The sequence below is a fragment of the Peromyscus eremicus genome, chromosome 17, assembly GCF_949786415.1.
Source record: "Peromyscus eremicus chromosome 17, PerEre_H2_v1, whole genome shotgun sequence".
Lineage (NCBI taxonomy): Eukaryota > Metazoa > Chordata > Mammalia > Rodentia > Cricetidae > Peromyscus > Peromyscus eremicus.
Window position 1 is genome coordinate 60,186,841 of NC_081433.1, and position 144,179 is coordinate 60,331,019.

At 39.9% G+C, this 144,179-nt stretch overlaps 4 protein-coding genes, 3 long non-coding RNA genes and 3 pseudogenes across 18 annotated transcripts; 4 read left to right on the forward strand and 6 right to left on the reverse strand.

Moving 5' to 3' along the window:
• Positions 1–393: 393 nt before the first annotated feature.
• LOC131894589 (uncharacterized protein PF3D7_1120000-like) lies at positions 394–72,592 on the reverse strand. Of its 9 annotated transcripts, none has more exons than XM_059244901.1 (16): positions 72,489–72,592; positions 71,431–71,492; positions 69,004–69,040; positions 67,232–67,293; positions 63,130–63,163; positions 61,198–61,262; positions 46,533–46,569; positions 42,962–43,034; positions 36,696–36,935; positions 33,541–33,777; positions 29,176–29,613; positions 26,700–26,957; positions 24,787–25,032; positions 3,612–3,860; positions 1,577–1,700; positions 394–578 (listed from the first exon to the last, which is right to left on the reverse strand). In XM_059244901.1, the coding sequence occupies exons 1-16, from the start codon at positions 72,527–72,529 to the stop codon at positions 559–561; spliced, it is 2,223 nt and encodes a 740-aa protein (XP_059100884.1). In that variant the 5' UTR covers positions 72,530–72,592; the 3' UTR covers positions 394–558. The 9 variants fall into 9 exon arrangements, with proteins under 9 accessions (XP_059100884.1, XP_059100881.1, XP_059100877.1 ...); XM_059244898.1 differs by having other exon boundaries at positions 1,175–1,700; positions 33,541–33,774; positions 72,489–72,591; XM_059244894.1 differs by having other exon boundaries at positions 1,175–1,700; positions 72,489–72,590.
• Positions 12,597–13,354, forward strand: LOC131894593 (lactoylglutathione lyase-like; annotated as a pseudogene).
• Positions 18,898–20,946, reverse strand: LOC131894597 (uncharacterized). The gene is made up of 2 exons (XR_009374960.1): positions 20,464–20,946; positions 18,898–19,140 (listed from the first exon to the last, which is right to left on the reverse strand). It is a non-coding gene; the product is annotated as an uncharacterized LOC131894597 (long non-coding RNA).
• On the forward strand, positions 51,628–77,922 carry LOC131894596 (uncharacterized). Its single transcript, XR_009374959.1, has 3 exons — positions 51,628–51,951; positions 67,857–67,933; positions 77,792–77,922. It is a non-coding gene; the product is annotated as an uncharacterized LOC131894596 (long non-coding RNA).
• On the reverse strand, positions 64,831–66,161 carry LOC131894595 (branched-chain-amino-acid aminotransferase, cytosolic-like). The gene is given in 2 exon segments (XM_059244910.1): positions 64,831–65,422; positions 65,630–66,161. Coding segments are annotated over 2 exon segments (996 nt in total). The 5' UTR covers positions 66,034–66,161.
• LOC131894591 (uncharacterized) lies at positions 72,679–113,271 on the reverse strand. 4 transcript variants are annotated; one of them, XM_059244907.1, is made up of 14 exons: positions 112,986–113,268; positions 112,686–112,835; positions 108,426–108,487; positions 104,859–104,895; positions 95,318–95,379; positions 93,113–93,146; positions 91,291–91,352; positions 88,865–88,901; positions 87,082–87,143; positions 83,189–83,222; positions 81,365–81,426; positions 78,938–78,974; positions 77,151–77,212; positions 72,679–73,287 (listed from the first exon to the last, which is right to left on the reverse strand). In XM_059244907.1, the coding sequence occupies exons 1-14, from the start codon at positions 113,084–113,086 to the stop codon at positions 73,250–73,252; spliced, it is 840 nt and encodes a 279-aa protein (XP_059100890.1). In that variant the 5' UTR covers positions 113,087–113,268; the 3' UTR covers positions 72,679–73,249. The 4 variants fall into 4 exon arrangements, with proteins under 4 accessions (XP_059100890.1, XP_059100887.1, XP_059100891.1 ...); XM_059244904.1 differs by having other exon boundaries at positions 112,686–113,268; XM_059244906.1 differs by lacking the exon at positions 78,938–78,974 and having other exon boundaries at positions 73,259–73,287; positions 112,686–113,270.
• Positions 74,633–75,972, reverse strand: LOC131894592 (branched-chain-amino-acid aminotransferase, cytosolic-like). The gene is given in 1 exon segment (XM_059244909.1): positions 74,633–75,972. A coding segment is annotated over 1 exon segment (1,011 nt). The 5' UTR covers positions 75,958–75,972; the 3' UTR covers positions 74,633–74,946.
• On the reverse strand, positions 84,878–86,266 carry LOC131894590 (branched-chain-amino-acid aminotransferase, cytosolic-like; annotated as a pseudogene).
• On the forward strand, positions 96,345–98,053 carry LOC131894594 (non-histone chromosomal protein HMG-14-like; annotated as a pseudogene).
• A 4,002-nt stretch (positions 113,272–117,273) lies between the features above and the next one.
• On the forward strand, positions 117,274–120,092 carry LOC131894558 (uncharacterized). Its single transcript, XR_009374948.1, has 2 exons — positions 117,274–117,450; positions 119,917–120,092. It is a non-coding gene; the product is annotated as an uncharacterized LOC131894558 (long non-coding RNA).
• The last annotated feature ends 24,087 nt before the right edge of the window (positions 120,093–144,179 follow it).

A 144,179-nucleotide genomic window follows, 5' to 3' on the forward strand; every position in this document is an offset into this window, starting at 1 on the left:
TCTCTCTTCCCTTCTCCCCTCTCCCCACCTCTCTTTCTCTCTCTGTCCTGCTCTGCTTCTCTCACAGACAGTTCCTGTCTGCTGGCTATGTTCAGTCTGCTTCTTTCTCTTTCTGCTCTGAATTCTTCCGGATGCCTCTAGCTGCTCTCTCTCTCTCTCTCTCTCTCTCTCTCTCTCTCTCTCTCTCTCTCTCTCTCTCTCTCTCTCTCTCTCTCTGTCTCTCTCTCTCTCTCTCTCTCTCTCTCTCCCCCTCTCTCTCTCTCTCTCTCTCTCTCTCTCTCTCTCTCTCTCTCTCTGTCTCTCTCTCTGTCTCTCTCTCTTACAATAAAAACCTTCCCCTTACCTATACAATGGAGTGATTATAGAGTCAGTTTATCTAATGCCAAGAAACAGTTTAAAATTTTTCATAGTATATTTTAATTGAAAATCATTAAAAATTTGTGTACAGAGTTCAATATATAGAATGTCCTCTTTCAGAGGAATATTTTTCTTTTGAATTTCTATATGTTTTAAAATTCTTGCTAATGTAGATATCAATTTGACTGCTTCAAAGGACTGTCAATCAACTGCAGCACCAACTAGGAAGAAAAGCAAAAGCCAGAATTACTAGCAGTATCATCAGGAACATCGGTGGCATCATCAAGAGGATTATGGGCAGCAGCATCAGTGTCGTTAATGGCATCATCTCATGCAGTATCATCAGCATCATTGTGTATAAGGTGTGTGAATTGGAAGCTCCTTTTTTTTTGTTTTATGCTGTTTGTTTTGGAGTGTTTCAGAGATGATGCTATCCTCACAAGTCAGTGTATGTCCACAGAAAAGGCAGACACTGACTAGCATTTAACAGTTAGATATCTCTGTATATGCTTAGCCACTCCAAAAACACAAGGTTATCACTGGGAGAGAAAATAATTCTCATTCCAGAACAGGAGACAACCATGATCCAGCTAACATTATTTGGTCAGTTTTGGTGGACTGAACTGACTTTGTTACTTTTACATTATATATTTTCAATACAATTGGGGGAAAATCACTTTCTTCTGGTACCAGGTAAAGCCTATGTAGCCCCATATAAAGCATGGAATTTATTAATCATAAGTATTAGCACCAAAGAGAGTTAGTTTTCTGGGACAAAAATCATCTATTTTAAACCACTGTTTGTGGACTAACTTACCCTGGCCATCGTTCTTTTTACTGGAAGCTTCTTGGTAAGATCTCCAGACTACCCTTGTAGAATCTGGTATATCACCCATGTATAGGTCAGACCTGTTGTTGGTGCTCATGCTTGGTCTGAAGCGGCCAGTTGGATGTGCAGTGTGAAAAGCTAGGTCAGCGTCATTAGCAGGATCCTTAGTGTCACTGGGACCACAGAGAGGAGCAGATTCTAGATCAATACTGAGCTTGTCAAGAGCCAGGTCAGCATTGTGAGGAGGGTCCCTGGCGTCACCAGTGCGGTGACCAGGAGCAAGCTCAGGGTCAGTGTGCGGTTGCCATCTTTGGTGCTCAGTGCTGTCAGCCAAAGCAACTGCACGGGCCAATTGAGCCTTGAAAGCCTTGTCCATGTCACCCAAGTCACCTGCATCACGAGGGCAGGCAGCAGGAGCTGGTTCAACGTGTGCGGTAGCCCGCAGTGCAGCGATTCTGTGCTCAAAAGACTCGAAAACGGGTATATGCAGATACCCTGACTTCTTTTCTTTAACCTTTAAAAAATATTGAGATATTACTTTTCATTAAAAATTTTATGATTTTTCATAAATCATTTTCATTTTAGCACTTGTCTGTTAATGTCACAGTCTTGATTTTTGTCTCCAAATGTTTGTTGTTTAGTCTAATTTTATCATTACAGTCGCTGATATCTTGTAACCTCTGCTTCCTTTGTGCTTGAGTAAAAGGCCCAGGATTTTCAGGAACCTCCAAAGGAACCTTCTCAGATTTATGCCTTTCTTCCTCTGCTCTTGGCTACCTAACATCATCATTCTCTGTATAATGGGGAGATATAAAAATAAAAGGACAAAATGTGTCCTCTCCAAATGTTATGACCTGGATTTTACATTCCAGCCAGATTAATAGAATGTGAAAGGAGGAGCTTCAGGAATGAAAGGAACCTCTCCCTTCTGTACTACGTAGTCCTTTCCTTATGGCCTTTCACAATTGTTCATTGGGACCCTGAGAATAGCGAAACAGTGAAAGTGACCTGAACATTTGTGAACAAAGTGTGTCACTACCCATAGCAGTGGGGAGCTGCTGAGCTGCAAGTATGGATTCTGCAGATGCCTTCTGACCTCTTACACCTTAACCATGACTGTTATATGTGTGAGCAGTGGCCTATTCCAGCACCACTGTGGTGGCTTGAATGAGAACAGCCCCGATACACTCAAACATTTGAATGCTTGGTCCCCAGTGGGTGGAACTATTTTGGAAAGATTAGGAGGTGTGGCCTTGTTGGAGGGGATGTTTCACTGGGGGGTGGGCTTACATGTGTGTGTGTATTCATGTGCTTGTGTGTGTTATGCTGCTGCTGTGTGTGAAGACCAGAGAACAACTTTCAGGATCTGGCTGTCTCCTTCTCTGGGTGAAGCAGGGTCTCTCACTGTTTCTGCTACTCTGTGTGTTTCAGTCTGGCTGGCTTGTGAGTTTCAGAGCTGTTCTATGCTCTCAGCCTCCATTATGGATTTAGGGGTGCTGGGATTATGCATGTCAGACACTTGCTACTTGTAGTGCTTTCTGGGATGGAATTCAGGTCATTAGACTTGCAAAGCAAGTGCTCTGACCCTCTGAGCTGTGTTTCTGGCCCATATATGTATGTGAGTTTGTTTGTTATCGGTTCAGAATGAAAATGATAAAGAGAAAACCATGAACTTGGCATGTGAGCTTTCTCATTTTTCAAAGCCAGGTATCATCCATGTACACACCTGTGTCATTATAACCTTGGTGTGACTATACCTCTTTACAAAGACTTCTATTTGGCAATCCGATAGCATGTGGTGGAGAACTGATATTATCTATCTCAGACTGTGACTTTATACTATTTATACTGCTATTAGCAGGTGGCTTCTGGGAAAGTCTTGTGTTAGTTTGGTTTTCAGTGTGTTTGAGAGTAGAAAAGTGATGTCTTTTTTCTTGCAGACACATGATTTAATTCTTTGAAGGATGAAAACTATAGTCCTTTTGGTTTGCCAGACTCTGGCATGTCTAATATCTATTTACGATTATTGTTATTGGAGTTCATATTCTAATCATTTGCTTATCAAAGATGTGATTCCTTTCAGGCCCACTCTAACTCTTGCATAGTTGTCATACTCAACAACATTATCGTTTACTTTCCGCATCATCATAAAAATTCTACATTAGTATTAAATTCTTCTATTTATATTAAGTATGTTAATTTCCTGGGTTATCACTCTTACAGTCTAATGAATTTTCACTTAAATCTTAAAAGATGACTGGAAAGTGAACGTACGTGATGAAGAACATAAGAAAGTTTCAAGAACATTTTCAAGCTAGGTTTCTTTTGTCTGCAACAATCCACAGTATTGAAAAGACAAGCTGTTCAGAAGATACTATCTTATCTTACAGTAAAGTACTGTACTTTTCCACATGGTGGGAATTACCTTTGTGGATATTTCTCTTCTAGAGTCATCAGGTACAGGCTCTTCCTTAGGATGAATAATAAGTTCAGCATTTTCAAGTTGTTCATGAACCATCTCCTTTACATTTTCTCTGATGTATTTTTTAAGGTGTTTGTACTGTAGTGAATTCTGCTGGTCTATTGTCACCTCATCAGTTTTCACAGAAGGCCATGACCATAAAGATGCATATTCAACATTGCACTTCTCCTTTTCTTGATCTTCAGTGATTTTCTATAGACAAGAAAATTGAGGGTTACTCTGATTGATTCAGACTCATGGGTTTTGTGTTTTGGTGCACTTGTTTTCAAAATGGCTTTTTTGTGTCCTTACATTTTATGGGATATGGGAACAGAAAAAAATAAGAAACTACATAATATTTAACAGGAATTTCTTTATATATGATCAGCTACTCCAAAGTCACTGGACTATCAATAATAAATGTAAATAATTTATAGCCTTAGCTTAGACTAGGAGAGAAACATGATTCAACAAACTTAACCTAGTAAATGTTGATAAGAATGAACACATATTATTTCATGCTTATTTATATATTTATTATTTTTTTCAAAAAATGAATGACATACATGGTTCTGGATCAGATATAAGCTCTCAGCTGCTGCTCCAGTGCCATGCCTACCTGCCTGCTGCCATGATCCCAGGCATGTTGGTCATAGATTTTCCTTCTGAAACTGTAAGCAAGCCCTCAACCAAATGCTTTCTTTGATAAGTTGCCTTGGTCATGTTGTCTTATAGCAGTAGAAAATTAACTACATATATAACCTATGTTAAGAGTCACTGGGTTGATTTTATGCCTTTATTCCCTCTCTCGGTATAGACACTGATGACACCTAGAGACCAGGAGGCAGAGTTAATTCTCTAAAGTTGTCGTGAGTGATTGGTAATAGGAAACTACAAATTTAAGCCTTGGGAATGATCTTTTTACTTCAAACTAACTTAATGCCTATTACTGACACATTGCTCATAACATCAATTGTTAATCAGGAGGCTTAAATTTTAAGATACATGTATCATTTGGGGACACTTTACAAACAGGTCAAAAAACATTTTCAGAGTAAAACTGACCTCAATTATAACTGTATTCTAAAAATCAAGTTTATCTGGAAGTTACTACAAATTCTAAGAGTTTGTTTTGTAAATTTCTATACTTCTGTACATTTTCTTGGTATCTATACTAAATTTTTATGCAAATTATAAACCATAAATAAAAATGCAATGGTTTTTTCAAGGAGAATTTAGATATGATCCATATGGATAGTATTTAGAGCAATGAAGCTGTTAAGTCAGAGCACCTTGAAAAAGCAAGAATAAAGAGAGGGATGTAATATCTTTATTAACCTATTAAAGCTTACATATTCTCTTGTAGGAGTAGAACTTTTATAATATAAAGGAAGTAGAAGCTTGTTTTAGTGATAGGACTTCAAGCCACATTTCATATTCATGGACAAAATGCTCTAACACTGAGCCACATCCGGAACCCTAAATTCAATCCCATTTTGAAGACCTATCAATAATTTAAACCATCTCAATATAAGTCAGTACTAACCACCTTAAAAACACTAAAGTCTTTGTATGATGTATAACAAAGAGTTTTTAAGTTCTAATGTTTATAGTGGCAAAGTGAGTGACATCAAGAAGTACAGTCTGGTCCTTAGCACATTGATGCACATGCATGCCTCATTTGTAGGGTACCAGTCTGTAACCCTGGATCAAAGGACATCAGGTTCAATTCTTTAACAGCAAAGGTCGAGGGAAAGAGAGCTTAGGGGAGCGGGAGATCCCAGTTGGATCAAGAACAGAGAGGGAGAACAAGGAATAAGACACCATGATAAATGAAGACCACATGAGAATAGGAAGAAGCAAAGTGCTAGAGAGGTCCACAGAAATCCACAAAGATACCTCCACAATAGACTACTGGCAATGGTCGAGAGACAGCCCAAACTGACCTACTCTGGTGATAGGATGGCCAGACACCCTAATTGTCGTGCTAGAAACCTCATCCAATGACTGAGGGAACCAGATGCAGAGATCCACGGCCAGGCCCCAAGTGGAGCTCCAAGAGTCCAATTGGCGAGAAAGAACGGGGTTTGTATGAGCAAGAATTGTTGAGATCAAGGTTGGACAAAGCACAGGGACAAATAGCCAAATGAATGGAAACATATAAACTATGAACCAATAGCTGAGGAGCCCCCAACTGGATCAGGCCCTCTAGATAAGTGAGACAGTTGATTAGCTTGATCTGTTTGGGAGGCACACAGGCAGTGGGACCGGGTCCTGTGCTCAGTGCATGAGCTGGCTGTTTGGAACCTGGGACTTATACAGGGACACTTGGCTCAGCCTGGGAGGAGGGGACTGGACCTGCCTGGACTGAATCTACCAGGTTGAACTCAATCCCCAGGGGAGTCTTTGCCCTGGAGGAGATGGGAATGAGCTGGAAGGAAGGAAGGTGGGGGAGGACACGGGAATCCGTGGCTGATATGTAAAATTAAATTTAAAAAAGTTAAAAAATGATCAACTGAAAACCCTGATTGTTCATGAAATTTCCGGAAGTTTAACTTGTAGATGTAATTCTAAATGGTCTTATTAAATAAGAAACACAGAGCCAAATGCAGAGTTAAAAGCTCAGAGATCAGAGAGCAATAGCCAAGAGCTGAGACCACCTTCTCACCACTCTGCTGCCATCCTTCCCCTGAGAAAGAGACCTACTTCCTGTGTGTCTGTATTTTTATTACTTTTCTTTTCTGCCTTCTCATTGGCTCTAAACCCAACCACATGACTTTCTCATCACTGCCTGTCAATACAGACCTCCAAGTCTCTATGGTTGGTACTTGGATTAAAGGCTCAGGTCACCATGCTGGCTGTGTCCTTGAACACACAGACTCTGCCTGCCTGCCATGTGATCGGATTAAGGGTGTGTGCTACCACTGCCAGACTTCTACTTAATGCCTATGACCTCTGATCCCCAGGCAACTTTATTTATTAACATACAAATAAAATCACATTTCAGCACAAGTAAAATATCACCATATTTCCCCTTTCTATTCTAATAAAAAAGGAAAATAGTTATAACTAATATAAGAAAAACTATATACAATAAGTACAATAACTATATACAATATATACAGGCAATAAATACTTAAACAATGTCTAGTCCATTTGCTTTTGACAAATTCAGCAAAAATATTCCATTATCTATCCTATTTTGGTAAGTCCAAAATGTACCTGATTCACTTTCTATCCTAACTTATATTACTAACAGAACTATCTTATAATGTCTTTCAAATTTATACACTTACACCTCTTTAGTGAGCTTCTTTTCTAAAATTCTTAAGGAACACTATAACTATAACTACGAATTTTCAACTAGCTATAACTATAACTATCTAATCTTCAACTCTCTCAGATACCCAAGAAGGAAATAATATTACCTAAAACAACAGGAAGTGCAAACAAGTGACTTCCAAAAAAATTGTGAGTTGACAGAAACAGCCAGCTGCCTGGACAGTCACCCAAGGTTTCTCTGCAACGTTGGGACATCATCTTCAGCCTACAGGCTTAGCATATCTGAAAGACTCATTTGTGAAGTAGGATGTACACAAGGTCAACAGTTCGACCTCACATTTGGTGAGAGCAGTACATGTACCAGAAATAATTGAATTCCACTAGTGTCCTATCATGATTCAGGATTTTAAATTCTGGAAATTGCTCATGGTTTTTTTTTTTTTTTTTTTTTTTTTAAATTCAGCTGTCCTTTCTTCTTGACTTGTATGTGGCTTCATCTCGGCATCCTGTTCTTCTCAGCTTGTGGGTGGCTTTAACTCTTTTATTAAATGTGAGTCTACCATTGAGAGGTTAGACTCTGTCAGCTTAGTTACTCTTTCAAGAATAACTGTTTCAGCTACTGTTCCACTGCACATCAGAAGCCATCGGCCCACTGCCTGTTCAGCTGCCTTAGAAGAAAAGGGCACTGTACCTTTTCCGGATTGTGAAGGCCACTTCAGGGATGGTGCCATATTGTCCTGGCCTCAGAAGATACCTTTTGATAAAGCCATAACCACAGTTGTTTTGGCAAGAATCGGTAGTCCTTTGTTTCGTGTCCTGTCTGTCTGTTTTGTCCTGTTTGTCAGCAGTTGATTCGAGGATACTTTGTTGTCCAGTGGCTAACTTTTGCCACAATGAAAGTTAATTCCATGTGCAGTGTCTTCAATGCCCATATTTTCTCTGAAGTAGATTGGTACTGCCAGGAACTGACATGTCTCATAGTCATAAAAAATTTCTAAGTTATTAAAACTTTTTAAATGCCATATTCTGTAGATCTCTGAAAGGTTTGAAGATGACCTGTTTATCTCAAATATATCTGCTCAATCTTGAAAACATATCTAATATGACTACCAGTTCGAGTGTAATGTCTAACTACTAACTTTCATTTCTTTATATCCTAATAGTTGGTAATAATAACATTCAAGGATTAGCAAATTGCATTCCATTGTTAAATGAATTGTATGAGAACAATATCTTGAATAAGATTAGAAATATTTGTATGGCATTTTCTAACAATCTCAATCTCAATATATATAATTTGTATACAATATACAAAAGTCCAATCCAATATAAAGTATTTAAAACTAGTAATTGTCTTTTAAAAGTAGATTCAATAATCTATCTTTTTATCTATATTGTATCTATATCTTCTTTTTACTTTTCAGAGTAGATTCAATAATCTACCCTGTATTCTATCATTTCCATATATCATTTTTTTAAAAATAAGAACCTTAAATCTAATTTCCTTTGCTTAGCCCTTTTCCTAACCCTTAACAACAACTTGTAACCAACCCTCCTAAACAATGAAAATCATCCCAAAACCCATTAAAAGACCAAAAAACCACCCGCCCCACGCCAACTCTTTGGGAATGTGGGCGTCGTATTCTTAAAGTTGCTTCCTGCTGGATATGGGCAAAGGCATCTTTATTCTGGAAAGAAAAATTTTGGGTTAATTGTCAAATTCTAGGAAAGGTAGCTATATCCTTTGTTGTCCAGTCTGTGCATAATGCCAAAGTTCAGGGCTTATCTCAAGTAAGTAGTCTTTGAAACTGGATCATCTCAGCTAGCCATCTCAAAATTGCTCTGAGCAGTTTGTAGTCCAAAGCTGATCTGGAGATGATGTTTGTCAGCTTAGAGTTATTATTATTGTCCATGTGGAATTATTGTTGTTGTGGGGCCCCATCTTCTTCCTGGAGATTTCAGTTGATGTTAGGCCTGGCCATGATTTCCTGCAGAAAACTGATAAAGACTTGAAACAAAGACATATATAGGCAGCTAATTGAAGCCGTTTTTTCTAGAATTAGTTAGTACTCTATATGACCATTAACATCTTAACAAAGTTTAATATATATATATTAATCTTGTAAATTTTGATATAAAATTTATACTTTAAGAAAAGTTTAAAGAATCAGAATAGAATCAAAGAATTGAGATTAGTAGTAATAGAATAGTCCCTTAAATTTTTTGTTTGTTTGTTTGTTTGTTTTCTCCTGTCCCGTATCAGAAGATGGCTCTTTTCTTCTGGCATGATACAGGGAGTTTGCATTTTCCTTTTAACAACATACTTGGGTCTAAAGAAGGAGAGAGCCATTCTCCAACTCCAAAGCCAGCTTTAAATTCTAATTGAACTGGGACTATAAGAAGACCATTAGTGTTAAATGTCTGTAGAGAAGAGCAGAAACAAACATTTAGGAAGACTTATAAAATTTTATAGATGATATACCAATAGGCCACTTTACTCTTTTTCTTGGGACCTTTTTATTTTAGTTAATTTGTCCTTTTTCTTCAGTTGTCTCATTTGTCCAGTGTTCTTCAGGTTCCTTAGCTTTCATTCTCCTAAAAGACAAAAAGAAAAACCTTTCCCCAAGACTAACTTTGGGGAGGTTCCCTTTTGGCAAGTTATTATCTGATTAATTGAAAAGGCATGTGTTAATGGTATAAGTTAGTTTAAATTGGATGGTCATGATGGTTGATGAACTATCACCTCTTATAATTAAGAGGTCTCTCTTGTTTAAATTGAACTTTAATCAATTTTGATGGTATCCACAGTTTATCTTCTCCTGTAGAAACAAAAGCAACACCTCTTGCAATGTTTCAGTTTGTGGAAGGAACTAAGTGGTACCAGCTGTTGCCTACACCCAGTCCCTTCATGTCAATGGTTTCCAATAGCTTGTGTACAAAGAAAGCATTTATGTGTGAATTTTTCTCTCTGTAGTATCATTTTTATTAAAATGCTAGACTATAGATAAAAGGGTTCAAACAATCTGTTTCTAACTCATTAATTTATCCCTTATTCACATTGAGTTTCTTCAGACTGTTAAATGGACAATTGATTCCATAGGATGAGTGAAGTTAAATTACTAAATAGAGTCTTACTGCTGTTCTTATAGACAATAAGCTAGATGGATCTCAGTGTAGAACACTGCCACACTAATGATGTCAGGGTCTGCGAGTTTAATAGACATGTTGAGATAGGATACAGCCTAGCTTCAATTAAAACAAAACAAAACAACAACAATACAAAAAAACTGATTATTTGAGGTCACTGTGTTGTTGACAGGAACAAAAATAAAGGGTCAAGAAATCCTTAAGCGGCCAGACTCCATTCATTAAAAGAACACCCATTGGAAAATTTTAGTAGCTCTTATAAATGTCTGCAAAGGACTAATAGCTGTAAGGAAAACAATGTTATACTCAAAGCAAATGTCAGTGCAAAATAATATTTGTATTAACTTCTCCAGCATGAAAAAAGAAAGGCTGACAAAGGGGGAATTGCTTGGGATAGATATGGAAATAAGACCTCCATTATGAAACCTAATTTCTTCCAGAGATGCCTTAAGTAGCTGAGATCTGGGAGTTCCCATACTGTACTGATCACTGATTCATGTCTAGTGTCAGAGGCTAGAGGGATATTTTTACATAAATATTTTAACATGTCTATGCCCAGTCCCTATGAGATGTTGTATGCTATACAATCTTTTGTGTCTGTCCTCTTTCATTTAGCATTTTGAATTGTTGATACCCTCCTGGCTGTATGCAACGTAATCTGCTGGGGAAAAGCCATCAAGAGTCTCACCCAGCCATGAATCTTGTGAACTGCGATAATGACCAGTATGGCAAGACAAGACCATGCTGTAGTAGACAGCTTCACCCTCTGTAGCATACAGATGTTAAAATATATACATATATTCATATAAGTGAAGTTTAATGGTGTTACTATATAATAGGGATCAGTTTTTCTCCTAGACACCATAGTCTATCAAAAAGTTCAGTATAGGCGTAGTAATACTTTTTTCAGTCCCATATATAGCCTCCCTCTCCAAATTAGGAGATATTGTGGTGGTTCTTGATTAACCTTCAAAACTCAATGGTATGAGTCTTTTGCTGAAGATGTTATGTACTTGAGTCATAGAACATGAAGAAATCAATCTGGTACTAACCTGGAAGCTCCATCCCTCTGGGCTAGCTTTCAAAGTATTAGAAGGTGGTTTTCACACTACCAGAGAGGAAAGATCATCAACAGTCTTACCCATTTGTCAACCCTGTGAGCTACAATAACCACCAGCCTGGCAAGCCATGCACACAGGTGCAATAATGGTATGAATTCTATGGGAGTAACCAACCACTTTCTCGCTGGATTGAAAAGTTCCACAAAGACTTATAGCTGAGAATGTTGACAGAGTCAAACACCCACAGCTGGGTGACACATAGGCCCTAGGGGAGATCCTACTATTATCTTGCTACATTGAACTGTCTCCTGAGTTTTAACTTTAGACACATAGAATATTGCATCTTCCAACCATTGTTAGAAAAGATTCTCTTTACAGTAGACAATAATTATTAGATACCTACAACCTCAGTTTTTCAGTGTACAGAGGATAAGGGCCTGTGGAGCGCTCAGCTTTCCATGACACAGCTATATCACAGCCTCAAATCCCTAAGTTTATGAAGCATATCAGAAGAAGGGGGAGGAAATAGATGATAAGACCCACAGGTAGTGGATGTCCACAACAAAACAGTATTTGCTAGCTGAGACAGGGTTGCTGCACAATTAACTCATAGTAACTTTAACTGCATGCAACAGACATGTACAAGATCTGGCCAACAAACATCCCAGCATTAATGAGGGAGGGGTTCATGAAGTCCCACCCTGTGAGGAGCTATTGAAAGCTGATGGATGCTGAGGAAGGAGACTCAGCTTTCTTCAGGGATGCAGCATGTTGAGGCTATCCATGATCCAGTAATTTTATTACTTCCTTGCACACTAATTGCACTCTGTTTTCTTTTTAAAGAAAACATGAATTTGGGAAGGAATAGTACTGGTGACATATAGGAAAGATTTGGACGGTTGTAAACTGTGGTGCATTTGATCAAAATTTGTTATATGTATGTATAACAGTTTTAAACATTAAAATAAAATAAATAAATTTAAAAAATAAATATATTCTCTCTATCAATAGAAACAGGGAATAAACACAGTACTTGGTGATGGGTCTATGAAGAATGATTGGAGCCCAAAACTCCTCCTATGTCAATATTTCAAAACAATTTATCTGGTGATATTAACTAAGGTGGATACAACAGCTGACAGAATCAGATAAGAGCCAAACAAGTGTCAGGACATTATCTTCAGTTTGTGATATGAAGTTTGAGGTACTCAGAGGACTAGGAAGAAAGAACTAACTCAGTGGAGTAGGGGGAGGTGGCCTTACTTGGAAAAAGTACATGGATTCAAGAAAATGAATATTTGTAAAATATAATTAAAAATATAAATCCAGGGCTGAGAGCCATGGCTGTCCGCTCCTGGGCCAGTCACTCTGTCTAGTGCAAAGATGGAACACGGTCTTTGCAGAGGTCATGACCCACTGGTTTGTTGGCAGAACTGGTCAGTGATCCTCCAAGGCAGCCATGGCAGAGCCACATCCCGCCTCCAGTGGCCTCACGGATGAAGTTGGCCTCAGTTGCTGCTCAGATCTAGACCCCAGCACCAAGGGCTTTCTATTGCAGCAAACGAACTAAGGACCCTAAGAAGTCCCTGTATTTTTTGTTTTGTTTTGTTTTGTTTTTTGAGACAGGGTTTCTCTGTGTAGCTTTGGAACCTTTCCTGGAACTCACTCTGTAGCCCACGCTGGCCTCGAACTCACAGAGATCCACCTGCCTCTGCCTCCCGAGTGCTGAGATTAAAGGTGGGCACCACCACCGCCCAGCATCCCTGTATTTATATACTAGAGTTCTTGGATTGACGTTACTCCAAAACTTTGATTTTCCCTCAATGAAATTTTCCCTCTATTTTTTGGCTTACAAAAATAAGAATGACATTCCTAAAGACAAGACTGAAAGAACAGCATGGACATTTTCCAGAAAAGCTACACTTGAGTTGGCACACAACCGGGCCACAGAGGATGATGAAACCCAGAGTTACCGCAAAAGCAACTCAGACCCTCAGGGAATTGGTCACATTGGGATTGCCATTCCTGATGTCTACAGTGCCTGAAAAGATTTGAATGACTGGAAGTCAAGTTTGTGAAGAAACTCGACAATGGTAAAATGAAAGGTCTGGCATTCATTCAAGATCCTGACGGCTACTGGGTTGAAATTCTGAATCCTAACAAAATAACAGAGATTACTTAGTTCCGTAAGAATGCTCCTTTGAGGTGTTGGTGACAGTGGGGACAAGAAACAATGTGATACAAATGCTAAGGCACCAGAAGCATTGAGAGCTGATGGATCTTTTTCTAGTTCAAGTCATTCTAAAATCCTTTTCATTATCCTGTTTCAGTGGGTTTTTTGAAATCCCCCCTCCTCTGTTCAGTCAACCTAATTTTCAAGTACCAGTTTATCTTATGACTTTGACAAACTTGTGTGACTTTTGCTTTTTAGATAATAATTAGAACGATCCCCTTCAGAGACTACATTTGCCACCCTGTCTCTTAAGTACTACTCAAGTCTTGTTTTGATTCATCATTTAAAATTTTGTTTTAAATGTTTCTTTTGGAGGGGGCTGTTACCTTTTGGGGTTTCAGTTCTTCAGAAATAACTTTTCATAATGGAAATTAAGGAACACTGAACAGAAATTAAACTTCATATGTACTTCAAACAGCATAGTATTTATATTACAAAAGAGAAGGCACTCAAGAGCAATTCTGAATCATGCTGAAAAGGACACTGACAGAAATACTAATTTGTGTGTGTGTTTGTGTGTGTGTGTGTGTGTGTATGTGTGTGTGTGTGTGTGTATTACTTTCAAAGTTCAAGGACAAACTTTACTGCTCTGGGAATAAGGAGAAGGAGGGGATATTACTGGGAACTTAGAAACTGTAGTGATATAACATCATTGTCAGCAAATTTGGTGAGTCAACTAAGATAACTTAGAGGAAAAAATTAGTCAAAAGAAAATATTTTTTACCACATTAAAAAAGGGAAACATTTTTACAATGGATGGAATTTGGTCTCTGTTTGATAACACATTAGGCAGTCTGAAAATGGAACAATTAAATGAGAGAATAAGTAATGTTGATGGGAGTTACATAACATCAATTATGAATATTATTTGTTTGGTCATTTTTGGTTTAGCATTAAAAAGTTTGGTTAATTTGAGTGCCAAGATAAAAGTTTAGAAAAACTTGTTAAAACAAATCATAGAGATATTGAGACCCAGACAGAAGAATTTAAAGGTGAATCTATCTCAGTGTTGAATGACACAGTTACAGAGAAACAGCCTGTTTTCAAACAACCAATTTTAATCTATCCAGTAAACTTACAGGAACAGCCAAATGCTCAAGGCTGTGTATGAGCTGACTGGACTCCAGTGGAAATGTTAGATATGAGGATACTTAAAAAAGTTATAGTCTCACATGGTATGCAATTTAAAGCAGATATTAAACTTGTGGTCAACTTATAATAGAATTATCCCCCAGGAATGGAAAGATTTGGTTACAGCAATCCTAGAGGCCAGTCCACAGAGTGGAGAACCTGGTGGAAAGAGGAGGCTAAGACTATAGAACAATGATGTAGGGCTAGAGATATGAAAATTTCCCAAGATCAACTTCTTGGAGAAGGCAATTATGCAGATATACAAAGACAATCTTTATGTGATAACCACACCATAATTCTATGCCACATCGCAGCCGTGAATGTGTGGGACAGAATTGAAAAAGCAAGGAAGAAAATTGAGTTATTTACAAAAGTTATACCGGGCCCAAAGAATTTTCACAGATTTCTTACAAAGGCTGTCTTCAGCAGTAAATAGAATGATACCAAATTCAGAAGCTAGACAGATAATAATTGAATCTCTGGCTTTGGAAAATGCCAATACAGCATGTAAAAGGCTAATTAGGCATTAAAGGAAAGACTAGCACCCTTAGAAGAATGGATCAGAGGTACAATTAATATTGAATCCCATGACCAAGGATACTTGGACAGGAGAGGAGATTTCCAGAGGCCTGAAGAAAAAAAAAATGTCCATGCTTTAATTGTGGTAAACAAGGTCACCTAAAAAGGGACTGTAAATAGGGCATTCCTAGAAACAATGTTTCTTCAAGGAACAATGACAACAGAATGCCCCTCCCTTCTGGATTATGCAGAAGGTGTGGTAAGGGCAAACATTGGACTAACAAATGTAGATCAACAAGGGACAGACAAGGTAATCCTTTACCTTTGCAGTCAGAAAACTCCCTGAGGGGCCTCTTGCAGCCCCCCATGGCAAATTCAGTTCAGTCATTTCCTGCCATCATAGAAAAAACCCCTTCTCAGAGCAACTAAATAACCAAATGCCTATTATAAAAAACCATACTGCTCAGGATGATAGAACAGCTGTAGCAGAGAGAACAAAAAATTCAAGAGAAACCATAAAGTGAATGTTTTGGCAAACATCTATAAATGAACAAAGACCAAAATTAAAAATACCAATAAATGACATTCTCATTGAAGTTCTTGTCAACACAGGTGCAGAAGTAACAATAATTGCACAAGAATCTTGGCATCCAAATTGGCCTCTTAAGGAAGTAAATTTTTAGCTGTTAGGGATTGGAACATTATCTGAAGTGAAACAGAGCACAGATGGATAGGGCCAGAAGGACAGAGAGGAAAATTAAAGCCATATGTGGTTAGTGTAGCTATGAATTTATGGGGCCATAATATATTACAACAATGGAATACCCAGATTAACATTCCTCCAACCTCAGAAACAAATCATAAACTAACATATGTTTCTAAGAAAAATTATAAGGTATTATTATAAAGAAAGGTCACCAACCATCCAGATTGCACAACAACAGGGCACAATAGCTGCTGATCTTTCAAAGACACCAACAGCTCTACATTTAAAATGGTTAACAGACAAGCCTATATGGGTTCAGCAATGGCCTTTAACAACAGACAAACTGCAGGCCTTGGAAGAGCTGGTAGAAGAGCAGTTACATGCTCGGCATATTGATGAATCAACCAGCCATTGGAATTCTCCTGTATTTGTTATGAAAAAGAAATCTGGTATGTGGAGAATGGTAACAGACCTAAGAACAATTAACAAAGTAATTCAGCCAATGGGCTCTCTACAATCCGGAATTCCTTTGCCTACTCTGTTACCTAAAGGATGGCCTCTTATAGTTATTGATTTAAAAGACTGTTTCTTCTCAATACCCTTATAAGAAAAAGACAGAGAAAGACTTGCCTTCACAATGCCCACTTATAATAATTCTCAGATGGTTAAGAGATATTAATGGAGGGTTCTCCCTCAGGGAATGTTAAATGGCCCAACCCTATGCCAATATTTTGTATGACAGCTGTAGCAGGAATCTTAAAAGTTCTTATTAATGAAATCAAACCTGAGCCAGTTATTGGGGTGAACACTGGAAGATCAGAGAGTCAGAACAAGCCACAGCTAACCTCACCTGGCCAACTTCTCAGCTGATCTTGTTTCCTCAGACTGGATGCCTCTGAGTCCTCATATTCAAATGGCTCTCAGCTGAACTGTGCTGCTCAAAACCTAAATGCTTAACCAGCCAAATGCTTAACCAGCCAAATGCTTCTAGTTCCTGGTCTTCACGCCTTATATATCTTTCTGCTTTCTGGCTCACTCCCTGGGATTAAAGGCTCATTTTCTGGGATTAAAGGCGTGAGTCACCATGCTTGGCTGTATCCTTGAACAGATGGATTTCTGCCTCTGGAATGCTAGGATTAAAGGCGTGTGCTACCACTGCCTATCCTAACTATCTAGTGGCTTTTCTGTTCCCTGACCCCAGATAAGTTTGTTCGGGTACACAGTATTTGGGGAACACAATACCACCACAGACAGCCAATGGAAGTAATATGTAAACAGTTTCCTAAATCTGTAATTTATCATTATATGCACAATATTTTACTAGCTGATTCGAATGCAGACACCTTAGAAAGAATGTTTAAAGCAGAAAATTTTGCTTTGTTGGGGATTACAAATTGCTTCTGCAAAGATACAAAGAGGAGATTTTATTAATTCTTTATGATATAAAATAGGTCTACAAAAATTAGACCCCAAAAGGTGAAAATTAGAAGAGATCAATTACAAACACTTAATGAATTTCAAAGATTATTTGGAGACATTGCCAGTCTATGGACTGCTGTTAGGGTAAAAAAAAATAATAAACTGAGTAATTTGTTCAAAGTCTTAGAGGGTGACAAGGACTTAAATAGTTCAAGAGAATTATCAGCTGAAGCTGAGAGAGAATTGGCTTTGGTGGAAAAGAAAATACAGGATACACATGTGGATCATGTGGATCCAAAGCTTGATTGCATTTGGTTATTTTACCCTCTAAGCATTCTCTTAAAGGGATTTTAATGCAGAGGGAAGATATTGTATTGGAATGGATATCTTTACCAAATAAACAAAGTAAAAAATTTAGAACTTACGTGGAAAAAAATCTCTGACTTGATTTTAAAAGGAAAATTGAGACTTCGTCAATTAGCAGGGATAGACCCAGCAGAAATTGTAGTACCCTTAACTAAGGATGAAATTGTCAAATTATGGACAGAAAGTGAACCTTGTCAAAGAGCTTGCAGTAATTTTTGGGGAGAGATTAACAGCAAATATCCCCAAAGTGATAGAATTAAACTTATAAAGAGAGCTGATTGGATCCTACCTCACATTGTATGAGAAACCCTACAGTTTGTACAGATGCAAACAAACAAGGAAAGGCAAGTTACAAATCAGAAAATTTAAGTAAAGTGGTTCAAAGTCCTCATAATTTTGTTAAAAGTCAGAATCATATGCTATTCTGATGGTATTAATGGATTTTTCATAAACTCTCAACATAGTTACTGACTCTCAGTATGCTGAAAGAATGGTCTTAAATATTGAGACTGAAGGATGTATCCCTGAGTAGTCAGAATTAACTTCACTATTTATTCAGTTATAAAATATAATCAGGAATAGGAATCATCCCTTCTATATAACTCACATCTGATCACACATGGGTCTGCCAGGACCTCTAGCACAAGGTAATGATGAGATTGATAGACCATTAATAGGAAAGGTGCTGGAGGTCTCATAATTTCATAAAAAACATCATGTCAATAGTAAGGGTTTAAAAGGGGATTTTTCTTCAAGAGACCCAGGCATTGCATCTCCAGCTGCAAGAGATCCCTGGCATTGCATCTGTAGCTGTAAGAGATCCCTGGCACTGCTTCTGCAGCTACAAGTGCCAAACAGTAGAGAATTTACACAAAGCATGGGGAAAGTCAACCTTGGCAAGTTACACACCCAAGCAAGTTATTATAAATACAGAAAGTAAAGTACACAGAATTTTAAATAGCAAGAAGTCTGTATGTTTAACCATGAGACAAGTGGCATTAAAATGCTTCTGACCTCTCCTCTCAGCCAACAGCATTCATTAAGGCAAATGAACCTCTTTCTTATGAGGTCTTTACAAAACTAATCAAATAGCAAATGTCTGGCCCTAACACAGGTAAAGGCAGCATCACCCTCAATAACACATACTGTACACTGTTCTTTTCTGAAGCTGTCTCAAGGGGCTGTGGACAGATACCAAAGTTGGCTTGGTTTTTTCCCAGTGGCCTCAAACAGACCACCTTTCTAAAGACAGTTTTCCAACATTAGGGAACCATATATGTGATATAAAACATGAAGACTCTGTGGCATTTCAGACCATTCAGTTCACACTTAAGGGCACTTAACAAGATTAATCTCATCAAATAGACAGGGCACAATCTGGAGTCCTTCAGCAAAACAACCATTTATTCAAGGCCATACAAGAACTGGGAGAGTAAGTCTCCTGGGACACAGAGGCATTTTAGGTGGAGAATGACAGTGACCAGCAGCCTCCTGTCCCCAGGTGCCCACCTGTACCACATCACAGCAGCGTGATGAGAGGCTCATCAGTGTCAGTCTCCTCCTTGGGTTTCTTCAGGAATCTAAATGCCTCTTCTGCACTCACTGGGAGCTGTGCTGGCAGGAGTTTCCCTGAAGGTAAATCCATGTTCTTAGGTAGAAGCTTCAACAATTTCATTTCTCTCCCAGAGTCTGTCACTGGTATTTTAACTAGCACAATAAACAGCTTGGAACTGGAATGCTGGGCTTTCAGGTCAATGGCTAGGTCTCTCTCTGTAATATCACACACTAAAAACAGCTCTTCCTGACCTCTGTAACTCAACCCTGTGGGAGAGTGAAGACTCCTGCCCTGTCAGCTCCCCTGTTAACAGTGAGGTCACACCCCAGCTGCACCTTCATCTGGAAACTGCCTCACCCAGCCTTAATATGAGGGGATGTGCCTAGGCTTATTGCAATGCGATATGCCATGTTTCATTGATATCCCCGGGAGGCTTGCCTTTCCTGAAGGGAAACAGAGGAAGTGTGGATCTAGGGGAGAGCGGAGGTAGGGGAAGAGGTTAGGAGGAAAGGAGGGAGGGAAAACTGAGGTCTGTATGTAATATATGAGAGAAGAATAAAAAAGGTTTTTCTATAACCTGAAAACAAGCCAAGGAAATTATAAGTAAATGTCTTGCTTGTTCCTTTTACAACCAAACTCCACTATCAGCAGGATGTAACCCAAAAGATACTCAGAGGAATGAAATCTGGCAGATGGATGTGTTTCATTTTGCAGAATTTGGAAAATTGGAATATGTACATCATACCATTGATAATTATTTAGGATTTCAGGGGGCAACTGCACTGAGTTTTGAAAAGGCTGATTTGGTAATCATGCATTTGCTAGAAGTTATGACTATCATGGGTATACCTGTACAAATTAAAACTGACAATGCTCCAGCATATGTCTCTGGTAAAATGAAATGGTTTTTTGCTTATTACAATATAAAGCATATTACATGTATACCACATAATCCTACAGGCCAAGCAGTCATAGAAAGATCAACTCGAACTCTAAAGGATATGCTAAATAAACAGAAAGGGGTAACAAAAAAACCCAGAAATAGATTACATAATGCTCTGTTAACTTTGAATTTTCTCAATGCCAATGAGAAAGGAACAACAGCTGTGGAGAGACATTGTATAACAGAAAAAACTACAGAATTAAATCAGCCTGTATACTTTAAGGATGTGCTGACCTCAGAATGGATATGTGTTACACTGGGGATGAGGTTTTACTTTTGTTCTACAGCAGAACAAAAGCTATGGATACCATCAAAATTGATAAAGGTTCAATTTGAATAAGAGACCTCTTAATTAGAAGAGGTGGCAGTTCATCAATCAATTTAAACTACTCATTCAGTTTAAACTAACTTATACCACTAAAAAATGCTTTTCATTTAATCAGATATAACTTACCAAAAGGAAACCTCCCCAAAGTTAGGCTTGGGGAAGGGTTTTTGTTGTTGTCTTTCAGGACAATGAAGGCATCCAGCTAAGGAATCTGAAGAACACTGGACAAATGAGACATCTGAAGAAAAAGGACAAATTATCCTGAAAGAAAATGTCTCAAGAAAAAGAGTCAATTGGCCTATTGGTATGTCACATATAAAATTTCATAAGTCTTCCTAAATGTTTGTTTCTGCTGTTCTCTACAGACACAACATAAATTACCTTTATGTAGTCCTAGTTCAATTAAAAATTAAAGCTGCCTTTGGAGTTGGAGAATGGCTTTCTCTTTCTCTAAACACAAGCATGCTTGCTGAAAGAAAATGAGCCGGGTGGTGGGGGCACACGCCTTTAATCCCAGCACTCAGGAGGCTGAGCCAGGTGGATCTCTGTGAGTTTGAGGCCAGCCTGGTCTACAAAGTGAGATCCAGGACAGGCATCAAAACTATGCAGAGAAACCCTGTCTTGAAAAAGTTTAAAAAAAGATTAAAAAAAAAAGAAAATGGAAAATCTCTGTATCATGCCAGAAGAGCCATCTGAAATGGGACAGAAGAAACCAAAATTAAGGGACTATTCTATTGCCACTAATCTCATAATTCTTTGGTTCTATTTTGATTCTTCAAAACTTTTTTCAAGGTATGAATTTTATATCAAAATTTATAAGATTTACATGCATACTTTTAAACTTTTGTCATAATATTAATGGTCATATAGAGTACTAACTTACTCCAGAAAAAAAAGCTTCATCTAGCTGCTTCTGCATGTTTTTGCGTTTGAGTCTCTATCAGTTTTCTGCAGGGAATCATGACCATGCCTAACAGCAAATTTGAAGTCTCCAAAAAGATGATGGGGCTCCACAATGATGATTCCATCAGGACGACGACGACGATAAACACCACCCAAAGATTGGCTTTCTACTACAAACTGCTCAGGACAATTTTGAGATGGCTAACTGAGATGATCCAGCCTCACAGATTACTCGAGCAAGGACTTGAGATAAGCCCTGTACTTTTGCATTATGTAGAGACTGGACAACAAATGATACAGCTACCTCTCCCAGGACTTGACAATTAACCCAAAAAATTTTTGTTTTCAGGATCCCCTAAACATGCTTTTGCCCCCAGACAGCAGGAAGTAATTTTAAGAACATGACATCCACATTCCCAGGAGGTAGGGTGGGTGGGTTTTGGTCTTTCAATGGGTTTTGTATAGTAGTCATTATTTAGGATGGTTAGTTACAAGTTGTTAATTATTAATGGTCAGGAAAAACGTTAAACAAAGGAAATTATATTCAGGGTTCTTGTTTGAAAAAAAAGAGGATATAGATAAGAGATAGATTATTGAATCTTACTCTGAAAAAAGATATAGAAATGATAAAAAGGGTAGATTATTAAATCTAATCTGAAAAGAAAAAAAGAGAGAATATGGATATGAAAAGATAAAACGGTAGATTATTGAATTTACTTTTAAAAGGCAACTACTAGTTTTAAATATTTTACATTGGACTGGATTTTTGTATATTGTATACAAATTTTGTATGTTGATACAAATTTGAGATTGACTTTATTAGAAAATACTGTACACGTATTTCTAATCTTGTTCAAGGTATTGTACCTATACAGTTCATTTAACAATATAGTGCAATTTGCTAGTCCTTGAAAGTTATTATTACCAACTAATTAGGATCTAAAGAAACGTAAGTTAGTAATTAGTCATTATAATCAAACATATTAGGTAGGTATGTTTCCAAGATCAAGCAGAGATATATTTTATATAGACAGGTCATCTTCAAACACTTCAGAGATCTGCAGACTATGGCATTTAAGATGTTTTAATAACATAGATTCTTTTTTTATGACTATGAGACATGTCTGCTCCTCGCAGCACCAATTTACTTCAGAGAAGATGATGGGCATTGAAGAAACTCCATATGTTTACTTTCATTGTGGCAAAAGTTAGCCACTGGGCAAGAAAGTGCCGTCAAATTGACTGCTGACGGTATGCTGTCCAAAATGGACAAGCAGGACACAAAAGAAAGGACTGCCAAATCTTGCCAAGACAAGGTAGGAAGGCTCTTTAGAAAATCCTGCTTCACAGATGAGTCTGTCAGATATGCTAAGCCTGTAGGTTGAAGAATGGATGCCCCAACGTTGCAGAGAAACCTCGAGTGACTGTCTAGGCAGCTTGCTGTTTCTGTCATAACTCACAAATTTTTGGGAAGTTGCTTGTTTACACTTCCTGTTGTACTAGGTAATATTATTTCCTTCTTGGGTCTCTGAGGGAGTTGAAGATTAGATAGTTATCGTTTTCCTTGGTAACAATTTCAGAAAAGAAGCTCACTAAACAGGTGTAAAGTGTATAAGTTTGAAAGACATCAAAAGATAGTTTTTGGTTGGTAATACAAGTTAGGATAGAAAGTGAATTAAGTACATTTTGGACTCACCAAAATAGGATAGATAATGGAATATTTTTGCTGAATTTGTCAAATGCAAATGGACTAGACATTGTTGATGTATTTATTGCCTGTGTATACTGTATATAGTTATTGTACTTATTGTATATAGTTTTTCTGATATTAGTTATAACTTTTTTATTTTAGACAAAAAAGGGGAAATGTGGTGATATTTTATTTGTGCACCCCAATAAAACTTATCTGAAGATCAGAGGGAAAAGCCAGCCACTATAGTAAACACAGAGGTCATGCAATGGTAGCATATACCTTTAATCCTAGCATTTGGGAGGCAGATATCTATCTGGATCTCTGTGAGTTCAAGGCCACACTGGGAACAGAGCCAGGTGTGGTGGCACATGCCTTTAATCCCAGTACTAACCATGGAGGTCTGGAGGTCTGTACAGACAGACAGAAAATGATGTAACTGGGTGGAGAGAGGAAGTAAGAGGGCAGGGACAGAAAGGCATATAGGCATGAGTACAGGAAATAGGTCTCTCTATTTTTGGCTGAGGATTTCTAGTGGTAAGAACATGGCTGGCTTCTTTCTGCTTCCCTGATCTCTCAGTTTTTACCCCAATATCTGGCTTCAGGGTTTTTTTTATTAATAAGACTGTTCAGCAATTCGTCTTACAGGCAATAGGCTAGGCTGCAGCACACTTTATGTGAATGAATACTGCAACTACCGTGTGAAAAAGCAAGCAGCTAGACATACAGACTAACCTGATTGTGTCATCCTCTTTAGTTTTATCTAGCTGTTGCCTCATTGGACCTCCTGTGTTAATCTTCTACTCTGAGACCTGCAGTGAGCTTGGCTTTGTGCCCTTTGCTCTCAGGCTTGACTTACCATAGTGAAAGAAGATAGACGTCTATAGATTTAACAAAAGGCTGTTCTAGGTGACATTCTGTGGGAGGGAGGCTCCCATGAGTCTTCCCCACCCTAGGGGCCTAGGAATTCACTTAGGATAAATTATTTCCAGTGGGAACTCAGATATCAGGAGTTAGCTCAGTGGTCTACCCTGCTGACTGACTGGTGATGGATTTCTAAGAGGCAATTTTGAAAGCTTTTGGTCCAGAGGATAAAACCCAGTTTGAGATCAAATTACATTCAAGTTTTCTACAGGCTGTAGTGGATGCTATCTGGATGGGTGATGTGAAGTGTTACACCGCTAGAAGCATTTTGTTTCTTTTGGGGATGAAATGGATAAATGTGATCAGCTTAAACAAATCATAGACTGAAATAAAACTTTAATGCTGTTTAATATGTAAAAAAATGTAAATCTACACAGAATTCTAAAATATTTAATTTCAAACACCAGACAAAGAAGAGCCAGGGGATCCAGTTATCCAGTGATGTAGGGCTTTCCAGTAGAACCACATGCTGTTTTATAGTGACATGATTCTTTTCTTTGAATCATGGGAAGCTCTGTCCTTTTGGTTTACTACAGTTAGGCACATGTCTAATATTGCATTTCTAGTTAATTATGTTTTGATTTATAATATATTCATTTGCATATCAAACATGTTAGTTCCTTTCATCTCAACTGTAACTACTCTAGAAGTCTTTTATCATCACCCCCATTATTATTATTATTGTTTATTTTATAAGAATTCTCATTTGTATAAAAGCTTGTTAATGTCTGTTGTAGTCACAGTCTAATTTGTTTTCACTTAAACCTTTAAAGATCAGGTAGAAGGATGCATCTGGGCCCGAGGGTGTGAAAGAGTTGGGGGACCTGTACAAAGCTGGGGTTCTGCTCTCTGGACTGCAGCACTGTGGACATGGGCTTGCAGATGCATCTTTGCCCTCAAATGAAATATACTGCTTTTCAAATTAGAATTACCTTTAATCTTGTTTTCCCCTTAGAGACACGAGGTAGTCCTTCTTTCTCAGGGCAAACATTTTTGTATTTTCCAAGCACATCACAAATTTTCACCTTTAAATCTTTTTTAATGAGTTCCTTAAGATGCACGTGCTGCAATTCACTGTGCTCATGCTCCATTTCCTTCACTGTCTTGGTAGCAGGCTTCTCTGAATATAAGGACTCACTGTCATATTTCTTCCTTAGCTCTTGTTTTGTAGATATTTTCTGAAGATGAGAAGGTAGAATGTTTTCAAAATGACTCTGTCCTTACATATTACAGTGTATGGACAAAGAAAAAGGAGCAACTAATTAATATTTATTAGTTAAATATTTTCATAAATGCTCTTCTATTTACACCATCACTTGCTATTGATAAGAAGTGAAACCAATTTATTCTCATCTAGAGTAGGAGAAAAACATGACCCAACATACTTAACTTAGTATTGATTACAGTGTTGATTACAATAACCACACTTTACTTGTTAAATCTTCTAACAAATGATTACATGACTTTTAACATCACAACGGATGACTTTCGTAAGAGATATTATCGTACACTACCTAGAAAGGTTAAGCCCCAACAGTACATTTGAGGCCTTTTTCTGTTTTTCAGTAAACAGCTTGTTGGCAAGCCTAAGTTACCATTAACCAAAATCACTGAACACCATCAAAAAGAAAAACAAACTGCTAAATTTTACTTTACATTATATACTGTGTAGTTTATAGTTATATGGTATAAAGTATATTGTATATTAACATATCATAAACAAATCATAGGGAAGATAAACAAATACAGCCATCTTGCTGAAGGTACATCAGCTGGCAGGTACAACAAAGTTTAAATTGTACTTCAGATTATACCCTGTGAGAGTACCCTGCATACATGCAGACTATCTGCACTGACTCACGTTTTAACATGGTTCATATGAGATAATGAACAAGATATTCAATGATCTTTATCTATTTTTCCTCAGTATATTAAAATAAATAAAATGCTATTACATGAATCCTAACATCATTAAATGAAGCTGTTCTCTGCAGAAAGAGACACATGTGAAAGACAGAGCTTGGTGACTGGTTGGGACTTTGAAGGAGGGCTGGAGTCCAGGTCTCCTCTACTTGAGTATTTCAATACGATTCACCAGCTGCTATTTACTAGAATGGAGACAACAGCAGAAAGAGCAATGGTCAGCCAAGACCCAGGGAATGGAGAAGGATATTTTCAGTTTGTAATATGAAATTTAGGCACACAGAGGCCTTGGGAGACAGAACTGCATGGACAGCCAAGGAGGATGTGGCCTGTGAAAAAGCTTATGGATTTAAGAAGATAAACATCCATAAATATAATTTAGACTTAAAAATGTTAGCTTATACAGAATTCTGAAATACTTAAATAAGAGTATCAAAGGCAGAAAAGCCAGTTGTCCAGTGATATAGGGCTTTCCATTAGAATCACATGCTGTTTTTAAAGTCCCATGATTCCTATCTTTGAATTACTGAGACCATGGCTCTTTAATGTACTAGACTTAGGCACATGTCTAAGATTAAATTTCCAGGTCATTACATTTGGCTTATGATGTTATTTGCAGAGAAAGCATATTAGTTCTTTTCATTCAACTGGAAACCCCATGAGGTCTTTATCATTTTTCTATATTATTATTATATAAGAAGTCTCATCATTTATTTTAAAGTCATATTTGTTGTAATCTAAATTTTTCACATAAGCTCAAGGTGGGTGGGAAGTGTCCTGGGAATGGAGAAGTGTAGGGCATGTGCAAGGCTGAAGTCCTGTTGTCGAGATGCTCTGTACAGCCCGGAGACAAGGGCTCACAGATGCCTCTTCCCCCCCCCCCCCCACTACGTACATTGCTTTAAAAATTAGAAGGAATTACCCTTAGTTGTTTTCTTCCATTACGGATATGAGGTAGTTCTTTCTTCATACATGTATCACATTTATATTTTTCAAGTATTTCACAAAGTGCTTCTTTTAAATCTTCTTTAATGAGTTCCTTTAGAGGTATACGGCGGGAATCACTCTGCCCACCAATGACTTCCTCTTCAGTTTGCACTGAGGGCTTTTCTGAATGTGAAGGGGCACTGTCATGGTCACTTCCATGTTTTTTCTTTTTTCTTTGTTCCAGAGATGTTCTCTGCAGGAGGAGAGATAGAAGGTTCATTTGCTTGGTTTCCTAGAAGAAGTTTTTAATTTTTTTATTTTTAGGTGCTTGTTTTCAAAATTACTTTATCTTCACAAGTCATAAGTTATAAGATCATGAGAAAGTGAAAAAATGCTTAATACTTAACAGTTAAACTTCTTCATATATGTTTAGTCTGTCTCAAATCACTAGGCTCTCATTAAGAACTGAAAACAAATTACGTTTTCCTAGAATTAACTAAAAATCATGAACCCGTGATTTTTGTGTCAATGTTGTTTGGAATAAACTAATGGTGTGTCACATATTCAAAACCATAAATTACATGAGATTTTTTGAATTTTTTTTATTTAGATGAGATTTAACATGTAAAAACAATTCTCACACCTAAAGATTTGACCTCACCTACGTGTTTCCTCAGAGAACTTGTAGTATTGCTCCCTGGGAATGTTTATTAAACAATGATTCTCTTCCTCAAATTATTGATTATTATATCTCAAACTGATGACTATCTTAACTACACATATAAATGGAAGAAAATGATTTTTAAAGTGCCATGTAGGATTTAAGGATTTTTTCTCATAAATAACCTCTCAAGGGGGAAGATCATACATGAAAAATCATATATGTATTATACTGACTTGAGGTCACAGACAGTAAGAGAAGAGCTATTTAGTGTGTCAAATAACTAGAGACACATGATTATATGGATTTGGCTGCTTCTAGGAAAGAGGAGAAGCAGTTGATAATAAAGCTTTGGGGACAACAATTAATTAATAAAGCCATATACACCTGTTACACCGGGAGACATAACTAAATTAACTAACAATAGAAATAGAAACTGTAAGAAAGATCAAATGTGTTTTGCAAAAATAGTTCAGTATTGGTACAAAGCATTTTTAAAAGGCCAGGGAGGAGAGACAAACAAGTAGAACTCTCTGTCCAGAGGGCAGCAAGCAGCAGGCACAGCCAACAGGATTCATTTCAAACTCCACGCTGTGAACATGCCGTTGCATGTACACGGACTATCCATGCTACTACGTCTAGTTCTAATGTAGCCTACTGTCCTCTTGTTACAGTGAGATAAGTACTAGAGTGAAATTCTAACTTCAAAGGTTCCATTCTGGAAGGTGAGGTTCTCTTTCTAAGCATTGGGGTTGATTCAGGAACCTGTTCTGTCTGTCTGTCAGCAGAGAAAGGTTAAAATCACAGACCTTAGTTACCAGTTGGTACTTTGAGGGATGACTGGAGCCCAGAACTTCCCAACTTCAGTGTTTCTGTGCTATTGACTGGATTGAAGAAAACAACAAAGGACAGAGCAGAATGACAGCAGGAAAGTTTCAGAGAATGGTAAGAAGTGATGTTGCCTGAAATTAGGCCACCCAAGGGTTAATGCACAGCACTCTATCAATTCATTAGAAGAGGAGGCAGCCTAACTTGGGAAAAGCAAATTATTTAAGAAGATAAACTTTCCGGGTGGTGGTGGCACACACCTTTAATCCCAGCACTCGGGAGGCAGAGCCAGGTGGATCTCTGTGAGTTCAAGGCCATCATGGTCTACAGAGTGAGATCCAGGACAGGTTCCAGAACTAAACAGAGAAACACTGTCTGGAAAAACCATTTTTTTTTTAAAAAAAGATAAACACTTGTAAAGTATAATAAACCTATAATTATATATGCAAATATACACAGAAGTCTGAAACAAGAGAGAAAAAATAGCTTAGAATTCTCTAATGCAGCTCTATAGTCTATCTATACCTGTTAACATACAGTGTGGTTTTACTAGTCATGTGATTTATTTCTTTGAAATATTGAAACCAGTGTCCTTTCTTGACTTCAGTATGCATTTGCTATATAATTTCTAATTCTGCTTTTGTTTATACACTTACCACATGCATGTCTGTTCTTTCCCTGTCAACCATAACTACTCTCTGGCTTGTTATTATTCTCTATTTTATGTACTATTACCAGACTTGTGCCCATTTGTGTTAACAGCACGTTCACTTCCTGATCTATTGTTTTCATAGTTGAGTCACATGAACATCGGAAGATTACCAGCCACTGGATTCTTGGGACCAAGAACATGAGGGGCCAGGATATGATCAAGGTTGGGCATCTGACAGGAACTATCTGCAGGACTGCTGACTCAGGCAAACAGATGCATCTTTCAAAGCCTGTCAATCAAACACAGTCCTTTCCAGTGAGAGAGACCTACCTGGTAGTCTGCAGTTCCTTTAGAGGCACCAGGTAGTGGCTCTTCTTTAGGACAAATGATAATTTTGGAATTTTTAACCTGTTGCCGAACCATCTCTTTTAATTCCCTTCTAAAGAGTTCCTTCAGGTACTGCAGATTCCAGTGCTCCTGCTCTTGCAGCAGGGCCATCTCCTCCACAAATAGTTGTCTTAATTCCTTCTTGAGTATTCCCCTAATTTCCTCTAGATCCTTTCTGAGGAGTTCCCTCATCTTTGCATGCCCTGTAGCCAATTCCTCCTTTATTAATTCCTTTATATCATTTCTGAGGAGTTCATTCAGTTGTGTGTGGTGCCAATCAGCTTGCTCCTTCACGTCCTCCTTCCTCCTGACCAAAGGAAGTCTTGAATGCACACGTGCATCTTGTCCATCATGTTTCTTCTTTTCTTCAGTCATTTTCTGCTGATGAGAAAAAGGAGATTAGTTCGCTTGACTTCATTCTCACATTTGTTGTTGTTGTTTGGGGTGCTTGTTCACAAAATGGCTTTGTCCTTACAGGTTGTAGGGAGCAGATGGGGAAAGCAGGAAGCACATTTTAATAGTTCAGTTTCTTCATAAGTTTGGCTACTCAAGTCACTAGGCTATCATCAGCAGAAAACCATGAACCAACAAACTTGCTCAGTGTTAACTGAAATAAATTTAATTTTGTTAAATTTGCCAAAAATAGTGACTTGGATGATTTTTAACATTACAAAACAATTCTTGAACAATGGGTTTTGTATTGTTAATCTTTGATGTCTAGTAGGGTCATTGTGGTCCTGTTATAAATAACTCCATTTTGACTGTTTTTATGTATGCATATGTATATGTATATAAGGGTGTGCATGTGTGTGTCCTTTAGCTGCTCTTTCTGCAGGGATACCTGGCTAAGTGTTGATTTTATCTCTCAGTACAGGCAGTAAAGACAATTAGAAACTGGGGTAGAACTGATTCTATAACCTTGACATAAGTGTGAATGGTAATGAGACTACAAATTTCAGTTCTAGAGAATAAATTCTTTTTAAGTTATCCTAACATGCTGGTTATTATGGACACATTGTTCATAATGTCAATCACCTTGTCAGGAGGCTTAAGCTTATCATACATATATCATTAGAGGACATTATATAAGTGAGAGAGTGCAAATTTTTCAGAATAAAATTTACCTTAATTGTAAAGACTGTTTAAGATAAGGTTTCACAGGAAATTACTAGATTTTAAGAGTTTATGTTTATTTTAATTTGTTTATGTACACGTGTGCCTGACTGTCTCCATGTGTGTGCTGAAGCTCTTGGAGGCCTGAATCAGGCATCAGATCTGTGGAATTGGAATTACAGGTGGTTGTATGTTACTATGTAAGTTCTGGGAACTAAATTCAGGTCTTCTTGAAGGAATAGTAAGGGCTTTAAATTCTGAGCTATCTCTTCAGTCCTTTTAAAAATTAAGTTTATAGTTTATGTGTAAAGATTTTATGCCTTATAAAGTATTTCTAGAAAAATGTTAGGCAAAATATTAGAAATAAAGATACAATGCTTTATGAAGGAAAATTCAGATATTATTGATATGGATTGCATTTAGAATGATAAATTGACCAGGTTAGTGCACATTTCAGGCATGAGAGGAATATAATATGTTTGACAGTAATGTACCAAACTACAACCACTATATGTTTCATGGAAATATGATTATAGCATAAATGAAGTACAAGAATTTTTTAGGCTTGGATTCAAATCCATTGTTTGATGCTAGGAAAGGATTCCAACACTGAGCAACATCCACTATCCTGTAAACAAAAGTTCTTACAATTACCAGTGTCTAATACCTAGTATGTAATCCCATATTCAAGAATTAACATGTAATTTAAACTTTCTTAATATGAATTAATACAAACCATCTGGAAAATACTAAAATTTTTATCACAGTGGATGACAGAGTGTTAAGTTTAGTTACTTATAGAGGGAGAGTAGATGACATTTGCTGTGAGATTGTGCCTCCTAGAAAAGTCAAAGTAGCTACACCCATAAAGTCTTATCAACATGGCTGCCTAAACATGACCTAAACAAAAATGATATCAATAGACAGCTAACATAGAAGGGCAAAAGGTCACAGGGCCACACCTCTATATAAAGAACTATGGGTGAGTGGGAAATGCTAAGGAGTGGAGAGATGGTCCTCTCCAGGGAAGTACCTCCCTCAATGAATCATCTAATACCAATGTTCAGCCCTGAGGTTATATAAATACATGTATACATACATGTAAAATTATATTGACTGAGCAGGTTGTATTCATATATTTAAGAGTGTGTGTGTGTGTGTGTATTGTGTGTATATATGTGTGTGTGTGTGTGTGTGTGTGTGTGTTTGTGTAAAAACATAAAGAGAGACCATAAATTTGAGAGCAAAGGGGAGTCTATGGGAGGAGTTGGGGGAGAAAAATGAAGGGAAGTAAATGATATAATTATATTATTATTTCAGAAAATATTAATTAAAGAAAAAAAGCACAAATTAGATTTTTAGCAAACCAATGCATTTGTGTGGCTCATATAGAAGGGAAACCTTCTGCACAGGTACTGATCAATGACATGGCTCAAAGCATACTGGATTCAATTCCTTATAGGTAATTGAAAGTCCAGATTGTTGAAGAAACCTCTGGAATCGTAATGTCTAATTCAGTTTGTGCAAGTAACTATATGTATCTTCTCTGGGCCACATATCTCTTTTGGTGAGTTGATTTTGAAATAGTGTGTGCAAAGCAAATACATGCATGTGAAATAGTTTCTTCTTTTTAATATCCAGTTTTCTCAAAACAGCTGCAAGATGAGGCCGAGGTGATGGCTCAATGGATGTTTCTTTCTGTTTCTGTCATAAAAAGCATGACCAAAAGCAACATGCAAGGAAAGGAATTATTTGGCTTCTATACCCTGGGTCACAATCTAGTGAAGGAAGTCAAGACAGAAACTCAAAGTAGGAACTTAAGAAGAAGCCATGGACCCATTAGCTGCTTACTGGTTTGCTCCTCATGGTTTTCTCAGCATGTTTTCAGATATGACCCAAGACTGTCTGCCCAAAGGTAGCACTCTTCATCCTAAACTGGGTCCTTGCACATCAATCATTAAGCAAGAAAATGCCCCACACACTTGCCTACATGCAATCTGTTGGAGAGACTTTCCCAACTGAAGTTCCTCTTCAATGTCATGATGCTGTTTACTTAATGGAGAAAACAGGTAATAGAGCAGAATGATGGGCAGGCAAGAATCAGGAAATGGTAAAAGCCAATGTCTTCGTTTGTTACTCAAAATCTGAGGTACCCAGAAAACTTAGAAGGCACAACTGAGTATCAATGTATACATAATGAAAGGTGCATATGGATTTAAAGGGTAAATATTTGTAAAATACAATAAACTTATACCTTCAAGATGAAAACTTATACAAATTCTGGATTATTTAATGTAAAAGCAAGGGAGATACAAACTTGAGTAGTCAACTATTTGCTGTGGGATGCCCTGTATGTTGTGAATAAATAAAACACTGATTGGCCAGTAGCCAGGCAGGCAGTATAGGATAGGCAGGACAAACAGAGAGGAGAGGCTGGGACGTGGAAGTCTGGGAGGGACGCCAGCCTGCCATCCAGGTAGCAGCATGTAAAGCCACGAAACACGTGGCAACATATAGATTAACAAAAATGGGCTGAGTATAAGAGTAAGGGCTAGACAGTGGTAGGCCTGAGCTAATGGCCGAGCAGTCTAAATAATACAAGCGTCTATATGTTTATTTTATAAGTGGGCTACGGGACTGCTGGGGCTTGGCAGGACCTGGAGTGAAAAACTCTAGCTACAACTATTCAAGTAGATAAGTCAACAGTGGGAAAACTGTGGTGCTATTTTCATTCCAGTCACATGATCCTAGAAGCCCAGACACCTTTGGTTCACTAGACTTTGCCATGTGTCTACTGGCTAACCCCTAGTTCCTTATATACACTTCGTTCTGGTATCACTTGCAGAGCCGCCATGTTGGTTCCTTTCATATCAACTGTAACGACTCCTGGGCCTTTATTTTTACTATTATTTACTTTCACCATAATTGTATGAATTTTCCTTATGGTGTTAAAAACATGTTTGCTTTTTAGTTTGTTATCTTTAGAGTCTAGTTTATTTTGCTTAAACCTTAGATGATGACTGGCCAGTGTATTCCTGGGACTGGGAGCATGAGGAAATGCAAGTTATTTTCATGATTTAGGTTTTGCTGTTGTTTGGAAAATATCTACCCTACTTCAGAGATGGGCAGTCCAGACGCATCTTTTCCTACAAGCTCAAATATATGCAATTTTCAGATCAGAGGGAACAGAATTACCTTTAAGTATGCTTTCTCTTTGGGCTTACTGGGAATTGGCACTCTGTTAGAACAGATGTTGCTTTCAGACTTTTCATACATTTTACGCATTTTCTTCTTGAAATCTTTCCTGAGAATTTCGTTAAGACATGCATACTGGTGTGCACTCATCTGGGCCCACATCTCCTCCTTACTCTTTTTTTCAGAGAAATGTTCTGATTGTGTAGATGTGTATTCTTGTTTTGAGGACATTTTCTGCTGAGGAGAAGATGGAAGATTAATTTGATTTGTTTCAGTCTCAGTGTTCTTTATTTGGGGTGCTTGTATTTTAAAATGACTGTAACTTTACAAGACAAAGGTTATGGAGATAGTGAAGCAGAAAATAATTGGTAATTAACAGTTAAATTTATCCATATCTATGCGCAGCTACCCAAAAATCACTAGGCTATCATTAAAAGCTGAAATCATTTGTATTAGGTAAGAGCCTAGGACTTCTACATTCAGGGTTTCAGTGCTATTTACCAGGCACTACTTACTATACAGGAGAAAAATGATAACAGAGCAGAATATTAGCCAGACAAGTATCAGGGAACACTAAAGGGCAATGTCTTCAGGTTGTTCCACGAAGTCTGAGGCACCCAGAGTACTTGTAAGGCATACCTGAATTGCTACATGGGAGAATGATAGCTTTAGTTGCAAAATGCATATGTTCTCCAGAAGATATATTTGCAAGATACACTGAACATAACTAAAAAATGTGTGTGTGTGTGTGTGTGTGTGTGTGTGTGTGTGTGTGTGTGTGTTTGTAGTGTAGGCCTACAGCCTACAATTGTACAGCTACCTGATTTTTGACTAAGAGGCCAACCTTGTTGTAAAGACAGTATCTTTAACAAATGATGCTGGTCAAACAAGGAAGCTACATGTAGAAGAATAAAACTTGATTCTTATTACTTTACCTTGAACAAAACTCAAATCCATATATATCAAGGACCTTAATATAAGATCTGGTACCCTGAATTTGGTAGAAAAAAGAGTAGGAAATATACTTGAATTTATAGGCACTAGAATGGATTTTCTGAACAGATCCTGATAGTACAAGCATTAAGACAAACAAATGAGAAATGGGAACACATAAAACTAAAAAGTTTCTGCATAGAAAAGGACAACATAATTGGAGTAAAAAGGAAGCCTACAGAATGTGAAAAAATCTTGACCAGCTATCTGTCTGACAGAAGGCTTCTGTCTAGAATATGAAAAGAACTAACTAACTAACTAACTAACTAACTAACAAGTAAATACATAAACATCAGGGAAAGAAAGCAACCCAATTTAAAAAAATGAGGCATGGGACTAAACAAATAGTTTAGTTTTACTAAACAAATAGTTCCCAAAATATGGAAACTAAATGGTTGATAAAATTTTTTAAATGTTCAATATCCTTAGCCATCAGAAAAATACAAATTAAAACTACTTTGACATTTCATCTCCCCCCAGTCAGAGTGGCTAAGGTTCTTAAAATGACAACAAATGTTGGCATGGATGTGGGGAAAGAGGAACAGGTTTTCACAGCTGGTGGGAGTGCAAACTGGTGTAGCCAACTATGGAAATCAGTGTAGATATTCCTTGTAAACCTACAAATAAATTGATCACATAGTCCTTCTATATTAGTCCTTGAGCATCTATCCAAGGACTCTATATCCTTCTGCAGTGATACTTGCTCATCCATGTTCATTGCTGTCTTATTCCCAGTTTCCAGAAAAATGGAAACCACCTAGATGTTCATTAACTTATCAAAAGAGAATAAAATGTGGTGTATTTACATAATGGAATTTTATTCAGTTGATTAGAAAATTCAGTCCTAAAAGCCACACATAAAAGGATGAAGCTGGAAACCGTCATTCCAAGTGAGGTAGCCTAGACCCAGAAAGACAGTATTGCAAGTTTTCTCTTATTTGTAGATTATAAGCTTTGAATATGTAGATGTTCATGTTTCATTTGGAATCCCCATAGAGGACAACATTAAACTGACTCCTAATGACTTACCAATCTCTTTCATTAAGCCCATAGATTAGTGCCTCTACTAACCCTCATCAGAGAAGCTTCTTTTTGCAGTAGATGATGATTGACAGAGACCCACAACTGGTCTCTGCAGAATTCTCAGCCCTAAATGAAAACCTATCTTATACCCTCTCCTAAGGCTCAGGTATCATTGTAGAAGAGGGGGCAAAAAGACTGTAAGAGCCAGAAGTGGTGGATAACTGCAAGGAAGCGGTCTTTTCTGGACAAAACAGGGTATTTGCATGTATGAACGCCACAGCAGTTGCAGTAGCATGTGCAAGACCTGAAGAAGGGAGGTGAACCTGAAGTGCCACCCATACTGAGGAGGTATTGTCAATAATTGCTGCTAGGAGAGGGAGAGGGAGTTTTCTGTAAGGGTCTGTGTAGCCCCTGTTGGTGGACCGTGCTCCAGTAGGTGGTAACACAAATCCGATTCAATGGCATTTAGAGAAAAGCCTGAGGACAAAGGGAAGGGGGCTGTAGTCTGTGAGGAGCTGTGGGATGAGTGTGATCAAAATGCATCATATGAAATTCTCAATGAACTAAAAAAAGAAATGCAAACCTAGACACATTTCTGACACTTTTTAAGTAGATAGAGAAGAAAATTGAGAATTCAACTGTTCTCATACATATAACTTTAACTACAGAAATATGATGTCTTTTTATTTCAATTCAATAAAATTATATCTTTGAAGTGCATAAATGACTACAATTTGGGTTTACTATATTTAGGCATATGTCTAATATCAAATTTCCAATTACTTATGCTTTGGTTTACATACATCAAATGTCATTTCAACTGTAATGACCCCCAGTTCCCTCACTACTATTGTGTGGTTATTATCGTTTGTTTTTGTATTAGTGCTAGAATTCTTCTTTGTGTTTAAACCACGGCAGGTTTAAGATTTGTTATTTTCATAGCTTTAATTATTTGCATGTAAGGCTGGGAAGATGACTAACCAAAGTATTCCTGTGACTAAGAAAACAAGGAGATGTGAGGGCATGTCCAAGGCTGGGTTCTTTTGTTGGGAAACTCTGCAGTACCACAGAGAGACCCTCCACATCATCTTTCCCCCATCATGAAACAAGCACTTTTAAAATTAGTGGGAACTACTTACCATTGAGTGTGTTCTTCCTCCAGAGGTACTAGGTAGTAGTTCGTCATCAGATGTATCAGATTCAAAACCTTCTTTCATCTTCTCCTTGAATCTTTCTCTGAGGTACTGGTTAAGATATGAATACTGTGTTGCAACTATCCGTACCCATTTTTCTTCAATTGCGTCCTCAGAGGGAGGCTGAAGACCGACAGTTTTATATTCACTGTCACATTTAGTTTTTTCTTGGTCTTGAGTTATTTTCTGCATATAGGAAAGATGGAATATACATTTGCTCATATTTTTTTGTTTTGAGATGTATGTCTTCAAACAACTCTCTTTCCCTTAGTAGTCGTCAGATATCGACACAGAAAAAAATAGACACTACTAATTTAATAATTGTATATCCTTATAAATGCTTAGCTACTCACGATTACTGACCTATCATTAAGAAGTGAAAATAGTCACATCCACCCACACAGCTGCCATCTCAATACTCAAAGACCTACTCTGGACCTCAGTCTCTGACTTTATTTGTAAATCCTCTCTCTGCCATAGCCACACCCACAGCTGCCATCTCAGCACCCAAAGACCTACTCTGGACCCTCAGGCTCTGACTTCAGCTGGTGAGTACCTCCCTTACTCCCACCTCCCACCCCTACCATACCCACACTCATAGGCATAGCTCCAGACCATGGCTCACATTAGCTTTGCCTGATGAAGGTCCAGTCAAGTAGCTCATGCCCCAGCTTTGCCTGGCCTAACTGGCCACACAGCTCTGGCATTGGCCTTATCTAAGGCAGGCTAAAATCTGACATCAGACACACAACCAAAGAAGGAAGTCCATCTGCCCAGAGATTAACGAAATAGAAGCAAACAAAACCATTGAAAGAAGCAATGAATCTAAGAGCTGGTTCTTGACAGAGATATGGAATGAGATCTACATGAACAGCCTGGACATGAGTGGGGCTAATGAAGGGCGAGGGTCAAGGGAAAGAGAGCTTGGGGGAGCGGGAGATCCCAGCTGGATCAACAACAGACAGGGAGAACAAGGAATAGGAGACCATGGTAAATGAAGACCACATGAGAATAGGAAGAAGCAAAGTGCTAGAGAGGCCCACAGAAATCCACAAAGATACCCCCACAACAGACTGCTGGCAATGGTCGAGATACAGCCCAAACCGACCTACTCTGGTGATGGGATGGCCAAACACCCTAATTGTCGTGCTAGAAACCTCATCCAACTACTGAGAGATCTGGATGCAGAGATCCATGGCTAGGCCCCGGGTGGATCTCTGGGAGTCCAATTAGCGAGAAAGAGGAGGGTTTATATGAGCGAGAATTGTTGAGACCAAGGTTGGATAAAGCACAGAGACAAATAGCCAAACGAACGGAAACACATGAAATATGAACCAATGGCTGAGGGGTCACCAACTGAATCAGGCCCTCTGAATGGGTGAGACAGTTGATTGGCTTGATCTGTTTGGGAGGCATCCAGGCAGTGGGACCGGGTCCTGTGCTCATTGCATGAGTGGGCTGTTTGAAACCTGGGGCCTATGCAGGATCGCTTGGCTCGGCCTGAGAAGAGGGGACTGGACCTACCTGGACTGAGTCTACCAGGTTGATCTCAGTCTGCGGTGGGGGGGGGGGGGTTGGGGGCGCTGGGGGGAAGGTGAGGGGGGCGGGAGGGGGGAGAACAAGGGAATCCGTGGCTGATATGTAGAACTGAATTGTATTGCAAAGTAAAAAATACATAAATAAAAAATAAAAGTAGATTCAATTAAAAAAAAAAAAGAAGAAGAGAAATCAACAGACCTTTGCCCAACAAACTGAAAGAAGGAAAGAGGTAAACAGAGAGTCGTTACAACAGACACCAAGAAATTCAGAACATAATAAAGGAATGCTTTCAAAGCCTTTGTTCTAAGAATAGAGAGGTGGCTCAGAAGTTAAGAGCACCTGTTGCTATTCCAGAAGTTCTGGGGTTCCATTCCCAGCACCTGCATGGTGGCTCACAGCAGTCTGTGACTCCAGTCCCAGGGGCTTTAGTGCCCTCTCCTGGCCTCCATGGATATTGTATGCACATAGTGCACAGATATACATATAGGCAAAAGACTCATGCATATAAAAATACTAAGAAATGAGGTGGTCAAAATTATTTTAAAAACATGTCCTCTATAAAATTGGAAATTCTAAAAGAAATGCACCAATTTCCAGGTTCATCCAAACCACCAAAATATTAATCCAAATGAGATCAACAACCTAAACAGACCCATAACAAATGAGAAAATTAAAAGAAGTAATAAAAATTTTTCTGACTAAAAAAAAAAAAAAAAAGCCCAGGCTCAGATGGATTCACATCAGAATCCCACCACACTTTTTTTTATCATCTTTTAAAAATAATTTTTATTATTTAAAATCATTTTTAAATTCAAATATATTTTGATCATATTCTTCCCCTCCCTAAAATTTGTCCAGATCCTTGCCTACACCCTACCCACCCAACTTTTAAGTTCTTCCCTAAAAAACAAGACAAAACCTAATAAAACAACACAGCGCCAATAATTTATAAAACAAAGTACAGTATCACTGAGAAAAAAACAACAACAAAATACCAAACTATAAACAAATAAAATCACATACAGGAAAAACTGTGGAGTCCATTATTTGTTGGTCAAGTACTCCTGAACATGAGATCTGCCCTGGAGTAGTGGATATATCATTGTCCTTGCATTGGAGAAAAATTGATTTTCTCTCTCCAGCAGGTATAAATGACAGTTCCATTGTTAACTTTTAGCCTACTGGCTAGGTTTTTCATTCATTCATTCATTCATTCATTCATTCAATCATCATTAGAAAATATAACAAAATAAAATATAACAAGACAAAACAAAAATGATCACATCAAAGTCAGAAAAGACAGATGATAGTATACTTGAGTGACCCCAAAGATTCAACCAAGGAACTGATACAGCTTATAAACACCTTCAGCAACATAGCAGGATACAAGATAACTCAAACAAATCAGTAGCCCTCCTATATACAATTGACAAACAGGCTGAGAAGGAAATCAGAGATACATCACCCTTTACAATAGCCACAAATGATATAAAATACCTTGGGGTAACACTAACCAAGCAAGTGAAGGACCTATATGACAAGAACTTTAAGTCCCTGAAGAAAGAAATTGAAGAACATGTCAGAAAATGGAAAGATCTTCCATGCTCATGGATAGGCAGGATTAACATAGTAAAAATGGCAATCCTACCAAAAGCGATCTACAGATTCAATGCAATCCCCATCAAAATACCAACACAATTCTTCACAGACCTGGAAAGAATAATACTCAACTTCATATGGAAAAACAAAAAACTCAGGATAGCCAAAAGAATCCTGTACAATAAAACAACCTCTGGAGGCATCACAATCCCTGACCTCAAGCTCTACTATTAGAGCTACAGTAATAAAAACAGCTTGGCATAAAAACCGACATGTGGAACAATGGAATTGAATGGAAGACCCTGACATTAATCTGCACACCCATGAACATATAATTTTTGACAAAGAAGCCAAAACTGTACAATGGAAAAAGAAAGCATCTTCAACAAATGGTGCTGGCATAACTGGATATCAACGTCCATATCTGTCACCGTTGACAAAACTTAAGTCCAAGTGGATCAAAGACCTCAACATAAATCCAGCCACTCTGAACCTGATAGAAGAGAAAGTAGGAAGTAGTCTTGAATGCATAGGCATAGGGGATCACTTCCTAAATATAACACCAGTAGCACAGACACTGAGAAAAACAATCAATCAATGGGACCTCTTGAAACTGAGAAGCTTTTGTAGAGCAAAGGATATGGTCAACAAGGCAAAGCGACAGCCTACAGAATGGGAAAAGGTCTTCACCAACCCCACATCTGACAGAGGGCTGACATCCAGAATATATAAAGAACTCAAGAAATTAGACATCAAAATGCCCAACAGTCCAATTAAGAAATGGGCTATAGAACTAAACAGAGAATTCTCAACAGTGGAAGCTCAAACGGCTGAAAGACATTTAAGGAATTGCTCAACATCCTTAATCATCAGGGAAATGCAAATCAAAACGACTCTAAGATACCACCTTACACCTGTCAGAATGGCTATGATCAAAACCACTGAAGACAGCTTATGCTGGAGAGGATGTGGAGCTAGGGGAACTCTCTTCCACTGCTGGTGGGAATGCAAGCTTGTACAACCACTTTGGAAATCAATATGGTGCTTTCTTAGAAAATTGGGAATCAATCTCCCCCAAGATCCAGCTATACCACTCTTGGGCATATACCCAAGGAATGCTCAATCATACCACAAGGGCACTTGTTCAGCTATGTTCATATCAGCATTGTTTGTAATAGCCAGAACCTGGAAACAACCTAGATGCCCTTCAACTGAAGAATGGATAAATAAAATGTGGTACATATACACAATGGAATACTACTCAGCAGAGAAAAACAATGACATCATGAGGTTTGCAGGCAAATGGATGGATCTAGAAAAAATCATCCTGAGTGAGGTAACCCAGACTCAGAAAGACAAACATGGTATGTACTCACTCATAGGAGGATACTAGATGTAAAACAAAGATGACTAGACTGCTACTCACAACTCCAGGGAGGCTACCTAGAAAACAGGACCCCAAGAAAGACACAGGGATCACCCAATGACAGAGAAATGGAAGAGATCTACATGAACAACCTGGACGTGAGTGGGGGTAATGAAGGGCAAGGGTCAAGGGAAAGAGAGCGTAAGGGAGCGGGAGATCCCAGCTGGATCAAGAACAGAGAGGGAGAACAAGGCATAAGAGACCATGATAAATGAAGACCACATGAGAATAGGAAGAAGCAAAGTGCTAGACAGGTCCACAGAAATCCACAAGGATACCTCCACAATAGACTACTGGCAGTGGTCGAGAGAAAGCCCAAACTGACCTACTCTGGTGATAGGATGGCCAAACACCTTAATTGTTGAGCTAGAAATCTCATCCAATGACTGAGGTAACCAGATGCAGAGATCCACGGCCAGGCCCCAAGTGGAGCTCCAGGAGTCCAATTGGTGAGAAAGAGGAGGGTTTGTATGAGTGAAAATTGTTGAGACCAAGGTTGGAAAAAGCACAGGGACAAATAGCCAAATGAATGGGAACACATGAACTATGAACCAATAGCTGAGGAGCCCCCAACTGGATCAGGCCCTCTGGATAAGTGAGACAGTTGATTAGCTTGATCTGTTTGGGAGGCATCCAGGCAGTGGGACCGGGTCCTGTGCTCATTGCATGAGCTGGCTGTTCGAAACCTGGGGCTTATGCAGGGTGTCTTGGCTAGGCCTGGGAGGAGGGGACTGGACCTCCCTGGACTGAATCTACCAAGTTGAACTCAATCCTCAGGAGTCTTTGCCCTGGAAGAGATGGGAATGGGGGGTGGGCTGGGAGGAAGGGGGGGGAGGAGGGGGGAGAACAAGGGAATTCGTGGCTGATATGTAAAATTAAATTATAAAATAAAAAAGAAAAAAAATAAAAGCCTTCTTCTATTTCAAATCCTAGAGTGTAAGTATATATTATTTTTAAATCAAAACTTAAATGTTACTATATAGTTTGAATCATCGTTTCCAAAACTGGTGGCTAATTGGGGAAAATCACATATTTTTTAACTAAATGAAGAGTTTTAAATATATTCTTAATGGAATCAAATGAAAACATGGTGCAAACTCTCCATAATGCAAATTTTGATGAACAGATTACACATGTCTAAATTTCCACAATTTCTTGTTAGTCTGAATACAGAAGCAAAAACAGAAATATAGGAGATGCTCTCTCCTATATATATGGTGCTAAAATAGGAACATAGAACATACCTGCATTTATGCTAAAAGTAAAGGCAACTGGGAGACTCCCAGATCACTGAAATCACTAACCGGAACCATTATGTATTTAGGTGTATTACCAGAGCTGTGTTTTAAAATCACTCCAATGTTCATTTATTTCTGCAAACAATCCTCGGGCAAACATCAAACATCTTCTACTATCGGAGACCAGCACTCAGTCTTCTACCACTATGTGTTTCCAGCCCATTCTCTTCATTGGCCACCACAACCTGAAGGGACTTGCTGCTTACTTGAAGGTTAAGGAAAGGAACTTTCATACATATAAAATGGATGCCAACCCAGACCAACTTTCTATATGAAACTGTGATAGGTAGACTACTGCTGCATTTTAACAAAAATCATAAAAAAATAAATTTCACTAAGGTGCCTTTTACCTTAACAACAGAGGTACTGTCATTGTCTTCTATTGTAGTCCCAGGGACATCAGGATCAGGTTTGTGAGAGAGCCTTTAGGAAAAAAAATGCAATAATGGCAGGATTTGGTCATCTGAGAAACTCTGGAGAAAAGATCCAGTACTAATGTATTAAGTGACATTTCTACATTTATGTAATTCAAAGTCATCCTATGTTTTAAAACTTTTGGTTGACTTTGTGAGCTTTAACTTATTTCAATCTATAAACCATTCAACAAAGACTCACTGATAGTCCCAGTCTTTTAAAAAAGTCAGCAGCTTAGGAGATGGCTCAGAAAATAAGAGTGCTTGCTGCCTACACACAAGGACTTGGGTTTAAACCTGCATCATACGTGTAAAAAAACTGGGCATGCCCTATAACAAAACTTCTTTCTAAAATTCCAAAAACAGTTTTTCTTTGAAAGTTAACAACCTCATTTTCTGAGAGTCACTTTTCCTCCCCTGTGAATAGAAACATAAATCCATAATCCAAAATCATGAGAGTTCTCATGTTGATTCTAGAGTCAGGCAGACTAGGGAAAGCACAGTAGGAATAAAAACATCTTGTTAGAGTTTTAGGAATTAAGTCTGTACTCCATTTCTTTTTACTAGCACATTCATGTTTATGTGTCACGTATTATGTAACAATACAAAATTCCATTGGTTTGACAGGATGTTTCAATAGCTGTTTCACTTGGCATCAAGCCTGATGACCTGAGTTTGAGCCCACTCACATGGTAGAAAGAGAAATACAAATCCCGTTATTGTCCTTTGATTTACACACACACACACACACACACACACACACACACACACACACACACACACACACTGTGTCATGTCCAAAACATTGAAAATAAGTAAAACATTTTAATCAAAAATAGCATGTCATTAACATTCTTATTTGCAGGAACCTTGTATGCTGTCACATTTAGGATTTGATCTTTTCTCTTCAGGAACTTGACCTTTAAACTGTGTACTACTGTGTTTCACAATAGACATATGAGAGCTGGTAGGTTTAATGACTGGCAATAGTAGACAGTGACTTGGTGATGATGCTCTTTCTTTGACCCTTCCATTGTGCCAATTTGATGTTTCAAATCTGATAAATAAAAACATTTTGAAAAAAAACTGGGCATGCATTTGCAGCCCTAGGTCTGTGGGTGGCAGAGAAAGGGCATCATGGGGGCTTGTTGGCTGCAAGTCTAGCTCCAAGTTCTTGAGAGACCTTATATCAAGTGGAAAAGATAGAGAATGATAGAGCAAGATACCAATATCCTCCTCTTACCTCTAAGCCTGCACACAGACATATGCAACACACACACACACACAGACACAGAGACAGAGAGACAGAGAGACAGAGACAGAGACAGAGAGACAGAGACAGAGAGACAGAGACAGAGAGAGACACAGACAGAGAGAGACACAGACAGAGAGAGACACAGAGAGAGAGAGTCAATCACCAATATATTGACTTTTGCCTGTACAAATTGCCTCTCTTAAAGTTGGAGCTGATAATTCCCCTAACGAGTACATACATTTGCTACCTGAACTGAAATGAATCCACTGCTAAAACAAGACAGAAGGTTGTCGGCACCTTTCCCAGTGGCTGACTCTGGTTGAAGACTAAGCACTCTATGCCTTGTCCATTGTCTACACCTGGGCGAAGACTAATTATTTATGTAAACTGATAAAGAGTATTGGGTACCGAAAGCATATCTGCTACAGAGACCTCTTTAAGGGGTTCAAATCACATTCACATCTTTGTGTGTGTGTGTGTGTGTGTGTGTGTGTGTGTGTGTGTGTGTGTGTTTGCACATGTGTATAGATACATGTGCTGGTGTTTGTGTGTGTGTGGAGGACAGTGGACATCAGTGTGCTTCCTCCTCGGGTGCCATCCACCATACACAGGTGTCTCACTGCACCAGGAAACAAATCCATTATTCTATTTGGTTTTCAGCAAGTGATCGGAATAACTGTAAGTCTGACCCCCCAGTGATGGACAAGCGTGTGCAATCACGCCTGGGCTTTTATTTATGTGCTTGAATCAGTGTCTCATGTTTACAGAAGATGCACTTCACTGACAGGGCTGTCTCCCCAGCCCCAAACTGGGACCTTTCAACAGACACCTTGACATTTTCAGGTCCTCCAACTAGGCAGTCTAAACAGCAACACATTTTCAGGACTCTCTTTAATTCCCGGTTTTAATGTGCTTTTGTGATCATTTTAGTGTCTCTAAACTTGAGTTTCCCTGTTATCCTTGTCACATCTGCCACACACCCCATTGTTTTCACCGCTTTTCTAGAACCCTCGCTGCTACCCAAACTAATGTTCTTCAAGCTCCACTTTCCACTGTAAACTCAGTCCCATCCTCCTTTAGGAGGTTAACCTGCTAAGCCCACACTTACCTCCTCCATGGGTTTCATTTCCTGTGCTCTCCCATTTTATTACTAAACACTCACACACCTGTAGATAAATGAGGAGACTACCAGCTGGGTTTTCAGACTACCAGCTTTACAACTCAGAAGCTAGAGTAAAATCTCATTTGTGACATGTGCTCTGTCGACATAAATTACTTTCATGTTTGAACTTCAGGCCTCCCCAATGGAAACATCACTTGGGAAGGAAATGAAACACAAGGAATACTAACACGTATTCTAAGAGTCCTTAAAATCCTGAAATTCTAGATGTTTTTGATCTGTGTACTGATGAAAATGAATATTTAATTCTCAAAAATGAAAAAAATAGAAAAGAAAAATGCTTTTTAAAAAAACCAAGGAAGGGTGTGGTTCTAGAAACAGAAATCTACAACATTAGTAAGTAATCAATTACAAATATCCTTTAAGTCAAAAGTTAGTACTTAATGCCTTTAATCCCAGAACTCGGAAGGCAGAAGATAATGTATTTCTATGATTTTTGAGTCCATCCTTTGTTACAAAATGAGTTCTAGGCCATCTAGGGATATTTAGAGAACCCTCTTTCTCTTAAAAAAAAATAAACAACTCCTCTAAGCTAATGCTAACTAGTATTCATAGGCCATGATCTACATGGCCTATGTAGATCTACATATAATCTACATATTGATACTCTTCATTCATCTACAAAGGTCACCTGATTCTTCCCATGTAAAAGCTATGAACGTCTGCCATATCTGCCTTAAAAACTTCAGCGATAAAACATGAGGTGTTAGATCCAACTGCAGTTGTCAAAATTATTCACATAGGCTGTCTGGCTATGTAACCCAGCTTCTGAGGATAGACCACAGCCAAGTCACACAACTTAACTTTCTGAATTGATATGAGGTGGTTCTGCACTTTGATCTGTACAGAAGGGCAAGAGATGCAGTGCAGAGCCAGGACCATAGACCAAATAATCAGGGCAGCAGTTGTCTAAGCAGTTCTAAAGAGGGTTTAGTAACATAGATACTTTGCAAACTGGCTGTGGACACAGCAAGCATTGAACACATAGTATTGTGTCTATCTCAAGGTACACTCAATAACAATACTTCCTTATCTTTGGACTCATGACATATTTTTAATTTATATAGTCTTACCTGGATAAAGGCTTCTGTTCGATATTGTTATCCACTTCTAAATATAAATGAAAAATATATTTTATAACAATATATTGTTATATCTATAGGCCACCTGCAGATCTTTTTCTGATCTCTTTGTTCTCCCAGACCAAATCCTTCAGTCTTATCCTTAGTGATACAAGAGAACTAGCTCCAGGGTCTCATCCTCCCACCCCACCCCATCTATATCTTCTGTGGATCCCATAGACTATCCACTCCTAACATCCTTCCCCAATTCATTGTACCCCAGCCCTCAACTTAAGCAGGTGCCTCCTATTGAGATACAGGCCACACCTGCCAGAAAACTAGGTAGGCTGCCCACAGACCTTCTCAGCTCTCTCTCTCTCTCTCTCTCTCTCTCTCTCTCTCTCTCTCTCTCTCCCTCCCTCTCCCTCTCCCTCTCCCTCTCCCTCTCCCTCTCCCTCTCCCTCTCCCTCTCCCTCTCCCTCTCTCTCTCTCTCTTTCTCTTTCTCTTTCTCTTTCTCTTTTCCTCTAGACCTAATCACTCAGTCTCTTCTTCAGAACATCAACAGATCACAAACTACAGCCTCCTTTCCTCCCAGCCCACCTCTCCTGTGGAACCCATAGACAATCTCCTCCTAACCTCACTCCCCCCAACTCATCATTGCATTCCAGTATCCAATACCAGCAGTCATTCCCTGTGAATACACCAGCTGAGCAGGCCTGTAAAACAGGCAATACACAGCTATCACACTCTATGAAAATCCAGAAAAGAAACAAACAAACAAACAAAACCAACAACATAACACCTACCCAATTGACAAACCCAGACATCAACACCTAGACCTATAATCATCCCAAACCCGGATGCCTAGATGTTAGCATTAGAACACGTTCAATAACAGCCAGGGCAATATATCCCCACCAGAGCTCAGCTATCCTACCGCAGTGGGCACTGAATATTCCAACATAACTGAAGCACAAGATAAAGACCTTGCAAGCAACCATATGAAGATGACAGAGGTCCTTAAAGAGTAAATGAATGAAGCCTTTAAAGAAATCTAGGAAAATGCAAACAATTGGAAGACAAGAATAAATCCCCTAAAGAAAACCAGGGGAAAATACAAAAAAAAAAAAAAAAAAAAAACTTAAAGAAAAAAAATATAAAACTGTTCAAGACCTAAAAATGAAAATAGAAGCAATAAATAAAACACAAACTGAGAGAATTCTACAAATAAAATTTTTAGGAATTTGAACAGGAACTACCAACAGAATACAAGAGATGGAAGAGAGAATCTCAAGCATTGAAGATACAATATAAGAAATGGATAGACCAGTCCAAAAATGTTAAACCTAACATATTCCTGATACAAAACATCCAGGAAATATGGAACACTATGAAAAGACCACACCTACAAATAATAGGAATAGAGTTTGGAGAAGAATCCCAGGTCAAAGGCCTGGAAAATATTTTTAAAAAATCATAGAAGAAAATTTTCCTAATATAAAGAAGAAGATGCTTATAAGGGTATAAACAGCAAACAGAACACCATATAGATTGTCATACAATAATCAAAACACTAAATAAACCAAACAAAGACAGAACATTACAACTTACAAGGGAAGAAACCAAGTACCATATCAGGGAAGACTTATTAGAATTGTACCTGAATTCTCAACGGAGTCTCTAAAAGCCAGAAGGGCCTGGACAGATGTCCTGCAGATCCTAAGAGACAAAAGATGCTAGCCCAGACTAATATTCTTAGCAAGAATTTCATTAGGTGGAGAGAATAAGATATTTATGATAAAGACAATATCTATAAATCCTGCCCTACAGAAGGTGCTAGAAGGAAAACCCCAATTTAAGGAGGTTAAGTATACCAATGAAAACACAGGGAATAAATAATCTCACACCAGCAAAACCAAAAGACATGTTCAAATACTCAAACATACACACCACCAACTGCAACAACAAAGGACAGTAATCAACAATCACTGGTCATTGATATCTGCCAATATTAATGGTCTCAATTCCCCCCCCCAAAAAAAAGATGTCAATTAACAGAAAGGATACAAAAACAGGATCTATAATTCTGTTGCATCCAAGAAATACACCTCAAGACAGAGCCGGCCAGGACCCGACTAGACTAAGAGTTGAGTCTTTATCCTCATACCCGAACACACCAGCCCCTAGGCTTTGGGCCCAAGGGCACAACCCTTCGCCCCTATACCACCACCCATTGCAGTCCTAGTTTCAGGCCAGTTGGCAGGCAGACCTCCTGCAGACAGATCAGACTACCACTATCTACCAAGTGCTAAGACTGAAGCTACTCCCTGAGACAAAGCCCACTAGTACCAATTGGACTAAGAGCTGTTCCATGAGACAAAGAGTCCATCAGCATCAACTAGACCAAGAGCTCCCACTAGACAAAGAGTATCGATCAGACCAAAAGAGGCTCGCTCAGACACAAACACCATTTGCACCAAGTGGAGAAAGAGATGGGTAGACGCCAGTGCAAAAATACAGTCAACAGCATAAAAACTAATATGGCTCCATCAGAACCTACATCAACAAGACCCGAACATCCCAACACAGAAGAAACAGAAGATATCGACCCTAAAAATGACTTTAAGAAGATATTAGAGGCTGGGCGGTGGTGGCACACGCCTTTAATCCCAGCACTCGGGAGGCAGAGCCAGGCGGATCTATGTGAGTTTGAGGACAGCCTGGGCTACCAAGTGAGTTCCAGGTAAGGCGCAAAGCTACACAGAGAAACCCTGTCCTCGAAAAAGCAAAAAAAAAAAAAAAAAAAAAAAAAAAAAAAAAAAAAAAAAAAAAAAAAAAAAAAGAAGAAGATATTAGAGATCTTGGAAAAGAAAATTTCCCTTAAAGAAATCGAGGAAAAGTCAAATAAAAAAATGGGAAGAAATCCGTAAATCCCTTAAAAGCCAAGAGAAAGTAATTAAACAAGTGAGGGAAACAGTTCAAGATTTGAAAACTGAAGTGGAGACTATAAAGAAGGCACAAATTGAGGGAATGCTGGAAGTGGAAAATCTGAGTGAATGAACAGGAACTACAGATGCAAGTATAACCAACAGAGGGCAAGAGATGGAAGAGAGGATCTCTGGCATTGAAGATACTTTAGAGGAAATAGATTCATCAGTCAAAGAAAACACTAAAGCCAACAATTCATGACTCAAAATGTCCAGGAAATTTAGGACAACATGAAAAGACCAAACCTGAGAATCATAGGGATAGAAGGAGAAGAATACCAACTCAAAGGCACAGAAAATACATTCAACAAATTCATAGAAGAAAACTTTCCCAACCTAAAGAAGGAAATGCCTATAAGATAAAAGAAGGTTACAGAACACCAAATAGACTGGATCCAAAAAGAAAGCCCCCTTGCCACATAATAATCAAACCACTAAACATACAGAATAAAGAAAAAAAAAACATTAAGAGCTGCAAAGGAAAAAGGTCAAGTAACATATAAAGGCAGATCTATAAGAATAGCACCTGACTTCTCAATGGAGACTCTAAAAGCCAGAAGGTCCTGGACAGATGTAATGCAGACACTAAGAGACCTTGGATACCAACCCAGACTATTATACTCAGCAAAACTCTCAATCAACATAGATGGAGTAAACAAAATATTCCATGATGAAACCAGATTTAAACAATATCTTTCCACAAATCCAGCCCTACAAAAAGCACTTGAAGGAAAAATCCAACCTAAGGAAGTTAGATACACCCATGAAAACACAGGCAATAGATAGTCCCACACCAACAAATACCAAAGAAGGGAAACATACAAAACTACCACCAAAAAATAACAGGAATTAACAATAACTGGTCATTAATATGCATTAATATCAATGGTCTCAATTCACCTATAAAAAGACACAGGCTGACAGAATGCATATGAAAACAAGATCCATCCATTTGCTGCATACAAGAAACACACCTCAATTTCAAAGACAGACACTACCTCAGAATAAAAGGCTGGGAAAAAAACTGTCCAATCAAATGGATTTAAGAAACAAGCTGGTGTAGCTACCCTAATATCTAACAAAATAGACTTCAAACTAAAATCAATCCAAAGAGATCAGGAAGGGCATTACATATTTATCACAGGGAAAATCCAACAAGATGAAGTCTCAATTCTGAATATTTATGCCCCAAATACAAGAGCACCAACATTCATAAAAGAAACATTACTAAAGCTTTAATCACACATCAAACCCCTTACACTAGTAGTGGGAGACTTCAACAGCCCACTCTAACCAATGGACAAGTCTGCCAGACAGAAACTTAACAGAAAAATAAGGGAGCTAACAGACATTATGACTCAAATGGACTTAATAGATACCTACAGAATATTCCACCCTAACACAATAGAATATGCCTTCTCTTCAGCACCCCATGGAACCTTCTCTGAAATGGACCACATGCTTGGTCACAAAGCAAATCTCAACAGATACTAAAAATTCAAGTAACCTTCTGTATCTTATCAGAGCACTGTGGCTTATTCATAATAGCAAGAACCAGGAAACAACCTAGATGCCCCTCAACTGAAAAATGGATAAAGAAAATGTGGCACATATATACAATGGACTACTACTCAGCAGTAAATAAAACAATGACATCATGAAATTTGCAGGCAAATGGATAGAACTAGAAAATATCATCCTGAGTGAGGTAACCCAGACTCAGAAGGACAAACAGTATGTACTTACTCATAAGTGGATACTAGATGTGAGGGAAGGGATGGCCAGACTGCAACCCATAGCTCCAGAGAGGCTAGCTAACAGGGAAAGACCCTAGGAGGGACACATGGATGATCCAGCAAAGGAGAAGTGGATGAGATCTACATGAGCGGACTGGGTGTGGGGGTTGGTGGAGGACGAGCAGTGGGGGGTGAGAACATAGGGAAATGGGAGGGTCGAGCTGGAACAGGGACAGAGTGGGAAGGTAGGGAGGGAGATACCATGATAGATGAGGACATCATGAGAATAGGAAGAGGCAGGGTGCTGGGGAGGCTCTCAGGAATCCACAAGGATGACCCCACCTTAGACTACTGGCAGTGGTCCGGGGGGGGGGGGGGTACCTGGACTGGTCTACTCTGGTGACCAGTCTAGCAAATAGCCTAACTGTCATCATAAAGCCTTTGTCCAGTGACTGATGGAGGCAGATTCAGAGATCCATGGCCAGGCACCAGGCTGAGCTCTGGAAATCCAATTGATGAGAGAGAGAAGGGATTCTGCAGGCAGGGGACATCAAGATCATGACGGGAAGACATGCAGAGATGACTGGCCACACTAGTGGAAGCCCATGAACTGTAGACTAGTGGCTGTGGAGCCCCCACGGGACTGGACTAGGCCCTCTGGATATGGAAGACGGTTGTTTGGCTCAAACTGTTTGGGGGGCACCCAGGTAGGGAGATCGGGATCCATCCATGGTGTATGGGCAGGCTTTTGGGAATCTGGTTCCTGCAGTGTGATACCTTGTGCAGCCTAGGTGCAGTGGACCTGCCTATGCTCAGAGTGCTAGGGTCTGCTGACTCCCCATGGGAGACCTTGATTTGGGAGATGTAGGGATGTGGGGTGGCTTGAGAGAGAGGGCTGGGTGGGGGTAGGAGGAGGTAGGAGGTGGGATCTGTGGGTGGTATGTGAAGTGAGTAGAAACTTTCTTAATAATGAAAAATGAAAAAAAGAAAAGAAAAGAAAAAAGGAGAAATAAAACCCAGAAATCAAGGAAGTCCAGAGGACCATAAGGAGACCTAGTTTAAGAACCTGTACTCCAATAAATTGGAAAACACAAAATAAAAGGATATTTTTGTTGATGTGTACCACTTACCAAAGTTAAATAAAGATCAGATAAATAATTTAAACAGAGCTATATGCCCTAGTGAAATAGAAGCAGCTATTAAAAGTCTCCCAAGCAGAAAAACCCAGGCCAGAGAGTTTTATTGCAGAATTTTCTCAGTCTTCAAAGAATAATTAATGCCAATACTCCTTAAATTATTCCACCAAATAGGAACCAAAAGAAGGTTGTCAAACTTATTTAAGAGGCCGCAGTCACCCTGATACCCAAACCACACAACGATTCTGGTCATCAGCTTTTAGAGAGAAAGAAAAACATATTTCACAACAAGTATAGAAAACTATAGCAGAATAAAATGGAAAGACTAGTAATTTTTTAGTATGTATTGCATTGAGCCTCTCCTATAGCATATTCCTGAGTGAATATTCATGAATAGACAATTAATACTTATACCTCTTTTTATATTTCCAATACAAGGAAAAAACATCAATTTATTGAATGTCAATACTTAAAAATAAACCACTATGCACAATGGCCATGAACCTAGCTGACCATCTTCAGACACACAGAAAGTGGCATCCTTACCAGAATCAGTGTCATAACATAACTGTATCAAAGAAGCAGCATGTTGTAGTAGTTGTTGTTGCTTACCACTGAATTGTGTCCAGCGAATACTGAGTACATGTTTTCAATTTGTAAAGAAACAAGCTTCTCCAGCTACTTAGTTAAAATTGTTCAGTTAAGCTCCACCCATTATAGCCTCAGCAGCTGGTCATCAGGCAAGTCTTCTGTGGTCAGCCTGCTCCACCACCATCCCCCGTGGCATCAGAGGGCCCCGGAGGCACAGCCCCCACCTGCACCAATTGGAGGAAGAAGTGAGTGGCTGCTCTCCCAGCTGGACAGCTCTGTACCCTAGGCCATAGGACCTGGGGCACTTTCCACGCACCTCCTGACCCATCACAGCCTATAATTACCCCAAACCCAGTAGATGGCAGTGTAATAATACATTCAACAACATAAAGAGCAGCATGGCATGGCCAGAACCTAGTGGTTCTACAATAGCAAGACCTAAACATCCCAATGCAGATGAAGCAGAAGAAAGCGATTTTAAAAATAACCTTATGAAAATGATAGAGGCCCTTAGGGTAGAAATAAAAAAATTCCCTTAAAGAAATCAATGAAAAGACAAACAAACAATTGGAAGAAATCAATAAATCCCTTAAAGAAAGCAGAGAAAAAAATAAAAAATGTGAAGGAAACAGTTCAAGACTTGAAAATTGAAATAGAGGCAATAAAGAAAACACAAACCAGGAGAATTCTGGAAATGGAAAATCTGGATAAACAAACAGGAACTACAGATGCAAGCATCACCAACAGAATATGAGAGATAGAAGAGAGAATCTCAGGCATTGAAGATATGATAGAGGAAATAGATTCATCAGTCAAAGAAAATGTCAAATCCAACAAATTCTTAACACAAAACATCCAGGAAATCTGGAACAACATGAAAGTCCAAACCTAAAAATAATACAGATAGGAGAGGGAGAATAATTTCAGCTCAAAGGAACAGAAAATATATTTAACAAAATCATAGAAGAAAAACTTTCCCAACCTAAAGAAGGACATGCTTATGAAGGTACAAGAAGCTTACAAAACACCAAATAGACTGGACCCAAATAAAATACCCTCACCACATAATAATAAAAATACTAAACATATCAGTTAAAGAAAGAATATTAAGAGCTGCAAAAGAAAAAAGTCACACAACATATAAGGTAGACCTATCAGAAAAACACCCAGCTCCTCAATGGAGACTGTGAAAGCCAGAAGGTCTTGACCAGATATTTTGCAGCCATTAAGAGACCACAGATGTCAGCCAGGACTACTATACCCAGCAAAACTTTCAATCACCATAGATGGAGAAAACAGATATTCCATGACAAAACCAAATGTGAACAATGCCTATCCACAAATCCAGCCTTTCAGGAAGTACTAAAAGGAAAATTTCCACACAAGGAATTTAGCTACACCCACAAAAACACAGGCAATAAATAATCTCACATTTGCAAATCCAAAAGAAGGGAAACACACATACTAACAAAACCAAAAATAACAGAAATTAATAATCACTCATCATTAATATCCCTTAATATCAATGGATTCAATTACCTACAGAAAGACATAGGCTAACAGAATGAATAAAAAAAAAAAAGATCTTTCTGCTGCATACAAGAAACACATCTCAACTTCAAAGACAGACATTACCTTAGAGTAAAGGTTTGGGAAAAGTTTTTCCAATCAAATGGACCTAAGAAGCAAGCTGGTGTAGCTATCCTAATATCTAACAAAATAGATTTCAAAATAAAATTAATCAAAAGAGATGGAGAAGAACATTTCATACTCATCAAAGAAAAAATCCATCAAGATAAATGTCAATTCTGAATATTTATGCCCCAAATACATTTGTAAAAGAAATATTACTAAAGCTTAAATCACACATCAAACTCCACACACTAATAGTGGGAGACTTCAACAACCCACTCACACCAATGGACAGGACTGCCAGAGAGAAACTTAACACAGAAATGAGGGAACTAACAGATGTTAATATTCAAACTGACTTAACATATATCTGTAGAACGTTTCACTCAAACGCTAAAGAATAATACCTTCTTCTCAACACCTCAGGGAACCTTCTCTAAAATTGATCACATACTCAGTCACAAAGCAAATCTCAACAGATACAAAAAAAAATGGAATAACCCCCTGTTTCTTATCAGATCACCATGGCTTAAAGTTAGATTTCAACAACAACACAAACTGCAGAAAGCCTACAAACTCATGGAAACTGAATAATACTCAACTGAATCATCACTGGGTCAGGAAGAAATAAAGAAAGAATTTCACCAATCTACATAAGTGAGACAGTTGTGTAACTTGATCTGCTTAAGGGGCCTCCTGGCAGTAGGATCAGGATCCATCCCTGGTGCATGAGTTGGCTTTTTGGAGCCCACTAACTATGATGGGACACCTCTCACAGCCTTGATGCAGGGGGAGGGCCTTGGACCTGCCTCTATTGAATGTACCTGCCTCTACTGACTCCCCATGGGAGGCCTTACCTTCTTGTAGGAGGGCATGCGGGGTGGATTGGGTCAGGGGAAGGCTGGAGGAACAGGAGGAGGAAAGAGGTGGATCTGTAATTAGTATGTAAAATGAATAAAAAATTCTTAATAAAAAAGAAAGAAATTCTCTGTTGTGGGGAATTTCTTTCTTTTTTATTAAGAATTTTTTATTCATTTTACATCCGAGGGGGAGGCTTTGCCCTGGAGGAGGTGGGAATGGGGGGTGGGCTGGGGGGAAGGTGAGGGGTGTGGGAGGGGGGAGAACAAGGGAATCTGTGGCTGATATGTAGAACTGAATTGTGTTGCAAAACAAAAATTAAAAAAGAAAAAAAAGAAAGAAATTAAAAACTTCCTACAATTCAATGAAAATTAAGGCATGACATACCCAAACTTATGGGACACTATGAAAGGAGTGCTAAGAGGAAAGTTCATAGCACTAAATGCCCACATAAAGAATTTGGGGAAATCTCACATTAGGGATTTAACAGCACACCTGAAAGCTCTAGAACAAAAAGAAGCAAACTCACCCAGGAGGAGTAGACAACAGGAAATAATCAAATTGAGGGCTGAAATCAATAAAATAGAAACAAAGAGAACAATACAAAGAATCAATGAAACAAAGACATGGTTCTTCAAGAAAATCAACAAGATAGACAAACCCTTATCCAAACTAACCAAAAGGCAGAAAAATAATATCCAAATTGACAAAATCAGGAATGAAAGGAGGGATATAACAACAGACACTGAGGAAATCCAAAGAATCATTAGGTCATACTTCAAAAACCTGTACTCCACAAAATTGGAAAATATAATTTTCTGGATAGTTACCACTTACCAAAATTAAATCAAGACCAGACAAACAATTTAAATAGTCCTATAACCATTTTAAGTCATTAACATTCTCCCAACAAAAAAAGCCCAGGGCCACATGGTTACAGCACAAAATGCTTCCAGAATTTCAAAGAAAAGTTAATACCAATACTTCTCAAATTGTTCCACACAATATGAACAGAAAAAAACATTGTAAAACTCTTTTTATGAGGCTACAGTCACCCTGACATACAAACACAAAATGACACAACAGAGAAAGAGAATTACAAACCGATCTCCCTCATGAACATTGATGCAAAAATATACAGTAAAATACTGACAAACCGAATCTAAGAATACATCAAAAAAATTATCCACCATGACCAAGTAGGCTTCATCCCAGAGATGCAGGAATGGTACAACATACAAAAATCTGTCAATGTAATCCACCATATAAACAGACTGAAAGGAAAAAACTACATGATCATCTCATCAGATGCTGAAAAGGCCTTTGACAAAATTCAACACACCTTCATGATAAAGGACTTGGAAAGATAAGTGATACAAGGAATATACCTAAACATAATATAGGCAATATACAGCAAGCCAACAGTCAACATCAAACTAAATGGAGAGAAACTCAAAGTGATTCCACTAAAATCAGGAACAAGACAAGGCTGTCCGCTCTCTCCATATCTATTCAATATAGTACTCAAAGTTCTAGCTAGAACAATAAGACAACAAAAGGAGATCAAGGGTATACAAATTGGAAAGGAAGAAGTCAAACTTTCACTATTTGCAGATAATGTGATAGTATAGATAAGCAACCCCAAAATTCTACCAGGGAACTCCTACAACTGGTAAACACCTTCAGCAATGTGGTGGGACACAAGATAAACTCAAAAAAAAAAATCAGTAGTCCTCCTATATACAAATGATAAATGAGCTGAAAAAGAAATCAGGGTAGCATCACCCTTTACAATATCCACAAATAACATAAAATGTCTTGGGATAACTCAGTCCAAACAACTGAAAGACCTGTATGACAAGAACTTTAGGCCTTTGAAGAAAGAACTTGAAGAAAATATCAGAAAATGAAAAGATCTCACATGCTCATGGATAGGTAGGATCAACATAGTAAAAATGGCAGTCTTACCAAAAGCAATCTACAGATTCATTGCAATTTCCATAAAAATCCCAACACAATTCTCCAAAGATGTCAAAAGAACAATACTCAACTTCATGTGGAAAAACAAAAAACCCAGGATAACCAAAATAATCCTGTACAATCAAGGAACCTCTAGAGTCATTACCAACCCTGACTTCAAGTTCTATTACAGAGCTATAGTAATAAAAATGCCTTGGTATTAGAATAAAAACAGACACATGGATCAATGGAATAAAATTGAAGATCCTGACATTAATCCACACACCCATGAATATCTGATTTTTGACAAAGAAGCCAAATTGTACAATGGAAAAAAAGAAAGTATCTTCAACAAATGTTGCTGGCATAACGTATGTCAGCATGTACAAGAATGCAAATAGCTCCATATCTATCACCCAACACAAAACTCAAGTCCAAAGTATCAAAGACCTCAACATAAATCCAGTTACAGTGAACCTGATAGAAGAGAAAGTAGGAAGTAGCCTTGAACACATTGGCCCAAGAGACCACTTCCTAAACATGAGTAGCATAGACACTGAAAGCAATAATTAATAAATGGGACCTCCTGAAACTGAGAAGCTTCTGTAAGGCAAAGGACACAGTAAATAAGAAAAAAACAGCAGCCTAAAGAATGGAAAAGGATCTTCACCAACCCCACATCTGACAGAGGGCTGATCTCCAAAATATATAAAGAACTCAAGAAATTAGCCATCAAAAACCAAATAATCCAATTGAAAATGGGATATAGATCTGAACAGAGAATTCTCAACAGAAGAATCTCAAACAGCTGAAAGACATTTAAGGAACTGCTCAACATCCTTAGCCATCAGGGAAATGCTAATCAAAAATGACTCTGAGATACCATCTTATACCTGTCAGAATGACTAAGATCAAAAACATAAATGACAGCTTATGTTGGAGAGAATGTGGAGTAAAGGGAACACTCCTCCACTGTTGGTGGGAGTGCGAACTTGTACAGCCACTTTGGAAATCAGTATGGCAATTTCTCAGAAAATTGGCAATCAATATCCTTCAAGACTCAGCAATACCACTCTTGGGCATATTCCCAAATGATGCACAATCATACCACAAGGACTTTTGATCAACTATGCTCATAGCAACATTATTCATAATAGCCTGGAATAGAACCTGGAAAAACCAAGATACCCCTCAACTGAAGAATGGATAAAGAAAATGTGGTACTTTTACACAATGGGAGTATTACTCAGTGGTAAAAATACAATGACATCATGAATTTGCAGGCAAATGGATGGAACTAGAAAAAAAAATCCTCCTGAGTGAGGTAATACAGACCCAGAAAGACAAATATGGTATGCACTCATTTATAAGTGGATATTAGCTATAAAGTGAAGGACAACCAGGCTACAATCCACAGCCACAGGAAAGCTGGGTAACAAGGAGGGCCCTTAGAGGGAAATCCATGGATCACCCTAGGAAGGGAAAATAATAATATCTCCTGGGTTAACTGGGTGTATGTTGTGGGTGGGGGGAATGAGAATGTTGGGAAGGGAAGGGCCAAGTTGGGGGAGGGTCAGAGAGGGAGAGCAAGGAAAGAGATACATTGTTAGGGGGAGTCATTATGGGAATTAGGGAGAAACCTGGTGCTAGGGAAATTCCCAGGAATCCACAAGGATGACCCCAGCTAAGACTCCAAGCAATAGTGGAGAGGGTACCTGAACTGGTCTTCCCCTGTAATCAGATTGATGACTACCCTAATTGTCATTATAGAACCTTCATCTATAACACTGATGGAAGAGTGTGCAGAGATCCACAGCCAACCACTGGGCTGAGCTCCTGGAGTCCAGATGAAGAGAGAGTGGAGGGATTATATGAGCAAGGGAGGTCAAGATCATAATGGGGAAACCCATAGAGATGGTTGACCCAAGCTAGTGGGAATTCAGGGACTCTGGACTGACAGCTGGGGAGCATGCATGGGACTAAAAAAGGCCCTCTGAATGTGAGTGACAATTCTGTAGTTGATCTGTGTGTGGGGCCCCTGGCAGTGGGACAAGGATTTATCCCTGGTGCATGAACTGACTTTTTGGAGCCCATTCCCTATGGTGGGATAACTTCTTCAACCTTGATGCAGTGGGAGGGGTTTGGTCCTACCTCAACTTAATATGCCAGAATTTGTGGACTCCCCAGGGGAGGCCTTACTCTCTCTGAGGGGGCAGGGTGTGGGAAATGGGATGGCAGGGGAGTAGGAACTGTGGTTGGTATGCAAAATGAAAAAATAACTTTTAATTTAAAAAAATGTTCATTTAAGATGAAAACTCTCTGGAATAAGGAAGCTAGGTTTTGATGACTATCCCATGAAGCATGATGGAAACTGGAGACAGAGACAAACCAGGGACAAAAATCTTTCCAAGGAATATCTAGAATCGGCTGTGGTGGCACATGTCTTTACTCCCAGCAGTTGGGAGGCAGAGGCAGGTGGACCTCTGAGATGGAGGCCATCCCAGTCTACAGAGTGAGTTCAGGACAGCCAGGCTGAATTAGAGAAGTCCTGTCTGGAAAAACAAAACCATTGTCATCATCATCATCATGAACAACACATCATCATCATGAACACCATCATCATCATCTTCATCAACATCATAAATCATCGTCATGATCATCATCATCATCATCAACAACAACAATAATATCAAACTGCCAGTGTAGGAAATCTTGAGAGAGGTAAACGTACTTATTCTCCTTGTTCACTTCTGGAGAAGATGCTAATAAACTCTCCAGTTCTAACTCTGGTCCCTGTCTTCCCTGTAGTATAAAGGATAATTATCTTCATTAGCTTCCATTGCTTCTCATAAACAGAACTAGGGAAAGATCCCACCCTTAATATTTGTGTATCCTGAACTGCATCTCTTAGTGAGAGAAAAGCAGAGAAGACACAGGACAGAAGTTTTTGTGAGAGTATTATCTGGCCTGAAACGAATTTATGTGACTACACATATAAACTACCGACTCACTAACTCTTTCCCCATAAGTCAACTGTTGCTCTCCACAAACAGAAATAAATCATTATTTTATATTTTATTCAGATGACTATATTATTTTATTAGGCATAAAATAATAAAAATGACTAAATATTGTACCCTTTGTTTGTGATATAATAATATTTTAGTGATATTTAACTATATACTAATATGCATACACAATACAATGTATCTATTGTTAAAAACTAAACGAAATATCTATTTTTATAAAAAGTCAACTTGTTATTGTGTGACTATAAGGAACACATACTGTGTAGCAGGGTTTTTTCTTATTTTTACAATGATATCAGTTGTTAAAATGAAATACACCAATATTTTTTAGAGATATGTTTTTAGATTTGAGATTTTTCTTAGTAATTCTGCATTCAAAAATGCTAAAAAAATAGACTAAGAAGCAATGTAACTACAATTTTCATGTGGTTTCCTTTACTCACTTTTTAAACTGTTCACATTTTTATTTTTATTTAGTGTTAGAGTTATTCATTTTCAAAAGTTTGCCTAGGGCTAGAGGGATGGCTCAGCAGTTAAGGGCACAGCTTGCTCTTAAAGGGATCCAGGTCCAGTTCACAGGCACCACATGGTGGCTCACAACCACCATAAGTCCAGGTGCAAGGATTCCAAGAGTTCCAACGCCATCTTCTGACCTCCACAGGCACCAAGCACAAATGTGGTATTGCTTGTACATGCGCAAGAAAAACGCTCACACACATAAATACTCATTAAAGACTTTTACTCTTACCTTCACGGAACTCTGCAGACTTTGTTCTGTTAACAGACTTCATCTGCTTCAAAGGCATAGCTTCACTGTGAAGTATTTTTAAGTAACATTTAAATTCACATGAAAAACATTTAACAAATACTCTTAATTCTTTCTTTTTGATTTCCCAATATATCTTACATTAGTCATTTACAAAATAATAATTTGTGCTTCAGTGGTTAACTATGATTAGAGAATGCTTTCCTCATGTCAAAGACAGGGCAATAATTTTTACCCTGATTAAAACACCACACACAATACTCTGTTGTTCACTCTTCATAAGTTTTTGTATATTCCTTGCACAGGTAAGAAGAATGATGGTTCTGAATGTAAGGATAGAATGATCTATAGATGTTTGTTAGGTGCATTTGATGGCATGTCATTTAACTTAGATGTCTCTCTCTTTGAGTAATAATTTATCATAGGCTTTAAGAAGAAATTTTTAAATTCTCTAAAATTGAACGAATTTAAAATATTACATGCTAGATCTTTGGTATGCAATGAACGACATACTCAGAAAGAAATCAGTAGCTATAAGTACATATATTAAAAACAGTCAGAACAATTTCAAATAACTTAAATCTGATGTATCTTTGTGCCTCAGAGAAACAAGAACACAACAAAGTGGAACTCGACATGAGGGCAGAAATTAATGATCACACACAGGAGGGGCCAGGGGTTCTTCCACACACTTTGTTCCCATGGCTGCAGGAACTGCTGACTTTGTTTATGTGCTCAATGCACTTAATGCTCCTGTTTAATTCCTTTCCCACACCCTAGAGCACCATGGTCCCTTCACTATCAGGAAACTTTTTAGGTATTTCCCTGAGTCTCATGCTCCCTCCCAAGAGGTTGGTGGGTAGAACATGAAACTGATTCATAGCTCTAAGCACTGAAGGGCCAGCACTCTCAGAAGCCACCACATTTTTGGTGCTTTAAAGCTGCTTTTTGATAGTCTATTCACAAGTATATGATGAAGCTGTCAAATGGCTACTTTTATGCTCAACAAGCAATTCTGTAATGCTGAGTCTTTATAGCACAGTGGGGAGCAACGCTGTCCCCTCAGCACCACTTTATCCAAACTACAGTTCAGAACTCCAGACTTCAGGGCTTGTTGTTGGTAATAATAAACCTCTTTGTTCTCCTACCTTCCACCGACCTTGGTTTTCAGCACCATTGTGAAACTCATTGAGGAGGCTCTTTATGTCTGTGCAGAACATGTCCATAAGGCCATTCTGAAGAGATCTTCAGCAATGCCTGGGAGAGTCTTGAACCCTGCCTTGTTACTCACACTCCTGCCAACAGATAACTTGGCCCAAACATACTAGTGATCTGAATGAATGACCTGAAGCTGATACTTTAAATACATGTGCATAGCATGTTATGGGCAGTGCACTTGCATGCATATGTGATTTCAGGTACATACATGCATGCCAGGGTGCATAGATTGGCAATTAGAGTACAAACTGCGGGGAAGGTCAACCTTCACCTTCAACCTTATTTTTGTTGCTGTGTCTTGTCCATGAATGCACACCCCCAAATAATTATTGAGTCAAATTTGGGGGATTCTCTGTCTCCCTTCCAACTCACTCTAAGTTCCTCAAGATTACAGATGCACATGAGACCATCAGGACTCATGTGACTTCTGGGCATCCAAACTCCCAGTCTGACACACGCATGGCAAGCACTTTCTCTACTGAACCATCTCTCTAGCCATGGATTCTTAACAGTATTTCACACTGCATCAGGTGTAATCAGTAATTGCAAGATTGTGTGCTCTACAAATAATTATTCAGCTTGTGAATAAGGGAAGAATAAAGATGGTGAAATTGACTTACACAGAGGAAAACAGTGTGATTTCCAAATTTGATATCTCCAGATATACAGTGTGTTTTAAAACACATATACTCTTACCTGATTGGAGTCTTCTGTTCAGTTCCTGCATTCACTATGAAAGAAAAAGACAAAATGTGTTATAAACAACTGCAGAAAAATACAACTATTAAATGCCAAGGCTAAAATTTTGCTACCACATATACTTTGACACCATTTCTGGATAGTCTTTCATGTGAATATTGATTTACATACAATAAATATATGGAGAACTCTTAATTTCCATTTTCCTGTATATTTCAAAGGCAAAGAGACAACATTACCAGAAGTTAATAATCATAACAAATTGTGCAAATACCTATGACCCTACCAGACAGAGGAACTGGCATCTACACCTGATCAGTATCCCAAACTGCACCTTGTTGCTGTTGTTGTTTTGTCTGTAGACTAATGGTGCTAGAAATTATGAATATTTTCATCTTGTATAGGAGTGAAAGGAGCTTCTCCAAGGATTGAGTTTAACTTGCTCCATTGAAGATGAAAATTCCAGACACAAGGAAGCTAAGTCTATGGTGACTGCCCTCTGCAGCATAGCAGAACATAGGAGATGCAAACAGACCAAGGACAAACACCTTTGGGAAGAATTTCCACCTGCCAGTGTGGCAAAGCTCCGGAGAGGTCAGTGTGCTTTGTCTCCTTGTCCCCATCTGAGGAGGATGCTAAGAAGCCCCTCCATTCTAGCTAGAGTCCCTCATGCCTGTGCAGTGTTAAGGAGCTCAGCATCAGCTCCCATCACCTCCCACCATAAGAACTACTGGAAAGGTTGTCCCTTAGCAGTTGTGCACCCTGAACTGGATCTCCAGTGAGAGAATCGTGGAAGAAGCATGGGCGCAAAGCAGCCATTTCAAGGGAGTAGTATCTCACATGAAACACTTTTATGTTTCCACGCGAAAACCATCAATGAGTTGAGCTTTCACTCTATGCTAACACTCTGCCCTCCAAAAAGAAAGAAAATCAATTCTTGTTGGCTTCATTTGCAGTATGCAAAATTCCAGTGTCATTTCCTTGACCCTGCCCATGACTGAGGTGAACATTTGTCCCACCAGTAAATGGACTGAGAATGCAGCTCAGGGGTAGAGCCTACATTCAGCGTGTGGGAGGCCTTGGTCAGTCCTCATCACCACAAGGGAGGTTCAATAATACTGTGTTGAAATAATATAAAAGAAAGTCACCCATGTTATAGTAATACTGGCTTGGCTGCCACTTTTCACCTCATCTCTTATGTGAAGAGGGTCATTCCAATTCATCTACACTATCACTCCCTGGTTTGCCTCCCAAAGGCAAGATAGGTGTGAAAGATTCTGTAGTTACAGTCGCTGAAAGCACAAATTCTGTAGCATTCTCTCCACTGTTAGAATCTTGTCCAGACTCAGTGGGCCAGGACCCTGTAGTCAATGTTGCCTACTTGATAATAGTGTTGTTTTCTCAACTTTCCTGCTACTGTGGCATATTTTCTGGAAAGTTTGTCTTTTTTTTTTTTTTTTTTTTCAGAACAAGGATAAGCATTTATCATCATCTTTCCAGAGAATGCTACAGGAAGCAATTACTACCACGTTTACAGGTGACATTTGGCATTGGCAATTTTCTGTGGCTCAAGAAAAAACCTCCACTTGGTAAAACATGAACTCTGCAACTGCAATATGCAAAACTACTAACAGGTGGTCACGGTTGAGGGCAGAGGTCTGTCTTCTGTGGCACATGACCAAACCAATGGGGTTTTGATCAGGTTAACACTGTTGTCCAGTTGCTCTCCACCCTTCCGTACTGGATATCAGTCAACTTTCCCAAGATGCGGCTTGCAAGCTTGGGACCATTCTCCGTTGTTGGAATGTGCCGCATCTGGCCCTTGTAGAGAATGTCTGAAACCGGGCAGACGACGCAGGCCGTCCCTGAGCCAAACATCTTCTTCACTCTCTTCCCCTCCAGGGCAGGGGTCTGGTCATCCATGGTGAGGTATCTCTCACACACCTTAAATTCACCCCACTGTTGTGCCAGAACTATGATGCTCTGCCTGGTCACACCTGGGAGAATGATGCCATCTAGTGGAGGTGTCGCCAGCTCTTCCTCTCCATCTTCATTTATCCAGTAGAAGAACAGATTCATCGTGCTCACTTCAGTTATCTGGTCATCCTTGCCATACAGCCAGAGGACCTGCTGACAGTCATTCTCTGCTGCCTCGCACTGTGCCAAAAGGGACGCACCATAATTGCCGCCGACCTTGCACTCCCCAGTTCCACCTTGCCAGGCTCTGACATACTTTGGATTGGCCCACATTGACACAGGATTAAAGGTTCCGCTAGAAAAATAAGGTCCCGGGAGGAGGGGACTGGACCTACCTGGACTGAGTCCACCAGGTTGATCTCAGTCTGTGGGGAAGGCTTTGCCCTGGAGGAGATTGGAAAGGGGGGTTTTCTGGGGGGAAGGTGAGGAGGGCGGGAGGAAGGAGAACAAGGGAATCTGTGCCTGTATGTAGAACTTAATTGTATTGCAAAATAAAAATTAAAAAAAAAAAAAAGGTCCCACAGGGCTCAGGATCACAAAGAGCAAGGCTCTGGATGGCTTCTTCTTGACTCCAAGAGATTGCTCAGTCTCGATAAACGTGGGGCGGATGTAGAGACTGGCAGAGGTGGAATAGGGGACTCACTCTTGGTCTATCTGTATAAGCTGCCGAATGCATTCCAGAAGCTCCTCCTGGTCAAACACCAGCAAAGCGGCCCGCAGAGCAGATCGGCACATTCTCTTCATGTTGAGTTCAGGCCGAAACAACCGGATCTTGTTATGGACTCCTCGAAAGGCCTTCAAGCCTTCATACAGTTCCACGCCATAGTGTAAAACTGAGGCATCAGGATGTATAGACAAGTTTTCAAAAGGCTTAATGTGAGGTTTCTCCGATCCAGATGCCAAGGACCACTCTACCGTCAGCATGTGGTCGGTGAACGTAGCTCCAAACACCAGAGAGTCGGGGTCTGGCTTTTCCTTCAAGACAGTGGCTGATGTAATGACAAGGTCTTTGGCCCTAAAAGTCTCAGCCACTTCTGATCCTCATTCTCCAGCGAAGGGTGCCGCGCATCCATTACTGCAGTCCTGGGGGGCCAGGGTTGCAGTTCCCCGGGGCAAGCAGGCCACGGCAAGCTGCGGACGCGTGGGAATGCGTGCGCGGCGGCGACACGTGGTGCACAGCGAATCCTCGTGAAACCCAGGGCTGCTGTTCCGCGTGGCGGGCCCTGGAGGTCCGAACAGAGAGCCACTGACGAGCACCCAGCACAGGGAGGAGCGCAGAAGCTGCAGCATCTCCCTGTCGTGGGTGCGTGCAGTCATGCGATTGTGGGCAAGCACATGGAGGGCCCAGAAGCACTGGCCGGAAAGTGTGTCTTACAACATATAAACAATGTGTCATCATACCCTAGGTGCTGGCAACATAGCCAATAGGGAAAGCACTTGTCTAGAATGCTCACAATGGCAGTGTTCAATCCATTTTGTACTGCCTACAAAATTCAAAATCCATTGACTTTTAAAAGTTATTCCTTGAGCCTATTACGTACTGTTTCAAGACACATTCACATTAAGTGGCAGATACTTAAAGGTAACAGTAAGACAATATGTCAATTGTCTAATACGTCTAAATTGAGAAATTACAGAATGGAAAAATATCTGATCATCCTAATTACATCTAGTCACAAAAATTAATGAAGGTAATTGGATATTGCATTTTTGGTTTTAAACATAATCACATTGCTATATAATAATACATAGCAAAAAAAATGATGTGTTTACTATAACAACTGAAAAACAATCCATTTTATAACAGAGCCATCTTGCTATGAAGTGGATATAGAGGACATTTGGACTAGGTTAAACATCATTTTCATATTTATACAAAAATATTACATTCGTCAATGGCTCATGTTAAAAAACAAACAAACATGTTTCAGATGATAGGGTTTGAGACTGTAATTTTGAGTTGTAGATTCTAAATTCTACAACTGTTAAGAAGCAAATTAAGAAAAAATATAACTGCATTTATATTGGATTTTGTTGGCCTTTTTTTTTCTGGAAAAAACAAACTTGTTACTCTTTTTTTTAATTAGGGTAGGACCAATAGAGTATTCACTATTAATCTTACCTGTACTGATCTGGACAGGCTTTTTAAGTATCGATTGTAGCTCTCCTGGATGTCTTTCTTCACTGTGACAGATTTTAAAAGTGATAATTTAATAACCATTTTAAAAAAACATTTACCCAATGATTTGAATTTGTTGTTGTTTCAGTTCATAACATAACTTACACTATAAATTTACAAACAGCTACTAATACGTTCTTCAACATTTTGACTGTAGTGGGTGACTCTTTCCTCACAACTTTTTCTTGTGTTGAAGAAAAAAAAGAACTCAGCCACAAAAAAATACCTCAACAAAAGCACAGAGAGACAGAGAGAAACAGAGAGACAGAGAGAGGGCTAGAGACAGAGAGACAGAGAGTCAGAGGCAGGCAGACAGAAGAAACACTGGTTCTTTCACAGCCTTTGTTCGATGGCTACAGTAACTGGTGGTTCTATAGTCACATGCTCAATGGAATTAATATCCTGACTCCATCCCCATTCCTTGCCCTTAGAGCACCACAGCACCTTCTTTGTCATACTTTTGGCATTTCAGTGACTGTGGTGTTACCTCCCAAGAGCTTGGTTTGCAGACCATGGAATAGAGTCCCACTTCTTCTAACACTCTAACTCTCAACCCTTTCCTTGACAGCCCATTCAGGAGGGAATCCTGCACCACAATCTGGCTGTTTACGTGCTAAGCAAGGATTTCTACAAAGACTAAACAAGGTAATAACATGAAGACAAAAATTAAACCTGGTGGATAGTTTTTGTTATTTGCTGTGGAGCTATTTAGAATTCCAAGTAGAACTTAACATTCAAGGTGTGTCTTTGAAATGTAGCTACCAGAAAATTATGAATCATTACATGGGTAATTAACTCTGCCAACTTGGGGATTTGAGTAAATCTTGGAGTAAATCAGCTATTTAATAATATGTAACAGATGTTTTATTATATACAGCCCCATTAAAGACGATAACAATGTCCTCTATTATGGACCTAGTCAACTATACCGAGGACAGAACTGGCTTGAAATGAAGGTTAAATTCTCTACCTAAGCAGTGTCTAGGCTAGCAGATCATGGACACAAATGTGCTTTCACCTCTGTGTTTATGTCCAAATAACAGGGAAGGAAAAAACTCTTTAGACAGAGATAACTAGCAGTCTTGTTGTGGTTAAGATTTGAGATTCATAGGACTCATTATGGGGGAAAACAGATCACTGATGAAACAATTGATGAATGGAGCTCTTCTGGGAAAAGGATGGAGTGGGTCTTCACCATCGAAAATTGGGTGCTATACCTGATACAAAGGGACTTTGCATGTAATTCTGGTATCAGAGTAGGAAAGTCAAATGTTGGCTGCCTCTGATACCTTCTGATAATTCAGAATGATCCCAAATCATGTATGCTCTCAGGAAAGATGATGTCAAAAAAAAAAAAAGATGTCAAAAATGATAACTGCTAGTGAAAGTCTAGGTTCAATGCTGACTTCAGAATGTTTTTGAATAAGTAAGGAGAGTCAATTTGATATTAATAAGTGTGAGTAACACGAAAGGTTCCTTTACCAAAGCAGAGAGTTAGTGCTTGGGAAATGATAGTTGAGTGTAAAACTTGTGTCTATATGAACAAAAATGAACAAGTTCTCAGTCTAAAATTATATTCATAATACCATAGGGACTGTAAGACACAGCAAGCATCCAGTATAGAGTACCTAACTCAGAGCACACCAAACAGGAATTAGTCTCTTATCTTTGAATCTCCCTAATGTTAATGTACTGTTAAATCTCTTAAATCTTACTTGCAGAAAGGCTTTGGATCAGTACTGTGTTGCACTTCTAAAGATAAAGAAAAATGGGTTTATTATAATTCCACAAAAATATATAAATGGAAATAAACTCATTATCAATATCAATTCCATTAAGATCAATGTGTAGACTATTCTAGAGTAAACATTCAGTTGTAGGCAATTAATTCACAGAGAGCTCTTACTTCCATTCACGGTATATTTAAACTCAAAGAGAGAGCAATCTATCAAGCATTAAAGCCTAAAAATAAACTCCTATGCAGATCTGTGATGATCCTAACTAAACAATCTCAGACAGAGAGAGCAGTATCCTTACCAGACTCAGGACCTCAAACTGACTGAGTCACAAAATAGCTTCTTGTTGTTGTTTGACTCTGGGCTAAAAGTACTAGAAAGAATTCTTGATTTGGTGTGGTGGTGCATACCCTTAACACAAGGTGGCAGCAGAGCCAGAGAGATTTCTGTGAGTTCTAGGACAGCCAGAGCTTCATAACAAAAAGATTAGTCACATAACATAAAAAACCAAAAAGGAAAATTTCTTAAACTGTATAATCCTCTTTCTTTTCCTTCAAAAACACAAAGAAGTTTCTTCAGCTTTTTAGCTGATATTGTTCAGTTTAGGTAAAAAGCCCCAGCACGGGAAGCTGGGTGTACAGCAACTGTCCTTTAGCTGATATTGTTCAGTTTAGGTAAAAAGCCCTAGCCCGGGAAGCTGGGTGTACAGCAACTGTCCTTCGCAGCATGATGAATTCGGCGGACAGAAACGGACCAGGGACAAAGACCTTTACAAAAAGCTGAAGAGGGAACAATGTGCTTACTCTCCTCATCCTTTTTGGGAAAGAGGCCCCTTAGTTTCAGCTCTGTTCACAAACTCATGTGCAGCTTAAAACACGGTCATTACAGTGTCCGTCATCTCCCATAAAAACAGTTGTTGGAATGAATCCTTCAAGTAGTTATGTACGGCGAGCTGTATCTCACAGTGAGAGAGCAGCAGGAACATCGGTGGGGTGGAGCACCACATCCCATGGGTCTCCTGCTGACCTGGAATCAATTTACATGTCTGTGTCCACAAAATAGGAACTCACTCAAGTTTTCACTGTACACTGACAGTTTGTCTTTCATAAATGAAAATTACTCCTCTTTTTGTCTTGTTTCAAGAGAAACTTTCTGTACCTTCTTAGCATTCCCCATGACTCAGGAAGGGCATCTGACCCACTATCAAATGGGCTGGGACTGTGGCTCAGTGGTAAAGCCTACGCCTATCATGTGGGAGCCCTCAGTCAGCCCTCATCACTATAAGTGCAGAGAACAACAAAATTCACAGTAACGTGATACTAGAAATTTACCTGCATTACCATAATACTGACACTTTTTGTCTTACCTCTGAAGGGAAGAAGGCATTTGGATTTACTACCTAGTGTGGCTGACAGTGGCAAGTTAGGTATAAAAGACACTGTGATGACAGTTGTTGAAATACAAACTCTGCAGTGTTCCTTCCACTGTCAGAGAGTCTCTCTAGACTCAGTGGAGATGCAGCTAATTCTTTGACATACAGAATGATGTCATTGGCTCAACTCTCCCTTCATGTCCAAAGTTTCTCTGGAAATTGTGCTTTTCAGTGTGTAAGCCATGTTTTTATCATACCCTTATGTACTTAACAAAACTCAAGGGAAAACATTATAAGGGTCGAGTAAATATGAAGGGTGCAACCTAGAATATTCACAAGGCCATGCATTCAATCCCAGAACTTCAAAAACCCAAAACCAAAGAAAGAAACAAAGAACAGAAGAACATATAAGGATTGACAGTCTTCTTAAAGTCTATTACACTTTCTATGACTCAGCATTGTCAGTCTACTATGGGACAGGACTAAAGATAAACTTAATTAAGCGTGTGGAATCTATCTCAAGTGAGAAATTGCAAGATAAATAAAACACCAAGATGACTGTAATTACCTCATTAGGCAAGAAATTAATTAAAGTGACTGATTATTAAGTTTGTGACATAATTACGTTTTAGTAACATTCAAGTTTGTAATCATATGCAGCACAAAGGATGAAGCATTTGTTATAAAAACTGAAAGAAAAAAATCAGTTTTTATAACAGTCCAATTTGCTAGTGTGCTTATGGAGGTCCCCTGCCAGGTTAAACAGTTTTCTCCTTTATACCAAGACAGTACATGTATCAGTGTCAAATCAAATGAGCAACATTTTTGACGGTATATTTTCATGGTTGAAAGTGCTTAGAAATGTTTAATTGATTCTGATATTTCCAGAATGTTAGGAAACAAAATTTAAAACAAAATAACTGCATTTATATTTGATTTCCTTAACTCCTTTGGGGGTGTTAAAATTTTCACTCTTATTTGTTTTATTTAGGGTAGTTAGGAACAGATAGAGTAGTTCACTATAAAAATCTTACCTGTGTTGACTCTCACATGCTTTTTGTTTCTCTGTTCTGGCTCTTTGACAGATGTTCCTTTGCTGTGACATATGTTAAAATTGATCATTATTGTACTATTAGTATGAAAGACATTTAGCAAGTGCTCTAAATGCTTTACTTTTGAGTCCCTATCTGATATAGGATCTCACTATGTAGCCCAGCTGACCTGAAACCTAGTATGTGGACCATGTAAGCCTTGAACTTAAAGAGATATGCCTGCATTCTGCCTCCTGAGTTCTGAGATTAAAGCCTTTGGCAAAACTCTGGCATTTAACTCAGATTTTTCTCCGTTTGAGCAATGAGTTATATACATCATAGGCTTTAAGAAGAAATTTTAAATTGTCTAAAATTGAATGAATTTAAAATATTCCATGCTAGATCTTTGGTATACAATGAACGACATACTCAGAAAGAAATCAGTAGCTATAAGTACCTACATTAAAAAGAGTCAGAACGATCTCAAATAACTTAATGATGCATCTTTGTGCCTCAGAGAAACAAGAACACAACAAAGTGGAACTGGACATGAGGGCAGAAATTAATGATCACACACAGGAGGGGACAGGGGTTCTTCCACACACTTTGTTCCCATGGCTGCAGGAACTGCTGACTTTGTTTATGTGCTCAATGCACTTAATGCTCCTGTTTAATTCCTTTCCCACACCCTAGAGCACCATGGTCCCTTCACTATCAGGAAACTTTTTAGGTATTTCACTGAGTCTCATGCTCCCTCCCAAGAGGTTGGTGGGTAGAACATGAAACTGATTCATAGCTCTAAGCACTGAAGGGCCAGCACTCTCAGAAGCCACCACATTTTTGGTGCTTTAAAGCTGCTTTTTGATAGTTTATTCACAAGTATATGATGAAGCTGTCAAATGGCTACTTTTATGCTCAACAAGCAATTCTGTAATGCTGAGTCTTTATAGCACAGTGGGGAGCAACGCTGTCCCCTCAGCACCACTTTATCCAAACTACAGTTCAGAACTCCAGACTTCATGGCTTGTTGTTGGTAATAATAAACCTATTCGTTCTCCTACCTTCCACCGACCTTGGTTTTCAGCACCGTTGTGGAACTCATTGAGGAGGCTCTTTATGTCTGTGCAGAACATGTCCATAAGGCCATTCTGAAGAGATCTTCAGCAATGCCTGGGAGAGTCTTGAGCATGCCTTGTTACTCACACTCTTGCCAACAGATAACTTGGCCCAAACATACTAGTGATCTGAATGAATGACCTGAAGCTGATACTTTAAATACATGTGCATAGCATGTTATGGGCAGTGCACTTGCATGCATATGTGATTTCAGGTACATACATGCATGCCAGGGTGCATAGTTTGGCAATTAGAGTACAAACTGCGGGGAAGGTCAACCTTCACCTTCAACCTTTTTTTTGTTGCTGTGTCTTGTCCATGAATGCACACCCCCAAATAATTATTGAGTCAAATTTGGGGGATTCTCTGTCTCCCTTCCAACTCACTCTAAGTTCCTCAAGATTACAGATGCACATGAGACCATCAGGCCTCATGTGACTTCTGGGCATCCAAACTCCCAGTCTGACACACGCATGGCAAGCACTTTCTTTACTGAACCATCTCTCTAGCCATGGATTCTTAACAGTATTTCACACTGCATCAGGTGTAATCAGTAATTGCAAGATTGTGTGCTCTACAAATAATTATTCAGCTTGTGAATAAAGGAAGAATAAAGATGGTGAAATTGACTTACACAGAGGAAAACAGTGTGATTTCCAAATTTGATATCTCCAGATATACAGTGTATTTTAAAACCCATAAACTCTTACCTGACTGGAGTCTTCTGTTCAGTTCCTGCATTCACTATGAAAGAAAAAGACAAAATGTGCTATAAACAACTGCAGAAAAATACAACTATTAAATGCCAAGGCTAAAGTTTTGCTACCACATATACTTTGACACCATTTCTGGATAGTCTTTCATGTGAATATTGATTTATATACAATAAATATATGGAGAACTCTTAATTTCCATTTTCCTGTATATTTCAAAGGCAAAGAGACAACATTACCAGAAGTTAATAATCATAACAAATTGTGCAAATACCTATGACCCTACCAGACAGAGGAACTGGCATCTACACCTGATCAGTATCCCAAACTGCACCTTGTTGCTGTTGTTGTTTTGTCTGTAGACTAATGGTGCTAGAAATTATGAATATTTTCATCTTGTATAGGAGTGAAAGAGGCTTCTCCAAGGATTGAGTTTAACTTGCTCCATTGAGGATGAAAATTCCAGACACAAGGAAGCTAAGTCTATGGTGACTGCCCTCTGCAGCATAGCAGAACATAGGAGATGCAAACAGACCAAGGACAAACACCTTTGGGAAGAATTTCCACCTGCCAGTGTGGCAAAACTCCGGAGAGGTCAGTGTGCTTTGTCTCCTTGTCCCCATCTGAGGAGGATGCTAAGAAGCCCCTCCATTCTAGCTAGAGTCCCTCATGCCTGTGCAGTGTAAAGGAGCTCAGCATCAGCTCCCATCACCTCCCACCATAAGAACTACTGGAAAGGTTGTCCCTTAGCAGTTGTGCACCCTGAACTGGATCTCCAGTGAGAGAATCATGGAAGAAGCATGGGCGCAAAGCAGCCATTTCAAGGGAGTAGTATCTCACATGAAACACTTTTATGTTTCCACGTGTAAACCATCAATGAGTTGAGCTTTCACTCTATGCTAACACTCTGCCCTCCAAAAAGAAAGAAAATCAATTCTTGTTGGCTTCATTTGCAGTATGCAAAAGTCCAGTGTCATTTCCTTGACCCTGCAATTGACTGAGGTGAGCATTTGTCCCACCAGTAAATGGACTGAGAATGCAGCTCAGTGGTAGAGCCTACATTCAGCGTGTGGGAGGCCTTGGTCAGTCCCCATCACCACAAGGGAGGTTCAATAATATCGTGTTGAAATAATATAAAAGAAAGTCACCCATGTTATAGTAATACTGGCTGCCACTTTTCACCTCATCTCTTATGTGAAGAGGGTCATTCCATTTCATCTACACTATCTCTCCCTGGTTTGCCTTCCAAAGGCAAGATAGGTGTGAAAGATTCTGTGGTTACAGTCGCTGAAAGCACAAATTCTGTAGCATTCTCTCCACTGTTAGAATCTTGTCCAGACTCAGTGGGCCAGGACCCTGTAGTCAATGTTGCCTACTTGATAATAGTGTTGTTTTCTCAACTTTCCTGCTACTGTGGCATATTTTCTGGAAAGTGTATCTGTTTTTTTTTTTTTTTCAGGACAAGGATAGGCATTTATCATCATCTTTCCAGAGAATGCTACAGGAAGCAATTACTACCACGTTTACAGGTGACATTTGGCATTGGCAATTTTCTGTGGCTCAAGAAAAAACCTCCACTTGGTAAAACATGAACTCTGCAACTGCAATATGCAAAACTACTAACAGGTGGTCACGGTTGAGGGCAGAGGTCCGTCTTCTGTGGCACATGACCAAACCAATGGGGTTTCCATCAGGGTAACACTGTTGTCCAGTTGCTCTCCACCCTTCCGTACTGGATATCAGTCAACTTTCCCAAGATGTGGCTTGCAAGCTTGGGACCATTCTCCGTTGTTGGAATGTGCCGCATCTGGCCCTTGTAGAGAATGTCTGAAACCGGGCAGACGACGCAGGCCGTCCCTGAGCCAAACATCTTCTTCACTCTCTTCCCCTCCAGGGCAGGGGTCAGGTCATCCATGGTGAGGTATCTCTCACACACCTTAAATTTACCCCACTGTTGTGCCAGAACTATGATGCTCTGCCTGGTCACACCTGGGAGAATGATGCCATCTAGTGGAGGTATCGCCAGCTCTTCCTCTCCATCTTCATTTATCCAGTAGAAGAACAGATTCATCGTGCTCACTTCAGTTATCTGGTCATCCTTGCCATACAGCCAGAGGACCTGCTGACAGTCATTCTCTGCTGCCTCGCACTGTGCCAAAAGGGACGCACCATAATTGCCGCCGACCTTGCACTCCCCAGTTCCACCTTGCCAGGCTCTGACATACTTTGGATTGGCCCACAGTGACACTGGATTAAAGGTTCCGCTAGAAAAATAAGGTCCCAGAGGGCTCAGGATCACAAAGAGCAAGACTCTGGATGGCTTCTTCTTGACTCCAAGAGATTGCTCAGTCCCGATAAACGTGGGGCGGATGTAGAGACTGGCAGAGGTGGAATAGGGGACTCACTCTTGGTCTATCTGTATAAGCTGCCGAATGCATTCCAGAAGCTCCTCCTGGTCAAACACCAGCAAAGTGGCCCGCAGAGCAGATCGGCACATTCTCTTCATGTTGAGTTCAGGCCGAAACAACCGGATCTTGTTATGGACTCCTCGAAAGGCCTTCAAGCCTTCATACAGTTCCACGCCATAGTGTAAAACTGAGGCATCAGGATGTATAGACAAGTTTTCAAAAGGCTTAATGTGAGGTTTCTCCAATCCAGATGCCAAGGACCACTCTACCGTCAGCATGTGGTCGGTGAACATAGCTCCAAACACCAGAGAGTCGGGGTCTGGCTTTTCCTTCAAGACAGTGGCTGATGTAATGACAAGGTCTTTGGCCCTAAAAGTCTCAGCCACTTCTGATCCTCATTCTCCAGCGAAGGGTGCCGCGCATCCATTACTGCAGTCCTGGGGGGCCAGGGTTGCAGTTCCCCGGGGCAAGCAGGCCACGGCAAGCTGCGGACGCGTGGGAATGCGTGGCGCGGCGGCGACACGTGGTGCACAGCGAATCCCCGTGAAACCCAGGGCTGCTGTTCCGCGGGGCGGGCGCTGGAGGTCCGAACAGAGAGCCACTGACGAGCACCCAGCACAGGGAGGAGCGCAGAAGCTGCAGCATCTCCCTGTCGTGGGTGCGTGCAGTCATGCGATTGTGGGCAAGCACATGGAGGGCCCAGAAGCACTGGCCGGAAAGTGTGTCTTACAACATATAAAAAATGTGTCATCATACCCTAGGTGCTGGCAACATAGCCAATAGGGAAAGCACTTGTCTAGAATGCTCACAATGGCAGTGTTCAATCCATTTTGTACTGCCTACAAAATTCAAAATCCATTGACTTTTAAAAGTTATTCCTTGAGCCTATTACATACTGTTTCAAGACACATTCACATTAAGTGGCAGATACTTAAAGGTAACAGTAAGACAATATGTCAATTGTCTAATACGTCTAAATTGAGAAATTACAGAATGGAAAAATATCTGATCATCCTAATTACATCTAGTCACAAAAATTAATGAAGGTAATTGGATATTGCATTTTTGGTTTTAAACATAATCACATTGCTATATAATAATACATAGCAAAAAAAATGATGCGTTTACTATAACAACTGAAAAACAATCCATTTTATAACAGAGCCATCTTGCTATGAAGTGGATATACAGGACATTTGGACTAGGTTAAACATCATTTTCATATTTATACAAAAATATTACATTCGTCAATAGCTCATGTTAAAAAACAAACAAACATGTTTCAGATGATAGGGTTTGAGACTGTAATTTCTTAGAAAGAACTTAACAGATTTTAAATTCTACAACTGTTAAGAAGCAAATTAAGAAAAAATATAACTGCATTTATATTGGATTTCGTTGGCCTTTTTTTTTCTGGAAAAAACAAACTTGTTACTCTTTTTTTTAATTAGGGTAGGACCAATAGAGTATTCACTATTAATCTTACCTGTACTGATCTGGACAGGCTTTTTAAGTATCGATTGTAGCTCTCCTGGATGTCTTTCTTCACTGTGACAGATTTTAAAAGTGATAATTTAATAACCATTTTAAAAAAACATTTACCCAATGATTTGAATTTGTTTTTGTTTCAGTTCATAACATAACTTACACTATAAATTTACAAACAGCTACTAATAAGTTCTTCAACATTTTGACTGTAGTGGGTGACTCTTTCCTCACAACTTTTTCTTGTGTTGAAGAAAAGAAAGAACTCAGCCACAAAAAAATACCTCAACAAAAGCACAGAGAGACAGAGAGAAACAGAGAGACAGAGAGAGGGCTAGAGACAGAGAGACAGAGAGAAAGAGAGACAGAGAGTCAGAGGCAGGCAGACAGAAGAAACACTGGTTCTTTCACAGCCTTTGTTCGATGGCTACAGTAACTGGTGGTTCTATAGTCACATGCTCAATGGAATTAATATCCTGACTCCATCCCCATTCCTTGCCCTTAGAGCACCACAGCACCTTCTTTGTCATACTTTTGGCATTTCAGTGACTGTGGTGTTACCTCCCAAGAGCTTGGTTTGCAGACCATGGAATAGAGTCCCACTTCTGCTAACACTCTAACTCTCAAACCTTTCCTTGACAGCCCATTCAGGAGGGAATCCTGCACCACAATCTGGCTGTTTACGTGCTAAGCAAGGATTTCTACAAAGACTAAACAAGGTAATAACATGAAGACAAAAATTAAACCTGGTGGATAGTTTTTGTTATTTGCTGTGGAGCTATTTAGAATTCCAAGTAGAACTTAACATTCAAGGTGTGTCTTTGAAATGTAGCTACCAGAAAATTATGAATCATTACATGGGTAATTAACTCTGCCAACTTGGGGATTTGAGTAAATCTTGGAGTAAATCAGCTATTTAATAATATGTAACAGATGTTTTATTATATACAGCCCCATTAAAGAAGATAACAATGTCCTCTATTATGGACCTAGTCAACTATACCGAGGACAGAACTGGCTTGAAATGAAGGTTAAATTCTCTACCTAAGCAGTGTCTAGGCTAGCAGATCATGGACACAAATGTGCTTTCACCTCTGTGTTTATGTCCAAATAACAGGGAAGGAAAAAACTCTTTAGACAGAGATAACTAGTAGTCTTGTTGTGGTTAAGATTTGAGATTCATAGGACTCATTATGGGGGAAAACAGATCACTGATGAAACAATTGATGAATGGAGCTCTTCTGGGAAAAGGATGGAGTGGGTCTTCACCATCGAAAATTGGGTGCTATACCTGATACAAAGGGACTTTGCATGTAATTCTGGTATCAGAGAAGGAAAGTCAAATGTTGGCTGCCTCTGATACCTTCTGATAATTCAGAATGATCCCAAATCATGTATGCTCTCAGGAAAGATGATGTCAAAAAAAAAAAAGATGTCAAAAATGATAACTGCTAGTGAAAGTCTAGGTTCAATGCTGACTTCAGAATGTTTTTGAATAAGTAAGGAGAGTCGATTTGATATTAATAAGTGTGAGTAACACGAAAGGTTCCTTTACCAAAGCAGAGAGTTAGTGCTTGGGAAATGATAGTTGAGTGTAAAACTTGTGTCTATATGAACAAAAATGAACAAGTTCTCAGTCTAAAATTATATTCATAATACCATAGGGACTGTAAGACACAGCAAGCATCCAGTATAGAGTACCTAACTCAGAGCACACCAAACAGGAATTAGTCTCTTATCTTTGAATTTCCCTAATGTTAATGTACTGTTAAATCTCTTAAATCTTACTTGCAGAAAGGCTTTGGATCAGTACTGTGTTGCACTTCTAAAGATAAAGAAAAATGGGTTTATTACAACTCCACAAAAATATATAAATGGAAATAAACTCATTATCAATATCAATTCCATTAAGATCAATGTGTAGACTATTCTAGAGTAAACATTCAGTTGTAGGCAATTAATTCACAGAGAGCTCTTACTTCCATTCACGGTATATTTAAACTCAAAGAGAGAGCAATCTATCAAGCATTAAAGCCTAAAGATAAACTCCTATGCAGATCTGTGTTGATCCTAACTAAACAATCTCAGACAGAGAGAGCACTATCCTTACCAGACTCAGGACCTCAAACTGACTGAGTCACAAAATAGCTTCTTGTTGTTGTTTGACTCTGGGCTAAAAGAACTAGAAAGAATTCTTGATTTGGTGTGGTGGTGCACACCCTTAACACAAGGTGGCAGCAGAGCCAGAGAGATTTCTGTGAGTTCTAGGACAGCCAGAGCTTCATAACAAAAAGATTAGTCACATAACATAAAAAACCAAAAAGGAAAATTTCTTAAACTGTATAATCCTCTTTCTTTTCCTTCAAAAACACAAAGAAGTTTCTTCAGCTTTTTAGCTGATATTGTTCAGTTTAGGTAAAAAGCCCCAGCACGGGAAGCTGGGTGTACAGCAACTGTCCTTTAGCTGATATTGTTCAGTTTAGGTAAATAGCCCTAGCCCGGGAAGCTGGGTGTACAGCAACTGTCCTTCGCAGCATGATGAATTCGGCGGACAGAAACGGACCAGGGACAAAGACCTTTACAAAAAGCTGAAGAGGGAACAATGTGCTTACTCTCCTCATCCTTTTTGGGAAAGAGGCCCCTTAGTTTCAGCTCTGTTCACAAACTCATGTGCAGCTTAAAACACGGTCATTACAGTGTCCGTCATCTCCCATAAAAACAGTTGTTGGAATGAATCCTTCAAGTAGTTATGTACGGCGAGCTGTATCTCACAGTGAGAGAGCAGCAGGAACATCAGTGGGGTGGAGCACCACATCCCATGGGTCTCCTGCTGACCTGGAATCAATTTACATGTCTGTGTCCACAAAATAGGAACTCACTCAAGTTTTCACTGTACACTGACAGTTTGTCTTTCATAAATGAAAATTACTCCTCTTTTTGTCTTGTTTCAAGAGGAACTTTCTGTACCTTCTTAGCATTCCCCATGACTCAGGAAGGGCATCTGACCCACTATCAAATGGGCTGGGACTGTGGCTCAGTGGTAAAGCCTACGCCTATCATGTGGGAGCCCTCAGTCAGCCCTCATCACTATAAGTGCAGAGAACAACAAAATTCACAGTAACGTGATACTAGAAATTTACCTGCATTACCATAATACTGACACTTTTTGTCTTACCTCTGAAGGGAAGAAGGCATTTGGATTTACTACCTAGTGTGGCTGACAGTGGCAAGTTAGGTATAAAAGACACTGTGATGACAGTTGTTGAAATACAAACTCTGCAGTGTTCCTTCCACTGTCAGAGAGTCTCTCTAGACTCAGTGGAGATGCAGCTAATTCTTTGACATACAGAATGATGTCATTGGCTCAACTCTCCCTTCATGTCCAAAGTTTCTCTGGAAATTGTGCTTTTCAGTGTGTAAGCCATGTTTTTATCATACCCTTATGTACTTAACAAAACTCAAGGGAAAACGTTATAAGGGTAGAGTAAATATGAAGGGTGCAACCTAGAATATTCACAAGGCCATGCATTCAATCCCAGAACTTCAAAAACCCAAAACCAAAGAAAGAAACAAAGAACAGAAGAACATATAAGGATTGACAGTCTTCTTAAAGTCTATTACACTTTCTATGACTCAGCATTGTCAGTCTACTATGGGACAGGACTAAAGATAAACTTAGTTAAGCGTGTGGAATCTATCTCAAGTGAGAAACTGCAAGATAAATAAAACACCAAGATGACTGTAATTACCTCATTAGGCAAGAAATTAATTAAAGTGACTGATTATTAAGTTTGTGACATAATTACGTTTTAGTAACGTTCAAGTTTGTAATCATATGCAGCACAAAGGATGAAGCATTTGTTATAAAAACTGAAAGAAAAAAATCAGTTTTTATAACAGTCCAATTTGCTAGTGTGCTTATGGAGGTCCCCTGCCAGGTTAAACAGTTTTCTCCTTTATACCAAGACAGTACATGTATCAGTGTCAAGTCAAATGAGCAACATTTTTGACGGTATATTTTCATGGTGGAAAGTGCTTAGAAATGTTTAATTGATTCTGATATTTCCAGAATATTAGGAAACAAAATTTAAAACAAAATAACTGCATTTATATTTGATTTCCTTAACTCCTTTGGGGGTGTTAAAATTTTCACTCTTATTTGTTTTATTTAGGGTAGTTAGGAACAGATAGAGTAGTTCACTATAAAAATCTTACCTGTGTTGACTCTCACAAGCTTTTTGTTTCTCTGTTCTGGCTCTTTGGCAGATGTTCCTTTGCTGTGACATATGTTAAAATTGATCATTATTGTACTATTAGTATGAAAGACATTTAGCAAGTGCTCTAAATGCTTTACTTTTGAGTCCCTATCTGATATAGGATCTCACTATGTAGCCCAGCTGACCTGAAACCTAGTATGTGGACCATGTAAGCCTTGAACTTAAAGAGATATGCCTGCATTCTGCCTCCTGAGTTCTGAGATTAAAGCCTTTGGCAAAACTCTGGCATTTAACTCAGATTTTTCTCCGTTTGAGCAATGAGTTATATACATCATAGGCTTTAAGAAGAAATTTTAAATTCTCTAAAATTGAATGAATTTAAAATATTCCATGCTAGATCTTTGGTATGCAATGAACGACATACTCAGAAAGAAATCAGTAGCTATAAGTACCTACATTAAAAAGAGTCAGAACGATCTCAAATAACTTAATGATGCATCTTTGTGCCTCAGAGAAACAAGAACACAACAAAGTGGAACTGGACATGAGGGCAGGAATTAATGATCACACACAGGAGGGGCCAGGGGTTCTTCCACACACTTTGTTCCCATGGCTGCAGGAACTGCTGACTTTGTTTGTGTGCTCAATGCACTTAATGCTCCTGTTTAATTCCTTTCCCACACCCTAGAGCACCATGGTCCCTTCACTATCAGGAAACTTTTTAGGTATTTCACTGAGTCTCATGCTCCCTCCCAAGAGGTTGGTGGGTAGAACATGAAACTGATTCATAGCTCTAAGCACTGAAGGGCCAGCACTCTCAGAAGCCACCACATTTTTGGTGCTTTAAAGCTGCTTTTTGATAGTCTATTCACAAGTATATGATGAAGCTGTCAAATGGCTACTCTTATGCTCAACAAGCAATTCTGTAATGCTGAGTCTTTATAGCACAGTGGGGAGCAACGCTGTCCCCTCAGCACCACTTTATCCAAACTACAGTTCAGAACTCCAGACTTCAGGGCTTGTTGTTGGTAATAATAAACCTCTTCGTTCTCCTACCTTCCACCGACCTTGGTTTTCAGCACCGTTGTGGAACTCATTGAGGAGGCTCTTTATGTCTGTGCAGAACATGTCCATAAGGCCATTCTGAAGAGATCTTCAGCAATGCCTGGGAGAGTCTTGAACCCTGCCTTGTTACTCACACTCCTGCCAACAGATAACTTGGCCCAAACATACTAGTGATCTGAATGAATGACCTGAAGCTGATACTTTAAATACATGTGCATAGCATGTTATGGGCAGTGCACTTGCATGCATATGTGATTTCAGGTACATACATGCATGCCAGGGTGCATAGATTGGCAATTAGAGTACAAACTGCGGGGAAGGTCAACCTTCACCTTCAACCTTATTTTTGTTGCTGTGTCTTGTCCATGAATGCACACCCCCAAATAATTATTGAGTCAAATTTGGGGGATTCTCTGTCTCCCTTCCAACTCACTCTAAGTTCCTCAAGATTACAGATGCACATGAGACCATCAGGCCTCATGTGACTTCTGGGCATCCAAAATCCCAGTCTGACACACGCATGGCAAGCACTTTCTTTACTGAACCATCTCTCTAGCCATGGATTCTTAACAGTATTTCACACTGCATCAGGTGTAATCAGTAATTGCAAGATTGTGTGCTCTACAAATAATTATTCAGCTTGTGAATAAAGGAAGAATAAAGGTGGTGAAATTGACTTACACAGAGGAAAACAGTGTGATTTCCAAATTTGATATCTCCAGATATACAGTGTATTTTAAAACCCATATACTCTTACCTGATTGGAGTCTTCTGTTCAGTTCCTGCATTCACTATGAAAGAAAAAGACAAAATGTGCTATAAACAACTGCAGAAAAATACAACTATTAAATGCCAAGGCTAAAGTTTTGTTACCACATATACTGTGACACCATTTCTGGATAGTCTTTCATGTGAATATTGATTTATATACAATAAATATATGGAGAACTCTTAATTTCCATTTTCCTGTATATTTTAAAGGCAAAGAGACAACATTACCAGAAGTTAATAATCATAACAAATTGTGCAAATACCTATGACCCTACCAGACAGAGGAACTGGCATCTACACCTGATCAGTATCCCAAACTGCACCTTGTTGCTGTTGCTGTTTTGTCTGTGGACTAATGGTGCTAGAAATTATGAATATTTTCATCTTGTATAGGAGTGAAAGGAGCTTCTCCAAGGATTGAGTTTAACTTGCTCCATTGAGGATGAAATTTCCAGACACAAGGAAGCTAAGACTATGGTGACTGCCCTCTGCAGCATAGCAGAACATAGGAGATGCAAACAGACCAAGGACAAACACCTTTGGGAAGAATTTCCACCTGCCAGTGTGGCAAAACTCCGGAGAGGTCAGTGTGCTTTGTCTCCTTGTCCCCATCTGAGGAGGATGCTAAGAAGCCCCTCCATTCTAGCTAGAGTCCCTCATGCCTGTGCAGTGCAAAGGAGCTCAGCATCAGCTCCCATCACCTCCCACCATAAGAACTACTGGAAAGGTTGTCCCTTAGCAGTTGTGCACCCTGAACTGGATCTCCAATGAGAGAATCGTGGAAGAAGCATGGGCGCAAAGCAGCCATTTCAAGGGAGTAGTATCTCACATGAAACACTTTTATGTTTCCACGCGAAAACCATCAATGAGTTGAGCTTTCACTCTATGCTAACACTCTGCCCTCCAAAAAGAAAGAAAATCAATTCTTGTTGGCTTCATTTGCAGTATGCAAAAGTCCAGTGTCATTTCCTTGACCCTGCCCATGACTGAGGTGAGCATTTGTCCCACCAGTAAATGGACTGAGAATGCAGCTCAGTGGTAGAGCCTACATTCAGCGTGTGGGAGGCCTTGGTCAGTCCCCATCACCACAAGAGAGGTTCAATAATATCGTGTTGAAATAATATAAAGAAAGTCACCCATGTTATAGTAATACTGGCTGCCACTTTTCACCTCATCTCTTATGTGAAGAGGGTCATTCCAATTCATCTACACTATCACTCCCTGGTTTGCCTTCCAAAGGCAAGATAGGTGTGAAAGATTCTGTGGTTACAGTTGCTGAAAGCACAAATTCTGTAGCATTCTCTCCACTGTTAGAATCTTGTCCAGACTCATTGGGCCAGGACCCTGTAGTCAATGTTGCCTACTTGATAATAGTGTTGTTTTCTCAACTTTCCTGCTACTGTGGCATATTTTCTGGAAAGTGTATCTGTTTTTTTTTTTTTCAGGACAAGGATAGGCATTTATCATCATCTTTCCAGTGAATGCTACAGGAAGCAATTACTACCACGTTACAGGTGACATTTGGCATTGGCAATTTTCTGTGGCTCAAGAAAAAACCTCCACTTGGTAAAACATAAACTCTGCAACTGCAATATGCAAAACTACTAACAGATAGTCACGGTTGAGGGCAGAGGTCCGTCTTCTGTGGCCCATCACCAAACCAATGGGGTTTCCATCAGGGTAACACTGTTGTCCAGTTGCTCTCCACCCTTCCGTACTGGCTATCAGTCAACTTTCCCAAGATGTGGCTTGCAAGCTTGGGACCATTCTCCGTTGTTGGAATGTGCCGCATCTGGCCCTTGTAGAGAATGTCTGAAACTGGGCAGACGACGCAGGCCGTCCCTGAGCCAAACATCTTCTTCACTCTCTTCCCGTCCAGGGCAGGGGTCAGGTCATCCATGGTGAGGTATCTCTCACACACCTTAAATTTACCCCACTGTTGTGCCAGAACTATGATGCTCTGCCTGGTCACACCTGGGAGAATGATGCCATCTAGTGGAGGTGTCGCCAGCTCTTCCTCTCCATCTTCATTTATCCAGTAGAAGAACAGATTGATCGTGCTCACTTCAGTTATCTGGTCATCCTTGCCATACAGCCAGAGGACCTGCTGACAGTCATTCTCTGCTGCCTCGCACTGTGCCAAAAGGGACGCACCATAATTGCCGCCGACCTTGCACTCCCCAGTTCCACCTTGCCAGGCTCTGACATACTTTGGATTGGCCCACAGTGACACTGGATTAAAGGTTCCGCTAGAAAAATAAGGTCCCACAGGGCTCAGGATCACAAAGAGCAAGACTCTGGATGGCTTCTTCTTGACTCCAAGAGATTGCTCAGTCCCGATAAACGTGGGGCGGATGTAGAGACTGGCAGAGGTGGAATAGGGGACTCACTCTTGGTCTATCTGTATAAGCTGCCGAATGCATTCCAGAAGCTCCTCCTGGTCAAACACCAGCAAAGTGGCCCGCAGAGCAGATCGGCATATTCTCTTCATGTTGAGTTCAGGCCGAAACAACCGGATCTTGTAATGGACTCCTCAAAAGGCCTTCAAGCCTTCATACAGTTCCACGCCATAGTGTAAAACTGAGGCATCAGGATGTATAGACAAGTTTTCAAAAGGCTTAATGTGAGGTTTCTCCGATCCAGATGCCAAGGACCACTCTACCGTCAGCATGTGGTCGGTGAACGTAGCTCCAAACACCAGAGAGTCGGGGTCTGGCTTTTCCTTCAAGACAGTGGCTGATGTAATGACAAGGTCTTTGGCCCTAAAAGTCTCAGCCACTTCTGATCCTCATTCTCCAGCGAAGGGTGCCGCGCATCCATTACTGCAGTCCTGGGGGGCCAGGGTTGCAGTTCCCTGGGGCAAGCAGACCATGGCGAAGCTGCGGACGGGTGGGAATGCGTGGCATGGGAGCGACCCGTGGTGCACAGCGAATCCCCATGAAACCCAAGGCTGCTGTTCCGGGTGGCGGGCACTGGAGGTCCGAACAGAGAGCCACTGACAAGCACCCAGCACAGGGAGGAGCGCAGAAGCTGCAGCATCTCAGTGTCCTGGGTGCCTGCAGTCACGCGGGGCTGGGCAAGCGCATCAAGGGCCCAGAAGCACTGGCCGGAAAGTGTGTCTTATAACATATAAACAATGTGTCATCATACCCTAGTTGCTGGCAACATAGCCAATAGGGAAAGCACTTGTCTAGAATGCTCACAATGGCAGTGTTCAATCCATTTTGTACTGCCTACAAAATTCAAAATCCATTGACTTTTAAAAGTTATTCCTTGAGCCTATTACGTACTGTTTCAAGACACATTCACATTAAGTGGCAGATACTTAAAGGTAACAGTAAGACAATATGTCAATTGTCTAATACGTCTAAATTGAGAAATTACAGAATGGAAAAATATCTGATCATCCTAATTACATCTAGTCACAAAAATTAATGAAGGTAATTGGATATTGCATTTTTGGTTTTAAACATAATCACATTGCTGTATAATAATACATAGCAAAAAATGATGCGTTTACTATAACAACTGAAAAACAATCCATTTTATAACAAAGCCATCTTGCTATGAAGTGGATATAGAGGATATTTGGACTAGGTTAAACATAATTTTCTTATTTATACAAAAATATTACATTCGTCAATAGCTCATGTTAAAAAACAAACAAACATGTTTCAGATGATAGGGTTTGAGACTGTAATTTCTTAGAAAGAACTTAACAGATTTTAAATTCTACAACTGTTAAGAAGCAAATTAAGAAAAAATATAACTGCATTTATATTGGATTTCGTTGGCCTTTTTTTTTTCTGGAAAAAACAAACTTGTTACTCTTTTTTTCAATTAGGGTAGGACCAATAGAGTATTCACTATTAATCTTACCTGTACTGATCTGGACAGGCTTTTTAAGTATCGATTGTAGCTCTCCTGGATGTCTTTCTTCACTGTGACAGATTTTAAAAGTGATAATTTAATAACCATTTTAAAAAAACATTTACCCAATGATTTGAATTTGTTGTTGTTTCAGTTCATAACATAACTTACACTATAAATTTACAAACAGCTACTAATACGTTCTTCAACATTTTGACTGTAGTGGGTGACTCTTTCCTTACAACTTTTTCTTGTGTTGAAGAAAAGAAAGAACTCAGCCACAAAAAAGTACCTCAACAAAAGCACAGAGAGACAGAGAGAAACAGAGAGACAGAGAGAGGGCTAGAGACAGAGAGACAGAGAGAAAGAGAGACAGAGAGTCAGAGGCAGGCAGACAGAAGAAACACTGGTTCTTTCACAGCCTTTGTTCGATGGCTACAGTAACTGGTGGTTCTATAGGCACATGCTCAATGGAATTAATATCCTGACTCCATCCCCATTCCTTGCCCTTAGAGCACCACAGCACCTTCTTTGTCATACTTTTGGCATTTCAGTGACTGTGGTGTTACCTCCCAAGAGCTTGGTTTGCAGACCATGGAATAGAGTCCCACTTCTGCTAACACTCTAACTCTCAAACCGTTCCTTGACAGCCCATTCAGGAGGGAATCCTGCACCACAATCTGGCTGTTTACGTGCTAAGCAAGGATTTCTACAAAGACTAAACAAGGTAATAACATGAAGACAAAAATTAAACCTGGTGGATAGTTTTTGTTATTTGCTGTGGAACTATTTAGAATTCCAAGTAGAACTTAACATTCAAGGTGTGTCTTTGAAATGTAGCTACCAGAAAATTATGAATCTTTACATGGGTAATTAACTCTGCCAACTTGGGGATTTGAGTAAATCTTGGAGTAAATCAGCTATTTAATAATATGTAACAGATGTTTTATTATATACAGCCCCATTAAAGAAGATAACAATGTCCTCTATTATGGACCTAGTCAACTATACCGAGGACAGAACTGGCTTGAAATGAAGGTTAAATTCTCTACCTAAGCAGTGTCTAGGCTAGCAGATCATGGACACAAATGTGCTTTCACCTCTGTGTTTATGTCCAAATAACAGGGAAGGAAAAAACTCTTTAGACAGAGATAACTAGTAGTCTTGTTGTGGTTAAGATTTGAGATTCATAGGACTCATTATGGGGAAAACAGATCACTGATGAAACAATTGATGAATGGAGCTCTTCTGGGAAAAGGATGGAGTGGGTCTTCACCATCTGAAATTGGGTGCTATACCTGATACAAAGGGACTTTGCATGTAATTCTGGTATCAGAGAAGGAAAGCCAAATGTTGGCTGCCTCTGATACCTTCTGATAATTCAGAATGATCCCAAATCATGTATGCTCTCAGGAAAGATGATGTCAAAAAAAAAGATGTCAAAAATGATAACTGCTAGTGAAAGTCTAGGTTCAATGCTGACTTCAGAATGTTTTTGAATAAGTAAGGAGAGTCGATTTGATATTAATAAGTGTGAGTAACACAAAAGGTTCCATTTCCAAAGCAGAGAGTTAGTGCTTGGGAAATGATAGTTGAGTGTAAAACTTGTGTCTATATGAACAAAAATGAACAAGTTCTCAGTCTAAAATTATATTCATAATACCATAGGGACTGTAAGACACAGCAAGCATCCAGTATAGAGTACCTAACTCAGAGCACACCAAACAGGAATTAGTCTCTTATCTTTGAATTTCCCTAATGTTAATGTACTGTTAAATCTCTTAAATCTTACTTGCAGAAAGGCTTTGGATCAGTACTGTGTTGCACTTCTAAAGATGAAGAAAAATGGGTTTATTATAACTCCACAAAAATATATAAATGGAAATAAACTCATTATCAATATCAATTCCATTAAGATCAATGTGTAGACTATTCTAGAGTAAACATTCAGTTGTAGGCAATTAATTCACAGAGAGCTCTTACTTCCATTCACGGTATATTTAAACTCAAAGAGAGAGCAATCTATCAAGCATTAAAGCCTAAAAATAAACTCCTATGCAGATCTGTGATGATCCTAACTAAACAATCTCAGACAGAGAGAGCAGTATCCTTACCAGACTCAGGACCTCAAACTGACTGAATCACAAAATTGCTTCTTGTTGTTGTTTGACTCTGGGCTAAAAGAACTAGAAAGAATTCTTGATTTGGTGTGGTGGTGCACACCCTTAACACAAGGTGGCAGCAGAGCCAGAGAGATTTCTGTGAGTTCTAGGACAGCCAGAGCTTCATAACAAAAAGATTAGTCACATAACATAAAAAACCAAAAAGGAAAATTACTTAAACTGTATAGTCCTATTTCTTTTCCTTCAAAAACACAAAGAAGTTTCTTCAGCTTTTTAGCTGATATTGTTCAGTTTAGGTAAAAAGCCCCAGCACGGGAAGCTGGGTGTACAGCAACTGTCCTTTAGCTGATATTGTTCAGTTTAGGTAAAAAGCCCTAGTCCGGGAAGCTGGGTGTACAGCAACTGTCCTTCGCAGCATGATGAAACAGGGCAGACAGAAATGGACCAGGGACTAAGACCTTTACAAAAAGCTGAAGAGGGAACAATGTGCTTACTCTCCTCACCTTTTTTGGGAAAGAGGCCCCTTAGTTCCAGCTCTGTTTATAAACTCATGTGCAGCTTAAAACAAAGTCATTTCAGTGTTCATCATCTCCCATAAAAACAGTTGTTGGAATGAATCCTTCAAGTAGTTATGTACGGTGAGCTGTATCTCACAGTGAGAGAGCAACAGAAACATCAGTGGGATGGAGCACCACATCCCATGGGTCACCTGCTGACCTGGAATCAATTTACATGTCTGTGTCCACAAAATAGGAACTCACTCAAGTTTTCACTGTACACTGACAGTTTGTCTTTCATAAATGAAAATTACTCCTCTTTCTGTCTTGTTTCAAGAGGAACTTTCTGTACCTTCTTAGCATTCCCCATGACTCAGGAAGGGCATCTGACCCACTATCAAATGGGCTGGGACTGTGGCTCAGTGGTAAAGCCTACGCCTATCATGTGGGAGCCCTCAGTCAGCCCTCATCACTATAAGTGCAGAGAACAACAAAATTCACAGTAACGTGATACTAGAAATTTACCTGCATTACCATAATACTGACACTTTTTGTCTTACCTCTGAAGGGAAGAAGGCATTTGGATTTACTACCTAGTGTGGCTGACAGTGGCAAGTTAGGTATAAAAGACACTGTGATGACAGTTGTTGAAATACAAACTCTGCAGTGTTCCTTCCACTGTCAGAGAGTCTCTCTAGACTCAGTGGAGATGCAGCTAATTCTTTGACATACAGAATGATGTCATTGGCTCAACTCTCCCTTCATGTCCAAAGTTTCTCTGGAAATTGTGCTTTTCAGTGTGTAAGCCATGTTTTTATCATACCCTTATGTACTTAACAAAACTCAAGGGAAAACGTTATAAGGGTCGAGTAAATATGAAGGGTGCAACCTAGAATATTCACAAGGCCATGCATTCAATCCCAGAACTTCAAAAACCCAAAACCAAAGAAAGAAACAAAGAACAGAAGAACATATAAGGATTGACAGTCTTCTTAAAGTCTATTTCACTTTCTATGACAGCATTGTCAGTCTACTATGGGACAGGACTAAAGATAAACTTAATTAAGCGTGTGGAATCTATCTCAAGTGAGAAATTGCAAGATAAATAAAACACCAAGATGACTGTAATTACCTCATTAGGCAAGAAATTAATTAAAGTGACTGATTATTAAGTTTGTGACATAATTACGTTTTAGTAACATTCAAGTTTGTAATCATATGCAGTACAAAGGATGAAGCGTTTGTTATAAAACCTGAAAGAAAAAATCAGTTTTTATAACAGTCCAATTTGCTAGTGTGCTTATGGAGGTCCCCTGCCAGGTTAAACAGTTTTCTCCTTTATACCAAGACAGTACATGTATCAGTGTCAAATCAAATGAGCAACATTTTTGACGGTATATTTTCATGGTTGAAAGTGCTTAGAAATGTTTAATTGATTCTGATATTTCCAGAATGTTAGGAAACAAAATTTAAAACAAAATAACTGCATTTATATTTGATTTCCTTAACTCCTTTGGGGGTGTTAAAAATTTTCACTCTTATTTGTTTTATTTAGGGTAGTTAGGAACAGATAGAGTAGTTCATTATAAAAATCTTACCTGTGTTGAATCTCACATGCTTTTTGTTTCTCTGTTCTGGATCATTGGCAGATGTTCCTTTGCTGTGACATATGTTAAAATTGATCATTATTGTACTATTAGTATGAAAGACATTTAGCAAGTGCTCTAAATGCTTTACTTTTGAGTCCCTATCTGATATAGAATCTCACTATGTAGCCCATCTGACCGAAAAATTAGTATGTGGACCATGTAAGCCTTGAACTTAAAAAGATATGCCTGCATTCTGCCTCCTGAGTTCTGAGATTAAAGCCTTTGGCAAAACTCTGACATTTAACTCAGATTTTTCTCTGTTTGAGCAATGAGTTATACATCATAGGCTTTAAGAAGAAATTTTAAATTCTCTAAAATTGAATGAATTTAAAATATTCCATGCTAGATCTTTGGTATACAATGAACGACATACTCAGAAAGAAATCAGTAGCTATAAGTACCTACATTAAAAAGAGTCAGAACGATCTCAAATAACTTAATGATGCATCTTTGTGCCTCAGAGAAACAAGAACACAACAAAGTGGAACTGGACATGAGGGCAGAAATTAATGATCACCCACAGGAGGGGCCAGGGGTTCTTCCACACATTTTGTTCCCATGGCTGCAGGAACTGCTGACTTTGTTTATGTGCTCAATGCACTTAATGCTCCTGTTTAATTCCTTTACCACACCCTAGAGCACCATGGTCCCTTCACTATCAGGAAACTTTTTAGGTATTTCGCTGAGTCTCATGCTCCCTCCCAAGAGGTTGGTGGGTAGAACATGAAACTGATTCATAGCTCTAAGCACTGAAGGGCCAGCACTCTCAGAAGCCACCACATTTTTGGTACTTTAAAGCTGCTCTTTGATAGTTTATTCACAAGTATATGATGAAGCTGTCAAATGGCTACTTTTATGCTCAACAAGCAATTCTGTAATGCTGAGTCTTTATAGCACAGTGGGGAGCAACGCTGTCCCCTCAGCACCACTTTATCCAAACTACAGTTCAGAACTCCAGACTTCAGGGCTTGTTGTTGGTAATAATAAACCTCTTCGTTCTCCTACCTTCCACCGACCTTGGTTTTCAGCACCGTTGTGGAACTCATTGAGGAGGCTCTTTATGTCTGTGCAGAACATGTCCATAAGGCCATTCTGAAGAGATCTTCAGCAATGCCTGGGAGAGTCTTGAACCCTGCCTTGTTACTCACACTCTTGCCAACAGATAACTTGGCCCAAACATACTAGTGATCTGAATGAATGACCTGAAGCTGATACTTTAAATACATGTGCATAGCATGTTATGGGCAGTGCCCTTGCATGCATATGTGATTTCAGGTACATACATGCATGCCAGGGTGCATAGTTTGGCAATTAGAGTACAAACTGCGGGGAAGGTCAACCTTCACCTTCAACCTTTTTTTTGTTGCTGTGTCTTGTCCATGAATGCACACCCCCAAATAATTATTGAGTCAAATTTGGGGGATTCTCTGTCTCCCTTCCAACTCACTCTAAGCTCCTCAAGATTACAGATGCACATGAGACCATCAGGCCTCATGTGACTTCTGGGCATCCAAACTCCCAGTCTGACACACGCATGGCAAGCACTTTCTCTACTGAACCATCTCTCTAGCCATGGATTCTTAACAGTATTTCACACTGCATCAGGTGTAATCAGTAATTGCAAGATTGTGTGCTCTACAAATAATTATTCAGCTTGTGAATAAAGGAAGAATAAAGATGGTGAAATTGACTTACACAGAGGAAAACAGTGTGATTTCCAAATTTGATATCTCCAGATATACAGTGTATTTTAAAACACATATACTCTTACCTGATTGGAGTCTTCTGTTCAGTTCCTGCATTCACTATGAAAGAAAAAGACAAAATGTGCTATAAACAACTGCAGAAAAATACAACTATTAAATGCCAAGGCTAAAGTTTTGCTACCACATATACTTTGACACCATTTCTGGATAGTCTTTCAAGCGAATATTGATTTATATACAATAAATATATGGAGAACTCTTAATTTACATTTTCCTGTATATTTTAAAGGCAAAGAGACAACTTTACCAGAAGTTAATAAGCATAACAAATTGTGCAAATACCTATGACCCTACCAGACAGAGGAACTGGCATCTACACCTGATCAGTATCCCAAACTGCACCTTGTTGCTGTTGCTGTTTTGTCTGTAGACTAATGGTGCTAGAAATTATGAATATTTTCATCTTGTATAGGAGTGAAAGGAGCTTCTCCAAGGATTGAGTTTAACTTGCTCCATTGAGGATGAAAATTCCAGACACAAGGAAGCTAAGACTATGGTGACTGCCCTCTGCAGCATAGCAGAATATAGGAGATGCAAACAGACCAAGGACAAACACCTTTGGGAATAATTTCCACCTGCCGGTGTGGCAAAGCTCCGGAGAGGTCAGTGTGCTTTGTCTCCTTGTCCCTATCTGAGGAGGATGCTAAGAAGCCCCTCCATTCTAGCTAGATTCCCTCATGCCTGTGCAGTGTAAAGGAGCTCAGCATCAGCTCCCATCACCTCCCACCATAAGAACTACTGGAAAGGTTGTCCCTTAGCAGTTGTGCACCCTGAACTGGATCTCCAGTGAGAGAATCGTGGAAGAAGCATGGGCGCAAAGCAGCCATTTCAAGGGAGTAGTATCTCACATGAAACACTTTTATGTTTCCACATGTAAACCATCAATGAGTTGAGCTTTCACTCTATGCTAACACTCTGCCCTCCAAAAAGAAAGAAAATCAATTCTTGTTGGCTTCATTTGCAGTATGCAAAAGTCCAGTGTAATTTTCTTGACCCTGCCCATGACTGAGGTAGAGCATTTGTCCCACCAGTAAATGGACTGAGAATGCAGCTCAGTGGTAGAGCCTACATTCAGCATGTGGGAGGCCTTTGCCAATCCTCATCACCACAAGGGAAGTTCAATAATATCGTGTTGAAATGATATAAAAGAAAGTCACCCACGTTATAGTAATACTGGCTGCCACTTTTCACCTCATCTCTTATGTGAAGAGGGTCATTCCATTTCATCTACACTATTGACTCCCTGGTTTGCCTTCCAAAGGTGTGAAAGATTCTGTGGTTACAGTTGCTGAAAGCACAAATTCTGTAGCATTCTCTCCACTGTTAGAATCTTGTCCAGACTCAGTGGGCCAGGACCCTGTAGTCAATGTTGCCTACTTGATAATAGTGTTGTTTTCTCAACTTTCCTGCTACTGTGGCGTATTTTCTTGAAATACATCTTATATCACATAAACCAATTGTCATCATAACCGGCATATGCTGGCATAATCTGGCCACATAATCAATTGGGAAAGCACTTGTCTAGAATGCTCACAATGGCAGTGTTCAATCCCTAGCACTGCCTACAAAATTCAAAATCCATTGACTTTTAAAAGATATTCCTTGAACCTGTTACATACTGTTTCAAGACACATTCACATTAAGCGGCAGAAACTTAAAGGTAACAGTAAGACAATATGTTAATTGTCTAATATGTCTAAATTGAAAAATTACAGAATGGAAAAAAACAGGTAATCTTAATTACATTTAGTCACAAAAAAATAATGAAGGTAATTGGATATTGTATTCTTGGTTTTTAAATATAATCATATTTTCGTGATACTTAACTACATAATAATACATAGCAAAAATACAATGCATTTATTATGACAACTGGAAAACAATCCATTTTATAACAGAGCCAACTTGCTATTAAGTGGATATAGAGGATACTGTGGACTAAATTAAATAGCTTTTTCTATTTATACAAAGAGCCATTCATCAATGGCTCATGTGAAAAACACAAACATGTTTCAGATGATATGGTTTTAGAATGAAATTTCTTAGAAATAATTTAACTGATTTTGTATTCTACAAATGTTAAGAAGCAAATTAAAAAAGACTATAACTGCATTTTTATTGGATTTCCTTGGCAGTTTTTTGCAGGAACAAATCTTATTATTCTTTTTCAATTAGGGTAGGACCAATAGAGTATTCACTATTAATCTTACCTGTACTGATCTGGACAGGCTTTTCAGGTATCAATTGTAGCTCTCCTGGATGTCTTTCTTCACTGTGACAGATTTTAAAAGTGATAATTTAATAACCATTTTAAAAAACATTTACCCAATGATTTGAGTTTGTCATTGTTTCAGTTCATAACTTACACTATAAATTTACAAACAGCTACTAATACGTTCTTCAACATTTTGACTGTAGTGGGTGACTCTTTCCTTACTTTTTCCATCTTGTGTTGAAGAAAAAGAAGAACTTAGCCACAAAAAATACCTCAACAAAAGCACAGAGAGACAGAGAGAGACATAGAGACAGAGAGAGGGCTAGAGACAGAGAGACAGAGAGAAAGAGAGACAGAGAGTCAGAGACAGGCAGACAGAAGAGACACTGGTTCTTTCACAGCCTTTGTTCGATGGCTACAGTAACTGGTGGTTCTATAGTCACTTGCTCAATGGAATTAATATCCTGACTCCATCCCCATTCCTTGCCCTTAGAGCACCACAGCACCTTCTTTGTCATGCTTTTTTGGCATTTCAGTGACTGTGGTGTTACCTCCCAAGAGCTTGGTTTGCAGATTATGGAATAGAGTCCCGCTTTTGCTAACACTGTAACTTCCAAACAGTTCCTTGACAGCCCATTCAGGAGGGAAACCTGCACCACAATCTGGCTGTTTATATGGTAAACAAGGATTTCTACAAAGACTAAACAAGGTAATAACATGAAGACAAAAATAAAACCTGGTGGATAATTTTTGTTATTTGCTGTGGAACTATTTAGAATTCCAAGTAGAACTTAACATTCAAGGTGTGTCTTTGAAATGTAGCTACCAGAAAATTATGAATCTTTACATGGGTAATTAACTCTGCCAACTTGGGGATCTTTTAACTTAAAGTAAATCAGCTATTTAACAATATGTAACATGTTTTATCATATACAGCCCCATTAAAGAAGATAACAATGTCCTCTATTATGGACCTAGTCAACTATACTGAGGACAGAACTGGCTTGAAATGAAGGCTAAATTCTCTACCTAGATCCCCCCCCCCCAGCGGGTCGCAGCATTTCGTGCGGTGACAGGTTCCGCCTCGCACGCGCATCCCACCCAGCACTGACAGGATGCCCAAGAGGAAGGTTAGCACGGATGGAGCAGCGAAGGCGGAGCCCAAGCGGCGCTCCACCAGGCTGTCTGCCATGCCGCCCCTGCCAAGGTGGACACGAAGCCGAAGAAGGCCACGGGAAAGGATAAATCATCAGATAAAAAAGTGCAAACCAAAGGGAAGAGGGGAGCAAAGGGCAAACAGGCTGAGGTGGCTGAGCAATAAACCACAGATGTGCCTGCAGAAAATGGAGAGGCTGAGAACCAGATTATAGCCTATGAAGTAGAAGAGAAGAAGCCAAGGCCGACTAACCATCCATCTGTCTGTCAGTGTTCCCGCCTCCCTTCTTGTACAATCCAGATGAATATCTTTATCAACTATTTTGTAAATACGAGTTTTTTAGTAGCTCTCGAAACATTTTTAAAAGGTGTGAGGAAGTCCTGCCTCATCCCATTTTTTAAGTGTAAATGATTTTTTTAAGAGGTTAAATCGATACCCAGAGAGGCCTGCCCCTAGGTCCCAATCCTGGGCACCAGCCATTCCGGGGAAGACCTGCCCAACTTGGCCCCAGGTTCTAGCCATCATACAGGAACTCTCCCCACCCCCACCGGGAAGGTTCCCCTTCTCCAAGACCCCCGGCAGGCTCGGCAATCTCCACGCCCTGCCCTCACACCCATCTGCCCAAGACCCCAGCCACTTCCTGAGACTTAGAGACCAGCCCCCAGATCCCATCCTGTCCCAGAGCTCCCATCCGGACAAGAGAGACCCCAACCACTACCTGAGACTCAGAGACCAGCCCCCAGTGCCTATCAGGCCCAGAGCTCCATCTGGACAAGAGAGAGACTTCCTGAATCTGTCAGCTCTGTCTGGACCAAGAGCGCTGATATCCCCAAGAACGAATCCACAAGGAGATGGGCAGACGTCAAGGCAGAAGTTCATACAACAAAATGAAGAGCAATACAGCATCACCAAACCTAGCCCTCCTCCAACAGCTAGACCTGAACATCACAAAATGGAAGAAGCAGAAGAAAGCAACCTTATGAATAACATCATGAAGAGGCTAGAGGCTTATAAAGAAGAAATCACAACTGAAATTGAGGAAAAGACAAACAAAAAATGGGAAGAATGCTCTAAAAAACTAGAGGAAAGGACAAATAAAGCAGAAGAAAACAATAAATCCCTGAAAGAAAATCATGAAAAAGCAATGAAAAAGATGAAGGAAACAGTCCAAGACCTGAAAAGGGAAATAGAAAAAATGAAGAAGACACAAACAGAGGGAATGCTGGAAATAGAAAATTTGAGTAAACGAACAGGAACTTCAGATGCAAGTATAACTAACAGAATGCAAGAGATGGAAGAAGGATCTCTGGCGTTGAAGATACGGTAGAAGAAATAGATTCCTCAGTCAAAGAAAACACTAAAGCCAACAAAGTCATGACCCAAAATGTCCAAGAAATTTGGGACACCATGAAAAGACCAAACCTAAGAATAATAGGGATAGAGGAAGGAGAAGGATACCAACTCAAAGGCACAGAAAATATATTCAACAAGATCATAGAAGAAAATTTTCCCAACTTAAAAAAGGAAATGCCTATGAAGATACAAGAAGCCTATAGAACACCAAACAGACTAGACCCCCCCAAAAAAGTCCCCTTGCCACATAATAATTAAACAACTAAACATACAGAATAAAGAAAGAATATTAAGAGCAGCAAAGGAAAAAGTCCGAATGACTTATAAAGGGAAACCCATCAGAATAACACCCGATTTCTCAATGGAGACTTTGAAACCCAGAAGGACCTGGACAGATGTAATGGAGACACTAAGAGACCATGGATGCCAGCCTGGACTAATATACCCAGCAAAACTTTCAATCATCATAGACGGAGTGGACAAGACATTCCATGACAAAGCCAGATTTAAACAATACTTATCCACAAACCCAGCCCTACAGAAAGCACTAGAAGAAAAATACCAACTTAAGGAAGTCAGATACACCCTCGAAAACACAGGCAATAGATAATGCCACAGCAGTAAACCCCAAAGAAGAGAAGTATGCACACACTACTACCAAAAAATAACAGGAATGAACAATCACTGATCATTAATATCCCTTAATATCAATGGACTTAATTCACCTATAAAAAGGCACAGGCTTACAGAATGGATATGAAGGCAGGACCCATCTTTCTGCTACATACAATAAACACACCTCAAATTCAAAGATAGACACTACCTAAAATAAAAAGCTGGGAAAAGACTTTCCAATCAAACGGTCTTAAGAAGCAAGTGGGTGTAGCCTCCTAATATCCAGCAAAATAGACTTCAAACTAAAATCAGTCAAAAGAGATCAAGAAGGGCATTACATACTGATCACAGGAAAGATCCACCAAGATGAAGTTCCGATTCTGAACATTTATGCCCAAAACACAAGGGCAACCACATATGTAAAAGAAACATTACTAAAGCTTAAACCACATATAAAACCCCACACATTAATAGTGGGAGACTTCAACACCCCACTTTCACCAATGGAGAGATCAGTCATATCAAAACTTAACAGAGAAATAAAGAACTTAACTGATGTTATGACTCAAATGGACTTAATCGATATCTACAGAACATTTCATCCTAAGAAAAAAGAATATACCTTCTTCTCAGCACCCCATGGAACCTTCTCTAAAATCCACCACACACTTGGCCACAAAGCAAATCTAAAGAGATACAAAACAACTGGAATAACCTCCTGCATTCTATCAGACCACCATGGTTTAAAGTTAGATTTCAACAACAACAAAAATTACAGAAAGTCTAAAATGTCATGGAAACTGAATAATGCTCAACAAGGAAGAAATAAACAAAGAAATTAAAGACTTCCTAGAGTTCAATAAAAATGAATGTACTAAGTACCCAAACTAATGGGACACTCTGAAAGCAGTGGTAAGAGGAAAATTCATAGCACTAAATGCCCACAGAAAGAAGTTGGAGAAATGTCACACTAGTGACTGAACAGCACACCTGAAAGCTCTAGAACAAGAAGAAGCAAAGTCTCCCAGGAAGAATAGATGCCAGGAAATTATCAAATTGAGAGCTGAAATCAATAAAATGGAAAGAGAACAATACAAAAAATTAATGAAACAAAGAGTTGGTTCTTTGAGAAAATCAACAAGATAGACAAGCCCTTATCCAAACTAACCAAAAGACACAGAGAGAGCATCTAAATTAACAAAATCAGAAATGAAAAGGGGGACATAACAACAGACAATGAGGAAATCCAGAGAATCATTAGGTCATACTTCAAAAACCTGTACTCCACAAAACTGGAAAATCTAAAAGAAATGGATAATTTTCTGGATAGGTAACACATACCTAAGTTAAATCAAGACCAGATAAACTATTTAAATAGTCCAATAACCCCTAAGGAAATTGATTCCACTAAAATCAGGAACAAGGCAAGGCTGACTGCTCTCCCCATACTTATTCAATATAGTACTTGAAGTTCTAGCCGGAGCAATAAGACAACATAAGGAGATTAAGGGAATACAAATTGGAAAGGAAGAAGTCAAGCTTTCCCTATTTGCAGATGACATGATAGCATACTTGAGTGACCCCAAAGATTCATTCATCAGTCATTAAAAGACTCCCAACCAAAAAAAACCCAGGACGAGATGGTTTCAGCACAGAATTCTACCAGATCTTCAAAGAAGAGTTAATACCAATATTCTTTAAATTGTTCCACACAATAGAAACAGAAGGAACATTACCAAACTCCTTCTATGAGGCTACAATTACCCTGATTTCTAAACCAAACAAAGATGCACCAAAGAAAGAGAACTACAGACCAATCTTCCTCATGAACATTGATGCAAAAATACTCAATAAAATATTGGCAAACAGACTCCAAGAACGCATCAAAACAATTATCCACCATGATCAAGTAGGCTTCATCCCAGGGATGCAAGGGTAGTTCAACATACTAAAGTTGTCAACGTAATATACCATATACACAAACTGAAAAAAAAAACCCACATGATCATCTCACTAGATGCTGAAAAGGTATTTGACAAAATTCAACACCCCTTCATGATAAAGGTCTTGGAGAGATCAGGAATACAGGGAACATACCTAAACATAATAAAGGCAATTTACAGCAAGCCAACAGTCAACATCAAATTAAATGGAGAGAAACTCAAAGAGATTCCACTAAAATCAGGAACAAGGCAAGGCTGACTGCTCTCCCCATACTTATTCAATATAGTACTTGAAGTTCTAGCCAGAGCAATAAGACAACATAAGGAGATTAAGGGAATACAAATTGGAAAGGAAGAAGTCAAGCTTTCCCTATTTGCAGATGACATGATAGCATACTTGAGTGACCCCAAAGATTCAACCAAGGAACTCATACAGCTTACAAACACCTTCAGCAACATAGCAGGATACAAGATCAACTCAAAAAAATCAGTAGCCCTCCTATATACAATTGACAAACAGGCTGAGAAGGAAATCAGAGATACATCACCCTTTACAATAGCCACAAATGATATAAAATACCTTGGGGAAACACTAACTAAGCAAGTGAAGGACCTACATGACAAGAACTTTACGTCCCTGAAGAAAGAAATTGAAGATGTCAGAAAATGGAAAGATCTCCCATGCTCATGGATAGGCAGGATTAACATAGTAAAAATGGCAATCTTACCAAATGCAATCTACGGATTCAATGCAATCCCCATCAAAATACCAACACAATTCTTCACAGACCTGGAAAGAATAATACTCAACTTCATATGGAAAAATAAAACACTCAGGATAGCCAAAAGAATCCTGTATAATAAAACAACCTCTGGAGGCATCACAATCTCTGACCTCAAGCTCTACTATAGAGCTACAATAATAAAAACAGCTTGGTACTGGCATAAAAACCGACATGTGGACCAATGGAATCAAATTGAAGACCCTGACATTAATCCCCACACCTATGAACATATACTTTTTGACAAAGAAGCCAAAACTGTACAATGGAAAAAAGAAAGCATCTTCAACAAATGGTGCTGGCATAACTGGATGTCAAAATGTAGAAAACTGCAAATACATCCATATCTGTCACCATTGACAAAACTTAAGTCCAAGTGGATCAAAGATCTCAACATAAAACCAGCCACTCTGAACCTGGTAGAAGAGAAAATAGGAAGTAGTCTTGAACGCATTGGCATAGGAGATCACTTCCTAAATATAATACCAGTAGCACAGACACTGAGAAAAACAATCAATCAATGGGACCTCTTGAAACTTTGTGTGGCAAAGGATAAGGTCAACAAGGCTAAGCAACAGTATACAGAATAGGAAAAGGTCTTCATCAACCCCACATCTGACAGAGGACTGATATCCAGAATATATAAAGAACTCAAGAAATTAGACATCAAAATGCCCAACAGTCCAATTAAGAAATGGGCTATAGAACTAAACAGAGAATTCTCAAAAGAGGAAGCTCAAATGGCTGAAAGACATTTAAGGAATTGCTCAACATCCTTAATCATCAGGGAAATGCAAATCAAAATGACTCTGAGATACCATCTTACACATGTCAGAATGGCTAAGATCAAAACCACTGAAGACAGCTTATGCTGGAGAGGATGTGGAGCTAGGGGAACTCTCTTCCACTGCTGGTGGGAATGCAAGCTTGTACAACCACTTTGGAAATCAATATGGCGCTTTCTTAGAAAATTGGGAATCGGATTGGGGATTTAGCTCAGTGGTAGAGCGCTTGCCTAGCAAGCGCAAGGCCCGGGGTTTGATCCTCAGCTCAAAAAGAAAAAAGAAAAAAAAAAGAAAATTGGGAATCAATCTCCCCCAAGATCCAGCCATACCACTCTTTGGCATATACCCAAGGAATGCTCAATCATACCACAAGGGCATTTGCTCAGCTATTTCATATCAGCATTGTTTGTAATAGCCAGAACCTGGAAACAACCTAGATGCCCTTCAACTGAAGAATGAATAAATAAAATGTGGTACATATACACAATGGAATACTACTCAGCAGAGAAAAACAATGACATCATGAGGGTTGCAGGCAAATGGATGGATCTAGAAAGAATCATCTTGAGTGAGGTAACCCAGACTCAGAAAGACAAACATGGTATGTACTCACTCATAGGAGGATACTAGATGTAAAACAAAGATGACTAGACTGCTACTCACATCACCAGGGAGGCTACCTGGAAAACAGGACCCCAAGAAAGACACAGGGATCACCCAATGACAGAGAAATGGATGAGATCTACATGAACAACCTGGGCGTGAGTGGGAGTAATGAAGGGCAAGGTTTGAGGGAAAGGGAGCTTAGGGGAGCGGGAGATCCCAGCTGGATCAACAACAGAGAGGGAGAACAAGGAATAGGAGACCATGGTAAATGAAGACCCCATGGGAGTAGGAAGAAGTAAAGTGCTATAGAGGCCCACAGAAATCCACAAAGATACCTCCACAATAGACTACTGGCAATGGTCAAGAGACAGCCCGAACTGACCTACTCTAGTGATAGGATGACCAAACACCCTAATTGTCATGCTAGAAACCCCATCCAATGACTGAGGGAACCGAATGCAGAGATCCATGGCCAGGCCCCAGGTGGAGCTCCAGGAGTCCAATTGGTGAGAAAGAGGAGGGTTTGTATGAGCAAGAATTGTTGAGACTAAGATTGGAAAAAGCACACTGACAAATAGCCAAATGAATGGAAACACATGAACTATGAACCAATAGCTGAGGAGCCCCCAACTGGATCAGGCCCTCTGGATAAATGAGACAGTTGATTAGCTTGAACTGTTTGGGAGGCATCCATGCAGTGGGACCGGGACCTGTCCTTAGTGCATGATCTGGCTGTTTGGAACCTGGGGCTTATGCAGGGACACTTTGCTCAGCCTGGTAGGAAGGGACTGGACCTGCCTGGACTGAATCTACCAGGTTGAGCTGAATTCCCAGGGGAGTCTTTGCCCTGGAGGAGATGGGAATGGGGCATGGGCTGGGAGGAATGTGCGGGGGTACAGGAGGGGGAGGACAAGGGAATCCGTGCCTGACATGTAAAATTAAATTATAAAATTAAAAAAATGATTTTAAAAAAAAAGGAAGAAAAAAAGAGGTTAATTCACTTGCTGGTTATTTATTTTTTGGTACAACCAGAAAATAGCAGGATACTGAATCAGGAGAGGCTGTGACCTTAGAGGGGGCTAATTTCATATCCTATAACACAAAGCATACTAAATGGTAATTTGGAGTCTTGGTCGTGCATTTCTATCTGGAATATTTTCAGTTGTTTCTGGTCTCGTGTTTCTAGTAGAACTGTATCCTAAAAAACAACTCCTTGGTCCTTGTCCTGTCAGAACTGTCTCTGGTCATGGCAGTCCATTTTCCTAAAAATTGTGATAATGTGCTGTGAAAGATTGAAATTTTGAATATGTACTGTATGTGGCATAAAATTGTGAGTCAGTGGAACTAAGAATTGTTATGTGAGGTCTTTGGGAAAACTTGCCAAACTTAGGATGGAACACCACTGGAATAAGTTCAAAGAGAAACAACACATGGCTCTTTTGGGTACGAGAACACAATGTCTGACTCTTAGAGTTTGGTTCATGTTTTAAGAATTGAAATGTCTCTGTACTCAACCAATAAAGTCTCAGTTGTGAAAGAGTAAAAAAAAAAATTCTCTACCTAAGCAAATGTCTAGACTAGCAGATCATGGACACAAATGTGCCTTCAACTCTGTTTATGTCCAAATAACATGGAAGGAAAAAACTCTATACAGAGATAACTAGTCGTCGTGTTATGGTTCGGCTCTCTTCAATTCAGATAATCCACTTGGTATTCAGAGGACTCATTATGGGGAAAACAGATCACTGATGAAATAATTGATGGATGGAGCTATTTTGGGAAAAGGATGGAGTGAGTCTTCCACCATCTAAGACAGGATGCAAAGAGACTTTGCATGTAAATCTGGTATCAAAGAAGGAACTCAAAATGTTGGTTGCCTGTGATACTGTCTGATAATTCAGAATGATCCCAAATCATGTATGCTCTCAGAAAAGATAAATGTCTCAAAGGATAACTCCTGGTGAAAGTCTAGGTTCAATGCTGACTTCAGAATGTTTTTGAATAAGTAAGGAGAGTCGGTTTGAGATTAATAAGTGTGAGTAACACAAAAATTTCCTTTTCCAAAGCAGAGAATTAGTACTTGGGAAATGATAGTTGAGTGTAAAACTAGTGTCTACATGAACAAAAATGAACAAGTTCTCAGTCTAAAATTATATTCCATAACACCATGGGGACCATAAGACACAGCAGGCGTTAAGTATAGAGTACCTAACTCAGAACAACACCCTACACGAATCAGTCTCTTATCTTTGAATTTCCCTAATGTTAATGTACTGTTAAATCTCTTAAATCTTACCTGAAGAAAGACTTTGGATCAGTACTGTGGTGCACTTCTAAAAATAAAGACAAAATTGCTTATTATAACTCTAGAAAAACATATAAAAGGAATTAGACTCTTTGTTAATATCAGTTTCATTTAGACTGATCTGGAGACTATTATTGAGTACATATTCAATTGTAGGAAATTAATTCACAGAGAGCTATTACTTCCATTCACGGTATATTTAAACTCAGAGAGAGAGCAATCTATCAAGCATTAATGCCTAAAACTAAACTCTCATGCACATCTGTGATGATCCTAACTAAACAATCTCAGACAGAGAGAGCAGCATCCTTACCAGACTCAGTACCTCAAACTGACTGAGTCACAAAACAGCTGGGACTGTGGCTCAGTGGTAAAGCCTATGCCTATCATGTGGGAGCCCTCAGTCAGCCCTCATCACTATAAGTGCAGAGAACAACAAAATTCACAGTAACGTGATACTAGAAATTTACCTGTATTACCATAATACTGACACTTTTTGTCTTACCTCTGAAGGGAAGAAGGCATTTGGATTTACTACCTAGTGTGGCTGACAGTGGCAAGTTAGGTATAAAAGACACTGTGATGACAGTTGTTGAAATACAAACTCTGCAGTGTTCCTTCCACTGTCAGAGAGTCTCTCTAGACTCAGTGGAGATGCAGCTAATTCTTTGACATACAGAATGATGTCATTGGCTTAACTCTCCCTTCATGTCCAAATTGCTCTGGAAATTGTGCTTTTCAGTGTGCAAACCATGTTTTTATCATACCCTATGCACTTAACAAAAACTCAAGGGAAAAAAGTTATAAGGGTAGAGTTAATATGAAGGGTGCATGCCTAGATTAGTCACAGTGTCCTACCTTCAAACCCCAGAATGTCAAAAACCAAAAACCAAAAAAAGAAACAGAGAAAGAAAAAAGAAACAGAGAAAAAAAAGATGATGGAGAGGATGTGGAGCAAGGGGAACTCTCCTCCACTGCTGGTGGGAATGCAAACTTGTACAGCCGCTCTGGAAATCAGTATGGCGGTTTCTCAGAAAATTGGGAATAAGTCTTCCTTAAGACCCAGCTATACTACTCTTGGGCTTATATCCAAGGAATGCTCAATCTTACCCCAAGGACACATGCTCAACTACATTCATATCAGCATTATTTGTAATAGCAAGAAGCTGGAAACAACCTAGATGCCCCTCAACTGAAGAGTGGATAATGAAAATGTGGCACATATACACAATGGAGTACTACTCAGCAGTAAAAAACAATGATATCATGAAATTTGCAGGCAAATGTATGGAACTAGAAAATATCATCCTAAGTGAGGTAACCCAGACTCAGAAGGACAAACATAGTATGTACTCACTCATAAGTGGTTACTAGATGTAGGGCAAGGGATGGCCAGACTGCAGCCCACGACTTCGTAGAGACTAGCCGACAAGGAGGGATCCTGGGAGGCATGTATGGATAGCCCAGTGAAGCAGAAGTGGATGGGATCTGCATAAGTGGGCTGGGGGTGGGAGGGTGGTGAAGGGCAAGAAATGGGGGGTGAGAACATAAGGAAATGGGAGGGTCGAGCTGGAGCAGGGACAGAGTGGGAGAGCAGGGAAGGAGATACCGTGATAGATGAAGACACCATAGGAGTGGGAAGAGACAGGGTGCCGGGGAGGCTCTCAGGAATCCACAGGGATGACCCCACCATGGACTGCTGACCGTGATTGAGGGGATGCTTGGACTGATCTACTCTGGTGACCGGTCTAGTGAATACCCTAACTGTCATCATAGAGCCTTTATCCAGTGACTGATGGAGGTGGACGCTTGGATCCATGGTGGGGCACCAGGCTGAGCTCCAGGAATCCAACTGAATGGAGAGAGGATGGATTCTGCACACAGGGGAGGTCAAGACCATGATGAGAAGATGTGCGGAGATGACCAGCCACACTGGTGGAGACCCATGAACTGTGGAATAATGGCTGTGGAGCCCCCATGGTACTGAACTAGGCCCACTGGATATGGGAGACAGCTGTTTAGCTGGATCTGTTTGGGGGACACCTGGGCAGGGGGATTGGGATCCATCCCTGGTGCATGGGCAGGCTTTTGGAAGCCCAGTGCCTTCAGTGTGGCACCTTGAACAGCCTTGGTGTGGTAGGGAGGGGCTTGGACTTGCCTCAGCTCGGTGTGCTGGGCTCTGCTGACTCCCCATGGGAGAGCTTGATTTGGGGGTTGTGGGGATGTGGCATGGCTTGGGAGGGAGGGCTAGGGGGTGGGAGGCGGGAGGAGGTGGGATCTGTGGGTGTTATGTAGGGTGAGTAGAAAATTTCTTTAAAAAAGTATTTTACCTGGACTGAGTCCACCAGGTTGATCTCAGTCTGTGGGGAAGGCTTTGCCCTGGAGGAGATTGGAATGGGGGGCGGGCTGGGGGGAAGGTGAGGGGGGCGGGAGGGGGGAGAACAAGGGAATCTGTGGCTGATATGTAGAACTGAATTGTATTGCAAAATAAAAATTAAAAAAAAAAAAAAAAAAAAAAAAAAAAGATTGAAAAAAAAGAAAATGAGAGAATGAGGAGAAACTTACTTTTAAGAAAATATACTAGTGTTTCATGGTTGTCATAGGGTGAAAGTGCCTATACTGGTACATGTTGACAGAAATCAGCATAGAAAGAAAAGCCTGTCTCACACCTACATCTACCCTCTTCAAATAGATGTGGGAAGGGTTTTATTTGTTCTACAAGTAGATGAACCGGGACCAGAAAAGGAGTTTTATTTCTAGAACAATTGTAGGTCATATGAAAACAACTGTTGAACATTTTTGTTGGATTATCCAAGCCAAAACCAAAGAATGTGGTGTTATATTGTGTGCCCCAATATACTGTATACTCTAATAAACTTATCTGGGGATCAAAGGACAATTCAGCCACTAGATTAAACATCGAGGCTAGACAGTGCTGTGGGATGTTCTGTATGCTGTGAATGTGTTGCTCTGATTGGTTGATAAATAAAATGCTGATTGGCCAGTAGCCAGGCAGAAAGTATAGGCAGGATAAGCAGAAAAGGAGAATTCTGGGGGAAAAAGGCTGAGTCAGGAGACGCCAGTCCGCTGTCCAGGGAGCAGCATGTAATAATAGCACACAGGTAAAGTTATGGAACGCATGGCAACGTATAGGTTAGCAAAACTGAGTTGTTTAAATGTAATTAGCCTGAACTAATGGCCAAGCAGTTTTAATTTGAAAAAAAGAAAAATCAGTTTTTCTAACAATCAAATTTATTACAGTATGCTTATACAGGTCCCCTGTCAGGTTAAGAAGTTTTCTCCTTTATACAAAGACAGTACATGTATCAGTGTCAAAATCAAATAAGCAACATTTTGACAGTATATTTTCATAGTCGAAAGTGCTTAGAAATAGTTTAATTGATTCTGATTTTTCCAGACTGTTAGGAAACAAATTTTAAAACAAAATAACTGCATTTATATTTGATTTCCTTAACTCCTTTGGGGGGTGTTAAAATTTTTACTCTTATTTGTTTTATTTAGGGTAGTTAGGAACAGATAGAGTAATTAAAATCTTACCTCTGTTGAGTCTCACATGCTCTTTGTTTCTCTGTTCTGGCTCTTTGGCAGATGTTCCTTTGCTGTGACATATGTTAAAAGTAATCATTATTGTACTATTAGTATGAAAGGCATTTAGCAAGTGCTCTAAATGCTTTACTTTTGAGTCTCTGTCCAATACAGGATCTAACTATGTAGCCCAACTGACCTGAAACCTAGTATGTGGACCATGTAAGCCTTGATCTCACAGAGATATGCATGCCTGGGCATTAACGTTGCAGTTATTTTCTTTTAACAACATTACCATATCTGGATGGTTATAAATACATGCATAGTGCAGGAAGTCCTATAAATTAAAAGGATATTTTAGGAAATCATGGGATACTATGTCAAAGTACATTCAACTGTAAATACCAGAGCATATGTAATTCGTTTCCTTCTGAAGTAAAAGCAGCAACTGGAATTTCCTTATTTGTTTATTTCTCTACTCAAGTGTTCATTTGCAGTACTGGAGCTATAGTGCATGGCTCTCCCATTCAAGCAAATGCTGTATCAGGAGCTACATCCCTGCTCAGAGAAGCCTTTCTGAACAATAAGAGAATGCCCAGTAGGTTTAACTCAGCTTGGATTTGATTCCTTCTCTAATCTGTTTCCTACTGGTTACTTCTTGGGCTTTCTTTGAGTTCCATAACTCAATTTTCTCATCCCTATGAGGAGGATTAAACAGTATCTATGTTAATGTTACACAGTGCTGTGGTGATGCTTCAGTCTACACAAAGCATGTACCAGTGTTTCCAGCACCTGACAGCTCAGTGTTGGTTCAATAATGATGATTGCTTTTCCTACTACTGTCAAACACAGCATTTCAATGAAGAGCAATAGCAGAATTTTACCTACTGCAAAATTATATTCAAATAAGCTTATAGTTTTTTAAAAATTATATTGCCTAGGCTAGCCTTGAATTTTGTAATCCCTCTAACTTATCTTCCCTGTAGATAGGGTTGCAGGCTAACGTCACTGTGCCTACCTTACATTTTATTCACATTTTAGCATCTCTGACATTGGAATGCCACTTATAACTCATGATATTTAATGCCAGAGATCTTCTTCAGTGGGGGTTCAGGTCCCAAAGAGGATCATAGAGCCTTTGTCCAGTGGCTGATGGAGGCAGATTCAGAGATCCATGGCCAGGCACCAGACTGAGCTCCTCCGGGAATCCAATCAATGAGAGAGAGAAGGGATTCGGCAGGTGGTGGACATCAAGATCATGATGGGAGGACGTGCAGAGATGACTGGCCACACTAGTGGAAGCCCATGAACTGTAGACTAATGGCTATGGAGCCCCCATGGGACTGGACTAGGCCCTCTGGATATGGAAGATGGTTGTTTGGCTCAAACTGTTTGGGGGGCACCTAGGCAGGGGGATCAGGATCTGTCCCTGGTGCATGGGCAGGCTTCTGGGAATCCGGTTCCTGTGGTGTGACACCTTGCACAGCCTTAGTGCAGTGGGAAGGGGCTTGGACCTGCCTAGGCTCAGTGAGCAGGTCTCTGCTGACTCCCCATGGGAGAGCTTGATTTGGGGGATGTGGGAATGTGGGGCGGCTTGGGAAAGAGGGCTGGGGGTGGGAGGAGGGAGGAGGGAGGAGGGAGGAGGGGGGTCTGTGGATAGCATGAGGAGTGGCTAGAAATTTTCTTAATAAAGAAAAATAAAATAAAAACAAAACAAAACCAAAAAAACCTGGCAGACCAAATTCAGGAGCACAAACACACACAATTTTAATGAGGTGAAAGGCAATAGAGAAAGACAATGTCAGCCTTCTAGCCTTCACATCTGTACACACACACACACACACACACACACACACACACACACACACCCTGCACACCAAGGAAGGAGAGGTGAGTAGAGTCACCTTCCCTGTTCAAACTTTCCTCATAAGATCCCTCAGCAAACATGGGTCACTCTGATGCGAAATTTCCTTTGGTTGCTTTTCTAAGCCTTAACATTGATGTCATATGGGAGAATTTATCTCATGATACAATTTTCTGCAATGTGTATAATTTAGTATTAAAAACATATATATTAAGGGCTGGAGAGATGGCTTGATGGTAAGGAACCCTAGTTTTTCTTATAGAGGACTTGGGTTCAATTCTTATCACCCACATAGCACTTCACAGCCATTCATAACTCCAGGGGACCCAACACTCTCTTCTGACACACGTGGTGCAAAGAAATTGCGTACAGTCAAAACACTCATTCACATAATCTAAACAGTCTCTAAATGCATACTTAAAAAAAAGTCATCTTTTTTTGTTTGTTTTTAGGAGAGATAATTTACTTATTTATTTTTAATTTTATTTTGTAATTTAATTTAATTTTACATATCAGCCACGATTCCCTTGTTCTCCCCACTCCTGTGCCCCCCCCCCCGCCTTCCCCCCAGCCCACCCTCCATTCCCATCTCCTCCAGGGCAAAGACTCCCCTGAGGATTGAGTTCAACCTGGTAGATTCAGTCCAGGCAGGTCCAGTCCCCTCCTCCCAGGCTGAGCCAAGTGTCCCTGTATAAGCCCCAGGTTCCAAACAGCCAGCACATGCACTGAGGACAGGTCCCGGTCCCACTGCCTGGATGCCTCCCATACAGTTCAAGCTAATCAACTGTCTCACTTATCCAGAGGGCCTGATTCAGTTGGGGGCTCCTAAGCTATTGGTTCATAGTTCATGTGTTTCCATTCATTTGGCTATTTGTCCCTGTGCTTTGTCCAACCTTGGTCTCAACAATTCTTGCTCATACAAACCCCCCTCTTTTTTGCCAATTGGACTCCTGGAGCTCCAATTGGGCCTGGCCATGGGTCTCTGCATCTGGTTCCCTCAGTCAGTGAATGAGGTTTCTAGCATGACAGTTAGGGTGTTTGGCCATCCTATCACCAGAGTAGGTCAGTTTGGGCTGTCTCTCGACCATTGCCAGTAGTCTATTGTGGAGGTATCTTTCTTTGTGGATTTCTGTGGACCTCTCTAGCACTTGTAGAAGGCTGCAAATAGATCCATATCTGTCATGTGCACAAAACTTAAGTCCAAGTGGATCAAAGACCTCAAGATAAATCCAGCTACTCTGAACCTGATAGAAGAGAAAGTAGGAAGTAGTCTTGAATGCATTGGCATAGAAGATCACTTCCTAAATATAACCCCAGTAGTACAGACACTGAGAGAAACAATCAATCAATGGGACCTCTTGAAACTGAGAAGCTTTTATAGAGCAAAGGATACAGTCAACAAGGCAAAGCGACAGCCTACAGAATGGGAAAAGGTCTTCACCAACCCCACATCTGACAGAGGCCTGATATCCAGAATATATAAAGAACTCAAGAAATTAGACATCAAAATGCTCAACAGTCCAATTAAGAAATGGGCTATAGAACTAAACAGTGAATTCTCAACAGAGGAAACTCAAATGGCTGAAAGACATTTAAGGAATTGCTCAACATCTGTAGATGTAAGCAACCGTCTTATTAAATAAGAAACATAGAACCAATGCAAAGAAGAAAGCCAAGAGATCAGAGCTAAGAGCCTTACCAGCCTGCTGCAGCTAGCCTCTTCAGCCAAGAGACCTCTCCGAAAAAGAGCTACTTCCTGTCTGTTTGCCTTTATATAGACTTTCTGTTCTGCCTTCTCATTGGTTGTAAAACCAACCACATGACTGCCTCATCACTGTCTGTTGTACAGCCCTCCAGGTCTTCTATGGTATTGAGATTAAAGGCGTGGGCCACCACTGCCCAGGTTTTGCTATGGCTCTATTAGCTCTGACCCCCAGACAACTTTATTTATTAACATACAATTAAAATCACATTTCAGTACAAATAAAATGCCACCATAAACATCCCTAATCATCAGGGAAATTCAAATCAAAACGACTCTGAGATACCACCTTACACCTGTCAAAATATCATCTTATTAGCTAAATCTCTTTAAAATGTCTAATAAACTGCTGTAAAAGGGGCAATGTAAAAGGATTCAGGAACCAACAGAAATTTATTGTTTTGCTTCCCTTAGAGAAGGCCTAACAGCTAGATCCTTCCAAAGTGTGTGGTCCCGGGTGCTTAGGGGTCTAAGGCCTGCAGAAAACCCAGCAAACCTCAGTGAAGCAGAACCAAAGCCTGTCCTCTCCCCTCCCCTAGAAAGGAGCCCTGGAAGGTGGTGCTTCTCCCTGATTGGCCCTGACTGTCCCTAACAGTCCCTGCCCCTCCTACCCATCTGCCCCCAGCCAACTCCCCCAGGCCGTTACCTTCTCCTCCTGTCATGTTCATTCACATTGTGTCCACGGGAGGTGGTGAAGCGCTTTACCGTAGACTTTTTGGGCGCCCTTTGGACCTTTTCCAAAGGTTCCAACTGGATGACATATGGAGGATATTCGTCTTTGCTTTGTTCATGGGACCTTCTCTTCCTGTCATGTTCATCCACGTTGTGTCCACGGGAGGTGGTGAAGTGCTTTACCGTAGACTTTTTGGGCGCCCTTTGGACCTTTTCCAAAGGTGCCAACTGGATGACGTGTGGAGGATATTCGTCTTCGCTTTGTTCATGGGACCCACAGCCTTGGCAGAAGGTCCACAAGCAGTCAGTCCAGTGTGCCTGCTCTGAGGCACTCGGTGTCGGTGTCTGGGCACCATGATCAGTGTCTTTCTGCATGGTACAGGCCCAGGGCCGCCCAGGCCCGTTCTGCCCTCTCCACTCTCCCCTTTTGCCACCCACTCCCTCCCAAACCCCACTCTAAAACTTAGAAACACAGACAAGGATCGCCACCACGTCGCAGGAGCGTCTTGCCAGGGCAAGTCCGTGGTTCGGTTGAGCAGAATCTCTCTTTGTCTCCTAGCAACGACATGCACCTCCTCGCGAATACCCCTGTGTCTCCTAGCAACAACGATGCACTTGCAACTGCCCGTGCCTGGCTCAAACTCCAGAACTTAGCCTGCCTTGCACAGCTTACCTGCAAAGACTTATCAGTTGCAGCTCCGAAGCAGACCTACCTGTCTGGCCTCCAAAGACCAAACACTGAGGGGAGCTGGATGATGGTTCAGATCCTTCACAGCCCTGCTGTGCTCACCAGCTCAGAAGGCCTGGTGATCACATTTCCTGAGGCCCTGTGGCTGGACCCTGTGAGAAGTCCTGATGGATGCTGACCCATTATTCAGATCATTTGCTTTCTTTCCTTGGCATGTTTTAGCATTTTGTAGGCTTTGCTCATCAGTCAATCTTTCTTGTCATTCCCATCCCCTAAAGTTAAAAGTGTCAGGACCCCCTTTTTATTTGATTTGCTTGGATTCTTAGAAAGACAAAGAAAACAAAAACTTGCTCTGCTGTTCCTAGTCTTTTCTAGTGCTTAAAGATTTGTGTTCCTCAACTCTTGGCTGTGTCTACAATTTGTAAAATCCTTCAAGCACAGCAAGTATATAAGAAGGGCGTGACACTTTTGCCTTTTGATTGTCCACTAATATTATATTTCCTTGGGGATGATATTTAGAATGACATTTTAAAGCTAGATAGTGTACAGAAATGCCACTGATATTTCTGCCGTGACTTCATATCCTACCACACTGCTGAACAAGGTTCTGAAGAGCAGGTCCACGGTGTAGCAGATCCTCTGCAGTGGTGCAACACAGCGTGGGAGAGAGGAAAGGAAAGCTCTTGGAGTTTACTGAGGACAACTTCTGGGATCTGGAGCTCTTAGCTCTCATCAGGAAGACTCAGAGCTGAGGGAAAGTATTGTCCTCTTGTGAGTTTTGGCACAGATTGTGAATTACACAGAAATGTGTTAAGTACAAAACCATCCATATTGGTGAAATTATTAAGGCCACTCCACGTAGTTAAAAGGGAGGTTTATTTAGTGGCGTAACTTACAAATGAAGGGATAGGTAGGTCGCAGGGTCTGGGAAAGACGCAGCGCAGCCCGGCGGTGTTCTCTGGAGAACTCTGCTCGGTCTACCTCCACTGTCCAGGATCCGGGAACCAAGAGAAGGCGGCACATCCGGATCTCGGGTCTTCAGGGCCCTCTCTCGGCCCTGCCTCGGAGGCGTGATAGATACCGAAGCCTCAATGGGGGTTGGAACTTCCAGACCAAAGCTGGAATGGCTACCCACTACACATTCAGGTGATGGTTTCAGCATTTATTCATGAATGAATTACTCAGAAGGTGGCTTGAAAATATAAAAAATGTGGTGGCTTCCGGGAGTGCTTGAGAGGGATGCTTAGAGGCAGGAATTAATTTCATGATCTACCAAACCAACCTCTTGGGAGAGAATATCAGTCTCAAAAAATGCCAGCAAACTGTCATGACAGAGACAAGATTGTGTTGCTCTGGGAGCATGAGGAACAATGAAATTGGAATACGAACTAAGTGAACATGTAAATAGAAAACCACCAATTACTGCTTCTGCCAGAACAAAGCATGTGGATGTGGATGTGAGGTTGTTGCTATTTTAATCAAGCTAAACTCTCCCCATATCTTCAACATAAGAAAACATTATAAGGAAAGCAGTCACCAATCATAATCAACTCTTGAAACACAAATTTAATTCTTCTGGAAACTTCTAACCTAAGATATATTAGGAAGTCATAATGAGAATTTAGAATATTTTGTAAATGAGTTTTTATATGAATGTAAGAAGGGTTTCCATATTTCACAGTGAAGCAATACTGAAAAAGAGCCAAAACCGACAGCCGAAGAGTCTGTACAGGGCATTGCAGGTGAGATGCTGGATGGGTGTGTACTGCAGGTGAGACGCCGGATGAGTGTGCACTGCAGGTGAGATGCCAGATGGGTGTGCACTGCAGGTGAGATGCCAGATGGGTGTGCACTGCAGGTGAGATGCTGGATGGGTGTGCACTGCAGGTGAAATGATGCTGGATGTGTGTGCACTGCAGGTGAAATGATGCCGGATGGGTGTGCACTGCAGGTGAGACACCGGATGGGTGTGCACTGCAGGTGAGACGCCGGAAAGGTGTGCACTGCAGGTGAGATGCCAGGACATACTGCAATGGTCAAGAGAGTGTCTCAGCTGACCTGCTCTGGTGATCGGAAGGCCAAACACTCTGGCTGTAATGATAGAACTCTTATCCAGTGTCTGATAGAAGTTGATGCAGAAATCCACGGCCAAGCCCCAGGTGGAGCTCCAGGAGTCAATCAGCGAGAGAGAGGAGGGATTATATGAGCAAGAGATATTAAGACCATGATTGGAAAAAGCACAGGGACAAAAAGCCAAACTAGTGGAAACGCATGAACTGTGAACCAATGGCACAGTAACTCCCATGGAACTGGACCAGGCCCTCTGGATAAGTGAGACAGTTGATTAGCTTGAACTGTTTGTGAGGCCCCCAGGCAGTGGAGCCGAGACATGTCCTTAGTGCATGGGCTGGTTTTTGGGAGCCTGAGGCCTATGCTTGGACACTTTGCTCAGCCTTGGTGTAGGGAGGAGAGGCTTGGACCTGCCTCAACTGAATGTATCAGGCTGGGCTGACTCCCCAGGGGAGACCTTGCCTTGGAGAAGGTGGGAACAGGGAGGGGTGGACTGGGGGAGTCCTGGGGATGTGGGAGGAGTGAGGAAGGGGGAATCTGTGACTGATATGTGAAATTAAGTTAATTATAAAATAAAAATACTATATATAAAAAGAAAGTGTTGCTGAAGATAATGCACTGTGGAGACTGCAGCACTCCCTCACACCTTGTGTTAGTCGTTGGTTATTCCCTAAAGAAAATGTCTGAGGATTCTTCAGTTTCACAGCCTGGACTGGCATGACCCGACCTGAGAAAGGATTTATAGAGGATGTTTGAGTCACTTTTGTGTCTTTGGAAAGCCAGATGCTCTCCATTGATTTGTTGGGTCTAGAGCAAGAGAATATTTTTAGCTTAAGTTTTTCTTTTTTGGGGGGGTCTGGTTTGGGCTTGGGTTTTGTTTCCTTAGAGGTTTTGGTATTCTTCGCTTTGGTTTGAATTATTATGGGTTTTTTGTTAATTATTTTATTCTTGTTGTTGTTTTAATTGTTGGCTAAGGCCATAAACTGTATACACTGACTGCCCTTTTTAAGTCTCTGTTGAGCAAAATGACTTTTAATGAATAAAAAATCAGTTTCCAACTCTTCACTTTTACAACCCTTGATTGTGTGCCTGTTGTGTGTGTGTGTGTGTGTGTGTGTGTGTATGTATTTCCCACTCGTAGTGCCTCCACGTAGCTCACACTGACCTCTGTCTTGCCACGACTCTTGTCAATCTATTGATTCAAGATTTGCACCATCATACTCTTTCTAGTATCTGAGGGCTCACCTGGGCTCAGGTGGCTCCAGACAGACCAGTCAAGAGTTTCACTAACACAGCTTGAGTGAGCTCTGCTGACTCTCGGGGTGTGGGGGGGATTTTTATCACTACCTATGTGACTTCTCTTTGTTTTGTACCACCAATCTCTGAAAGTCTGAGGCTCTTCCCCAGATGCTGTTCATTTCAGAGGACTCATCCCTCCTACTCCACATCGTCCTGACCTAATTTTTCAGCATCCATTATTTTTCACCATATGAATCTTAAGGAGGGAAAGAGCCATCCCTGTACAGTGTTTTGCAAGTGAGCCTTGATACAGATAAAGTTTCTAATGAAGCAGAGAGCTAGATATCTGGGTTTGGAAGGCTGAAGTACTGAAGGGCTTCCTCCATGACCCCAGAGAAGCTCCTGGAAATGGCACCTTAGCTTCAGGTCATTTGGGGGTGAGATACTTAGCAGGGAGGTAATGGCTGTAGCATATAATGTCAGCAAACTCCTCCCTGGACATTCTATTGTATCTTGGGGATCTCTGCCATTCTCTGTGATGTCACCAGTGTTGTGGGACCACCAACTGCCCTTGGGACATTTGTTCAGTATCTACAGGTCACATCCACAGCCCTGTTGGTAAGACTGAGCAGGCTGCTTTGGAGATGGAATGGAGAGCATAGGGAGACCAGAGAGAGGCAGAAAAAGCTGGCCTTCAGTGTCAGTGCATCACTTAAGAAATAAATGGTCCTGGGGAAGCTCCGTGAGTCCTGTGCAGGGGATGGGGAGCTTCCTGAAGGAGGGGGGTTCATCTGGGCTTTTTGGAAGTGAGGCTCAGGAGCTTGGAGCAACTTGGAAGCAATGGGCCTATTCTGCTTCTCTGGGTTCCTCAAGAGCAGCCCCAGAGTCAAGGCTTTCTGATGGTTAGTTTGCCAGAGAGCCAGGGATGGTCAAGGCTGCAGCTGCTGTACTGAGACCCTTGGATTCACTCTGAGTGGGAAGGAGGCACGGAGGGACTAACGAGGCTTCAGTACCAGCACTGCACTTCACCCCGACTGTCTCTTTAGATTGTGTACCACCAATAACAGGGAGTTAAAAGTCACCTGGCCAAAGCCAGAGGTTCTCACACTTTACATGACACATACGAGCAAGGCAGGAGCCACCGAGTGCTGCCACCTGCCAATGACCCTTAAGGTTTCTGAGTTCTTGGCCTATTCCTAACCAGTCGTCTTTCCTCAAACTTGAGTGCAGGTTTGGGTCATCACTTTTCCTGTGACTATTTGTTCTTGTGTGTGAGAGCTCACCTAAGGAGCCCCAGTACTTAGGCATCTCCAGCCTGACCTGCTACTAGTTGGTCACACCTTTGCTAACACCATGATGACCGGGATGAATTCTGCATAAGTTTTGGGAAAATTTTTGTCATTATCTATGTGACTGATCTTTGGTCTGACAGGACACCCACAATCCCCTACCATTCCCACACATTGTAACTACCATATGGGTATTTCTTAATGTTTGTTCACTTCAGGGAACTGATCTCCACCCCCATCATCCTGAGCTAATTTCTTAGCATTGTTTATTTCTCATCTGATTAAGATTTTAAGGAGGGGAGGAGCCATTTCTGGGCCATGTTTGGAAAGTGAGTCTTCACCTCCACACAGGATAAAATAGTGAAAAGATTCTAATGAAGTAAAGAGATGATCTAGTGCTGTGAGATAATGCTTTTGTACACTAGTTTAATAAAATGCTGATTGGCCAGTAGCCAGGCAGGAAGTATAGGTGGGACAAGCAGACTAAAGGAATGCTGGGAAGAGGAAGGCTGAGTCAGGAGTCACCAGCCAGACACCTGGGAGAAAAGATAACAAGGCAGAACTGAGAAAAGGTACCAAGCCATATGGCTAAACATAGATAAGAATTATGGGTTAATTTAAGTACAAGAGCTAGTCAGTAATAAGCCTGAGCTTATGGCCGAGCAGTTGTAAATAATATTAAGCCTCTGTGTGATTATTTTATAAAAGGCCACGGGACTGTGGGTGAGAGATTTGTCCCAACCACGGGCCGGGCAGGGCACAGGAAATCTTCTGAATACAATCTGGTTTTGGTAGGAGGAGATGCTGAAAGGCTTCTCTTGGATGTCATGGAAGGCTCTTAGAAATGGTAGATTGGCTTCTGGTGAAATGGGGAAGAGTTAGTTAGCAGGTAAGTGAGGGCTATTGGCAGTGACCTTAATCAACCCTTCTTTGGACACTCTATTGTATCCTGGAGAATCCTTGGCATCCTCTGTGATGTCACCATGGTTGTGGGGACACCAAATATACTTGGGGCATTTGTTCAGTGCATATAGTGTTACCCATAGACAGGTTGACAAGACTGATCAGACTGCTTCAGAGAGATAATAGAGAACATAGAAAGACTAGAGAACAGCAGAAGGAAGCTGGCCTTCAGTTTCAGTATAAAACACCAAGAAATAAATGGGCCTGTGTGAGGCACAATGAGTTCTGAGCAATGGATAGATAGCATCCTGGAGGATATGGACTTGAGCTGGGCTTTCCATTAGTGGGGTTCAGGAGGTCAGAGTTTCTGGGAAGCAATAGGCCTCTCCTGCTTTCTGGGTTCCTAAAGAGCAGACTCAGAGCTGAGGAGTTCTGATGGTTAGTTTGTCAGAGAACCAGAAATTGTCAAGGCTGCAGCTGCTGTGCTGGGAGCTTTTTAATTACATTCTGAGTGGCAAAGGCCAGCAGGAGTCACAGAGTGAGAAATGGTATGTCAGGGTAGGGTGCTGCTGCACTTAATCTTCAGTAGATTCCTTTAGGTTCCAAGAGGATCTGATGCCAATAACAGGGAGGAAATTTCCCCTGGCCATGCAGCCTGGGGAGCTCAAATTCAGTTGCTTTTAGGCTTATTACAGGAGATGAGGGGTGGGTGGTGGTAGGCACTGTGGAGTCCAGGACTTACCTGCATAATTTCAGATATGAGCTGACATTGTCCCCTAAACTAACATGACTAGGCTCGTTTAAGCCTTTATGGCCAGTGGGACTGCAGTAGGGGCTGAGGTACATGTCTGGCCATAGTGGTTGGGACAGGGACATCACTTATGGGCCCCGGCTTGAGGACAGCTACCCTAATCTTTAGAGGCTTCACTGGGTTCTGTGCATTCTCTCTTCCTCAGACTTCTTGGGACTCTATGCCATTCTACTACACTAGTTAACTTGTGTTTGTTTACACACAGCAACTACTGAGGATTCACCATTCTCACCCTCCCTCACCAAGCAGGAGCAGCAGATAAACAAGGTGGAGAAACTGATCCTTCAGCTTCAGAGGATGACCAAAGAGAGGAATGAACTGTGTGTAATCCTGGCCCATTATAGCAACAGTGATTTGAACAACATGTAGTCATTAGGCCCATTTCTCTGGTGACTATCTTGACCCCATATGTCTTCCCCAGAATTACACAGGTCACAGGATGCTGCACCTCCAGGGTATCCTCATGCCCAAACAGATTTTCCTAAGTGCATCTGAGAGGCAGAAATGAAGCCTGTACAAGAGTGAGATAGGGACATAGGCTGTTCTGCTTCCTCCAAACGAAAATCAGAGTCTGTAGCCTGAATCACAGTCTGGGGGAAGGGGCAGTAGTGTGTGAGCTCTCAACATGCATCTCAAAAGGCCTCAACAAGTGTTGGCTTGTGGGAGATGCTATGTCTGTGAGTTTATACTGAGTCTTTTATACTTGACCAGCAGGTGCTTGGGTGCTGGTTGTTCCTGGCAGCCATGGGAAGGGCCTGGTCCTACTTGGCACATCTCAAGTGTGTGACTTGAAGGCCTAGAGTTCATCACTGCTCCTCTCTGGTCTTATTTCTTATACTCTGAAACAATGCCACCTCCATACATTTTGTGGGCACCCTAATAGTATGTTGTGTGTGTGTGTGTGTGTGTGTGTGTGTGTGTGTGTGTGTGTGTGTGATGCTCCAGATCTTGGGAACTAAGGGTCTGTGGCGGGGCATGAGGATTTGCCTGCCTCACAGGTTCCAGTTGATTCCAGTGCTGAGGGCAGGGAGCCCCAATTTGAGCAGAAGTGCTCTTGGTCCTTGTGCTGACCTTGGAGACATATTGGAGTCTTCTGGGGAGTTTATAAAGCCATCCTGCTGTTGGGTCTCCTCCCTGGAAACACTGATTATGTGCTCTTGGCATCTGTGTAGCAAAGATAAAGACAAAGAATCCGTGTCCTAAAGACAGGAGAAACATCACAGGTTTCAGATGGGATCAGATCTGTGTCAAAGGCTTATGGGAACTTCTTAGAGAGCTAGTCTATTCCTCCAGGCCAGCTGAAGGTGCTCACACAGCCCTGGCTCCCTCCCTTTGGACACCTTGCCTCTGCTGGCCTGGGGCCAGCATAGTGAGTCCAATAAGCACCAGGAGGTCCCTGGGATTAGGAGCCAGGATATGGCATCCACTGGACTGATATATTCCAAGACATAGCCTGAATTCATGTGATCCTTGAGTCCTGTATAATAGCAAGAACCTGGAAACAACATAGATGCAACTCAACTGAATAATGCATTAAAAAATGTGGTACATATACACAATGAAGTACTTTTTTAATATTTTATTTTATAATTAATTTAATTTTACATATCAGCCACGATTCCCCTGTCCTCCCTCCTCCCACCCCCCAAGCTCCCACCCCAATCCATCCCCTATTCCTACCTCTCCCAAGGCAAGGTCTCCCCTGGGGAGTCAGCCCAGCCTGGTACATTCAGTTGAGGCAGAGCCAGTACCCTCCTCCCAGACTGAGAAAAGTGTCCCAGGATAGGCCCTAGATTCCAAAAAGCCAGCTCATGCACCAAGGACAGGTCCCGATCCCACTATCTGGGGGCCTCCCAAACAGATGAAGCTAATCAACTGTCTCACTTACCAGAGGGTCTGGTCCAGTTCCATGGGGGCTCCTCCGCTATTGGTTCACAGTTCATGTGTTTCCACTAGTTTACCTATTTGTCCCTGTGCTTTTTCCAATCATGGTCTCAATATCTCTCGCTCATATAATCCCTCCTCTCTTTCATCAGTTGGGCTCCTGGGGCTCCAACTGGGGTTTGGCTGTGGATCTCTGCATCTGCTTCCATCAGTCACTGGATGAGAGCTCTATCATGGCATTTAGGGTGTTTGGCCATCTGATCACCAGAGTAGGTCAGCTCAGGCACTCTCTTGTCCATTGTCAGTAGTCTATTGTGGAGGTATCATTGTGGATTTCTGGGGACCTCTCTAGCACTCTGCTTCTTCCAATTCCCATGGGGTCTTCATCTATCATGGCATCTCTTTCCTTGTTCTCCCTCTCTGTTCTTGATCCAGCTGGGACCTCCTGTTCCCCTAAGCTCTCTTTCCCCTGACCCTTGCCCTCCATTACCCCCCTTCAGTCCCAGTTTGCTCATGTAGATCTCTTCCATTTATCTATCATTGGGTGATCCCTGTATATTTCTTAGGGTCCTGTTTTCTAGGTAGCCTCCCTGGAGTGGTGAGTAGCAGTCTAGTCATCCTTTGTTTTACATCTAGTATCCTCCTATGAGTGAGTACATCCCATGTTTCTCTTTCTGAGTCTGGGTTATATCATTCAGGATGATTTTTTCTAGTTCCATCCATTTGCCTGCAAACCTCATGATGTCATTGTTTTTCTCTGCTGAGTAGTACTCCATTGTGTATATGTATCACATTTTATTTATCCATTCTTCAATTGAAGGGCATCTAGGTTGTTTCCAGGTTCTGGCTATTACAAACCATGCTGATATAAACATAGCTGAGCAAGTGCCCTTGTGGTATGATTGAGCATTCCTTGGGTTTATACCCAAGAGTGGTATAGCTGGGTCTTGAGGTAGATTGACTCCCAGTTTTCTGAGAAACCACCACACTGACTTCCAAAGTGGCTGTACAAGTTTGCATTCCCATCAACAGCGGAGAATGTTCCCCTTGATTCACATCCTCTACAACATAAGGTGTCTTCAGTGTTTTTGATCTTAGCCATTCTGACAGGTGTAAGGTGGTATCTGAAAGTCGTTTTGATTTGCATTTCCCTGATGGCTAAGGATGATAAACATTTCTTTCAGTTTTTCTCTGTCATTTGAGATTCTTCTGTTGTGAATTTAGGTCAGTACTCCATTTTTTAATTGAATTACTTGGTTTGTTATGTCTAGTTTCTTGAGTTTTTATATGTTTTACAAATCAGTCCTCTGTCATAGGTGTGTTGGTGAAGATCTTTTCAGGTTCTGTAGGCTGCTGTTTTGTCCTATTGACAGTGTCCTTAGCCTTACAGCTTTTCATTTTGATGAGGTCCCATTTATTAATTGTCAATCTTAGTGTCTGTTCTCAGTGTCTATTCTATTCAGGAAGCTGTCTCCTGTACCAATGCTGTTCCCTACTTTCTCTTTCATCAGGTTTAGTATAACTGGCTTTATGTTGAGATCTTTGATCCATTTGGTGTATGATGATAGATATGGGTCTATTTGCAATTTTCTGCATGCCGACATCCAGTTATGCCAGCACCATTTGTTGAAGATGCTTTCTTTTTTATTGTACAATTTTGGCTTCTTTGTCAAAAACCAAGTGTTCATAGGTGTGCGGATTTATGTTTGGGTCTTTGATTCAATTCCATTGATCTACCTGTCTGTTTTTATGCCAATATCATCAACAATAGGTTCTTATATCAAGTTCTGAATAGTAACAAAGAGCAATGTCCTTGTATTTGGGGGGTATGTGGGACTCCACCTCCCAAATTAATTTTGAAATCTCACATGTGCCTTGAAATAATATATAAGTATATAATTTCAGCATAATACCATTTTTTCTTGATTTTCCAGTTGTAAAATATTCTTTCAAAGTATTCCCAAATCACTCACCAGATTTAATTAACACATATTGTAATGCCTCCTTTTTTAACTGTAAATTTATTCATTTGAAAAAATGAATAAAATATATAAAATAGTAAACAACAAAATATTTAAAAGTTTACAAAGTAATAACAAATAACTTTTGAGGAGTGTAAGAAAGGGAGATGAACTAATATATCTCATCCAATAAAAATATTTATGAATAAAATCTTCTGATAGTAAATAAGAAATATAAACATATGAATTAATTCTTCTCTTTTAAATACAAACAGAACAACAACAGAATATCCAAAAATACTTTTGGAGATCTCTAGACGAAAATATAAGAAATGAATTTCAAGCTGTAATTACAGACAAGGACCTTTTGAACAAGAATGCAGTAGCTTGGAGAATAAACAATATTTGATACACACACCAACATGAAACTTAAAAGCTTCTGCACAGTTATTCTGTCTTCTTCAGACTATTCTGGATGGAAGCATCTCTATGATCTTGGTGGTGGTGTATAGAATAGCTATTGAGTTTTGCAAGTTGATATTTTGCTGAAATTGTTGATTATTTCTGTAGGTTTTCTGGTAGAATATTTGGAAATCTTATGTATGATATCATATCCTTGACAAATAGGAATAGTTTGATTTTTTTTTCTTTTCCTATTTGTCTTTAGTTTCCTTTTAAAGCTTTATGGTTCCAGCTAATTTGTCAAGTGCAATATTGAAAAAGGACTGGGGTAGTGGATAGTACTGATAGATTTCAAATTTGATTGAGATTGCTTCAAATTTTTCTTCACTTAACTTGATGCTGCCTGTGGGTTTGTCATTGAAACCTCCATTCTATTGAGGTGTGTTTCCTCTAGTGCTGAGCTGTAGGACTTTTGTCATGAAAGTATGTTTGATTTTATCAAAGGTTCTTTCTGCATCTTTTATGATGATCATGTGAACTTTGCCTTGTGTCCGTTTACATTATTTTTCAGAACTAAAAACAATCTTTCAAATACAAAATTTTCTTATCTAAAATATAGAGCAAATACTTGAACTTGATAAAATCCCAAATCTGTAGCTGTACATATGTAGCAAAGAAATAATGGAATGGAGTAGCACAAAAATATCACAGTTGGGAGATCACTTACTTTGTACTCACAACTCCAGAAGGCATGGTTCATACGAAAGGATAAAGTGGATAAAGCAATATTTGTAAGAGTTAGTAAATAGCTATGTGAAGTCTGCTCAATGGGAGGGTATCACTTTCCCTTTTGAACATGTGTTAGGAAATAAATGTTGATGGAAGAAACATTAGAAAACAATAAGAGAGAGTCTTATCTGAATTCTCTCAATACTCAGTTCTTAACTGTGGTTTCAAATATATTTCTAAGGTGAATCACTAGGCCCACAAGGTGGTAAATGTCAGAAGGAAGAATACCTATTGTGAAACTATGTGGTGAGCACTATCTTTCTCATATTCTAGCATGTAAAACAGTAGTCAAAAAGAAGACAATATTGTCTCATTCATTTAAAAGTGGGAAAGTAGAATCCAGTAAAATATGAAATAAATTCTGGTGTCTTTAAAAAATATGCAGCATCTGCCTTTGTGATCTCAACCTCACATTAATTATTAAAGAAAATATCCACAGAGAAATGAAGAAAGAAACAAGGCATTACAACTCATTCAGAAGTCTATTAATATCATATTTCTCTCTGAGATTGGGGACCAGGAGAATGACTAGGAGACCATTTTCATCCATTTCTTCATTTTGATTTATTCTCCAAAATCTTTTGGTTTCACTCAAATGACACAAGAAGAGAGGAAGATTCAGGACCAAGATGACATTATATAATACAAATAAATCTTATCCATATTGCCCAGCTCCAGGGCTGAGAAGTGTGGTGTAGGGGTATGAGTACACAGATATATCATCACATACCACAAAAGCACACAAGCATATGTATTTATTTTATTCCTGTTTCTTCCTGGGGGGACAATCTTATCCACCACTTATTTTCTAGCCTGTATTACTCTCCCTAGAATAATCAGAAGCCTTCAGGCCTAGGGCTCTGCATGTGGAAAATGTGTTGTGAAAATCATATTCTGTGCCATGTGTCATGATGTTATTCATGTACATACCATAAATGTCACAAAGTTGAGGTTCTCCTGAAAATATTCAGGACCAGACCTATGCCAGGAATCCATGTGTAAACACCATTTTCAGTCATGTAAGTGGATGTCATCAGAATATCCAAACTGAGAGGTGAGATGAGATGGTTGTGAAGAGACCATGATAATAGGAGCTCATGCAGAAATATGGGCCATTATTTCTACTATTATCTACAGTATCCCCTGTGTGCCCATGAAGTGCTCCATATTAATCCTATGGAGAACCCCCAGTAACTTCATGTGATCCCTTGATATTTTTTGCTTTTATTTTATTTTGTTTTTAAGACAATTTTTTTCATTCATTTTACATACCAAAGATCCCCCTCTTCCCTCCTCATGAACCCCCAGCTTCTCCTTCCCAACCTACCACACACTCCCTCCCACAAGAAGGCAAGGCCTCCCATGGGGAGGCATATTTAGTAGAGGCAAGTCCAAGCCCTTCCTCCTGCTCAAGGCTGCACGAGGTGTCCAATCATAGGTAGTGGGCTCTAAAAAGCCTGCTTATGCACCAGGGATGGATTCTGATCCTACCGCCAGGGGGTCTCCCAAGAAGATTAAGCTACACAACTGTCTCGCCATGCAGAAGGCCTAGTCCACTCACATGCAGGCTCCACAGACATTGATCCAACTTTCACTAGAGTTCCCACTAGTTTGGTTTGATCATCTCTGCATGATGGTTTCCCCATCATGATGCACTGATGCACTTGCTCATAGAATCCCCCTTCTCTCTCTTTGATTGGACTACTGGATTTCTGCCAGGTATTTGTCTGTGAATCTCTACATCTGCCTCCATCACTCATTGGAGAGAAGCTCTGTGGTGACAGTCAGGATATTCACTGATCTGATCACTGGGGCAAGCCATGTCAGTTCAAGCACCATCTCCACTATTTCTAGTAGTCTAAGCTGGGGTCATTCTTGGGTATCCTGGCAACTTCCCTAGCACTGGGTTTCTCTCTATCCCCATGATATCTCCCTCCATCATGGTGTCTCTTTCATTGCTTTCCCATTCAACCCCTGTTCCAGCTCAACCATTCCATTCCCTTATGATCTCATACCCTATACCCTACCCTTTTTTGTCCACCCCTTATCCTCAATTTAGTCATTGAGATCTCATCTATTTCCCCTTCCCAGGGGAATCCATGTGTCCCTCTTCGGGGCTTCCCTGATAGCTACCTTCTCTGGAGTTGTGAGTTGTTGTGGATTATCCTTTACTTTACTCCTAGTATTCAATTATGAGTGGGCACATACCATGTTTGTTCTTCTGAGTCTGGGTTACCTCACTCAGGATGATATTTTCTAGTTCCATCCATTTGTCTGCAAATTTCATGATGTCATTGTTTTTCTCTGCTGAGTAGTACTCCATTGTGTATATGTACCACATTTTGTTAATCCATTCTTCAATCGAGAGGCAGCTAGGTTGTTTCCAGGTTCTGGCTATTATGAATAATAGTGCTATGAACACAGTTGAGCATGTGTCCTTGTGGTATGATAGAGAATGCCCAGCTGGGTCTTGAGGAAGACTGATTTTAAATTTTCTGAAAAAACTGCCATACCGATTTTCAAAGTGGCTGTACAAGTTTGCACTCCCACCAACAATGGAGGAGTATTCCCCTTGCTCCACATTCTCTCCAACATAAACTGCCTTTAGTGGTTTTGATCTTAGCCATTCTGACAGGTATAAGATGGTATCTCAGAGTCATTTTGATTTGTAGCTCCCTGATTGCTAAGGATGTTGAGCAATTTCTTAAATGTCTTTCAGCCATTTGAAATTCTTCCTTTGAGAATTCTCTGTTTAGCTCTATAGCCCAATTTTTAATTGGATTCTTCATTATTTTGATGTCTAGTTTTTTTAATTCTTTATAATTTGGAGATAAGCCCTCTGTCAGATGTGGGGTTGGTGAAATTCTTTTCCCATTCTGTAGGCTGTCATTTTTGTCTTATTTACTGTGACCTCTGCTTTACAGAAGCTTCTCAATTTCAAGAGGTCCCATTTATTAATTGTTGCTCTCAGTGTCTGAGCTACTGGTATTATATTTAGGAAGTGGTCTCCTGTGCCAATGCATTCAAGACTACTTCCTACTTCCTCTTCTATCAAGTTCAGTGTAACCGGATTTATGTTGATGTCTTTGATCCACTTGGACTTGAGTTTTGTGCATGGTGACAGATATGGATCTATTGGCAATCTTCTACATGTTGACATCCAGTTATGCCAGCACCATTTGTTGAAGATGCATTCTTTTTTCCATGGTACAGTTGTGTATTCTTTGTCAAAAATTAGGTGTTCATAGGTATGTGGGTTAATGTCAGGGTGTTCAATTTGATTCCATTGGTCCACATGTCAGTTTTTATACTAATACCCAGCTGTTTTTATTACTATAGCTCTAGAGTAGAGCTTGATGTCAGTGATGGTGATGTCCACGGAGGTGGCTTTGTTGTACAGGATTCTTTTGGCTACCCTGGGTTTTTTTTTTTCAAATAAATTTGAGTATTGTTCTTTCCAGGTCTGTGAAGAATTGTGTTGGTATTTTGATGGGGATTGCATTGAATCTGTAGATTGCTTTTGGTAAAACTGACAATTTTACTATGTTAATCCTATCTATCCATGAGCATGGGAGATCTTTCCATTTTCTGACATCTTCAATTTCTTTCTTCAGGTTTAAAGTTTTTATCATACAGGTCTTTCACTTGCTTAGTTAGAGTTACTCCAAGATATTTTATATTATTTGTGGCTATTGTAAAGGGTGATGTTTCTCTGATTTCTTTCTTAGCCCATTTACCATATGTATATAGGAGGGCTATTGATTTTTTTTTAATTAATCTTGTATCCTGCTACATTACTGAAAGTGTTTATCAGCAGTAGGAATTCCATGGTAGAATTTGGGGGGCCACTTCTGTATTCTATCATATCATCTGCAAATAGTGAAAGTTTGACTTCTTCCTTTCCAATTTGTATCCCCTTGATCTCCTTTTGTTGTCTTATTGCTCTAACTAGAACTTCAAGTACTATATTGAATAAATATGGTGAGAGTGGACAGCCTTGTCTTTTTCCTGATTTTAGTAGAATTGCTTTGAGTTTCTCTCCATTTAATTTGATGTTGGTTGTTGGCTTGCTGTAAATTGCCTTTATTATGATTAAGTATGCTCCTTGTATTCCTGATCTCTGCAAGACCTCAGAGTTAAGTTGACACCGATATAATATTGGTGAAATTATTAAGGCCACTCCATGTAGTTAAAAGGGAGGTTTATTTAGTGGCGTAACTTACAAATGAAGGGATAGGTAGGTTGCAGGGTCTGGGGAAGGTGTGTCACAGTCCAGCAGTGTTCTCTGGAGAACTCTGCTTGGTCTACCTCCACTGTCCAGGGTCCAGGAACAGAGAGAGGAGGCGCATCTGGATCTCGGGTCTTCAGGGTCCACTCTTGGCCCTGTCTTGTAGGCATGACAGTTACTGAAACCTCAATAGGGGTTGGAACTTCCAGATCAAAGCTGGAATGGCTACCCACTACAATACAGTTTGAATGGAACTGTAGGAACTAGCTCTACTGTTTATTCAACGACATGGAGTTGGAATGTCAAGTCCTCTCCCGCAATTTGGCAATTCAATTCAAACTAACTTGTGGAAATTAGTAAGTTCTTTGCCCTTTTAAAGTGTGGGAAGGAAAGTTAAACATTAAGGATGATAAGCATACTTTGTCTTTTAGACTAAATCAAAGTCTTCATTTTATAACATTGTACCATTACCTTATTTGCTACAGAAGAGGCCTATACAATAGAACCCTAATAATTATAACATCACTTGTGAATGCTGTACCCTTATATCTGAGTTAATTCTAGTATGTCTTTTTTATTTAAAATACTTTTATTCATGCTTATTAAATAAATTCCATTATTTATATTCTGATGTTTCTTTTTTTATTTCATTTTTATTTTATAATTTAATTTAATTTTACATATTAGCCATGGATTCCTTTGTCCTCCCCCCAACCCCCCCTCCCGCCTTCCCCCCAGCCCATCCACCATTCCAATCTCCTACAGGGCAAAGACTCCCCTGCGGATTCAGTCTCTTCCTCCTAGGCTGAGCCAAGCGACCCTGCGTAAGCCCCAGGTTCCAAACAGCCAGCACATGCACTGAGGACGGGTCCTGGTCCCACTGCCTGGATGCCTCCTAAACAGTTCAAGCTAATCAACTGTCTCACTTATCCAGAGGGCCTGATCCAGTTGGGGGCTCCTCAGCTATTGGTTCATAGTTCATATGTTTCCATTCATTTGGCTATTTGTCCCTGTGCTTTTTCCAATCTTGGTCTCAACAATTCTTGCTCATACAAACCCTCCTCTTTCTCGCCAATTGGAATTCTGGAGCTCCACCTGGGGCCTGGCCATGGGTCTCTGCATCTGGTTCCCTCAGTCATTAGATGAAATTTCTAGCATGACAATTAGGGTGTTTGGCCATCCTATCACCAGAGTAGGTCAGTCCAGGGTTTTGCTCACCCATGGCCAGTAGTCTATTGTGGAGGTATCCTTGTGGATTTCTGTGGACCTCTCTAGCACTTTGCTTCTTCCTATTCTCATGTGGTCTTCATTTATCATGGTCTCTTATTCCTTGTTCTCCCTCTCTGTTCTTGATCCAGCTGGGATCTCCAGCTCCCCTAAGCTCTCTTTCAGTCAAACCTTGCCCTTCATTACCCCCACTCACGTCCAGGTTGTTCATCTAGGTTGTTTCCAGGTTCTGGCTATTACAAACAATGCTGATATGAACATAGCTGAACAAGTACTCTTGTGGAATGATTGAGCATTCCTTGGGTATATGCCCAAGAGTGGTATAGCTGGGTCTTGGGGGAAATTGATTCCTAATTTTCTAAGAAAGCTCCATATTGATTTCCAAAGTGGCTGTACAAGTTTGCATCCCCACCAACAGTGGAGGAGAGATCCCCTTGCTCCATATCGTCTCCAGGATAAGCTGTCATCAGTGTTTTTAATCAAGTCCATTCACAGGTGTTGTGGGATGTTCTGTATGGTAAATGTGTTGCTCTGATTGGTTACTAAATAAAACACTGATTGGCCAGTAGTCAGGCAGGAGGAAGTATAGGTGGGACAAGGAGAAAGGAGAATAAAGCTGGGAAGTGGAAGGCTGAGTCAGAGATACTGCCAGCCGCCACGATGATAAACAGCATGTGAAGATGCTGATAAGCCACGAGCCATGTGGCAAGGTATAGAAGAAGCCTGGTATGGCCATACAGTTTGTAACCAATATAAGTCTCTGTGTTTACTTGGTTGGGTCTGAGCAGCTGTGGGACTGGCAGGTGAGAGAGATTTGCCCTGACCATGGGCAAAGCAGGAAAACTCTAGCTACAAATGGCACCCAATGAGTTGGCAAGAGTTTCCACCTAAAACCTGAGAAAAGATTCTAAAACAGAGCTAAAAACAGCTTCCTAATTGTCTCTCTCAAATGAGTGGCAGCCTGCTGGTTTGAGCTACTGGTGGGTTCCTGGCGTGCACGCTCGACCTGCAGTATGGCGGGAATGAGGCCTCTGCAAGTGGCACATTAAGCTGCGTGGTGGATTTAGCCTTTGCTAGTACAAAACAAAAAAAAAGAGGTTTCTGGGCTACACGGTGCTTGGATAAAAGCATAGACCCATGATAGCTCCCAGAGCTGGCAGTAAACATATGTACCACCACCATGTTGGGAGCGAGGTGGTCGGAGCCAGCAGCCACAGCTGCTGCAGTTTAAAGCAATAGATTCACAATAAGACAGATTCAGATGTAATAGTTTAAATGTATGTAAAATATACGTAGGCTTGAAAGAGACAAAAAAGGTGATATATGCAGTTATATAAACAAATACATAGATTTAAAAAATAAAGTCTTTAAAGAGACAGTAAAATTGATATAAAGAATAAGCCACGTAAAGATGAATATTACACAGAGAATCTGGATTGTGTTGTCTTTGGGATTTTTAACTGCAGAAAAACATTTGATTGCAAAAGCTGTTGAGTTTTGCCAAAATGTATATTTTAAAGGTACCTTGACTTCAAAATTTGGATATAAGGATATGTTGCTTTGGAAAAGAGTCTCTGCTTTTGTTCCCACAGAAAGCCAGAGGCTTTGTTCCAGATTAAGATACATTAGGTTTGACCAGCCAAGACCCCCTGAAAGGTCTCCAATGACACCAAGGCCCAGATGATCCAACATCCAGAATGGTTTGAAGGCGACTGGCTCAGACGATACACCCTCATGGACTATTCCATAATCCTAAAATTTTCTTTGTGTCCCCATAAGATACAGCGGCCCCCCTCCAGCAGGAAGTAGTAAGAGAAGCTACGCCCAAATTCCCAAATTATATGTAATTTTACTTTGTTAAGGTTAAAACCTTCCTTTTTGAAAAAAAATAAAGAAAAGGGCAAGTGCTGTGGGATGTTCTGTATGGTAAATGTGTTGCTCTGATTGGTTAGTAAATAAAACACTGATTGGCCAGTAGTCAGGCAGGAGGAAGTATAGGCGGGACAAGGAGAGAGGAGAATGCTGGGAAGTGGAAGGCTGAGTCAGAGACACTGCCAGCCACCACGATGACAAACAGCATGTGAAGATGCTGGTAAGTCACGAGCCATGTGGCAAGGTATAGGTTAATGGAAATGGATTAATTTAAGCTGTAAGAAAAGTTAGCAAGAAGCCTGGTACAGCCATACAGTTTGTAACCAATATAAGTCTCTGTGTTTACTTGGTCGGGTCTGAGCGGCTATGTGACTGGGGGGTGAGAGTGATTTGTCCTGACTGTGGGCCAGGCAGGAAAACTCTAGCTATAATCACCCACAACTGCAAAATTTCAGAGTTAGTATAGGACACTACAATCTCAGCTGAATCAGTTCCTGACAATTGATGAAGTCTTATTCTTCCCTTTATGACTATACCAAAACATGTACCAATTCCAACAACCTGTACACATTACTATAACCTGTACCCATTACCACAACCTGTTCCATTTTGAATAACCTGTATCCTTTCCAACAACATGTACCAGGTTCAACAGCCAGTACCCATTACCACAAACTGTACCCATTCCAACAACCTGTACTCATTTCCACAACCTTTACCCTTTCAAACAACTTGTAACCATACCCAAACCTTTACCCTTTCCAACATCCTATACCCATTTCAACAAGTTATACCCACAGCAAAATCTATATTCATTCCAATTTGCTGTACCACTTCAAAAAACAGTACCAATTCAGAGAACCTCTACCAATTCCCACAACCTGTATCCATTCCAAAAACCTGTACCCATTTCAACAACCTATACACATTCTCACAACCTGTACCCTTTACAACAACAATCTATACCCATTCAACTACCTGTACCAATTCCTACAAACTGTACTCACCACCTGTGCCCATACCAACACCTGTACTCATTCCAACATCCTGTACCCATTCTCACAACCTATACCTATTTCAAAAACCTGCACCCCTTCCAACACTCTGTACTCATACCCAAACCTTTATCCATCCCCACAACCTGTCCCAATTCTAAAATCTGTACTGATTCCAACAACGTGTACCAATATCCAAAATCTATACTCTTTCTAACAAACTGTACTGACACTCAAACTTCTACCCATTCCCACACCTGTACCCATTCCCACAACCTGACCCATATCCACAAATCTGTATCTGTAGAGACCTACATAGGTTTCCTAGTGAGAACTTACTCAGGGTCTGAGAATCTGAGCTTGCTTTACCCAGCAGGGCTGCATAAGGGGGTTATTTGACCACAGGAGTGGTTACCAGGTGTTTGGAAGGGTCTACACTTGACTTTGTGGTGTGCTTTGAGCTAGCAAGGTGAGGTCTTTTGCCCCACCCCTTGGCATTGTTGTAAAAAGCCCTTCTGAAGAGGCAGAAAGGACCATTGGGTTTTGATTCAGGTCCTCCTGAAGCTGTCCCGTGTTTCTTTCTATTTAAAAGTTTCTTATCCCTCTCACCTCCCCAGGAATCCTTTAAAAGGTGAGAGCTGGCCTCCCATATGTACCCACTTCCAATCCTATACCTATTTCCACAAACTGTACCCATTTCCACAACCTGTACCCTTCCAACAAACTATACCTGTACCAAAACCTGTACCCATTCCCACTACTTGTACTCATTTCCACAACCTGTACCTATTCCAAAACCTATACCCTTTCCCATAACCTGTACCCATATCCGCAACCTGTACCCTTTCCAACATCATATACCCATAACCAAACCTATACCCATGTCCACAACCTGTACCCATCCCAACAACCTGTACTTGTACACAAATGTGTATCCATTCCCACAACATGTCCCCATTCCCACAACCTGTACCCATTCAAGCAACCTGTACCCATGCCCAAACTGTACCTATTCCCACAACCTGTGTCCCTATCCACAACCTTAAACATTTCCAGTCCTCTACCCATTCCCACCTGTATTCATTTTCACTACCTGTACCCACTCCAACTTCCTAGACCCATACCAAAGCTTGTACCTATTCCCACAACCTGTACCCATTTAAGCAACCTGTACCCATTCAAGCAACCTGTACCCATTCCAAAACCTGTATCCAATCCAACAATCTATACCCAATTCAACCACCTGTATACATTCCTATAACCTGTATCCATTCCTACAACCTGTACCCATGCCTAAGGCTGTACCCATTCCTGCAAACTGTACCAATTCACACAACCTGTGTTCACTTCTGAAGCACAATCCTAATTAGTTTTAATAATAGAAACCTGGAGTCAGATAGCAGGGTAAAAACTGAAAGATCAGAGTTGAAGGAAAGGAGCAACCACAGTCACCTCTTACCTCTCTGACTTCTCAGACCAGAAAAGGCTGCGTTCCTGTCTCTGCTCCACCTTATCACTTCCTCTCTTTGCCCAGCCATATCACTTCCTGTCTCCTATCTGTACAAACTTCTAGACCTTTGTGGTTAACTAGTGGCTAGCTCCACCCTCTGATCTTCAGGCAAGCTTTATTTGTCAGAACACAAACAAAATACCACAACATTTCCCCCTTTTGTCTAAAATAAAAAGAGAAGGCTATAACTAACACAGAAAAACTATATACAATAAGTACAATAACTATATACAAATATATGGCAATAATTACATCAACAGTGTTTAGTCCATTAACATTAGACAAATTCAGAGAAAATATTCCATTATCTATCCTAACTTGGTTAGGGTTGTACCTAATTCACCTTCTATCCTAATTTGCATTACCAACCCAAGTTTGATGTCTCTCAATCCTATACATTTTACACCTCTTTAGTGGGTTTCTTTTCTAAATTTGTTAATAATGAAAACTATAACTATCTAGTCTTCAAATCCATCAGAGACCTGAGAAGGAAATATTACCTGAGTAAGCAGGAATTGCAAGCAAGCAACTTCCAAAAATAGTGAGAAATGACAGAAACAGCTGGATGCCCCCAAGGTTCCTCTGCAACATTGGGACATCCATCTTAGGCCTACAAGCCTAACATATCTGACAGACTTTTCTGTGAAGCAGGTTATTCTGAAGGGCTATCCCACCTTGTCTTGGCAAAGTTCTGCAGTCACTCTCTTTTGTGTTCCATTGGTCCAATTTGGACAGCATACTGTCAACAGTTGAGGCAAGGGCAGTTTCTTGCCCAGTGGCTAACTTTTGTCACAAAGAAAGTAAACTCCATATGGAGTTTTTTTCAATACTCATCATCTCCTGTGAAATAGATTGGTGGTGCCAGGAGCAGACATGTCTCATTGTCATAAAAAAAAATTCTTGTTATTGAAACATCTGAAATGCCATATTCTGTAGATCTCTGAAGTGTTTGAAGACCACCTGTCTATCTAAAATATATCTCTGTTTGACCTTGGAAATATACTTAACCTGACTACAAGTTTGATATTACTAGGTGACTAACTACTAACCTGCATTTCTTTATTATCATAAATAGTTTGTAATAATAACTTTCAAGGACTAGAAATTTACATTAATTATTTAGATGAGCTGTAAAGGTCACAATACCTTGAAAAAGAGTATAAACATATATATAGTATGTTGTAATCAAAATAATCTTAAATTTGTATCAATAAACAAAAATTAATATCAATGTAAAATATTTAAAACTCACAGTTGCTTTTTTGGTTTAAGAGTAGAATCAACAGTTGATTGGCCTGATCTGTTTGGGAGGCATCCAGGCAGTGGCACCGGGTCCTGTGCTCATTGCATGAGTTGGCTGTTTGAAACCTGGGGCCTATGCAGGGTCCCTTGGCTCAGCATGGGAGGAGGGGACTGGACCTACCTGGACTGAGTCCACCAGGTTGATCTCAGTCTGTGGGGAAGGCTTTGCCCTGGAGGAGATTGGAATGGGGGGCGGGCTGGGGGGAAGGTGAGGGGGGCAGGAGGGGGGAGAACAAGGGAATCTGTGGCTGATATGTAGAACTGAATTGTATTGCAAAATAAAAATTAAAAAAAAAAAAAAAGAAATGAAATGAACAGTAGAGATTTCATTGCAATGGGACAATTTTGAGTTTACTTTGAGTATTGACCTAGGAACTGTTTTCTGGAATTGGGTTAAAAATGGAACTGTTTAAATGAAGAAACTTATTTCTACCTAGAATCAAGATGCAGTTTTGTGTATGCATATATGCTTTATTAATTGGTGATTCATGAATTGTTTTGTGGAACTGTTTATGTAAAAATACTTACAGAACTGGTTTTGTGTTACAAATAGAACTGTTTAAATGGAAAAGTTTGGGTTTTCTAATTAGGCTTGAGATTTTGCTTAAATTATAAAGAAAAGGGGGAGAGATAATATTCCTTAGTCTAATTTCAAAAGTTGTTTGAGTGGATTAATGTCATGTTTTGTTAGTAAGAAAGGCAAATGGGGTATATTAAGAGACTACTTTTAAAGTGTAAAGAGTTTTATTAAGAGACTGCTTTTGGATGTTTTGCTAAAAGTTTTCAAAGTGTTAATGGTTAGATTGAAAATATTGCTTTTCAATATGGGTTTGTAGAAATGGTATACGTTTGGGTTCCTCTAACTAGGTTTGAGATTTTCTTTAAAAAATTATAAAGAAAAGGAGGAGCTATGAGATTGAATTATGTTTGCAGAAATTATATTTACCCTATTGATATTAATGCACCCTGGTTTTGTGGAGTTAAGGAAATATTTAAGTTTGATATGAATACATCGAAGTTTTTCCTATGTTCTGTTAACAAGAAAATTCAAATGATTGAGTTAAAGTTGTAAGACGGAGAAAATTGTTAACTATATAGAGCACCATATATGCTAATTCAAATGGTTCTGTTAAGAGTTTGATTTGAGTTGTAAGATTGAAAGAATTGTGACTATGTATAGCAATATTTATGTTAACCTGTTAATGGTAAAAAAAAAAAAAGAGTAGATTCAATAATCTACCCTACTATCCTATCATATCTATAGCCCCCCCTTTTTTCTTTTGAAAACAAGATTCTTGCATCTAATCTCCTTTGTTCAGCTTTTTTCCTAAACATTACCAATAACAACTTGTAACCAAGGACCCTAAACAATGACAAATATTCATAATCCACTAAATGACCAAAAACCTCCCACCTCATCTCTTGGGAATGTGGGAATTATGTTCTTAAATTATTTCCTACTGTCTGGCATCTTTAGGGGACCCTGAAAAAATTGGGATAATTATCAAGTCCTGGGAGAGCTAGCTGTAAGTAAATTTGTTGCAACTCTGTGGGTTTGGTCCCAGGTTTTGGCACCAAAATGTGAGTTTTACAACTCTGGGGAAAGGTGTCCTGACTACCTGGGAAGTCAGGCAACACCTTGAGCTGCTTAGGACAACTCTGGCAGCTGGAAAGAGACAGTTTAGCCCTGTAGGGTGAGGTATTCCAGACACCTGGAGCTGCTCAGAGCAACTCTGCCCCGGAAGTGTCCTGGACACCTGGAGCTGTTCAGCACAGCTCTGATGGCTGGAGCTGCAAAAAGACAGCTCAACCCTGGAAGGCGAGGTATCCAAGACACCTCAGAAGGGAAGTTTTTCTGACTGCTTGGGAGAGTTATGCCCAGAACTGTTTCAGCAAGAAGGGTATCCTGAACTGTTCAGGAAAGTCAGGCTATACCTGGTGTGATGGGGGATGAATATATCAACCATGCTCCTCTCCTGGAGAGCCACTACAGCTGGGCTTTGCTCAGCCCCCTCTTAAGGGAGCTTCCTAGCAGAGCTCTGCTTCTCCAGCCTTAGATGTTGCTTCTTTTGCTTCACTCTGTAAAAGGGGAAACCCCTGCAGAAATGTAGCCATCTTCTCCAGCTCCAGAGAAAAGTGTTACTTTTCTCTTGCTCTGTCCACTGGAGGATATCTCAGCAAAGATCTTCTGTTCAGCTCCTCCTTGCTCTGCTCTTCTAGCTCTCCCTTATTTTGTCCACCGAGGGATGTCTCAGCAAGGATCTTCTCTATGCCAGTGAATGAAGATCTTCACACCCCAAACTCTTTTTGAGAAAGAGATTTATTTGGGAAGAAGAAGTCCAGGAGAGTAGCTGACTCTACCAGGGTGGAGAAAATAGCTTTCTTAAGTGACCAGGTAGGGCAGTTTACATAGGATGTCTTGGGGGTGGAGTCAATCAGGGGTTGACTTGGGACCCAGGATTCTACTGTCCTACTCTGTGATTGGTTAGTTTCATAAGTCAGTTGGCCAGGGGCAGAGATGGCTCTGATTTGAGCCAAACTATGTTTCTTTCACTGGCCTTATCTGAGCCATCTTTCCCTAGTTCTGGGCTCCAGGGTCAGGGTGGGTTTCTTTAGCCAGCCCCTTTTCCCTACACTAGCTGTATCATTTGTTGTCTAGTCTCTGCATAATGGGAAAATGTGGGGCTTATCTCAAATCTTGGCTAGAGTAGTCTGTGAGACCGAACCATCTCAGCTAGCCACCTTGAAATTGTCCTGAGCAGTTTGTAGTCCAAAGACAATCTTTGGGTTGTTTTTGTCAGCTTAGTGTTGTTATCATAGTCCATGTGGAATCATCATTGTGTGGCCCCATTCTCCTTTCGGAGACTTTAAAGGTCACTGTTAGATATGGTCATGGTTTACTGCAGAAAACTTAAAAATTTTAAAAGTCATATGCAGCAGATCTCAAAGAGTTTAAAGGATCAATATATGTTATGTACATCCAGAGTACAAAAACTTAATTCCTAGTTACCTATTAGAGACTCAAACATGAAATCATGTACAGGAAGCTAGAAGAAGCCTTTTTCTAAAATTAGTTAATACTCTATATGACCATTAATATCATGACAAAATTTTAATATATATACATGTATTATATATTATAATTTTTGAGATAATATTTATACCTTAAGAAAAGTGTTAAAGAGTCTAAATAAAACCAAAGGATTATGAAATTAGTAGCAATAAAATATTCCCTAAATTTTGGTTTTTCTTTGTCCCATATGAGGTGGCTCTTCTGACATGAAATGGAGATTTTGGGTTTTACTTTAACAAGCATGCTTGGGTTTAGAGAAGGAGAAAGCCACACTCCAACTCCAAAGCTAGATTTAATTTCCAATTGAACTGGGACTACAAAAAGACCATTTATAGTATATGTCTGTAGAGAACAGTACAAACAAAAATTTGAGAAGATTTATGAAATTTTATCCTGTTGGAGATGTGTCATACTAATAGACCAATTTACTCTTTTTCTTGGGACATCTTTTCTGGATTTGTCTTTTTTCTTCATGTCTCATCTGTTCAGTGATCTTCAGATTCCTTAGCTGGATTCATTCATTCTCCTGAAAAGACAAAAACAAAAACCTGCCCCAACCCTAACTTTGGGGAGTTTCCCTGTTGGCAAGTTATATCTGATCAAATGAAAAGCATTTGTTAGTTTTATAGGTTAGTTTAGATTGAAAGGCCACACTGTTTGATGAACTATCACCTCTTCTAATCAAGAGGTCTCTCTTGTTCAAATCTAATCTGTATCAATTTTAATGTTGTCCATAGCTTCTCTTCTCTTGTGGAAACAAAAGCAAAACCTATTCTCCAATGTAACACATATTCTGGTTTCCATTTTGAGGTCAGCACATCTTTAAAGTATACAGGCTGATTTAATTCAGTAGTTTTTTTCTATTAGTATCTCTCCACAGCTGAAGTTCCTTTCTCATTAGCATTTAGAAAACTCAATTTGTTTATTTAGCATATCTTTTAGAGTTTGATCTTTTCATAAGTGCTTGCCCTGTAGGATTGTGTGATATACCTGTAATATGCTTTATATTGTAATATGCAAATAACTTTAATTTTACTAGAGACATATGCTGGAGCATTGTCAGTCTTAATTTTTACAAGTATACCCATGATGGCCATAACTTCTAACAAATGTATGATTACAGAATCAGCCTTTTCAGAACTCAAAGCAGTTGTCCATTGAAATCCTGAATATGTATCTATGATATGGTACATATTATAATTTTCCAAATTCTGCAAAATGAAACACATCCATCTGTAAAATTTCATTTGAGTACCCTTTGGGTTACTTCCTGCAGGTAGTGGAGTTTGATTGTATAAAGAACAAGTAGGACATTTCCTTAGCTTGTTGCCAAGTTGTGGAACAATCATTTTTCAAACCTTTGCTATTGACATGGTGTTTTTATGAAATTCTGAGGCCTCAAGCACATTTCCTATTAATAGCTGATCAATTTCATCATTATCTTATGTTAGAAGCCCTGGTAGACCCATATGGGATATGTTATGTGTAATATATATATTGGAAAATTTTCTTTTTCTTTTTCTTTTTTTGTTTTGTTTTGTTTCTTGAGACAAGGTTTCTCTGTAGCTTTTGGAGCCTGTTCTGTAACTCACTCTGTAGACCAGGCTGGCCTTGAACTCACAGAAATCCACCTGCCTTTGCCTTCCAAGTATTAGGACTAATGGCATATACCACCACTGCCTGGGTAATAAGGGATGATTTCCATTTCTGATTATTTCTTGTAACTGAATGAATAATAAAGTCAATTCTGTATCATCTGGCATAAATTCAGCAGTTTCAATATGTAAAACAACTCTTTCTGCAAATTGAGAATCAGTAACTATATTAAGAGGTTCTGGAAAATCTAATAATACCATGAGAATAGCAAATAATTCTGACTTTTGAAGAGAATCATAAGGGCTTTGAGCCACATTATTCAAATTTCCTGATTTATAACCTACCTTTCCTGATTTGTTTGCATCTGTATAGAATGTAGGGGCTCCAGATATTAGTGTTCCCCATACAATGTGAGGAAGGATTCAGTTAACTCTCTTTATAAACTGAATTCTCTTGCTTTTGGGATATTTGTTGTTAATCTCTCCCAAAAAATTACTGCAAGCCCTTTGCCAGTTTTCATTTTCTGCCCATAAGGAGGAAATTTCATAGTTAGTAAAAGGTACTACAATTGATGAAGTCTTAATTTTTCTTTTAGAATCAACTCAGAATCCTTTTCCACATATGTCTTTAATTTTTTACTGTTTGTGTGGTTTAAAAAATCCATCCTAAGATAATATTTTCCTTCTGCATTAAAATTCCTGTAGAGGGTAAAATAATCATGATCCAATCAAGCTCTGGATCCAAACAGTTCACATGTGCATCCTGTAATTTCTTTTCCACCAAAGCCAATTCTTTCTCAAATTCCACTGATAATTGTTGGGGACTATTTAAGACCTTGTCACCTTCTTAAGGTCTGAAACAAATTACTCAGTTTTTGATTTGTTACTCCAAAAGTGGGCTGTAGATGGTCAATATTTCTCCAAGTAAATTTTGAAAGTCATTAAGAGTCTGCAATTGATCTCTCCTGACTTGTACCTTTAGGGATTGAATTTTTGTAGACCTATTTTATATCCTAAATAATTAATAGGATCTCCTCTTTGTATTTTTTCGGGAGCAATTTGTAATCTCCCAAAATGCAAATTTTTCTTTACTTCTTCAAACATTTTCTCTAAAGTATCTACATTTGAATCAGCTAGTAAGATGTCATCCATAAGATAGTAAACTATATATTGAAGAAGCTGCTTATGTATCATTTACAATGGATGGCATACAAAATATTGGCACAGGATGGGGCTGTTTAACATTCCCTGTGGGAGAATCATTCATTGATATCCCTTAACAGGCTGAAGATTATTATAAGTAGGCACTGTGAAGGCAAATTTTTTTCTATCCTTTTCTTGTAAAGGTATAGTGAAGAAACAGTCTTTTAAATCAATAACTATAAGAAGCCATCCATTAGGTAATAGAGAAGGCAAAAGAATTCCAGGCTGTAGAGAGCCCATTGGCTGAGTCACTTTATTAACAGCTCTTAGATCTGTCATCAATTCTCCATTTTCTGGATTTCTTTTTAATAACAAATATAGGAGAATTCCAAAGGCTGGTTGATTCTTCAATATGCTGAGCATTTACCTGATCCTGTACTAGCTGTCCTAAGGGCCTATGATTTCTCTGAGGTTAAAGGCCATTGCTCAACCCATACAAGTTTGTCTGTTAACCATTTTAAAGGTAGGTCTGCTGGTACCGTTAAAAGATCATCAGCTGTTGTGTCCTCTTCTTGTACAATATGGATGGTCAGTGACTATTCTTTATAATACCTTTTAATATTTTTTCCAGAAACATACATTCATTTATGGTTTTTTCTGAGACTGGAGGAATGTTAATCTGGGTATTTTATTGCTGTAACAAATCACACTCCCATAAATTCATTACTATAGTAGCCACACATGGTTTCAATTTTCCTCTCTGTCCTTCTGGCCCCATACATTCAATCCATCTTGTGCTTTGTTTTACCTGAGATAGGGTTCCAATCCATAAAAACAGAACATCTGCCTCCTGAAGAAGCCAGTTTGGATGCCAAGATTCTGGTGCAACTATTGTTACACCTATACCTACAAGATCTTCAATGACAATGTCATTTATTTGTATTTTTGACTTTGGTTTTTGATCATTTATAAAAGCTTGCCAAAATACTTGCTTTATGGTTTCTCCTGAAATTTTTATTTTATCTTCTAAAACCATTGTATCATCCAGAGCAGTAGCTTTTTTACAATAGGCATTAAGTTCTTTAAATGCTCTGGGAAGGTGCTGGAGAGGTGGCTCAGTGGTAAATAGCACTGGCCGCTCCTCCAAAGGTCCTGAGTTCAATTCTCAGCAACCACATGGTGGCTCACAGCCATCTATAATAGGATCTGACGCCCTCTTCTAGTGTGCAGAGCACTCATACATAAAATATAAATAAACAAAAATTTTTTTGCATCAAAGTTATGAACCTTTATTGAAGAACAATGCAAATGTAGATTCCTGGAAGTTAAGGTTTACAGTACATGGGGTTTTTTTTATTTTATAATTTAATTTAATTTTACATATCAGCCATAGATTCCCTTGTCCTCCCCCCTTCTACCCCCCTCCCTGCCTTCCCCCCAACCCACCCCCCATTCTCATCTCCTCCAGGGCAAAGACTCCCCTGGGGATTCAGTTCAACCTGATAGATTCAGTCCAAGCAGGTCCAGTCCCCTCCTCCCAGGCTGAGCGAAGTATCATAAGCCCCAGGTTCCAAACAGCCAGCTCATGCACTAAGGACAGGTCCCGGTCCCACTGCCTGGGTGCCTCCCAAACAGTTCAAGCTAATCAGCTGTCTCACTTATCCAGAGGGCCTGATCCAGTTGGGGGCTCCTCAGCTATTGGTTCATAGTTCATGTGTTTCCATTCGTTTGGCTATTTGTCCCTGTGCTTTTTTCCAATCTTGGTCTCAACAATTCTTGCTCATTCAATCCCTCCTCTTTCTTGCCAATTGGACTCCTGGAGCCTGGCGTGCAGAGCACTCATACATAAAATATAAATAAACAAAAAATTTTTTTAAAATACTCTGAGAAGAAGTTTACCCCATGGTGACAAGGAAATGACTGAACTGAATTTGACATGGGGGCCTGTGAGAGGCCCCCCCAAGGTATTTTCAGATGGCAAAAGGGTAGCTTGTCTGTCCCTTGTTGATCTACATTCATTGGTTCAATATCAGCCTTTGCCACACCTTCTGCATACTCCAGAAGGGAGGGGCATTCTGTTTGGATTATTCTTAGAAAAAAACATTGTTTCTAGAAATGCCCTGCCTACAATCCCTTTTAAGGTGATTTTTTTTAACCACAAATAAAACACCTGACATTTTTATTTTTCTTCAAACCTCTGGAAATCACCTCTCCTATCCAAGCATCATCATGGTTATGAGATTCAGTATTGACTGTATCTCAGATCTGTTCCTCTAATGGCCTAGTTACCCCTTTGCATTGTGAATTAGCATTTTCAAAAGTCAGAGATTCATTTACTGTTTGTCTAGCTTCTGAATTTATTTATTTATTTATTTATTTATTTTTACTTAGAGGTTTAATTGAGAAATACTAAGTCAGGTAAACATGCAAATTCAGAATATAAACAAGTGCAATGCCTGGTTGTTCTGAAATAATCATCAGTCATCA

Excerpts from the sequence above, each read along its gene's own strand:
- LOC131894589 (XM_059244895.1), bottom strand. The coding sequence starts at position 72,566 with ATGGACATGTTCTGCACAGACATAAAGAGCCTCCTCAATGAGTTCCAC. Across the intron at positions 61,263-63,129 it reads GAACAGAAGACTCCAATCAG|TGAAGCTATGCCTTTGAAGC; the intron begins GTAAGAGTATAT and ends AATACTTCACAG. Across the intron at positions 46,570-61,197 it reads GTCTGCAGAGTTCCGTGAAG|AAGTGGATAACAATATCGAA; the intron begins GTAAGAGTAAAA and ends ATTTATATTTAG.
- LOC131894591 (XM_059244904.1), bottom strand. The coding sequence starts at position 113,086 with ATGCAGAAAGACACTGATCATGGTGCCCAGACACCGACACCGAGTGCC. Across the intron at positions 108,488-112,685 it reads GAACATGACAGGAGGAGAAG|CAAAGGAACATCTGCCAAAG; the intron begins GTAACGGCCTGG and ends CATATGTCACAG. Across the intron at positions 81,427-83,188 it reads GAACAGAAGACTCCAATCAG|CAAAGGAACATCTGCCAAAG; the intron begins GTAAGAGTATAT and ends CATATGTCACAG.